Source organism: Phacochoerus africanus, chromosome 13, assembly GCF_016906955.1.
Source record: "Phacochoerus africanus isolate WHEZ1 chromosome 13, ROS_Pafr_v1, whole genome shotgun sequence".
NCBI classification, from domain to species: domain Eukaryota; kingdom Metazoa; phylum Chordata; class Mammalia; order Artiodactyla; family Suidae; genus Phacochoerus; species Phacochoerus africanus.
Window position 1 is genome coordinate 16,573,367 of NC_062556.1, and position 144,179 is coordinate 16,717,545.

Here is a 144,179-nt window from a genome sequence, read left to right on the forward strand (position 1 = left end):
TGTTGAATAAAACTGGTAGAAGTGGGCATCCTTGTCTTGTTCCAAATTTTAGTGAGAAGCCATTCAGCTTTTCTCCATTGAGTATTATATTGGCTGTGGGTTTGTCATAAACTGCTTTTATTATGTTAAAGTATGTTTGCTATAACCACTTTTTTTTTTTATCATGAATGGGTGTTGGATTTTGTCAAAGGCTTTTTCTGCATTTGTTAAGATGATCGTGTGGATTTTGATTTTTCTTTTGTTAATGTGGTATATGACGTTGATTTGCATATGTTGAACCATCCTTGTGAACTTGGGCTGAATCCTGCTTGGTTGTGGTGTATGATCTTTTTTATATGTTGTTGGAGTCTGTTGGCTAAAATTTGTTGAATTTTTGCATCTATATTCAAAGATACTGGCTTGTAATTTTCTTTGGTAGTATTTTTGTCTGGTTTTGGTGTTAGAGTGATGGTGGCTTCATAGAATGTCTTCAGGAGTCTTCCTTCTTCAACATTTTGGAAAAGATTAAGAAGGATGAGTATAGGTTCTTTTTTGTATGTTTGGTAGAATTCACCTGTGAAGCCACTTGGTCCTGGACTTTTGTTTGTAGGGAGTGTTTTTATTACATATTCAATTTCACATCTAATGATTGGTCTGTTCAGATGATCTGTTTCTTCCTAATATAGTTTTGATGGGCTGTATGTCTCTAGAAAGTTGCCCATTTCTTCTAGGTTGTCAGATTTTTTGGTATATAATTGTTCATAGTATTCTGTTGTTTTTTGTATTTCTGAAGTATCTATTGAGATGTCTCCTTTTTCATTTCTTTTGTTTATTTGAGTCCTTTATCTCTTCTTGCTGAGTCTGGCCAGAGGTTTGTCAATTTTGTTTACCTTTTCAAAGAACCAGCTCTTGGTTTTATTGATTTTTTTTTTCTATTGTTTATTTGAATCTCTATTTTATTGATTTCCTCTCTGATCTTCATGATTTCCTTCCTTCTGCTGACTTTAGGTTTTCTTTGTTCTCCTTTTCCTAATTGTTTTAAGTGGTAAGTTAAGTTGTTGATTTGAGGTTTTGTTTTGTTTTGTTTTCAGGAAGGCCTGTATGTCTGTGAACTTCCAAGAACGGCTTTTGCAGCATCCCATAGATTTTTGAATGGTTGTGTTTTCACTGTCATTTGTCTTGAGGTATTTTTTAATTTCTGTTTTGATTTCCTCCTTGACCCATTGGTTTTTTTAGTAGCATGTTGTTTAGTCTCTATGTAGTCAGTTTTTCCTCATTTCTTTTCCTGTGGTTGATTGCTCGTTTCATGTCATTGTGGTCAGAGAAGATGCTTGAAATAATTTCTATGCTCTTAAATTTGTTGATGTTAGTTTTGTGCCCTAGTAGGTGGTCAGTCCTTGAGAATTGTCCATGTGCACTTGAAAAGAATATGTATTCTGATTTTTTGGATGTAATGTCCTGAAATTAAGTCTAACTGTTCTATTTTGTCTTATTGATTTTCTGTCTAGAAGATCTGTCCATTGATTGAGGTGTTAAAATCTCCTGCTATTATTCTATTCCTATCAATTTCTCCTTTTATATCTGTGAGTATTCATTGTCTGTATGGGGGGCTCCTTTATTAGGGGCATTCCTATATTAGGGGTGTATATATAGACAAATGTAATACTTTCTTTTTGAATGGATCCTTTTATCATTAAATAATGTCCTTCTTTGTCTGTCTTTATGGATTTTGTTTTAAAGTCTATTTTGTCTGCTATGAGTATTACAATTCCTGTTTTCCTGTCTTTTCCATTTGCATGAAATATCTTTTTCCATCCCTCACTTGGAATTTTCATGTGTCCTTTGCTCTAAGGTAAGTCTCCTGTAGGTAACATATTTGAGGCTCTTGTTTTTTTATCCAGTCTGGCACTCTGTGTCTTTTGATTGGAGTATTCAGTGCATTGACTTTAAGGTAATTATTGATAAATATATATTTATTGTCATTTTAAACTTGGTTTTCCAATTGATTCTACGTTTCTCCTTTGTTCCTTTTTTTTTGGTTGGATGATTTCCTTTTTATAAGGTAATTATTGATGTGTATGTTTGTATTGCCATTTTGTTAATTGTTTTGGATTCATTTCTTTTTCTTTCTTTTTTTTTTAAAGGCTGCACCTGAGGGATATGGAAGTTCCCAGGTAGTGGTTGAATCAGAGCTACAAATACCAGCCTCCACTACAGCCACAGCAATGTGGGATCTGAGCCATGTCTGCAACCTACACCACAGCTTACAGCAACACCAGATCCCCGACCCACTGAGTGAGGCCAGGGATCAAACCCGCATCCTCATGGATGCTAGTTGGATTTATTTCCACTGAGCCACAAGGGGAATTCCTGCTTGGGGTTTGTTATTGTTGGTTTTTTTCCCTGCCTTCCTCTTTAGTTCTCTTCTTTTAGTTTGATGACTATCATTAGTGCTGTGGATTGCTTTTTCTTATTTGTGTGTGTATCTCTTTATTTTTGGTTTGTGGCTACCATTGTTTTGATAAAGAAATATATATGATTGTTTTTAAGTTGCTGGGCTTGGCTCTTATTGCAAATGCATCTCCAGTATCCTCCATTTGTAGCAGCCTCTTCTCATGATTGCTGCTTTTGATAGCATATTTGCGTGTGGATGATTTCCTGTCTCTGCTATATGTTTGCCTTTACTGGTAAGCTTTCTCATTTGTAGTTTTCTTGTTTCTAGTTGTGGCCTTTTCTTTTCTACTTAGAGAATTTCCTTTAGTATTTGTTGTAAAGCTGGTTTGGTGGTGCTAAATTCTCTTAGCTTTTGCTTGTCTGTAAAGTTTTTGATTTCTCCTTCAATACTGATTGAGAGTCTTGCTGGATGAAATATTCTTGGTTGTAAGTTTTTTCCTTTCATCATCTTAAGTATATCATGCCATTCCCTTCTGACCTACAGAATTTCTGCTGAAAATCCAGCTGATAACCTTATGGGGGTTCCCTTATATATTATTTATTCCTTGACCCTAGGTCCTTTCAATATTTTCTTTGTCTTTAATTTTGGTCAGCTTGATTAATATGTGTCTTGGGATATTTCTCCTTGGATTATTCTATATGGGACTCATTGTGTTTCCTGGACTTGAGCGATTCCTTTCCCATGTTAGGGAAGTTTTTGGCTCTTATCTCTTCAAGTATTTTCTCTGGCGCTTTCTCTCTCTCTCTTCTCCTTCTGGTGCACCCCCTGTAACGTGAATGTTGGTGCATTTAAAATTATCCCAGAGTTGTCTTAGATCATTCTCATTTCTTTCTATTCTTTTTCTTTATTCTGTTCCACGTCAGTAATTTCCACTGGTCTGTCTCCCGTCTTATTTGTTCTTTTGCCTCCTGTATTCTGCTATTGATGCCTTCTAGAGTAATCTTAATTTCAGTTATTATATTGTTTATTCTTTAAATCTTCTAGATCTTTGTTAAACATTTCTTGTAACTTTCAGTCTGTGTCTCCATTCTTTTTGTAAGATCTTGGATCATCCTTACCATTATTACTCTGAATTCTTTTTCTAATGGATTGCTTATCTCCTCTTTATTTAGTTGTTCTTGTGGGTTTTTATCTTGTTCCTTGGAAACATAGTTCTCTGATGTCTCATTATGTCTAACTTGCTGTGTTTGTGGTCTCCTTTCCACAGGCTGCAGGATTATAGTTCCTCTTCCTTCTGGTGTCTACCTCATGGTGGGTGAGGCTGGAATAGGGCTTGTGCAGGCTTCCTGTTGGGAGGTACTCGTGCCTCCCCCTTGGTAGGTAGAGCTGAGTCTTGTCCCTCTGGTGGTCAGGGATGTGTCAAGGAGTGTGGTTAGAGGGGGCTGTGAGCTCAGGATGCCTTTAGGTAGTGTTTAGGTTTAGTGTGTTTTTGTTTTTGTTTTTTTTGTTTGGTGTGAGGGCTGTTTTTATTTTGGATGCCTGTCACCTTTTTCCTCAGTGTATGCTGGCCATTATCCCCTTGATAGGAGGTGTGACTGATGTTGTGGTGACAATAGCCTGCCCTTTCTTTGCTCTTTGGTTGTCACTGCCTTGCCAGGGGCAGGGTCTACTCCTAAGTTGTTGGGACAGGGGCCCCAGATCTGTTACTGAGCTGTGTTTCTGCTCTGTGGTGCAAGGTTGGTGGGATTAAGTCCTTGCTTACTTAATAGTAGTACAAGTCCTACTCCGACTAGGAGAGGAGTCTCTGAATATCCCTCCTCTAGAGCTGTTCACCTGTGAATGAGCTCTGTTGTGTCACCCTTCACTCGTTGTGTGAGTACAGTCTTACTGGCACTGCTATGCCAGCAGTTGGCCCTGGTGTCTCTCAGGCATTGTTTTCGCCAGGCCATCAGTGCGGATCCACCAGGGTCAGGTCCCAGGACTGTAGTAGTTGTGTCCCTGGGCCTGTTGTGGGAGCTGTGGAGATAGCTCAGACTCTGGCCTGGACCAACCTCTGTATGTATGTGCCCATTGATGCTAAAAGCAACACCCATCTCAACTGCAGGAGCACTTGTCGTCCTTTGGAATGTTCCACAGGTGCTGGACTTACAAAGCTAGCATCGTAGCTGTAAATCTGCAGTTTGCACAGCTGGGAGGAGAGATTCAGCTCTTCTTCCTTATTCACCGGGCTCCTGGGGCTCAGCTGCGGTTTCAGCCTCACCTCTGCGTGTGGGCAGCCCCTTGGAGACTGTTCGGGGTTGTAGCAGCACAAGAGCCTGTGTAGGAGGGAGGCAGGTCTGGGGGGGCGGCGGGTGGTGCAGCACTCAGACTCACAGGGCTCATTCCAGTGGGAAGGGGCGGAACAGAGGTTGGGTCCAGCAAGCCTGCCCGAGTGGGAGACCCTCCCAGGGTCGGCAGGGGCAGGGGCCTGCATGGGGAAAAAGGCTGCAGTGATGGTCCCACCCCTTGCGTGGCGCTTAGCCTCTGTGGCCATCTGGGACTCTTCCTTGAATATTCCTGGTTGTTTGTGGGCTCTGTCTGCCAGTCCCTTCAGACTGCTTCTGCATAGCCAACTGCAGTTCTCTCCGTGGGTCTGTTTTCTAAGCACCATGTTCCAGCCCCCACCCATATCATCAGTCTCGTGTCTCAGTCTGGGACACGCAGGGCAGTCGCAAGGACCATCTGTGTAGATCGCATTCTGTCCTGCCTGTTACAGACTGGCTGCCGTGTTCCCCTCTGAGCCTCCAAAGTTCCTTTCTTTTCCCAGCTGGTGTCCCTGCTGGGGAGGGGGCTCCCCGCTGATGGTGGGAACCTTGCCTTCCCTTTGTCTCCCTTCCTGAGGTGCAGGTCCTGATCCATTTCTGCTTGTCTTTTCTTCTTCCCATTTTTTTTTTTTTTACTTCCTTTCCCCCTGGACCTACCCAGTTACGTGGAGATCCCTCTTGGCCTTTCAGGTGTTTGAGTTCTTCTGCCAGAGTTCAGCAGGTGCTCTGTGAAGATGGCTCCATTTGCAGATAAGTTCCTGATGTATCTGTGAGAAGCGGTGAGCTCCACCTCCTCCTCTGCCATCTTGTCCTCTGGGGACCATTTTTGAATTGAGTTCTATTTTGGAAACATCTTTTCCTGGCATTTCTTTTTTATGTCACCATGGTTTGCTAGAGATTGAAAGCATGATCAGATGCCAGATCTGCTCACATTGCTTGTCCCCCCACCCCCGTGCTGCTTATTGGGGGTGCTGACCCTATACCAGTCTCTCTCTTTTTTTTTCTCCCTGACACATTAGGAGTCCAGTTCAATCTGTATGTCATTGAATCTAGGATAATAGTATGTATTCAATGAAATAAGAATTATTTCAAATATATACCTCTGAGTGTTACATCATCTGTTCTACTGTTATGATTGGGTAACTTTAAGGAAATTTTTTTGGCTTTTTAGGGTTGCACCCACAGCATATGGAGGTTCCCAGACTAGGGGTCAAATAAGAGCTACAGCTGTTGGCCTGCACCACAGCCACAGCAATGCCAGATCTGAGCTGCGTCTGCGACCTACACCACACAGCTCACGGCAACACTGGATCCTTAACCCACTGAGAGAGGCCAGGGATTGAATCCACAACCTCATGGTTCCTAGTCAGATTTGATTCTGCTGCACCACGATGGGAACTCCTTTTTTTTTTTTTTTTTGTTTAAGGAAATCTGATGCCCAATCTCAAGAAACACTTTGAATTATACTTGTGGATAGTTTTGAAACAAAACATCCTCTGATAATCATTTTTCCTTCTTCCTTTCAGTAATAGAGCTGTGTGAGTTTTAGCTGGGCACCTGGCCACCAGCTGTAAACTACAATTCCCAGCCTCCTTTGCAGTGTGTACGGCCATGTGACTGAGTTTGGGCCACTAGGAAATAAGTGGGAGTGATGTGTGCAACCTCTGCATTTCTACCTCATGCTTCTTGCTCTAGCTTCTTCCTTTTCTCCTTCTACCACCTGGGAAAAGGCAAAAAAAAAAAAAAAAAAAGGAGCAACTTTGCAGGCTGCATGTTGTGAGCTGCAGAGTTGACCCATACCCCTTCTCCCCATCCCCCAGGTCACTCACCCATGGACTGCAGTGTTTGGCACAGGAGCTTGCTCTGTCCTTTAACTGATGGAATTGTTAAAATTGAGCGGTAATGTTAGAGAATACAATACATTGCAGTGAAAGCTCTGTATGCGAAGGGAGGAGTTACCATGACTAGTGATTGTAACTGCCCCCTGCCTTTATTCTCTGCTTTCTCCAAATGGCTGTCCAAGATGGGCCACTCTGCTGCTGCAAATCTTAATCTTCTGCTGGCTCCCAAGGTACCTAAAATCTCAAACCTTTACCCTAGAATAGAGATTATATTAGAATTGGGGCCGAAAATAATAGAATTTCTGACTAAACATAAGGTAAACATGATGGCTTTGGTTTTCTCTCGTAACACAGAAGCTGGAAGAAGGTGTTTCCAGGGTGGGTGCTAAGCTCAAAAATGTCAGGACTCTGCTTCCTTTTGCGTCACTTCTCTTCAGTCCCCTCATGTTATAAGATGGCTGCAGGGGCTCCAGGCTTCACGTCCTCTTACCCATCCCGATGCAGGAAGGAAGGAACATCTTCTCTAGAACACCCTGGCTAACTTCCTCATATCTCTTTGGCCAGGCTGAATCATATGCCTATGCTTTAGCTGCAAGCTGGCTGGGAAAGCGAAAATCTACAAGTTGGAAGGAAAACTTTTTTTTTTTGCCACTCCTGTGGCACATAGAAGTTCTCAGGCCAGGGACTGAACCTACTTCAGAGCAGTGACCCTGGCCACTGCAGTGATACTACTGGATCCTTAAGCCACTGTGCCACAGGAGATCTCCAGGAACCCTGCTTATGATAGACAGGGAGCAGGCCTGGCTGTATGTAGGGCCAGCAGTTGAGTGTGTGTTTTGAGAGACTTACTTCGCTGAAGCAAAAAAATATGATTTTAAGTCAAAATATAAAGTATTTCCTGGAGTTCCCGTCGTGGCGCAGTGGTTAATGAATCCGACTGGGAACCATGAGGTTGCGGGTTCGGTCCCTGCCCTTGCTCAGTGGGTTGACGATCCGGCATTGCCGTGAGCTGTGGTGTAGGTTGCAGACGCGGCTCGGATCCCGCGTTGCTGTGGCTCTGGCGTAGGCTGGTGGCTGCAGCTCTGATTCGACCCCTAGCCTGGGAACCTCCATATGCCGCAGGAGCGGCCCAAGAAATAGAAAAAAGACCAAAAAAAAAAAAAAAGCATTTCCTGTGACTGTAAGGCCCATTACAAGCATTTCTTTTGAATTGTTATTGTGATGATTTATTGGTCAGAACACAGCTGACCAAAACAACACATAATACACATTTTGGTAAATAATGAAATAGAGCAAATCAGAGTTTATTGGCAATAAACTTCTTAATGCTATTAAAACATTTGCAGCAGAAGAATATTATTGCTGAATGGGTTAGGGTTTAGCTTCAATTGCATTCTGGTTTTTCATGTTTGTGGATTGAGGGCTTGAGTAATCTCACTTAAAAAATTAGTTGATGGAAACAGAAGGCATTTGATTGATTGATTGATTGTCTTTTTAGGGCCACACCTGTGGTATATGGCGGTTCTCAGGCTAGGGGTCGAATTGGAGCTGCAGCTGCTGGCCTGCGCCACAGCCACGCCAGATCCGAGTTCTGTCTGTGACCTACACCATAGCTCACAGCAACACTGGATCCTTAGCCCACTGCGTGAGGCTAGGAATCGAACCCCTGTCCTCATGGATACTAGTCATGTTTGTTACCACTGAGCCATGATGGAAACTCCCCAAAGGCATTTTTATAACTGCAAGATTGATCAGTTCTTTGGTCTCTGAGTTACATGCTAAAAGGCACCCCGTGATCCACAATAAAAGATAGGAGGTTTGGGATGAGGGAGAGGCATTCTTTTCCCTTGCAAAGGAGGTGAAGGCGGGGATGGGAAAGGGAGACCTCTCTGTAGCTCTGCCCAGGGGCTTGTAGGGCAGATCAGCTGTGGGGAGCTGGCAGAGGAGGATTGAGAGTTGAGCACTGATTCCCTGAAAACCATCCACGCGCAGTGCTGCTCTGGGAGAGCCCCCGGCATCCGTGTTCGCGGCTTCGAGACTGCTGGTGGCGAGGATGGAGTGAGGTACCGTCCACACCGCCGCTGTCATGTGCCCTGAGCAATGTTACAGGTGACCTTCGTGATCATCACATGTTTTGTTTTTCCGAAACGGTGATGACAGCCCCCGAGGGCTCTAAGGACGTCGCGGTCTAAGTCCCGAAAGCTGCCCACTAACAGGCGAGGCAGCTTCCCGTGGGGTTTGCTGAGGACACCCCTGGAACAAAAGGGGGAAGGAAGAGAGGGAGAGGTCGCCTCTTGTGGCAACTGTTGGGTGGGACTGGAGAAGGTGGCGGTGGTTGAGGCAGGTACCTGGAGAGGGTGTCCTGTCCCCTGGCTGGAGGTCTGCTCTTCCACAGTGATGGCTCGTCAGGTCTGTCTGTGGGAACAGAGGGAAGAGCCCTGGAGGGAGCCACTGTTACCCCCTTGCGGTCCCCATTTTAGGACATAGAGAAGATGTCATCTCCCCAGGAGGCCAGACCACACCGGGGGCTCTAGGCTTCTTGGGCTGCAGAGTGGGCCAAATGCCTGCTATTAAGTCACCAGTAGGGACAGCCACGCCACAGGGTCACTGCCAGTGGTTGGGGGAGGTGCTTGGGGCTCTGACCTCTGCCAGCAGGGTTGGGGGACCGCAAGTTAGAATAGTGGTCATGACCAGTTGGGGGTGGTGGCCACCTCAGTGCTGCTACCATGTAATTGCTGAGGTTGGAAAGGTCCTTGGCTTTTTTGCTTTCCTCTTGCTCTGATACCCAAAGAGCAGGCCCAGGCAAGGGGATGGGAAGGTGGGCCAGGCACTGCCCTCCGTGCACGCCCTGCAGTGCAGCTGGGGTGCTATCAGCTCCTCATTCACTGACTCGGTGCCAGTAGCTCCCCATCCACCTGGTGGGAGGGTTTACACCGCAAGAGGTGGCAGAAGCTACAAAGCTCTGTTTCCCCACCTCCCTTCCCAGTTGAGAAGGGTGTCAGGGGGTCTCAATGTTCTTGGGTGGCTGTGGGGTTGAGAGCACTGACCCCCAGCCACTAGACCTCAGGGACCCCCAGCAGGCTTGATGTTGGTCCCCAGTCCTTGTCCCTTTGGAGAAGAAATTTGCCAAAGAGACTGAGAGTAGTGAGGTGAATAAAGTGTTAAGTAAGAGAGGGAATGTGTGCAGAGAAAGCGAGAGCAGGCTGGAGTTGGGGGCAGAGAGACAGATAGCAAGAAAGAGAGAAAGTGCCATGTGCTTTGGAGGTGGTTTCGATGGCTTGTATGGGGCCAGTCCTTCCAGGGTTCCCCTGGCCAGTCGTCTTGCTTTGTCTGGCCTTGAGTCCATATCTGGCCCAGCTCAGGGCCCTCCCCCGTGTGCACGCCCGTCTTTGAGCCACGATGGCTTCTAGCAAAAGGCTATCGGCTGTGGTCTGGGACACCTCCCTTCCCTGACACCTGAGGAATCTTTCTGTGCATGTGTAGTTTGGAAAGTCTCCTGGACCTCAGGAGGGAGAAATACGTGGTCTCTTTATCTTTTATCCAAGTAGGATGCATCACCTCCTTGCTATCATCTTTATCTTGAAGTATCTGTACACAGGGGACAGATTTCAGTTGCTCAGTCTGGGACCCATCTCTCTCCCCTCCACCTGCACACCACTGATTCTAGGGCGCTGGACCCAGATGCTGAGCACATGGTGCTGGGGAAGGATGTGAGTCAAATAGGAGTCTGAATTTTTTTTTTTTTTTTTTTTTGGTCTTTTTAGGGCTGCACTTGCAGCACATGGAGGTTCCCAGGCTAGGAGTTGAATTGGAGCTATAGCTGCCAGCCTACACCACAGGCACAGCAACGCCAGGTCTGAGTCATGTCTGTGACCTACACCACAGCTCAGGACAATACCAGATCCTTAAGCCACTAGAGAGGCCAGGGTTGGAACCTGCGTCCTCATGGATGCTAGTCAGATTCATTTCTGCTGAGTCACGACGGGAAATCCAGAGTCTGAGATTTAAAAAAAGACAAGGCTGAGGCTGAGTAACCAAGATGAAACTATGTTCATAATTAAGTGATTGAAAAGCGGTGAAGTGGGATTAAAATGTCCTTTCAGGAGCCGACTCCCCAGCAGAAGAGTGGAGTTTGGCACAGCGCAGGGCGTAAAGTAAAAGTAATCCGTCTCCTGTCCTCATTCTGCACGTGGAGGCACCTCAAGTTTGGCACCTCCCCACAACCACAGACAGCAAAAAGGTCCATTTCAGTCAAGAGTGAACACGATGAAGGGTTGGGGTTTTGGAGGGTTTCCCAACAGGATCCAGTTGGCCTTGGGTTTTGCCACTGGGGCCTCTTGACCCAGTGGCGCTGGTGGAGTCAGAGGCCTCGTGTTGCCTCTAGTCCTGGGTGGACAGACACCTGCCTTGGCCAGGCTGGTTCTGGCCTGAGAAGCAGATTCTGCAGAAGGGTCACCCTTCTTCCGGTACTTAGGCTGTTTCTAAGGATGAGCAGCTGAGCAGAGACTTAGTTCTTTTGTCGAACAGTATCCTTTAACGAGACTAATTGTTTTTATAATAGGACTTTCACAGGCAATGGGAAAAAACAAAAACAAAAACCTGTCTCATAAAAGCAAATGGATTCTCTGCTCAGAACACACATCCGCTGCCCAGCAGGGACCGAACTGCAGATGGGGTCTGCACACTCCCACCTGGGATTGAAGGAGGAAGGAGCAGGGTCCTGCTCCCCTCCCCTCTCTCCACCCTGAACACTGGGGATGCGCTTTCTCTGTTCATTAAGGTTCACCGGGGGCGGGGGATTCTATTTTAAACAAAGGTGGAAGATTGTAAATTTAGATGGAATTTCAATCAAGGGGAAAAAAGACGGCCACACAGTTGTTCCAGGCTGACGCTCTTTTATGAACCGAGCCTGTTGCCTGTAAGCTTCCCACTCCAGATGTGGACGGAGTTTGGCTGAAACAGTCATTTAGCCACAATGGGATTGGTTTTTTTTCTCATGTCACGTAGTCTGCCATGGGTGGTCTGGGACCGGTGTGTGGACCCAGCTCCCCTCTAGCTTCCAGAGCCTTCCTTAGCCTGGAGCACCTCTCCTTGGATTGGCAGGGTGGCTGTCCTTCCTCCTGACATCCCGCCCCCGCTCCAGAGGTGCAGGCGGGAAAGAGGACATCAAAGTGATGGGCCACGATCTAGGGTTTGCGATCCTTGCCTTTTACCCAAGTGATTTTTTTTTTTTTTTTACCCAGACTTTGGTCCACACAAAAATCTGCACACAGATTTTGATGGCAGCTTTATTGATAATGGCCAGTTGGAACGAACCAAGCTGCCCTTCCGTAAGTGAAGGGATAAACTGGTGCATGCGGTCAATGGAATATTATTCAGCTCTAAACAGGTGGAGCACAGAGGATTTGGGGGCAGTGGAACTACTATCTATGCTACTATTAATGGTGGAGACCTGTCCCTGTTTGTCAAAATCCATAGAAAGTACACCACCAAGAACTAAACTGTAGACGCTGGGTGATTACGCAGTGTCAGCATAGGTTCAGCAGCTGTAACAAGGGTACCACCCTAGGGGACCGTGTTGATAGTAGGGAGGGGGTTCATGTCTGGTGGCAGGGGGCTTATGGGAACTCTGCTTCCTTCCCTTTTTTTTTTTTTTTCCTTTTAGGGCCGAACCTACAGCACATGGAAGTTCCCAGGCTAGGGGTCCAATCGGAGCTGCAGCTGCCAGCCTACAGCACAGCCACACTAGATCTGAGCTGCATCTATGAAACCGCAGCTTGCAGCAATATTGGTACTTCACCCTCTGAGTGAGGCCAGGGATTGAACCTGCATCCTCACTGACACTAAGTCAGGTTCTTAACCTGCTGAGCCACCACAGGAACTCCAGAACTCTGTGCTTGGGACTCCATTTTGCTGTGACCCTAAAAGTTCTCTCCAACAAACAAACAAAAAAATAATAAAATTTCTGTCAAACAGTAGAATCTAGTTTTACAAAAGTGATGGGCCAGCTGAGTCTGTCCACTTTCATCAACAAAATAATAGCTTCCCTAGAAATGCCACATGGTGGACTGTTGCTTGTACCTCCTGGCTGAAACTGGGCCACGTGATTACCCCAGGCTGTAAGAGAGTGACTGTTTTTATTTTTTTATCTGTTTCTTAGCAGTACTTCCCCCCAGTTTGAGATTGAATTGATATACACCTCTGTATTTGTTTAGTGTACTGCGTCATGACATCTGTGTATTGTGAAATCATTACTGTAATACATTTAGTTATCCTTCTCATACAGTTACCAAAAAAAAAAAAAATCCATTTTTCCTGTTGTGATAAGAACTTTCAGGATTTACTCAAGCAACTTTCAAATACACACCATGTGGGAGTTCCCGTCGTGGCTCAGTGGTTGACGAATCCCGACTGGGAACCGTGAGGTTGAGGGTTCAATCCCTGGCCTCACTTTGTGGGTTAAGGATCTGGTGTTGCTGTGAGCCGTGGTGTAGGTTGCAGGCATGGTTTGGATCCTGTGTTGAGGTGGCTGTGGTGTAGGCCGGCGGCTACAGCTCTGATAAGACCCCTAGCCTGGGAACCTCCATATGCCACAGGTGCGGCCCTAAAAAGACACACACACACACCCCCCCCATGTGGCAGCGTTAACTCTAGTCATCGTGTATGCATTCCATCCCCAGTACTGATTTATCTTACAACTAGAAGTTTGCACCTTTAGAGCACCTCCTTCCAATCCCCCCCACCCTTCGGGCCCGACAACCACAAATCTGGTCTCTTTTTGTGTGCGTTAAGACTTTTTTTTTTTTTGTCTTTTTGTCTTTTTGCTATTTCTTTGGGCCACTTCTGCGGCATATGGAGGTTCCCAGGCTAGGGGTTGAACCGGAGCTGTAGCCGCTGGCCTACACCAGAGCCACAGCAATGCGGGGTCCGAGCCGAGTCTGCAACCTACACCACAGCTCACGGCAACGCCGGATCCTTAACCCACTGAGCAAGGGCAGGGACCGAACCCGCAACCTCATGGTTCCTAGTCGGATTCTTTAACCACCGCGCCACGATGGGAACTCCAAGTCTTTTTTTTTTTTTTTTTTTTTTTTGTCTTTTGTCTTTTTAGGGCCGCCCCTGCAGCCTTTGGAGTTTCCCAGGCTCGGGGTCTAATAGGAGCTACAGCTGCCGGCCTGCACCACAGCCACAGCAACTCAGTCTAAGCCATGTCTGCAGCCTACACCACAGCCACACCAATGGTGGATCCTTAACCCACTGAGCAAGGCCAGGGATCAAGCCCACGTCCTCCTGGATACTAGTTGGGTTTGTTCATCACTGAGCCACGTCGGGAACTCCTGAAACTTTTTGTTACTTTTTGTTAGATTTCACGTATAAATGAGATGACACTGTGTATCTTTTCTCTGTTAGACTTCACTTAGCACGGTACCCTTGAGTTCCATTCATGTTGTTGCAAATAGCTGAATGGTAGTCCTTGCGTGTGTGTGTGTGTGTGTGTGTGTGTGTGTGTGTGTGTGTGTGTGTACACATTTCCTTTATCCATACATCTGTCTGTAGACAGGTTATTTCCATGCCTTGGCTATTATAAATAATGCTCCCATGAACACGGGGGTGCAGATACTTCTGTGATACATGATTTCATTTCCTTGGATATATACCTAGAAGTGGAGTTGCTGGATCATATGGTAGTGTTGTTTTTAGTTTTTTCAGGAACCTCCACACTGTTTTCCATAGTGGCTGCACCAAGTTACATTCCCACAAACAGTGCACTGGAGTTCCCTTTTTTTCTTCTTTTTTTTTTTACAAAGTGATAGGCAAGAAATAGATTTATTAGGATAGGACACTTGGGAGAGGTGCAAGTGGGCAGGCGAGGAAGCTCTGCTAGAATTCCCTTTTTTTTTTTTACTTCCTTACTAGGATTCGTTGGCTCTTGTCTTTTGGCTAAGAGCCATTCTATCAGGCATGCATTAATATCTCATTGTTTTGATTTGTGCTTCTCTAACAATGGGTGACATTTAGCATCTTTTCATATGCTCGTTGGCCATTTGGATATCCTCTTTGAGAAAAATGTCTGTTCAGGTTCTTTGGCTCTTTTTAATTGAATTTTTTTTTTTTTCCGCTATTGAGTTGTACCGGTTCTTTACATATTTCAGACATTAACCCCTTATCAGACATACGATTTGCAAATATTTTTTTGTAGGTTTTCTTTTTGTTGACCATTTCTTGCATTGTGCATAAACTTTTTAGTTTGATGTGGTCCCACTTGTTTTTTTATTTCGTTGCTTGTGCTTTTGTTGTCATATCCAAAAGAATCATTGTCAACACCCATGTCAAGGAAACTTTTTCTTATGTTTTCTTCTAGAGGTCTTATGTCTTAAGTGAATATCCAGTTTCCCCCAGGAGTATTTCCTTTCCTTTTTTCTTTTTTTGTCTTTTTAGGGCCATACCTGTGGTATATGGAGGTTCCTATGCGAGGGGTTGAGTCAGAGCCACAGCAGTGTAGGATCCAAGCCACGTCCGTGATCTACACCACAGTCCATGGCACCGCTAAATCCTTAATCCACTGAGAGAAGCCAGGGATCAAACTTGTGCACGTCCTGGAGTTCCCGTCGTGGCTCAGTGGTTAACGAATCCGACTAGGAACCATGAGGTTGCGGGTTCGGTCCCTGGCCTTGCTCAGTGGGTTAACGATCCGGTGTTGCCGTGAGCTGTGGTGTAGGTTGCAGATGCGGCTCGGATCCTGCGTTGCTGTGGCTCTGGTGTAGGCCGGTGGCTACAGCTCCGATTCAACCCCTAGCCTGGGAATCTCCATATGCCGCGGGAGCGGCCCAAGAAATAGCAACAACAACAACAGACAAAAAAAAAAAAAGACAAAAAAGACAAAAGACAAAAAAAAAAAAACTGTGCACGTCCTCATGGATACTAGTTGGGTTCATTAACCACTGAGCCATAATGGGAACTCCCCAGGAATATTTCTTGAAGAGACTGCCTCATCCATTGAGTTTTCATAGATCCCTTGTCAAATATTAGTAGACAGTATATGCCTGGGTTTATTTCTGGGCTCTCTCTTCTGTTCCATTGATCTATGTGTCTGTTTTTATGCCAGTGCCATACTGTTTTGATTGCTGTAGATTTATAATATCATTTGAAGTCAAGTAGTATGAAACTTTCACCTAAATTCTTCTTTCTCAGGATTGCTTTTGTTCTTCGGGTTGTTTTTGTGTGTGTATTTTCTTTAAAATTTTAGGATTTTTTTCCTACTTTTCTTAAAAATGTCATTGGAATCTGGATGATATCTGCACTGACTCTATAGATGGCTTAGGGTAATATGGACATTTTAACAATATTAATTCTTCCAATCCATCTTTGCATTTATTTGCGTCTTTTCAATTTCTTCAATCCATGTCTTAGAGTTTTCAGCCTGGAGATCTTTCACCTCCTTAAATTTATTTTGAAGTACTAAAAGTATTGAAGTATTGTTTTTGAAGCTATGGTAAATGGGATTGTTTTCTTCATTTCTTTTTCAGATAATTTATTTTGGGGAGTGACGATTTTAAAATAGCATGCACTGGAGTCCCCACTGTGCTCAGCAGTTATGAATCCACCTAATATTCATGGGGATGTGGGTTCGATCCCTGGCCCCACTCAGTGGGTTATGGATCTGGTGTTGCTATGAGCTGCAGTGTAGGTAGCAGATGTGGCTTGGATCCCACACTGCTGTGGCTGCAGTGTAGGCAGCAGCTGCAGCACCAATTTGACCCCTAGCCTGGGAACTTCTGTATGTTGCAAGTGTGGCCTTAAAAAAAAAAAAAAAAAAAAAAAAAAGCAAATGCTGTCCCTTCCCACTAAAACTCAAATATCATTAATAAGAAAGGGAAAATGGATATTAGGTAGGCAGTCTGAAGTTTGCTACACTTTCCCTCCTGCCAACTAGAAATATTTTCCCAACTAGCTGCCTGATACCCAAAATTGGCCAGTTAGTAAGTTATCACTTCTACTCAAATTATTGACTATTAAGGTGCAATGTCTATGAGCACATAGCATGTAAGCCATGTTACTCATTCATTCAGGATGAGTAAACTTATTATATATTTTCAGTTCTCCTAAAGGTTTAATTGCCTAGAAGCCCCCCACCTGGAGTGTGGAAACCCTTGAGCCTCCCTCTGTGGCTGTAGGACTGTGCCTCCTGGTCAAGGGATGCAAATCCAAGACCAGTTTTACTGCCCCCTAGGCTGGCAAAGAGGCCAGGTCACACTGAGCCTCTGTCATGGACACTTGTTATGCATGTGGCCACCCAGATCATTAAACAGTATTCTTGCAGCCTTTGCTTCCCCAAGGGAGAAGGCAGGGCTCACTTGCCCAGCTTTCGTTGGAAGCCAGGGACAGGCTGTGACAAAGACACCCACAAAGGGCTGCTCCCGATCAGGTCAGTGGAAGGAAACAGGGGGTCCATTCTCTGGAAGAGACGGCGGTCAGGCTTTGGGAGCTGTGCTGGGTCTCAGGGCAGCAGCGGAGAGTCCTTGCCGTAGCTGTTCCCCCGGGAGTCTGGGCTTGCCTTTTGGCTGCATGACCCCCTACCTGACCCTTGGTCCTCTAGGAAATTCCGCAGAACTGATTTCTGTCACGCATCCCGGCTATTGAAACAAGCTAGAGTGGGTCCCGTTGTTGGTCATTTTACCCCCCCCCCCCAGGCACCGCTTTCCAACCTGTCCTCCTCAGCCACTGTCCAGAGTGTTCTGTCCTCGTCTATGCTCAGGTGGTGTCCAGAGTGTTCTGTCCTCGTCCATGCTCAGGTGGTCACCGTGCTCTGCCTTCTCTCCCACCGGTGGCCTCCCCCCCACCCCCGTGATTCCTAAAGAAACAGTGCTCGTGATAAGTAAGTTCCCGCCTCTCTGGCTCCCTACTGACCAGAGTGGAATCCAAGATTCTGCCAGCTCGGCCAGGGCATGCGGTCCTTCTTCCTGCCCCAACACCTCGAGGCCAGCATGTTCGAGCAGGTGTGGCCTTTCCACTCTCTACCTTTGTGGATGACATGCGGGCTTTCAAGTTCAAATCATCGGGTCATGCCTTTTTTTTTTTTTTTTTTTTTAAGGCCGAACCCAGAGCATATGGAAGTTCCTTAGCTAGGGGTTTGATCGGAGCTGCAGCAGCCAGCCTACACCACAGCCACAGCAGACAGGTACTGCACCTGTGACCTACGCCTCAGCTCACAGCAACGCCAGATCCTTAACCCACTGAGCAAGGCCAGGGATCAAACCCGAATCTTCACGGACACTGTGTCCGGTTCTTAACCCACTGAGCCACAACAGGAATGCCCATCTGGTCATATCTTTGTGTCCATCACAGCTTGATGCCCCAGCTCACAGGACTGCATGCACCTTGCTGATGGCTCATCTGGCTGCCTTGGGTGGTTGATCATGGACTTTAGTCAGGCCCCACTCTTCCAGGGACCAGCTCCCAGACCACTGGTCCTCGCACTTGAAAGCCCAGCACTCTGGGAGTTCCCGTCATGGCGCAGTGGTTAACGAATCCGACCAGGAACCATGAGGTTGCGGGTTCGGTCCCTGCCCTTGCTCAGTGGGTTAAGGATCCGGTGTTGCCGTGAGCTGTGGTGTAGGTTGCAGACGCAGCTCGGATCCTGCGTTGCTGTGGCTCTGGCGTAGGCTGGTGGCTGCAGCTCCGATTCGACCCCTAGCCTTGGAACCTCCATATGCCGTGGGAGCGGCCCAAGAAATAGCAAGAACACCAAAAAAAAAAAAAAAAAAAAAAAGCCCAGCACTCTGCACTGCATATAGTGGGCCCTCAGGAAATGCTTGTTTAATGCTGTTTTTAGTGGATCTAAATCTTTTTGCTCCCCCTCTCGTTTTTATCATTTTTGTATGGCGAGTCTCACCCTACCTTTCCAAGAAAAATATCCCTGCATGACATTTCCCAGCCCCTCTTTGCAACGGGGTGCAGCCACGTGATTGAAAGTCTGCTAATGAGAAGCACTTGGCTGGGACGTGAATGGGAAGTGAGCAGTGGCAGGCGATGCAGGGAGAGGTCTCCTGGCAAGTGTGGTGGCAGAGCCTCTGGATCTTCCGGGGCAGTTTTAGTGGAGAATCTGATGGCCAGTCCAAGGCACAATCGGTGGTTTTTCCACTAGAAAAATGCCTGAGAGCTCTTGGGCATCATTCCTGGCCGTGTGGCTGGCAGGCCCGGGCCTCTGCCCCTTGCGGACACTCTGGGATCTTCGCAGCATCTTTTAACAACTGTCTTTCTAGATTCAACCAGGAGACGGAATTCTCTTGTTTGCAGCTGAGAATTATATCTGATCAAGTGATGGGGAGGCAGTGCATTGTCCTGATGAAAAGCATGGCCTTGGGAATCAGACAGACCTGGTTGTCTTGACCCACCTGTTAGCTGGGTGTGTGCCGTAGGTCAGCTTACTTAATCTCAGTCCTCTCGTGGATACATAAGATGAAACCTATCCCATGGGGTTGTTCAGAGAATTAAAAAGCGAATATCCAGAAAACATGCAGCACAGTGCCTGGTATATGGCCGATGCTCAGTAAATGAAGGAGAGCTGTTCCAGGGAGGCAGGCATGCGTTTCCTCTTTTCACCTGTTCCATATTTTTTTTTCCTGTCATTAAGATGCAAAATAAAAGGTGGGAAATGGCTGGAGTTAGAAACTTCTCCTTGTGTCTCCCGCAGAGGCTGTTTCCCCATCTATCCTGTTTCTTGCGACATCTGGAATCCTCTAGAGCCAGCAGTGGAGTCAAGCGCTGTCTCTCCAGAATGTGGTGTGATCTTTCTACACTGGGTGTTGGCTCTGTCACTGGCTCTAGTTAGGCTCATGCTATAGTGACCCTGCAGACAAGGACAGGAGTGGAAGACTTTTTAAGAAAATTCATAGCAGGCATGATTGCCGCAAGATTTTTTGCAAAGATATCACTTTCCCCCCATGTAATAGAAAAACAGAATATTAAGGTTCTGCTTAATTTATTTCTGTTTGTTCTTTCATCATACCTTTTTCCTTGTGTTCGTATCTTTTGGGAGTTCCCACTGTGGCTCCGTTCTAACGAACCTGACTAGTATCCATGAGGATGCAGGTTCAATTCCTGGCCTCGCTCAGTGGGTTAAGGACCTGGTGTTGCTGTGAGCTGTGGTGTAGATCATAGACATAGCTTGGATCTGGCATTGCTGTGGCTGTGGTGTAGGCTGGCAGCTGTAGCTCCGATTTGACCCCTAGCCTGGGAATGTGTATGTGCTGCAGGTTCGACCCTAAAAACCAAAAAAAAAAAAAAAAAAACCCAAAAAAACCCAAACTTTCATCCTGGCCTTCCACTCTCTGTGCTCTAAATATCCTCTTGGGTTATTTCTGGTTCCGCTGTTGGGCACATGCTGATTTTCGGCACTTTGCTGGACGTCCGTGGCAGGGGAGGGAGCTGTCGGCTGCGGTGGGGGACATTTGCAATGCAGCAGCATCGCCTTGACCACGGTACCATCTTTGTGCTCTTGAGAGGTGATAGGATGCAGGAAGGACTCTCGGACAGTGTCATTAAACAGACAACAGTCCAGACAGGCAGTGTGCTTGCTTTGAAGACCCTACATGGGTTGCGTGAAAAACAAGCACTCACAGTCCCCCATTGATTGTACTTGGCGGGGGAAAAGCTGGGACTCGAGGGACCTCTGTGACCAGCTTGAGCCATGCAAATGGCCCTCACTCAAGGGTGAAACCCACATGTGGGGCCAGGGACCCATTTGCCTGCCCGCTCCAGACGTCTCGTCCTTGGTGCTTCATTTGTTCTGACGACCCCGGGGCTCGGCGTCATCCTCCCAGCCTTTCCCATCCCCTCCTTCCACGGGGAACACTGTAAATTAATATTGTCTTGGAAATTGCATGGCATTCTTTGACCTCATTGAAAATGTCACAGATCTGACTTCGGTCAACAGCCTGGGGTTCATACCGTCTTCCTTTCTGTGCCTGGCTGTCCTTGCTTTTGCTAAGAGTTTGGAAACACCTTGGCCTCCGTGGCCTCCGTGGGGAGCTGGGGGGATGTCAACCCTGCCTCTGAAATCGAAGAGGATGCAGAGCGCTTGACAGGGGCAGAAGGCACAGGCCGGCGTCAGGGCCTCCCAGAAGCACCTGGGGCCCCGCAAGGCCCCCCTCCCCACCTTGGGGGCCACAGCAGCCAGGCACCCTGGGGCAGCTTCTGATTTCTTTGTCTTTCTTGCTCCTCTTACCTTCTAGGTGTGTTCTTTGCTTCTTTCCTTTTGCTCTGAACTCAAAGTGGCGGGAAAACGCTCTGCTGGGGGTGGCGGGGCAGAGGGTCATCTGCTTGCCCAGACCCCCTGGTTGAGAAGCTGGTGTCCTTATCAAATCACAGGTGTGACAAAGACACTTCAAGGGGCCTTGGTGGCCCTGGGCGCTCTGACTGCCATGGTGAGGCCTGCAGTTTTGTATGTTGGACTTTCATAGAAGCAGACCTTTCGCATGTGACCCGTGGATAGCGCCGACTGCTTTCCCAGGGCAGAGTCAGCCTCTTCCCCCGGCGGACTCCCGCCTCTATCTGATGCAAGCAGAACTTTCGCATTTCATAGGAGACCCTTCTTTATTGTTAGTCTTGATAATGCCCATAATTAAATCATAGGGATGGAATTTTAATAGAATCTGTTTATAGTTTCTGAAACTTGAATTTAGTCCCTGAGTTCCCATCGTGGCACAGCGGAAACGAATCCGACTAGGTACCATGAGGTTGCGGGTTCGATCCCTGGGCTTGCTCAGTGGGTTGAGGATCCGGCGTTGCCATGAGCTGTGATGTAGATCGCAGATGTGGCTCGGATCTGGAGGGGCCCTGGCTGTGGTATAGGCCAGCGGTTTCAGCTCCAGTTAGACCGCTAGTCTGGGAACCTCCACATGCTGTGGGTGTGGCCCTAAAAAGCAAAAACAAACAAAGAATTTAGTCCCAAACAGCTATGTGCTAATCCTGCCAGATTTTCTGTCTCCTCTCTCTCTCTCTTTCCCCCTCTCCTCCCTCTCCTCCCTCCCCCTCTCCCCCCCCTTTTTTTTTTGCCACAGCACGCAGTGGCTTGGTATGGGATCTTGGTACCCAGGCCGTAGTGGTGAAAGTGCTGAGTCGTGGTCACTAGACCACCAGGGAACTCCCTAATTCTACAAGATTTTTACCCTTAGATTCATTAAGGAGTTGTGTCTGAGAAGAGTCTTGTGAATTGTGCTTACAATTACATATGCAAATAAGGTAATGTGATACATTAATATTTTATTAATAAAATCATAAATGATAAAATAATAATGAAATGTTACCCTGAATGTTGCTGGTTTAAGAATTCCTCTTTGGGGAGAGTGTGACTTAAGAAATGTTTTGGAGAGTTCCTGTCACGGCTCAGCAGCAATGAACCCAACTAGTATCCATGAGGATGCAGGTTCAATCCCTGGCCTCGGCTTGGTGGGTTAAGGATCTGGCGTAGCTGTGGTATAGGTTGCAGATGCAGCTCAGCTCCTGCCTGGCTGTGGCTGTGGCCGGCAGCTGCAACTCCAGTCTGACCCCTGGCCTGGGATCCTCCTTATGCCGCAGGTGTGCCCCCCTGCCCCCAAATACATGTTTCAGCTTGGGAGGACATTGTCACATTTTATTCTTTGTGCCTTTTCAAAACCCACCTTGTGTGTCCGTTGCTTTCCCGGGAGTGATTCTGCCCTTGTCCACGGGAGAATGGTGCCCAGAACTTAGGTCACACACCTCCCTCCTCGTTGGGATGGGAGGTGAGGTTGGATGGGAGATGATGTTTGTATGTTGTTGCTTTTTTAAACCTACTGTGCCGTAAACGCCTTAGGGGAAAGTTCCAGGTCTGTATAGCTTGACGTGTTCTGATAGCCCTTAACCATACCCAGTAGATTTATTTAAAGGAAATTTATTTATGACGACGTGATGAGAGTCTGCTTTTGGCTCGTTGTGTGATCGTGGCCGTTTCTTACTCTCTTCGCTGGTTTCCTCCTGCGTATCATGGGGATAACTCCACCTCATACACTCAAGATGAAATGACATAAAGAGCATGTATATCGGAGTTCCCGTCATGGCGCAGTGGTTAACGAATTTGGCTAGGAACCATGAGGTTGCGGGTTCGGTCCCTGCCCTTGCTCAGTGGGTTAACGATCCGGCGTTGCCGTGAGCTGTGGTGTAGGTCGAAGATGCGGCTCGGATCCCGCGTTGCTGTGGCTCTGGCGTAGGCCGGTGGCTACAGCTCCGATTTGACCCCTAGCCTTGGAATCTCCATATGCCGCGGGAGCAGCCCAAGAAATAGCAACAACAACAACAAGACAAAAAAAAAAAAAAAAAAGGCATGTATATCAAGCACTTAGCGCAAGGCCTGGCGCATTGAGTTCTCAGTCAGTGTCAGCTCTTGGTTTTATCGCGATGAACTGGAGTGGCCTTTTCAGGAGGTCCCTTGAAGCAGGGTGGTTTCTTTGCTGACCAAGGGCCAAGTGGTAAAAGACGGGTACACAGGAGCCACCTTATTTTGGAAGAGCAAAGTGACGCCCATAAAGCTGGAGTGGCTTCAGCTGGGAGAATGACGCTCAGGTCCCATATGCAATAATGAGCAGGTGTCCAGAAGGACCCACTGTGCCTTCAGGCAGGCGTTCAGCATACAAAAATCAGCTCGTCCTCGTTGTGAATTTGATCGACAGCCAAGAAAATATGTCCGCTATCAAGTGAATGCATCTTGTGCTGGTCACCTGCAATACAGGGGGCACATTGGGTTGCCTGCTGTTGTAAAAAGGACTCTCCAAGGAAGGTTAAATTCCTGCCTTATTTCTCTCTGCCTTCGTTTCCTAGAGCTGCCGAGGCCTCCGCCATCGGTCTCTCCCGCCAGCAGCCGAGGGAGGTTCGGCCAATATCTATCGGCAGTGATGCTGAGTCAGTTTCTTTCATGAGAGATTTCTTTACTCACCATGAGAGCTGGATGCAGCGTTTCTCCCCTTCATGTTTTCCAACTTTTCCAGTTTCACCAAACCTACTACTCCGTGTCCCTTTTCTCTAGCATCGTGAAAAGCGTTCACTCATCGTCCCAAGCATTCTCCTCCTCCAGGACGCTTTTCCTGGTCCTTGGGAAGAGGTCACTGTCTTTGTCCACCCGTCTATGCCTCTGGACAACACAGGATGGTTCTTAATTGTGTCACTGTTATGACAATGAGGTGGGGCAAGTGTATGTTTACAGGCTTGTTTCTATTAGTTGACTGCGAGCCAGTCAAGGTGTAGCTTCTGTTGGTTGTAAGTTTCATGTCTTAATGTTGTAACAGGAAGGTTTGGGGACAGGGGGATGGGCAGCTGCGGGGCCTTCCGTGAGCCTGTCTGGGGCACAGAGCCTGTCACACTCAGCACCAGCATTTGATTCCGCTGGCCATCATTGCCACCACCGTGGACCTGGACCTGCCCCAAGAAGTCTGGTGGGATTGAAGCAGAGTCAGGGAGGCAAAGAGCAGATGGGAGATGAGGCTGGGTAGAGATGGAAGAGCCAGATCATACAGAGCTCTGTGACCTGGGGGACAGGCAATTGAGTTTTGTAGTCTAGAGGCAATAGGAAGCCACCGGGAGCTTTAAGAGGGATGGTGACATGGCTCAATGCAGAGTCCATCACCAGCTCTTCTTCTTGTTTTTACTGGGCTGTGAACACACTGCCAGCTCCTGCGGTGTCTGTCTGATTGCAAGGAGCTTCACTGCTTCCGGCTGGCCCCAAAGCCATGGCCATGTTGAGAGGAAAGACGGGCGCTTTCAGCACAGAGAGGGAGCAGCATCCTTGAAACAGGCCGTCGGCCCTCCTCCACCCGCCTCTGGCCTCTCCCAGAGGGTAATCACACCGCATTTCCCTGCAACCTGGTGTTGCAGAGTCTGAGAGTTTTCCACTTGGTGTTAAAAATAAGCAAATCAAAAAAATAAATAAAAATAAGCAAATAATTGCAGTCAGTGCACAGATATGATGAAAATGCAAAGAAAACGATGGAGTTTGGGCACCGCCGCTCCAGGAGCTGCAGCTCAGAGATTCTTGGAGCACACCCGTGTCTGAAGGGATCCACTGCCGCTTTGTGGTACACGTGTGGCTTTGGAGGTCCGGGAGGCCACCCCAAGGGACATTTCGGAAAGCGGTGACGGAATGATTTTTGGTCCAAGGTAAAGAAACAGGTCGGCCTCTGAACTCCCAGGCCAACCTTAAAAGGTAGGCTCTAATTCTATCCTGACAGACATTAAAGAGAGCACATGCCATGTCCACGTTCTTCTTGAAACATGTGGATTTAAGCCAGTTGGGTCTGGCAGCCATTCAGTTTGTGCTTTTGCCAAAGAGGTTGCTGGGTGTAAAGTTTAAAAATAGCTGCGTACACATATGGGCTGTGGGGAAATGTGGGGAAATTCTAGGTTGGAAAAAGGTTCTGTGAGCAAGTGCCCTCAATGTTTAGCTCCAAATGTTTGCAAAGACGACACACATTTTGGTGTGTAACAATCGTGTCTCGCCCTCGATCTAAACAGGGCGTGTCTGGATCCAGATGTGGCAGTGGGAGAGTGACTCAGGATAGGGGGAATTAAGGGCCTGGGGGGAAAATAAGTAACATGTAAGAAGAGGTGGGGGGCGCGCGGGGGGGAATCCATACAGGTAGGCTTGCAGAGTCAGGATTTTTCATTCTGGAAGCGTGAAGGCAGCAGGAATTAAAAGTGACAATTCAGTATGTGGCTGAGGTTCGGGTGAATGTTGGCCCCATGAGCTTTCCTCTCTCCGCAGTTTAGCCCCCCAGGGCGTTTGGCTTGAGTAACTAACTATGGAGCGAGCAGCTTGATCCGTCAGGGGCCTTGGCTCCGGAGCGTGAGGACGGGGCTGTCTCAGGAAAAGAGCACCAGCCAGGCCAGCCACGAACAAGCGCATCCCTCCTGCACCTGTTCCTGCTAATCTTGTTGATCGAGCTACTGCTTGGACTAAGGACTCGTTTCTCATTTGTCTGGGTGGATAATCTTGTCTCTAAACAACTATAGGGCTAAGTTTCCTGTGATCTATCCCGGGTCAGGGACAACCAAGACCAGCCCATGACAGCAGTAAGAAGAGTGTGCTGGCTTCCAGGAGGCAGTGTTTGCACTGGACTTTGGTGGACGGTGGGATTTTGATGGCAGAGAGTGGGAGGAATAGTTGGAGCTTTGGGGAGTTCCCATCATGGCTCAGTGGTTAATGAACCCGACTGGGATCCATGAGTACATGGGTTTGATCTCTGGACTCACTCAACAGATTAAGGATCTGGTGTTGCTGTGGCTCTGGTGTAGGCCGGCGGCTACAGCTCCCATTCGACCCCTAGCCCGGGAACCTCCATATGTCGCGAGAGCGGCCCAAAAAATGGCAAAAAGACCAAAAAAAAAAAAAGGGTCAAATCAGAGTTACAGCTGCCGGCCTATACCACAGCCATAGCAATGCCGGGTCCTTAACCCATTGAGTGAGGCCAGGGATTGAACCCACATCCTCATGGGTTCATTCCTGCTGAGCCACAACAGGGACTCCCATGATATTTTTTATCATTTTAATTACTAGGTACTTTAAAGGTACTTGGCGCTCTATGAAAAGCGGTTGCTGGAGGGCTGGGAGTAGAGTTAGTTCCCTGAGGATGAGATGATGTTTCTCCCCTTCAGTCCCAGGTCCCCTTGGCTGACATGCAGTTGTTCTATGAGGTTTGCTTATCAACTCATTTGACCCAGGGATCAAACGATGCAGTACTTGGTGCATCCTGGATTTTAAACTTTATTATTATTGTTAGTGAGCATTATATCAAATTTACCAGCGTGTGAGTGGAAATGAAGATGTTATGTAGTTTTTATATGTTGCACTGTTTCTTTAAACCATCGTGGGACTCAGTAAATACCTGTTGAATAAATAAGTCCACTCAGATCAGTGAAACAAGTGGAGGGAACTGAATTCCTGTCAGTTTTCAGGAATCTCAGTGGAGGGTAGGCTGAGGGAATTTATGACTTCTCTGGAAGGGCTTTGAAGTGCCAGAAGCCTTTTTAACCAGTGGGGAGTGAGGTTAGAGAATTGGATTGGCTTTGGACCTGCAGACTGTAGCCAGGGATGCAGGGGGGCTCTAGGAGCTGTGGGCTAGGACTGTGGGTGGGAGCCTGAGTCTCCCAGGAGGGTGCCCGCCTCACCACTTGTCCTCTGCTTGCCAAACTCTGCAGATCTGGTCTCAAGGGACTGGAGGAAGCCAGCTTTGCATGCTTTCTGCCCAGGGCCAAATTTCCCTCTTCCCACTACAGCTGGAGATGTTCAGGGAGCTCCTACAAAGCACGTGGCTGTGTCTTCTCCTCCGGGTCTTATAAATGCCATCCTTCAATCAGAAAAGCTACCGACTTGGACCAAATTGGTCACCCACCCTACAGAGAAAATCCTTTATGAAAAACCCCCTTCTGAGAAAGCAATTTTAGACATCTGTGCTAAGAAAAACCTGGTTTCTGTTGAGAAAGGGCATTGAGGCAAGCTAAATTACAATGAAATAAGACTGTCACTGGATTCTCTCATCATCAATGAGAACCACTAAGCTGGTCACATTTCCCTTTTTGCTTTGGCTTCTAGGAAATTCATCTACAGCAATTTTCCTTCATGGTTGGCGTTTTTTCTAGGCTCTTTTTTCTTTAGCCTAGATTTTCTCTTCCTGTTTGCATCGTCTCATGTCATCGTTATTTCAGTTGCCTCAGCACGTTGTGGCAATAAAATAATCAAATACAGAATAATTAGTGGAGGTGCAATGCCTCTGCCCGTTGATCAGGGCGGAGTCTTCTGCAGGGAAGAGAGCTGTCTCTGGCCCGCCCGCATGGCGGCCACTAGGTGGCACCAAAGCTTTCCCACGGCCACCCTCCGCCAGGCAGTTTGGCCTGAAAGTATTTCTGTGTAATTGACCATCTCTTGGACTGAATGATACATGTTTAGATTGCTCCTGTCCAAAATGCTCTGGCTTTTGTTTTAGGGACCGGGCAAAGCCGACCCTAAGGGAGCCTGGCTGGTTTCTTTCAGATGCTCAACTTGTAAGATCCATGTTTCAAATAAGGCGAGGCAGCTCCCAACCAGAAGGGACCAGCTCTGGGCTGTTCATCTTCCTTGGAAGCAGCTCCGTTTTCTCCACCATCCGAGGCAGTGGGAGGAGGAGACTTCCCCACAAATGGAGAGTTTAGGGTGTGAGTCGAGGGTGGGGGGGGTACTTTTCAGCTTCCCCAAGCTTTCAGACTTCTTTCTGAAATGAACATACTGCTCCTGGTTTGGGGCACAGAACTGGACAACAGTGAGCACACCCCTGAAATATAAACTGTTAAGAACTGGTCGTGCTGACATTACCATTAACGTTTGCCTCTGTTATTCACTCGGGGAAATTAGGTCCTTTAAAGCTCTTCTGTATCTCGGCCTCTATGCCCAAGAGGAGAAAAAGAGCCTTCAGGAGTTCCCGTTGTGGCGCAGTGGCTATCGAATCTGACTAGGAACCATGAGGTGGTGGGTTCGGTCCCTGCCCTTGCTCAGTGGGTTAAAGATCTAGCGTTGCCGTGAGCTGTGGTGTAGGTTGCAGACGCGGCTCGGATCCCACGTTGCTGTGGCTCTGGCGTAGGCCGGTGGCTACAGCTCCGATTAGACCCCTAGCCTGGGAACCTCCATATGCCCCAGGAGCTGCCCAAGAAATGGCAAAAAGACAAAAGAAAAAGAAAAAAGAAAAAAAAAAGAGCCTTCAGTAGAAGCTGGAAGAATGTAATTATATAAAAATCTTTAAATTCATGTCCTCCCTGAACCCAATTATTACAGTAGTCATGACAAAAGCTGTTTCCTTTGAGAATCCGTTTTTACTCATGGTGATTTCTTGTGTTTTCTCATGCCTCTAATAGGATCTGATCAGTTGTATTTTCAGAGAATTAAAGAGAAGCTGAATCCTACAATCATGAGGGGGCATTTACGTCCAGACCCGGAATGTGGCGTGCTGTGGCCCTGGGCGCGGAGGAGAAGGTGACCTGTTCAGCTCTTCCCGCTGCTCTCCTGGAATTCAGACTTGGAATCACCGCCCAGAACTGGTCATCGTTGTGTTCTGAGGACCTAGGAGGGAGAAGCTCTCAACAGTTTTCTTAGCTCTGAAAAATCTCTTCTAGGAGTTCCTGCTGTGGCCCAGTGGGTTAAGAACCTAACTGCAGTGGCTTGCAGAGGCACAGGTTCAACCCCAGGCCCAGTGCAGTGGGTTAAGGATCCAGTGCTGTCATAGCTGCAGCTCAGATTCAGTCCCTGGCCTGGGAACTTCCATAAGCCGTGGATGCGGCCACAAAGCAAAGAATCTTTCCTCGGAATTCTGAGTCTACTTGGGTACCTCCTACCTGATGGATTGGAGAATTCCTTCATCTACAGAAGGCCCGGTAGGCGGGTAGGGAGTACTTGCATTTCTCTTCGGCTTACATTGGGCTAAAGAGATCAGCCATGGGCTCCACAGTCTGCTCTGTACAAGTGAACATGTGGCCGCACCCGGAGAGCACTAGACGGTGGCAGACCGATAGGCTTCCAGGTGACAGCTCCCCGTCTAAGGGTCTCAGGGTTCCAGCAGCACCCAGGGCTCCATCAGCCCTTCCACCATCACAAAAGCCTCCTCAGTGGCTCGCCACCCTCCCCCACAGACACCCCAACTGAGAGGGACCCAAAATCATTTCTGTAGGGCTTGGTAGGCTTGGGACCCCCAGAAGCACCTGCTGTTTAAAGCAGGTGCCAGGTGGTGTGTAGGGTGAGCCATGGTGGGGCCATGAGCTGTGATGTGGAAAAGAGGCAAATAAGGGATGGGTGTGAGCTAGACCAGGGCACTTGGTACCAGTGGCCCCCCCAGGGCAGGGCCAAGGAGACACGGCACTTTGTCCATCAAATAATAAACGAGGGCTAAAATCTAGATGTCCTCCACCACAGCTGAGTCCAGGAGAAAAATAATTTGAGACAGCCTCCGTGTTTTTTAATTGAAGAAATTTATTGAGCATCTACAGTATGCCGGCCTTCATCACAGTAATAACCCAAGATTCAGGATCCCCCTGTGGGTCTCCGGGCCCTCCTGGATGAGGACAGTGCTGCTGGGGGGTCAGAAAGGGAAGCTCTGCCCTGTCAGTAGTGTCTCTGTGGCTCCTTCTCCGTCTCTGACCAGAACACAGGGAGGGGAGCGCCTGAATGTGGTCGGGGGTGGGCTTCTCTCCCCTTCTCCCCTCGTGTCACTATGGGAGCATCTTGCATTTTCTGCTTTTAAGGGGTTCGCTACCATCCTTTGGGGCCACTCAGTTTGGTAGACTGTGCTGTGCTGAGGCTGGGGGTGGGGGGGGGACAGTGAGAAAGGATGGGGTCGAGGCGCATCAGAGTTGGGCTCTAAAGCACCCGCAGGGGCACGTGTGAATATTCTGGACTGAGGGTACTGCTGAAGGGTGAGGACCAGAGGCGCCATCACTTGGCTGCTGGTCCACTTGTTGATGCTGCAATGACTGTGCTACTCCTGAGCTGGCCTCCCGCTTTTTGGGGGCTGAGTCAGCACCTCTGCGTGATTAGCATGTGGTTTTGCAGGATCTGCCACTTGCTGTGAGTCATGTTTCTGGGCAGAAGGTGGACAGCCAGTGGCCTTCTAGGAATCCTCTCTGCAGGAAGAAGCTCTGTGGTTCTGTAGTCAACAGCTTGGCTCCAGCGGCACATTTTCTTGGTCTCAGGCTTCACAGGAGCAGAGGGCTGCAACCTCCGTTCTTTATCATTGACCGCAGCTGGGATCTCTTACCAACCGCAGTCTGGCACAGGGGTTGGCAACTGCGATACTTGGGCCAAATCTGACCCTCCACCTGTTCTTATAAAATACATTGTCTTGGAACTCGCCACCCCCATTCCTTTACGCATCCTTGGCTGCTCTGGTGCCATGATGAAGACAGAGACCACATGGCTGGCGAAACCTAAAATATTTATTATCAAGCCCTTTAAAAAAGTCTGTTCCCTCTTGGTCTAGAATTTTAAAAGACCATATTTTTATTTACTTAAATCAGAGAAGAATATTATAATTCAATTCAGAGGCCTGGAATATCCAGGACATCCGGGGTAGGAGGTAAGATTCTCATTACAGAGGCAGCAGACTTGAGGCTTCAGCTCGTCTGAGGACTGGTTACAGCTGCCGGGAGAAACATGTTGACGAGGATTCTGAAGCTGTGTCTGGGCTGGTGTGGGCACTTTCAGAGGGCTGTGAACTGGGCACTGAGTGATGCAGGCAAGGAGCCCCAGAGAGGGAAGTGAGCAAGGCCAGTCCTGCCCTTCCTCCCCAGAGGTACAGAGCAACCAGGGACAGCTCGGCGTTGCCCCCAGTGCCAGCACTTGGCACTGCTGAGGTTGGAGCTGTAAACATACCCTTGCTGGAGGGGGAGAGAGGTGAGATGTAAATACCATTCACTCTGTGACAGAAGCAGGCAACGGCAGGAAAAGCCAAGGTCAGGTTAGAGCTCCAGCTTTAATTAAGGCTCTGCGGCACTCGTGCAGCAGCGTTGGTTCAGGACAGCATTTTGTGTAAAGCTTCCCGTTTGGAGAAGAAGAGAGGGCGTTTATTAATCTGCTCCATCAAAATGCCAGTTAAAATGGTTAGGAATTACTTAAAAATGAAAAAGGGTGTGTGACGATGCATGCTTACTGGAGAAAGCAGTATAAAATGTGGTTCATGTCATTTACATAGATCTCCATGTACAGCCCTTAGATTGTGGTTTCAAAAATTGAAGCATTCTGGAGTTGCCGTTGTGGTGCAGCAGAAATGAATCCGACTACTATCCATGAAGATGTGGGTTCGATCCCTGGCCTCACTCGGTGGGTGGGGGATCCAGCATTGCCGTGAGCTGCAGTGTGGGTGGCAGGCAGGGCTCGGATGCTGCGTTGCTGTGGCTGTGGTGCAGGCCAGCTGCTACAGCTCCGATTACACCCCTAGCCTGGGAACTTCCATATGCCGCAGGTGTGGTCCTAAAAGATAAAAACAAAATTAAAGCATCCTAGGACTACCTACCCAGTATAGCTAAAATCCTCATTGGAGTTACAGAATGGTTCTTCCTCAGTGACCCAAATAAATCCAAGTAGTTCTGTAGACCCCACTTGCTACAATGAATGTGTTTGAAAGGTGTATGCAAATCTAGGTTTTAGAACTCAAATTGGATTTTTTTTTTTTTTTTTGGCCACACCTGAGGCATGTGTAAGTTCCTGGGCCAGGGATCTAACCTGCGCCACAGCAACAACCCAAGCCGCTACAGTGACAACGCCAGATTCTTAACCCCCTGCACCACGAAAGAACTTCCTCAAATTGTATTTTAAATGCACCAAGAGTCTGCTAGTCATGCGAAATCCTCATAAAGCATATTAGCCTCCTTTCCATACATGCAGATTTTCCGATGTTGGATGACATCAGAATGCAGCATGGCTGTGGTCTGATAGACGTTCCCCCTTCTATGGGGCTGCCTCCTTTCCTTCTGGACTCTGATGGTACCTGGAAATTCTCCGGGCCACTGCTCCCTGGTACGGTAAGTCCATAGGGAGAATCCAGTAAGCTGGACCTTATGTGCACGAATTGCTCTAAGTCACTTGGTATCTTTCTCACAGTCAACCTTTTGGCTTTAATTGTTTCTTCTTCACAGCATGAAAAATTACCACATCAGCTCCAGCTGACTAGGTTTTCTTTTCATTTCAAATAATTATGTGAAGCATTTAAATGACACAAGTGCACTGGAATGGAGTATTCAAAAATATTTTATGACTTAAGTTTGTTGAGAATTGATTTGCATACTTTTCCAGAGTCCCTAGACAGAGACCACCCGTCAGGTACTAGCGGGCGGTGTGGCCAGTGTACTAACACCTCGGTGAGACAGGGGACCGGATTCCAGACGGACCTGGGGAAGCGGAGCGCAGGTCGCGGGTGGGAGCCGACTCCGGGGGCGGCGGGGAGCCAAGGCGGAGGGCGTTCAGATGTAGAACTCCTCCGCGTCGCTGTGCGCTGGGCCTGCCGGCGCCGGGGCGTCTCTGCGGGTCTGCTGGGCGTCGGGCACATGGTAAGGGTGCTCTGGGGGGGACTCCGTGTGCGAGGAGGCGTCAGAAGCTGGGGGAGTGGCGACAGCTGTCGCTGAGGAGCTGGAGGACCCTTGGGTGAAGAAAAGGGGCGCTGCCCAGGAGGCCTCCGCGGTCCCAGCGCCCCCCGCGGGCAGGGGTCCTTCTCGGGAGTCCCTGCGCTCTGACCAGTGGCTGCTGCACCTTCCTGAGGGCGGCGGGGCTTCCTCGGGGCTGCAGAAGCGACTGGGGGCGGAGTAGGCCGAGATCACCGACAGGTCGGAGGAGGAGAGCCGCAGCCCCGTGTCCACGTCGGTCTCCTGGGCCCCCTCCAAGTCGTCGATGGAGACGGGGTGGCCGGGCCGGCGCTCCGACGCCCTCGGCCCTGGGCCGCCTGCGTTTGCAAACCACTGTGGTTCAGCGGAGGAGGCCGGGGAGGGGTCGCCTGTGGGCAGGCAAAACAGGGACTTGCTTCTCTGGAAGGACCACGGAAGGCTGGGAGGGCCGCTGGCTCGGCTGGCAAATTGCTGCGGGCACCCGGCAGCCAGGCCCGCCCGGCCCAGCCCCGGGTGCGAGCTGTCCAGCGCAGGCTGCGGGCCGCTGCCCGGTGTCCGGCTCGACGCGGGGGCGCTGGGGGAAGGCGTGGAACCAGCTTTCTGCTCCGAGGCGGGGTGAGCTCTGCGGGGTTTAGGACCCTTCCTGTGTACCCTCTGTGCCTGTAGGGGGAAGAGGGCACGTCACGTTAGTGCAGGACTCGGGGGTCACCTGGGGACGGGATTCATTGTTAAACACGGCAGGAAATATGCTTTCCGATGATTGGAAACTTCTGACAATGTTGGGGCAATAAAACATCGTCAGAAGCTCCATTCTCCAAACTCTGAAGCGAAAACAGGTAGCGGAGCTTAGGAGGATACGGATCAGACTTCTGCCTGAGCGGACATCCCAGGACCCAGGAGGAGATGTCACACGAGGAGACAATTCTTCCTGTGCACACTAAGGACTCCCAACAGATGAGCCACAAGCCCAAGGGCCTGGCTAAGCAGCAAAGAAGACAACAGTTATCATGAAATACAAAAAGGATGTTAAAAGGTTTGTTTCCCTCCAAGCCAAGCACCACTTTTTGGAAATACTGTTGATGGCAGCATGGAAGGATCAGGTGGGACTTGAGGCCCGTGCATGTGTGACTGTCAGGACACATCCTAGCAGTGGCCTATGATTCGGGACAGTACGTCTTCAAGGAGTGAGGGGCTATCAGAAGATGAGCATTTATTTACTTACTTGCTTTTAGGAACCATTGACTCCTCTATTTTGCCTTTCAGAAACTGGGAAAGGGGGCAGCCGACTATTGACTAATGGCATGGATCCCCCCATAGAAAATGGACAAGCAGTCTCATCCTTGAACCCCTCACCCCACCCTCCTCCTCCCCCACCCTCCCTGCAGCTCCTCAGGAACCTATTTCTGCTGCAGAGAACTGGGGACCCTGCTTCTGATGCATCCTGGACCCACCCAGGGCTGCTGTGCTCAGATTCTCCCTCTGGTCCAGCTCACCAAGCCTCAGGCCGACCTTACTATGCAAGGTTTCAATTAAATAATGGTTTGGGGGCAGTGGGTCTGGTTCTCTTCAGTATAGGGTCATCTGATTTATGAATCCCTGAAATAAGAGCTCTGAGTATAGTTTACTAGAAGGGCTATTTCCTGGCACCCAGCAGACGAGACTCTGGCCCTCCCTGGACAACAAACACCGCCACGTCCCTGTTAAGCAAGAACCTGGTTTTCCCATAGCCCGTTGGGAAGTTTAGTTCAATGTAATAAACACTTACTTGTACCTATTCCAGGTAAAGGAGAGAAAACATCAATGAGAAGGGCTGTCCTCAAGCGCATGAGACATATCATCCAAAGCAGAGATCTCAGATAAGAGAATGTGGTGAGAGGTACAATAATAAGGCTGGGATGGGGGAGACCACGCCTGCCTGTGGGAACAGAGGAGTTTTAGGGGAAGTGGCCCCACAGGTGAGCCTTCGAGATGGGCAGCTGCCATCCTAGTGGGTGGCGTGGGTGGAGAGGAGGCTCTGCTAGAAAGAGAGGCCAAGGCTGTTGGCAGGTAAGCAAGGGATTGGCAGGGGGACAGGGGTGGTGGGCATGCGTTTTGGCTCCGTCAGACCCCAGGTGCATGGAAAGCAGTGTTGGAAGGTCCAGCTGGGAAGGGAGTCTAGTATTGGGGTCAAGGGCATCCTGACCACCTGGGTAAGAAATCCACACACTTCACCTTCTGCTGGGGCCATACTCAGTCTTCATTATGTCTTTTCCCTGTATGCTCATTCCTTTCATGGAGTTCTACGATCTTTCTTTGCCTAATTTCAGAAATCTCTTAACCCTATAAAGATCGATTGACTCATTTTTTTCAATCAACATTAACTGTGAGGATCTTTTATGCAGAGCTTCTCAACTGATGTGTTTCAGCCTTGACAGGGTTATTAAAGCTGTGGTGAGATAGTGGTCTCTCTAACTAGCAGCCTCTTGCCCCCCATACATATTATCATTGCCCGTGGCTCTGATGGGAAAAAGGTCTGGAGGACCAGGCACAGATGATTTTGGGTAAGACAAGATCTTAGCCCCTCGCAATGAACAGTGCAGCGTGCAGGTGTGGACAAATGAGCCACAGTGATAAACTGGCAAAACACAGGGCGTGTGGGGGCACAAAGAAGGGAGGGGCTGGTTTTATAGAGGGTGGGCAGTACAGGGAAAGGGTAGAGAACTTGCCTGGGGAAGTCATGCTTAGTCAGAAGCTTGGAGGTGGAAGCGGGGTTTGCCGACGTGGAGGGCAGTCGGGCGTGGCAGGGATGGGCACACAGGCCCAGAAGCAGCTTGAGCAGTGGCTGCCGGCATGAACCCAGAGCAAGAGGTGAGCCCTGAGAAGTGAGAGGAGCCTCGTCACTGGGGGGCGGGGCGGTGCTGAGTTACGTGTAGACACGAGGCACCGCACTTCACAACCCGAAGGCTGGGAAGCAGGACGGTGGCTTGGCTAGATGTGTGGCAGTGGAGGGATGGAGAAGGGACCAGAGGGCGTGTGGGCAAGGCTGGTGGGAGGAAGACCATTTAGAAGGTGGACACCGCCGTGGTCTTGCATATTTTAAGATTCAGGACAAAGGAGCCACGTTTTCAGCTCCTTGAATGACTTTTTTCTTACCAATCGATTTAAATATTCCGGATTTTCTGTAGATTCCCTATCCAAACCTACTGATGATTCTCTTTTAAATTTTAAAAATAGAAGCAGAGTTGATTTATATATAATGTCGTATTAGTTTGAGGTATATAGCAAACACACACACATAAATACATATGTACACACATACATTCTTTTTCAGATTCTTTCCATAATAGGTTATTATAAGATACAGAATATAGTTCACTGTGCCATAGAGTAGGTCCTTACTGTTTACCTATATAATACAGGGTAGTGTAAATATGTTCCTCCTAAATTCCAAATTTATTCCCTCATTCTTGCCTTTCCCCTTTGGTAACCATACATTTGTTTTCTATCTCTGTGAGTCTGTTTCGGTTTTGCAGATAAGTTTACCTGTATTAGTTTTTTTAGATTCCACATGTAAGTGATACAATATTTTTCTCTGTTTGGCCTCACATCATAGGATAATCTCTAGGTCCATTCATGTTGCCATAAAGACATTATTTCATTCCTTTTTATGGCTGAGTAGTATTCCATTGTGTACCACATCTTCTTTATCCATTCATCAGTCAGTGGTCACTTAGGTTGTTTCTGTGTCTTGGCCGTTGTAAACAGTGCTGCTAGAAACATTGGGAGTTCATGTATCTTTTTGAATTAGTTTTCATCTTTTCTGGATTTATGCCCAGGAGTGGGAATGCTGGATCATATGGTAAGTTTTTAGTTTTTAATGGAACCTCCATACTGGTCTCCATAGTGGCCGTACCAACCTACCAAGGATGTAGGAGGTTCTGCTTCCTCCACAGCCTCTCCGGCGTTTATCACTTGTAAGTTTTTAATGATGGTCATTCTGACTAGTGTGAGGTGATACTTCAATGCAGTTTCGATTTGCCTTTCTCTAATAATGAGGGATGTTGAGCATCTTTTCATGTGCCTGTTGGCCATCTCTATGTCAGGAGAAATGTCTGTTTAGGGCTTCTTCCCATTTTTTCATTGGGTGGGTTGTTTGTTAGATATTGAGCTCCATGAGCTGCTTGTACCTTTTGGAAATTAAGCCCTTGTCAGTCGCATCATTCACAGATATTTTCTCCCAGTCTGTAGGCTGTCTTTTGCTTTTTTTAATGGTTTCCTTTGCTGTGCAAAAGCTTTTAAGTTTGATAGGTCCCATCTGTTTATTTTTGATTTTATTTCTTTTGCCTTGAGAGAATGACCTAAGAAAATGTGACTGTGATTTATGTCAGAGAATGTTTTGCCTGTGTTCTCTTCTAGGAGTTTTATGGTGGCATGTCTCCCATCTAAGTCTTGCAGTCATTTTGAATTTACTTTTGTATATGGTGTGAGGGCATATTCTAACTTCACTGATTGATGTGCAGCTGTCCAGCCTTCCCAACACCACTTGCTCTTCTCCACTGTATATTCTTGCCTCCTTTGTTGAAGATTAACTGACTGTAGGGGTGTGGCTTTATTTCTGGGCTCTCTATTCTGGTCCATTGATCTGTATATCTGTTTTTGTGCCAATACCATGCTGTTTTGATTATTTTAGTTTTGTAGTATTATCTGAAGTCTGGAAGGGTTCCTGGTCCTTTTCTTAATCCTCAGTCTCTAATTCTCTGTGTGGGGGGTGTCCCCATGACCTGTTGATTCTTTTCCTGCCCATCACGCTGTGTACAACCTACTGAAGTTCTGAAGCCTTTCTGCCAAGAGTGGCTTATGGAGCTGAAGGCAAAGCAATGATAGAAATTTCTGATGATCTAATTTACAAGTCCTTAAGGAAAATGATGCAAAGTGCTTTTAGTACAGGTTGCAACTGGGTAAGGTGTGGTTCTCCTAAAGATCACAGTCTCCAAAGGCTGTTCCATGTGCATTTTATGTGCCTGGGGGACATGCTGAATATGGCGAGGATGCTAGTTCCTCATCAGGGCTTGCTGCTCTGTGGTCCAGCGTCCCCTGGACGCCCAACCCAGCTGGTCTGATTCTGTGAAGTTCTGCTCTGGTTAGTGACCCCTTTCCTTGCAAGGCTCTGTACTTCACGAGGGCAATTTTGCTCATCACGTGCCCTGCCCAGTACCTGACACATAACAGGAGTGCAGCCTGAATGAAGAGTCACAGCTTGAGGATGGGTAAGGAGCCACCCATGTGTGCCTGGGAGGTGTTACAGCTGGGCAGCTATTGAAAAGACAAACTAGTTTTCTCCATTGTTTGCGTTTGGTTAAATATAAGAGAAAAGAAGTCATGAACGAGGCTCTTTAGAGAAGGAAGTTCTCAGGTAAGGAGGCTGCTTTCCAGTTGCGGGGGGTGGGGGCGGAGAATGTTTATCAAGTAAAATGTCTGACTTATTTTTCCCAAAGGCAGATTCCCCTTAGTGCCCCAATGTCATTTTCCATCTTTCTTTCTTTCTTTTCTTTTTTTTTTTTTTTTGTCTTTTCAGGGCCACACCCTCGGCATATGGAGGTTCCTAGGCTAGAGGTCAAATGGGAGCTGCAGCTGCTGGCCTATGCCACAGCCACAGCAGATCCGAGCTGCATCTTTGACCTACACCACAGCTCACGGCAATGCTGGATCCTTAATCCACTGAGCGAAGCCAGGGATTGAATCCCAATCTTTATGGATACTAGTGGGGTTCTTCACCAACTGAGCCACAATGGGAACTCCTCCAATGTCATTTTCTTACTTGCTAAGTCTGCACCTGAAACTCGAACCTTCAGAGTGTTATTCAAGGAGCACACTCTAGATGAGCATGTCTGCTGTCTGAAGCTGCCTGAAAAAGGAAGCCTCTGTGAATACTGCTCCCTGAGAACCAAAAGGCCAAGGTTCCCACACGAGGCACTGCTTGGAGACATGTGAATCTTTCCACTGTCGGAGACAGAGCAGCATTAATTTTGACTTCAATTCAGGAACTACTGGCAGGGGACGAATACCTGGTGGCTTGGTAGAGATTTTCTTCACTGTGCTTATTTAACAGAAACCTATCTGTGCTCTGTTTTATTTTTACTGCATCATGAAGGCAGGAGTCCAGATAAACCCTAAAATCTGCTTGGAAGAGAGGTGGTACCCAGTGTTTTTCACTGGAGGGATGCCCATGGCACTGTGGAAGTGCCTGCTGCGTGAGTGCAGTTCTAGCTGGCATAGCGTCGGCTGGTAAGGATGCAGGGGTGGGGAGCTGGAGCAGGTAGCTTTGGAGGCTCTCCGCCAGCCCGTGGTGGGCTCAGGCTAATGCGCATGTGGGATGTGCCTGCAGCAGATCCGGTGGGCTTCTCCAGCCCTGCCCTGAGGCAGAGAAGTCAGCATCTCAAAGCAGGGTCTTGTCTGTCTAATGACAACTCACGTATGCCAAGGATGATCCTTCTTTCTGTGCCCTTCCCCTGGCGGTCACTCTATTCTGGCCTCTCTTACCTCCCTATCTGACCGGACAAAGAACACCAGAAGCTGCGAACGAACCATCACATTGATGCTTTCAAGAAGCTCTTTCCCAGAGTAAAGCAAAACCCTGTGCCTCGCTCCCCCATGGAAGCCCCCCCGCCCCCACTTTTGGCTCTCAGGGCTGCCCTCTGGAGCTTCTCCATGTGACAGCAGCAGTGTCCCACAGGGATGGCTTCTCACTGAAGGAGTGCAGGCTGGCTGAGTCACTGGCATCCTGGAGTTCCCTCTTTGCTATTTATGGAGCTTTCTCTAAGGAACAGAGGAGCATTACATCAGCGAATCTGCCAAAGGCAACTGGCCAGGGAGGTCTGATTATGGGCCTGAAATCACCAAAAAGCTGAAATGCAGTAAGTGACCCATGAGCTTTGAGAACAGACAGTTTGCAATGGAAGAAGTAAGCGGTCTGTTTCAAGGATCTGGCTGTCTATAGACGGTGGACAGAATCTTTAAGAAGGGTGATTCTGCCCCTGACCCAGGGACCCTGGGTGTACATATATCTATCATGGGTCGATCACGGTCAGGGAATTCTCTCACCCTTACCCCACCTCTTTCTGAGAAGGGTCATTTCCACTTAGTCTGTCCTTGGCAGAAACAGAACCAGTGTGGCATTGCTGTGCAATGAGCCAGTAAAGACCTTTTAACCCAGGGCCCAATAAGAATTAGGTAGGCTGACTTTGCACTTTGTTGCTGGTTTCCTTTTGCTGTGCTTTTTAGTTCGATGGGGCCACACTTGTTTATTTTTTGCTTTTGTTGCCTTTGCTTTTGGTGTCACATCCAAATTATCATCATCAAGACTGATCTCCAGGAGCTGGCTGCTGTGTTTTCTTCTAAGAGGTTTATGGTGTTTCAGTGCAAGGAGCTCGTCCATTTTGAGTTCACTGCCATATATGGCGTAAGACAGTGGTCTGTTTTCCCATGCCATTCATTGCCAAGACCGTCCTTTCCCCATTATATATATTTGGCTCCTTTGTCATACGTTAATTGACCATATACTGGGCTCCACGTTCTGTTCCACTGATCAGTGTGTCTCTTTTTATGCCAACACCACACTGTTTTAATCACTATAGCTTTGTAATGATAGTTTGAAATTAGGAGGCATGATGCTTCCAGCTTTCTTCTAAAGTTGCTTTGGCTATTTCACAGTCTTTTGTGGTTCCAACAAAATTTAGTGTTGTGTATCTGTGAAAACTACCATTGGGATTTTGATAGAGATTGTAATGAATCTGGGGTTGCTTTGGGTAATACGGACTTTCTGATAGTACTGATTCTTCCAGTCCACGAGTGTGGAATACCTTTCAATTCATTTGCGTTCATCCATTTCTTTCATTGAGGTCTTCGTTTTCACTGCATAGCTCTTTCACCTGCTCAGTTAAATTTATCCCCAGGTACTGTACTCTTGATGCAATTGTAAATGTGACTGTTCTCTTAATTTCTCTTTCAGATAGTTTATTAGAATATAGAAACAAAACAAAATTTTATATGTTTTGTATCCTGCACTTTATTGAATTTATTAGTTTTAAGTTTCATTTGTTTTCTGTATATACTATCATTTCACCTACAAACAATAACAGCGTTCCTTCTTTCTTTTCAATTTCAGACTCCCCCCCCCCCATTTCTTGGGTTGCTCATGCGGCATATGGAGGTTCCCAGGCTAGGGGTCGAATGGGAACTTCATTTTTTCATGTTGAGGTACGTTCCATGATTTCCCAGTCTGTTGAAAAGCCTTGTCATAAATGTTGAACTTGGTCACATGCTTTTTCTGCAAATATTGAGATGATCATATGATTCTTAGCCTTCATTTTGCTAATGTACTATCATATTGCCTGATTTGTAGGTGCTTAACTGGGCATGCATCCCTGGAATAAATTCCACTAGAACATGTATGATCCTTTTTTTTTTTTTTTTTGTCGTTTTGCCATTTCTTGGGCCGCTCCTGTGGCATATGGAGGTTCCCAGGCTAGGGGTCGAATTGGAGCTGTAGCTGCCAGCCTACACCAGAGGCACAGCAACACGGGATCCGAGCCTCATCTGCGACCTACACCATAGCTCACGGCAACGCCAGATCATTAACCCAGTGAGCAAGGGCAGGGACCGAACCCGCAACCTCATGGTTCCTAGTCGGATTCGTTAACCACTGCACCACGATGGGAACTCCCGATCCTTTTACTGTATCACAGAAATCACTTGCTTATATTTCATGGAGGATTTCTGCATCTATGTTCAACAGGGATATTGACCTGTCATTTTCTTGTGGCATCCTTGTTTGGTTTTGATATCAGAGTAATGCTGGCTTTGTAAAATAAACTTGGAAGTGTTCCCTCCTCTTCTGTTTTGTTTTTGTTTTGTTTTGGAAGAGTTTGAGGAGGATTGGGTTTAATTTTTCTTTAATTTCCTTTAAATTCACCATTGAAGCCATTTGGTTCTGGCCTTTGGTTGGTTGGGAGGCTGATTACTTGTTCAGTTTCCTTGGTATTAATCAGTTTGTTCAGATTTGCTTCTTCAATACTGTGTCTTCATGAGTCAGTCTTGGAAGGGTGTGCATTTCTAATGTATCTACTCATTTGAGGTTGTCCAAATTGCCTGCATATAACTGCTCACGGCCGTCTCTTACCATCCTTTCTATTTCTGTTGTGTCTATTTTAATGTTCCCTCTTTATTTCTGATTTTGAGTCTTCTCTTTTTTCTTGGTGGGTCTAGCTAAACAGTTACCAATTTTATCTTTTCAAAGAACCAGCTCCTAGTTTTGTTCATCTTTTTACTCTTTTTCCGTCTCTATTTACTTCTGCCCTGATCTTTATCCCCTTTCTTCCACTAAATTTGGGCTTCATTGTTCTTTTCCTGGCTGCTTGGGGTGTGACATTAGGCCATTTATTTGAGATCTATCTCATTTCTGGATGTGGGCATTTATTGCGAAGAACTTCCCTTTTAGAACTTATTTTACTCTGTTCCATAAGTTTGGTATGTTATATTTCCATTGTCATTTCTCTCAAGGGATATTTTCATTTCTCTCAAGGTATTTTTTAATTTCTCTTTTGGTTTCTTCTTTGACCCATTTTGTTGGTCAGTAACATGTTGTGTAATCCTTACCTACTTGTTTTCTTTCTTCTTTTAAAAATTTTATTGCAGGATATGTGACTTACAAAGTTGTGTATGTTTCAGGTATACAGCAAAGTAAATTAGTTGCACAATACATATATTCATTCCTTTTCAGATTCTTTTCCTGTATAGGTTATTACACAGTATCGAGCAGATTTTCTTGTGCTGTATGGTAGGTCCTGTTTATCTATCTTCTATATAGGAGTGTGTGTATGTCAATCCCAGCCCCCTATTTTATCCCATTTCCCTTTTGGTAACCATAAATTTGTTTTCAAAATCTCTTGAGTCTGATTCTATTTTAGAAGTTCTTTTGTATGATTTTTTTTTTTCCTTTTGTGGCCACACCTGTGGCATACAGAGTTCCCAGGCGAGGGGTCGAATGGGAGCTGCAGCTGAGGCCTGTGCCACAGCCAGGGCGACACCAGATCGGAGCTGCATCTGTGACCTATGCCACACCTTGTGGCAATGCTGGATCCTAACCCACTGAGCGAGGCCAGGGATCAAACCTGCATCTTCATGGAGACAATATTGGGTCCTTAACCCCCTGAACCACAATAGGAACTCTTTTTGTGTTAATTTTATTAGAGTCTACATATTAGTGATCTCATAGGCTATTGGTCTTTCTCTGACTTACTTCACTTAGTATGATCATTTCTAGGTCCACCCATGTTGGTGTACATGGCCATTATTTCATTCTTTTCTATGGCCGAGTAATACTCTGTTTTGTATATATATTTGCCACATCTTCTTTATTCAGTCTTCTTTTGATGGATATTTAGGTTGCTTCCATGTCAAGGCTACTGTAAATAGTGCTGCATTGAACATTCAGAGGCTTGTGTCTCTTTTTTCATTTAGAGATGTTGAAGTATAGTTGATGTACAGTATTGCGATGATTTCTGCTATACAACAAAGTGATTCAGTTATACATGTACATGCATCCATTCTCTTGCAGACTCTTTTCTCCCACAGATTACCCAAGTATTCTGTGATAGACTTCTCTGTGCTGTGCAGCATGGCCCCACTGGCCAGTCATTCCACATACCACAGTGCGCATACTGCCACTTCCAAACCCCTAGTCCATCCCGCCACCCCTACCACCTGTCCTCTTTGGTAACCATTAAGTTTGTTTTCAAAGTCTGTGAGTCTGTTTATGTTTTGCAAGTAGGTTAATTTGTATCCCTTTTTTAGAATCCACATGTAAGTCATATCATATAATGTTTGTCTGTCACTAACTTTTAATATAATAATCTTTCCATCATCCATGTTGCTACAAATGGCATGATTTCATTCTTTTTAATGGCTGAGTTAATATCCCATTGTATATATGTATCACATCTTTTTAATGCATTCCTCTGTTGATGGACATTTAGGTTGCTTCCAAGTCTTGGCTATTGTAAATAGTGATGCAGTGAACATTGGGGTGCATGTATCTTTTCAGATTATGGTTTTCTCTGGAATGATGCCCAGGAGTGGGATTGCTGGATCATATGGTAGTTCTATATTTTTTTGAGGAACCTCCATGCTGTTCTCCATAATGGACATACCAATTTACATTCCCACCAACAGTGCAGCAGGGTTCCCTTTTCTCCACACTCTCTCCAGTATTTATTATTGGTAGACTTTTTAATGATAGCCATTCTGACTGGTGTGAAGTGGTACATCCTTGCTAATTATTAGAGAAATGAAAATCAAAACTACAGTGTTGAGCATGTTTTCATCTGTTTTTTTTTTTTTTTTTTTTTTTTTTGTCCATCTGTATGTCTTCTTTGGTGAAATATCTATTTAGATCATCTTACCAGTTTTTGATTTTTTTTTTAATATTGAGCTGCTATTGTGTTGTTTGTATATTTTGGAGATTAATCTCTTGTCAGTCATATATCATTTGCAAATATTTTCTCCCATTCTGTCAGTTGTCTTTTTTTGTTTTGTTTATGGTTTCCTTTGCTGTAAAAAAGCTTTTAAGCTTAATTAGGTCCCATTTGTTTATTTTTGTTTTTATTTTTATTACACTAGAAGGTTGATTTGAGGAAATACTGCTGTGGTTTATGTCCAAGAGTGTTTTGCCTGTGTTTTCCCCTAAGAGCTTTATAGTATCCAGTGTTGTATTTATGTCTTTAATCCATTTGGGGTTTATTAGCATGTATGGAGTTAGAGAGTGTTCTGATTTCATTCCTTTACATGTAGCTGTCCAGTTTTCCCAGAACCATTTATTCAAGAGACTCTGTTTTTGCCATTGTATATTCTTGCCTCCTTTGTCATGGATTTGTTGACCGTAGATACGTGGCTTTATTTCTGGGCTTTCTGTCTTCATTGATCTGTATGTCTGTTTTTATGCTGGTATCGTATGGTTTTGATGACTATAGCATTTTAGTATAGTCTGAAGTCAGGGAGCCTGATTTCCTCCAGCTCCATTTTTCTAAGGACTGCTTTGGCTATTTGGGATCTTTGCTATTTCCAAACAAATTACAAAAATTTTTTTGTTCTAGTTCTGTGAAAAAGGCCATTGGAAATTTGATAGTGATTGCATTGAATCTGTGGATTGCCTTGGGTAGTACAGTCATTTTGATTCTTCTAATCCAAAAGCATGGTATATCTTTCCTCCATTTGTTTGTGTCATCTTTGATTTCTTTCATCAGTGTCTTGTAACAGTCTTAAGTCGATTTTGTCTGATAGCAGTATTGCTACTCCTGCTTTATTTTGATTTCCATTTGAGTGGAATATCTTCTTCCTTCCCATCACTTTCAGTCTGTATGTATCTCTAGGTTTGAACTCTCTTATAGACTGCATATATATGCATCTCATTTTTGTGTCCATTCAGCCTGTCTGTCTAAATGTTGGAGCATTTAAGTATTGACATGTATGTACTTATTTCCATTTTCTTAATTGTTTTGGATCTGTTATTATTGGGCTTTTTTCTTCCCTTCCTCTTGTTCTCTTGCGATTTGATGATTATATTTAGTGTTGTATTTGAATTGCTTTTTCCTTTTTATGAGTGTGACCATTGTAATGTTTTTGGTTTGTTTCTGTCAGGTTTTTATATAGTATTTTATATATATACAAAATTGTTTTAGGTTACTAGTATTTTTATGTCAAATGTTTTTTCAATATTCTGCATTCATCCCTTTTTCATGATTGCTGGTTTTGGTATATTTGTCTATAGATGATTTTCTACTTTTATTTTATGTTTGTCTTTACTGATGAGCTGTCCCACTAGAATTTTCTTTTACCTAGTTGTCGCCTTTTTTTTTTCTTTTCAACTTAGAGAAGTTCCTTTATCATTTGTTGTAAAGCTGGTTTTGTGGCACTGAATTCTTTTAGCTTTTGCTTGTCTTGTGAAGCTTTTGATTTCTCTGTCAAATCTGAGTGACAGCGTTGCTGGCTAGAGTATTCTTGGTTGAAGGTTTTTGCCTTTGATCACTTTAAATTTATCTTGCTACTCCTTTCTGGCCTGTAGAATTTCTGCTGAAAATCCAGCTGATAACCTTATGGGGTATTTTAGTATGCTATTTATTGCCTTTTCCTTGTGGCTTTTTTTTTTTTTTTTTTTGGCTTTTTGGCTTTTTCTTGAGCCACTCCTGTGGCATATGGAGGTTCCCAGGCTAGGGGCTGAATCGGAGCTGTAGCCACTGGCCTACACCAGAGCCATAGCAGCACAGGATCCAAGCTGCGTCTGCAACCTACACCACAGCTCACAGTAACACCGGATCCTTAACCCACCGAGAGCAAGGCCAGGGATCGAACCTGCAACCTCATGGTTCCTAGTCAGATTCATTAACCACTGCACCACGACGAAACTCCCCTTGTGGCTTTCCATTTTTTTTCTTAGTATTTAACTTTTGTCAGTTTGATTAGTATGTGTTTTGAGGTTTTCCCTGGGTTTATCCTGTATGGAACTCTTTTTGCTTCCTCTGTTTGACTATTTCTTTTCCCCTATTAGGGAAATTTTCGGCTCTTAATCTCTTCAAATATTTTCTTAGGCCCTTCCGCTCTTCTCCTGGGAACCTTATGATTTGAATGTTGGTATGTTTGATACTGTCCCGGAGGTCTCTTAGACTGTCTTCATTTTTTTCTTATTCTCTTTGCTCTTCATTTAGTTCTTTTTGTGGGTTTTTTCTTGTCCCCTTGTCTGAAGCATATTTCTGTCATTTCATGTTGTGTGACTTTCTATGCTTGCGGTCTTCTTTCTGCAAGCTGCAGCTTTTAGTTCCTCTTATTTCTGGTATCTGCCCTCTAGTGGTAAGGTTGGCTTTTAGTTCCTCTTATTTCTGGTATCTGCCCTCTACTGGGTAAGGTTGGCTTTTAGTTCCTCTTATTTCTGGTATCTGCCCTCTACTGGGTAAGGTTGGCCTGGGGGCTTTTGCAGGCTTCCTGGTTGGAGGGACTGGTGCCTTCTCAGTGGTGGGTGGAGCTAGGTCGTCTTCTTCTAGTGGTCAGGGCCTTGTTAAAGGGTGTGTTTAAAGATGGCTGTTGGCTCATTGTGACTTTAGGCAGCCTGTCACTTCTTTTCTCCATGTATACTAGCCTTTATCCCCTTGATAGGAGGTGCGCTTGATGCTGTGCTGACCTGAGCCTAGGTCCTCCTAGCACGAGATAGGGCCTCCTGTTTGCTCTGTGATTGTCAGTGCCCTGTAAGGGGCAAGGTCTGCTCCCTAGATGTTGGAGTAGGAGCCCCCCCCAAGTCTGTTTTGGAGCTGTGTTTCTCATCTGTAGTGCAAGGTAGGTGAGTTTCGCACTCCTGGGAAAGGAGCCACTGTGTATTCCTCCACTGAAGCTGTTCACCTGTGAGTGAATGCTCTTCTGTCGCATTTTCTTCCATGTGTGGCTTCATAAAGTGCACCATCGTTGGCACTGCTCTCAGCCCCACCTTAACTGTGGGTCTCTCTGTAATTGGCCCTGGTATGTCTCAGGTGTTGTTTTCATTAGGTCAGCAGTGCATATCCACTGAGCTAGGACTCAGGATTATAGTATCTGTACTCCTGGCTCTGCTGTGGGATTTATGGAAGCAGCTTAGACTCTGGCCTGAACCAGCCCCCACATGTATGTGTCCACAAAGCCTACAGCTGCTCAAGCCAGACACATCTCAGGTGCAGGAACACTTGTCTGTTCAGATGTTCCACCAGCACTGAATTTATAGCAGCAGAAGCTGGCAGCAGAGTGTAAATCTGCAATTTGCATTGTTGGGAGGAGAGATTTTAGTTTTTGTTGGTTGGTTGGTTTTTAGGGCCTCACCCGAGGCATATGGAAGTTCCAGGCTGGGAGTCTAAGTGGAGCTGTAGCTGCCAGACTACACCACAGCTCACAGCAACACCGAATCCCTGACCCACTGAGTGAGGCCAGAGATCGAACCCAAAACCTCATGGTTACTAGTTGGATTCATTTCCACTGTGCCACAACAGGAATTCCTTAGAACAGATACTTCTGTTTCTTCATTTTCTTTGACTTTCAGTGTTGGCGTCTGTGCATTAGCGAAAGCAGCCATCTATCCCATTCTGAAGTAATGGCCTCATATAGGAGATAAAATTATCATTCAGCTCAGCCCTACTGTTGGTTGTCTCTCAAACCTTTAAGCAGCCTACTTTATTCTTAGTGGCTCCAGGTAAGGGAGGGAGTTCCAGACCCATCAATGTCCCAAAGTGGAGACTCGCAGCAGCTTATAAAGTATGCAGAACAGATCTATTTCAGGGAAGCCAGGCAATGGGCATTTCTATCTGCTCTCTCTGGACTGAGGCTTGGGGTGATGGCCACTTAATAACTGTTTGTTTGTTTGCCACTGTTCCATTAGCTTGTGAAACGCAAGCTTGGTTGACCATCAGAGCCAGACTATCAAAGGATGTGTCCTCAGGATTGCAATCAATATTGATGATATTGATTCTTTCAAGCCAAGAGCATCGTCTATCTTTCCATCCACTTGTGTCATCCTTGATTTCTCTCAGCATCTTACAGTTTTCAGAGTACAGGTATTCTGCCTCCCTAGGTATTTTATTCTTTTCAATGTGATGGTAAATGGAATTGTTTCCTTAATTTCTTTCTGCTCTTTTGTTAATGTACAGAAATGTGAGACTTTTCGATGTATTAATGTCGTATCCTGAAACTTTACTGAATTCATTGATGAGCTCTAGTAGTATTCTAGTAGCATGTCATCTGCAAACAGTTGACGCTTCTACTCCTTTTCCAATCTGGATTTCTTTCTCTTCTGATTGCCACGGCTAGGACTTCCAAAACTATGTTGAGTAACAGTGGAGAGAGTGGACATCCTTATCTTGTTCCTAATCCTAGCAGAAATGCTTTCAGCATTTCACTGTTGAGTATGATGTTAGCTGTGGGTTTGTCATACATGGTATTTATTATGTTGAGGTAGGTTTCCCTCTACATCCACTTCCCAGAGGGTTTTTATCAAAAATGGGTGTCAAATTTCATCACAAGCTTTTTCTGCATCTATTGAGATGATCATACGGTTTTTATTCTTTGTCAAAGGAGTGTATCACACTGATGGATTTTTGTACAGTTTAGAATCCTGGCATCCCTGGGTTAGAGACCACTTGATCATGGTGTATGATCCTTTTACTGTATTGTTGGATTCAGTCTGCTAGTATTTTGTTGAGGATTTTTGCATCTGTGTTCATCAGTGATATTGGCCTGTAATTTCCTTTTTTTTGTGTGTGGTATCATTGTATGGTTTTGGTACAGAGGTGATAGTGGCCTCATAGAATAAGCTTGGGAGTATGCCTTCCCCTGCTATTTTTTTGGAAGAGTTTCAGGGTAGGTGTTAGCTCCTCTCTTAAGTGTTTGACAGAATTTGCCTGTGAAGCCATCTGGTCCTGGACTTTTGTTTTTTGGAAATTTTAAAATCACAGTTTCAATTTCAGTGCTTGTGATTGGTCTGTTTGTTTTCCTATTTCTTCCTGGTTTAGTCTTGGAAGGTTGTACCTTTCTAAGAATTTGCCCATTTCTTCTAGGTCGTCCATTTTATTGGCATATAGTTACGGTAGTCTCTTATGATGTTTTGTATTTTCATGGTGCCATTTTTAACGCTTTCATTTCTAATTTTATTGATTTGAGTCCTCTCCCTTTTTTTCTTGATGAGTCTGGCTAAGGGTTTATCAATTATGTTGCTCTTTATCAAAGAACCAGCTTTTAGCTTTGTTTATATTTTCTATTGTTCTCCATGTCATTTATTTTTGATCTTTATGATTTCTTTCCTTCATCTAACTTTGGGTTTTGTTTGTTCTTCCTTCTCCAGTTGCTTGGGGTGTAAGGACAGGGTGTTTGAGATGTTTCTTATTTCCCAAGGTAGGATCATATTGCCATAAGCTTCCCTCTTAAAACTGCTTTTGTTCCACCCCATGTTTGGATCATGTTTTAATTTTCCCAAATGTTTTGGATTGCATTTTCATTTTCACTTGTTGCTGGGCATTTTTTTTTTATTTCCTATTTCTTGAGTGATCCATTGGTTGTTTAGTATATTGTTTAGTCTCCATATGTTTGTATTTTTTACAGTTTTTTTTTCTTAGAGTGATTTCTGGTCTTAACATGTTGTGGATGGAAAAGATACGTGATATGATGTCAGTATTCTTAACTTACCAAGGCTTGATTTGCAGCCCAGCACATGATCTGCCTTGAAGAATGTCCCATGTGTGATTAAGAAGAATGAGTATTCTGCTGGTTTTGGATGGAATGTTCTTTAAATATCAAGTCAGTCCATCTGGTTTAATGCATCATTTAAAGCCTATGTTTCCTTGCTGATTTTCTGTCTGGACGATCTGTCCATTGCTGGGGTGGGGTGTTAATGTTACCCACTATTACTGTGTTATTGTTGATTTCTCCTATGGCTGTGAGCAGTTGCCTTATATACTGCAGTGCTTCCTGTGTTGGGTTCACATATAGAATTGTTATGTTATCTTCTTGGATTGAGCTTTGGATCATTATGTAGTATCCTTCTTTGTCTCTTAGAACTGTCTTTAAAGTCTATATTGTCTGATACTTATACTGCTACTCCAGCTTTCTTTTGGTTTCCATTGGTCTTTTTTCCTTCTCTCCTCTTTTGGTTTGATGACCATCTTCAGTGTTGAGTTTGGATGGCTTTTTCTTATTGTTGTGTGTATCTCTTGCAGATTTTGTTTTATGTTTCTGGTCTCAATTCCAAATGCCTTTCCAATAGCCTGCATTCATACTCTCTGAAAGATTGCTGGTATTGATATCATATTTGTGTGTGGATGATTTTCTACCTTTTTACATGTTTGTCTTTGCCAGTGAGCTTTCTCATTGGTAATTTTCGTGTTTCTAGTTTTAGCCTTTTCTTTTCTGCCTAGAGAAGTTCCTTTAGCATTTGTTATAAAGCTGGTTTGGTGGTTCTGAATTCTCTTAGCTTTTACTTGACTGTAAAGCTTTTGATTTCTCCATCAAATCTGAACAAGAGCATTGCTTATTAGAATATTCTTGGTTTTGTAGGCTTTTCTTTTTCACCATTTTAAATATATCAGGCCATTCCCTTCTGGCCTGCAGAGTTTCTGCTGAAAAAATAGCTGATAATCTTATAGGGGTTCTCTTGTATATTGTGTTGCTTTTCCCTTGTTGCTTCTAATATTTTCTCTTTGTCTTTAATTTAGGTTAATTTGATTAATACATAGGTTGGTGTGTTCCTGCACAGGGCTAGCTGTGCTTCCTGGATTTGAATGAGTATTTTCCTTTCCCATCCTAGAGAAATTTTTGGCTATTATCTCTTCAAATATTTTCTCAGGCCCTTTCTCTCTTCTCCTTCTGGGACCCCTGTAATGCAAATATTGGTGTGTTTATTTAATATTGTTCCCAAATGTCCCAAAATGTTTTTTTTCTTTATTCAGTTATGCATTGGTAATTTCTACCAATCTGTCTTCCGTCTTACTTATTCACTCTTCTGTCTAATGTAATCTGCTATTGACTCCTCTAGAGTATTTTTCATCTGTTCCTTTGTTCTTTAAATCTTCTATTTCTGTGTTAAACACTTCCTGTAATTTCTCAATCTGTGGCTCCATTTTTTTTTTTTTTGCCTCCAGTGTCTTGCCCCCACAGTGAGCTACAGTTGACCCCTCCTTCCCCAGGAGACTCTTCAAGGCCCACAGGTACATCTGGCCCATATTCTTATGGAGTCTCTGCCCTGGGACCCAGTGCACATAGGAAATCTTGTGTGTCGTCTCTAAGAGGGGAGTCTCTGTTTCCTCCAGTTCTGCGGAGCTCCTGCATTCAAGCCCCACTGACCTTCAATACCAAATGCTCTGGGGGCTCCTCTTCCCAATCCCAAACCCCCAGGCTGGGGAACCTAACATGGGGCTCAGAACTTATTCCTATGGGAGAGCCTCTAAGATACAGTTTGTTTCCAGTTTGTGGGTTGCCCAACCAGCAGGTATGGGATTTGCTTATATTGTGAGAGGGCCCCTCCTACCATCTCATTGTGGTTTCTTCTTTGTCTTTGGACATAAGGATATCTTCTTTGGTAGTTGACAGTCTGTTTGGTCGATGTCTGTTCAGCTGTTAGTTGTGATTTTGGTGTTTTCATGAGAGGATGTGAGCTTGAGTTCTTCTGCTCTGCTTTCTTGTCTCTCTGTTCTTGGATATGTGTTAAAGCTTTGTCCTGAGGAGGAGGTTTCTAATTTAAGGTAAGAAAATTGGTCTTGAGTACTTTTTAGTTGTCTGCCTCTGCTCGGGTCCTGGTATTTGGTGATTCTGCATAAGCCCTTTAAGAACTGTTCCTGAGATCACTATGGGTTTGTGGACATAAACCCCAATTGCTTTCAAAGCTAACAGAGTTAGGGGGTACTTGTCTCTCAGGTGCAGGTCTTAAAAGTTGAGGTTCAAACCCTTTCCTCAGGGGAAGGCTTAGATTTGTAAGGGCCTCCTGATGGTGGCTCATCATGCCAAGGTTCACAGCAATATTGAGTCCAGCCTCTGCTACCTACGCAATGTAGGAGTTGCTCAGCTAGTTCTGGTGTTCTCTTCAGAAGATACTGTTCCATATGTAGCTATAAATTTGGCGTGTCTGTGGGAGGAGATCAAGATCCCCCTATGTCACCATCTTGAATGGGAACCTTGGGCTTTTCTGAATGGGTAGTAGAAAGAGAGGAGGAGGAGGACTTAGGGGAAAAGGCAAGATTCACTCTAAAAGTAAAGAAAGCCTTTACACATTTGGTCAAATCAGTAACATTTCTAGGTTGGAAGTCAGAAAGTTTTCAGAAATTTTAGGCCATATAGGATGGTGGTTTAAGCAAATCTTGGCTGGATAGTTATTTATCCATTCTCTTCCTCTTTGCCACAACGGAATTCTAAGACTGCCTGAAGAATTATCAGAGCAACATGCTAATTCTGTTCCTCATACAGGATGAAAGATAGGATAATGTAGACTCTAAGAAGAGTGCTTATTCTGTAGAATTGGCAAAATGGCAGCAAAGGGATAACGATCCACCTGGACTGGCTTCCTGCCAATAGTTACAATAGCCTCTCCAGATTCAACCCACATCTCTCTGAGTGACTTTTCTAAATACAAACCTGACCCTGTTTCTTGGCAGAAGAGACTCACCAGTAAGCTATTCAAGACCTTATCTACTCCATCAAGCCTTGGCTTTCTGGAATTGCAAGCTGCATCCTCCAGCCATTTGGAGCCACCATCATTCCCAAGTAAACCAGGTTAGCTTATATCTTTATGACTTGATGCTACTCCTGATCCTGTCTGCCTAGAAAATACCTGCCCACCTTGAGAGACCAAGCTAAGGGTGATGCTATGAAGCCCCACCTGACCACTTCCACTCCCTTGTAAACAAAATGCACTCATTTCTCCTGGGCATGTAACTAGGAGTAGAACTGCTGGGGCAAAGAGAGCAATTTTTAGTTTTAGTAGGTACTTCGAAACAAGTGTTCCAACTGATTGTATCCATGTATAATTCTCCCAGGAATTTATAAATACTCCAGTTGCTTCACATCCTTACCAACATTTAGTATTATCATTCTTCTTAGTTTTAGTAATTTTGGCGGGTAAATGGTATTCCGTCATGACACTAATTGGCATTTGCCGAATGACTAACAACATTGATTATCTTTTTATTATTGGGCATTTTAAGATCCTCTTTAGCGATGTACTTTTTCTTTGTATATATTCTGATTTAATTCTTTTTTTGGATGTATGCATTGTAAATAGCATTATGGAGCCTGAGGCTTGCCATCTTATCCTCTTTTGGTGTCTTTTGATGAATATAAGTTCTTATTTTTGATGAAGTCATTTATCTTTACTCTTAAGACTAGTAATATTTGCTGTTCCACTCAGCAGCCATTCTGAACCAGAGGGTGGAGGATAGAATGAAAAGAAGCTTAGATCCCTGAGGGCTGTTATATATCAGAGAGGGAAATCTATCATTATTAAGCCTCTTTTTTAAGCTTATGTTTTTCTCAGTTGAACCCTAGCTTACAAATCACCACAACAAACAAGAAACATTTTGCAGAAAAGTGCATTTAGCTATTTAAAGCAACTGGGTTTAACTGTAAACTTTTTATTTGGTACTATAAGTCCTTTAGGTGCTGGGTTCATTGACCTCTAGCACCTGTATTTCTATCTGTATTTAAACAAGTAACAGGCACTCAATAAAATCCTACTGAATAAATACAGAAATACATAGTATATATTTTTACCTCATAAGATTATTTATGATTAAGGGAATTTTAAGGTGACTATATATAAAAATAAGTTACAAACACCAACAGTTATCATTTGGTTTTGATGGGGAAAATGACTTCAGTATTATGGGAAAGTGGTGGCAATATCTAATGATGAAAAAATTTTAAGTCAAGAAATATCTGAGGGGCTGCCTTAGGAACCAGCTTTGTTTAAAATCAGTAGCAGCTCTTGGAAAAATGTGGCAAGCATCACAGAAGATACTAAATAGAGGGACTGTGAACAGCCCAACTGCTGGGACACAATCAGACTACTGCTCTCATATATATTTTAAAAAGCTATCCGTTTAAGGAGGAACAGCAGAAAAAAGCAAGGTCATAGATCTGAGGATTAGGAGCTGAGGCCGACAGATCAAATGACAGAAATTGTAAAACTGAAAAAGATGACTCATAAAAAGTACAAACATATCACGCCCCAATGCAAGGCTTTCTCTTTGTATAAATTCTAAATTTCCCCCAAATATTTTTTTTTCAGGATGATTTATGAATTACCCTGCCATTGGCTGTAAAACACAGAGACTGAACTGGGTTTTATATCAACAAAGGAGGACCAGAACTTAAGCATCACTGACTTAAGGAGTGTCAAGAGAAATACTCCTTGCCACAGCCTAATGAGTATATCTTACAAGTAGCTGACTGAAATAATTAGCAACAACTTAAGCAAGAATCTCATTTTTGAAATTAGAATGAAAAGGAGTGAAAAAAACCATACATGAACTATGGGACACAATCCAAAGAAATAATAGCCTCACTTGAGGAGTCCCAGAAAGAGAAGGGAGAAAAAGAATTCTTAGTCAATCTGGGGAGAGAGATGGCCACCCAGGTAGAGGAAACTCAAAGATTCCACCCTAAGATATCCTTAACCCCTCAAATAGCAAAGTCAGAATATTGAAAGCAGCAAGAGAGAAAAAATCACAATCACACATACAGGGACTTCTGATGAGGCTCTGTATTTCTCCACAGAAATCTTACAGGCCAGGAGACAGTGGGATGATATATTCAAACAGAAAACCTCATTCAAGTATACTTTACCCAACAAAGCTGTCATCCAGAAATGGAAGAGAGAGAAGACTTTCGAAAACAAAGGTGTGAGGGAATTTATCACCATTAGACCTGCCCTACAAGAAATGCTAAAGGAAGATCCTCAAACTGAAACAAAAGGATGCTAATTCGTGATATGAAAACATACTGAAATATAAAATTTACTGATGAAGTTGATATGTAGTCAAATTCAAAATACTTCAATGGTGGTGTGTAAATCACTTTGAAATCCAGCATCTAGGTTAAAAAGACAGTGTTGAAAGTAACTATAGCTGTGTCATATATTTATATAGTATAAGTACATTATTTAAATATTTAATTGGGACATCAACATAAATCTGAGGGGAGCAGGTAAATGGGTAGAACTTTCTAATGTAGTTGAAGTTGTTACCACCTTAACATAGATGGTTGTAACTATAAGAAGTATTATGAAAGCCTCATGGTAGTCACAGATCAGAATGAGGTAACATGTAAAATAGAGATGACTAAGCATAGTTTCAAATGTATCTATTCTACTTGCAGATCTACATGCAGTGGAATATCTGTGTCTTTGGGTCACATTAACAAATAAAGTTAGCTGTCCCACGGCAAGAATGTGACTGTAGAAGGTTGGTTTATGTATAGTCACGAACTTGGCGAGTCTGCTAAAATGCTTGTAGGTGGCAGATAGCCTCCCTCCCCCGCCCCCATGGCATAGGGAAGTTCCCAGGCTAGGGGTCCAATCGGAGCTGAAGTGGCTGACCTACAACACAGCCACAGCAACAGGGAATCTGAGCCATGTCTGCAACCTACACTACAGCTCACAGCAATGCCAGATCCAGCAACACTGGATCCTTAACCCACTGAGGGGTGGGTGGGGGGCTGGGATTGATCCTGCATCCTCCTGGATACTAGTCAGATTCGTTTCCCCTGAGCCATGACAGGAACATCCCTGCAGATAGTTCTCAGTGATCATTTTGCTCTGTGAGATAGACGTTAGTTACTTTGGTAAAGTTATCATTGCTATGAGCTTTGAGGTTATACTGAAAACAGTGGTGTCAGACAAAGATAACTGTGTAGGCAAAGTAATGGGGGTGTATTTTTGTTAGAGTTTTATCTTAAAAAAAAAATGAGGTAACAGACAATATCACATAATGATAAAAGAGAAAAGAAGCACAGCAAATGACTACAAAAAATCATCAACTAACAAAGACAGAGGAGCTAAGGAATGACAAAACCACCAGAAAGTAATGAAGATACGAGTGACAGTAAGTCCTTAGTTATCAGTGATGAATGTAAATGGGCTAAATTCTCCAGTTAAAAGACAGACTGGCTGAAGAGATGAAAAATAAGACCTATCTATATGCTGCTTGCAAAGACTCTCTTAAGCACTGTGGACACTCATGAACAGACCATGAAGGAATGGAAAAAGATCCTTCAAGCAAATGGAAACCCAAAGAGAGCAGAAGTGATTAGACAAAATAGATGTGAAGTCGATAACTGTAAAAAAGACAAGGTCATTATGTAATAAAGGGGCAATTCATCAGATGTATTCATTGTAAACGTATGCTTTAAACAGTGAGCCAATCTGAAGGGAAAAAATAGACAGCAATGCGATCGTAGTAGGGGGGCCTCAATGCACCACTTTAAACAATGGATAGATCATTTAGGCAGAAAATCAATAAGGAAATAATGGATGTGAATGATATGTCTGCAGGTCCACTTGTTCTAAAATGACAGGATATTCCATCCAACAGCAGCCAAATATGTTTTGTTTTCAAGTGCACACAAAACATTCTCCAGAGTACAACATAAGACAGGTCACAAACCATGTCTTTGAAATCAAACCAATTATCTATTCTGACCACAGTGGTATGAAACTAGAAATCAATAATAGGCATAAAGCTGGAAAATTCACAAATATATGGGGATTAAATGACATACTCATGAAAAACCAGTGGGTCAAAGAAATCAAAAGCAAAATAAAAAATACTCAAACAAATGAAAGCATAACACAACAGAACCCATGGGGTGCTGCAAAGGCTGGTTCTCAGAGTTTATAGGGATAAACATCTCAAACAACCTCACTTTATACCTCAAGGAACTAGAAAAAGAAACTAAGCCCAAACTTACAATAAAGGAAGGGAATAACAAAGATCAGAGCAAGTAGCAAATGAAGTAAGAGACGGAAAAGATCAATGAAACCAAGAGCTGGTTTGTTGAAAGATAAACTGACCTTCATCTAGACTCAAAAGACTCAAAATTAGAAATGAAGAGATACTAAAATACACATCACAGAAAAAGAGACTACTCTGAAAAAGTATACACCAACAAACTAGACAAACCAGAAGAAATGGATAAATTCCTTTGAAACATAAAATCTGATTACCAGTAAGGAGATTGAATTAGTAATTAAAGAAAAAATACTCTCCCAACAAACGAAAGTCCAGGACCAGATGGCTTCACTGATGAATTCTATCAAATGTTTAAGGAATAATTAAGGACAATCCTTAAACTCTTTCCAAAAAACGGGAGAGGAGGAAATACTTACAAACTCATTTTATGAGGCCAGCAATAACCCGGATACCAAAACCAGGAAAGAGGAGCAGAAGAAAAGACAATTGCAAACCAATATCCCTGATGAACATAGATGGATAATTCCTCTATAAAATACTAGCAAGCCAAATTCAACAGTGACATTAAAAGTAGGAAACACTATTATCAAGTAGGGTTTATCCCAGGGATGCAAGAATGGTTCAACATCTACCAATCAAGGTGACACACTTATTAACAAAATGAAGATAAAAAAATATGGTCATGTCCACAGATGCAGAAAAATGCACTTGACAAAATACAACATCTGTTTGTGATAGAAATCTCAGCAGGTGGATATAGAGGGAATGCACCTCAACACAATAAAGGCTCTATATGACAAGACCATAGCTAACATAGTCAATGGGGAGAATCAGAAAGCTTTTCCTTAACAATCACCATCAAGACAAGAATATGTACTCTTTCCACTCTTAACATAGTAGTAGGAGTCCAAGCCAGAGAAATCAGACAAGAAAAAGAAAGAAAAGGTATCCAAATCAGAAGGAAGTAAAACTGTCACTGTTTATAGATGATAATAATATTATACGATAATGATATTATGTAATGAAAATATTAAAGATGCCACCAAAAAACTATTAGAACTAATAAATTTAGTAAAGTTGCAGGCTATAAAATCAACATACAAAAACCTGTTGCATTTCTGTTTACTAATAATGAACTATCAGAAATTAAGACAACAATCCAATTTATAATTGTATCAAAAAGAATAAAATGTCAGAGCTTCCATGTGGCTCAGCAGGTTAAAGATCCAGCATGGTCACTGCTATGGCATGGGTTTGCTCCCTGGCTCACAAACTTCCAGATGCCACAGGCACCCCACCACACCCCCCCAAAAAAGCTGCTTTGCTCTTAAAAAATTTAAAAATAGCTAGGGAATAAATTTAACCAAGGAGGTTAAAGACCTGTACACTGAAAACTATAAAACATTGATGAAAAAATTGAGACACAAATAAATGGAAAGATTTTATGTCCTGGATTGGAAGAATATTGTGAAAATATCTATAACACCCAAAGAAACCTGTAGTTTCAATGTAATCTTTGTCAAAATTCCAATGACATTTATCACAGAAATAGAACAATCTCGAAATTTGTCTGGAACCACAAAAGGCCTCAAATAGCCAAAGCAATCTTGAGAAATAAGAACAAAGAAGCACCATGCCTCCCAATTTCAAGCTATATTACAAAGCTTTGGTAACCAAAATTGTGCCAGTGGCATAAATACACTCTGATGAGTGAAACAGGATAGCCCAGAAATGAACCCATGTGTACACGGTCAATTAATTTATGTCAAAGGAGCCAAGTATATACAATGGGGAAAGGGGACAGTCTTGTCAATTAAAAAAAAAAAAGTGTGTGGAAGCCTGAGACGACAACTTCCAAAAGAATGAAACTGAACCACTAATTTACTCCATACACAAAAAAATGGATTAAAGACCTGAATGTACAACTTGCAACCATAAAACTCCTAGGAAAAAAAATAGTAAGCCCCTTGAGATGAGTCTTGGTGATAATGACTTGGATTTGACACCAAAAGCAAAGGCCACAAAAGCAAAAATAAAAAAATACATCAAACTAAAACCTTTACACAGCAAATCAGTCAACAAAAGGAACATAAAACCTACCACATGGAGAAAATATTTGCAAATCATCTGATAGTGGATTATCCAAAAAATATAAAGAATCTCAATAGCAACAACAACAAAAATCTGATTAAACAGTTATCAGAGAATCTGAATAGACATTTTTCTAAAGACATTCTGAAAGCCAACAGGTGCACAAAAAGGTGCTCCTCACTGATATTTGGGAAATGCCAATTAAAACCCCAGTGAGGTAATCATCTCACACCTATTAAAATTGCTATTGTCAGACAATGATGCTGGGGAAGATACGGGAAAAGGTTGGGAATGTAAATTGGTATAGACACTATGGAAAATAATGTGGAGCTTCCTTAAAAAATTAAAGACCCTACCTCGAAAAGAGATCTTCACCCCATGTTCACTGTGGATTTATAACAGCCAAGACATGAAAGCAATCTAAAGACGTGTGTGTATACACACACACACAAACGTACATACACATGATGGAATATTACTTAGCCATAAAAAGAAAGAAATCTTGCCATTTTTGACAACATGAATAGACCTCTAAGGTATTATGCTAAGAGAAACATGTCAGAAAAAGACAAATACCACATCATCTCGGTTATATGGAGACTCTAACAAACGAACCACTAATTACAAAAAAGAAAACAGTGCATTTGATAGAACAGGGAATTTATTGCCAAAGTTAAATTTCGGGGGTGGGTGTGGGTGAAATGATTAAAATGGGCCCAAACTTATAAGTCCTGAGAATGATATGCACACAACATGGTACCTATAGGTAATAATACTGCATTGCATATACAAAAGTTGCTAAGAGAGTAGATCTTAAAAGTGCTTATCAGGAAGTTCCCGTCGTGGCGCAGTAGTTAACGAATCCGACTAGGAACCATGAGGTTGCGGGTTCGATCCCTGCCCTTGCTCAGTGGGTTAACGATCCGGTGTTGCCATGAGCTGTGGTGTAGGTTGCAGACGTGGCTTGGATCCCACGTTGGCTGTGGCTCTGGCGTAGGCCGGTGGCTAGAGCTCCGATTTGACCCCTATCCTGGGAACCTCCATATACTGAGGGAGCAGCCCAAGAAAATGGCAAAAAGACAAAAAAAAAAGAAAAAAAGAAAAGCCAGAGTTCGCATCCTGGCTCAGTGGAAATGTATCTGACTAGCATCTATGAGGATGCAGGTTCAGTCCCTGGCCTTGCTCAGTGGATTAAGGATCCAGCATTGCCATGAGCTGCGGTGTAGGTCATAGATGCAGCTCAGATCTGACATTTCTGTGGTTGTGGTGTAGGTCAGTGGCTGCAGCTCCAATTCAACCCCTAGCCTGGGAACCTCCATATGCTGCAGGTGCAGCCCTAAAAAGACAGATAAATAAAAAGGAAAGCCTAAAGACATCACTAAAAAACTATTAGAATAAGCAAATACATTAAAGGTGCAGGATACCAAATCAACATCAGGTGCATTTCTATGCACCAAGAATAAATTGGCAAATAAGAAAGCAATTCTATGTACAATCACACTATATACATCAAAATACTTAGGAATAAATTTAACCAAGGAGGTGAAAGACCTGTATACTCAAAACTGTAAGACATCAATGAAAGATCTGAAGAAAACACAAATAAATGGAAAATATCCTGCGTTCCTAGACTGGAAGAATATTGTGAACATGTCCACAACTGCCCAGAGTGATTGACAGATTTAATGCAATCACAATCAAAATTCCAAAGACTTTTTTTTTTTTTACAGAAACAGAAAAAATTACCCTACAGTATGTCTGTAACCTTAAAAGACCCAAAATAACAGAAGTGATCTTAAGAAAGAAGAACACAGCTGGAGGTACCACATTATCTGATTTAAGCTATATTTCAAAGGTATGGTAATCAAAACTATATGTTTTTATGGTATAGCATAAAAACAGACACAGACCAATGGAACGAAATGGCGATCCCCGAAATAAATCCATGCATACATGGTCACCTAGTATTTGACAGAGAAGCCAAGAATACTTAATGGAGAAAAGACAGTCTCTTCAATAAATGGTGCAGGGAAAACTGGACATTCACTTGGAAAAGAGTGAAAGTAGACCCCTATCTAATAGCACTCACAAAAATTAACTCGAAATGGATTAAAGATTTGAACATGAATCCGAAACTATAAAACTCCCAGCAGAAACATAGGAAAAATCTCCTTGATTCTTGGCAGTAATTTTTTAGATATAACATCTAAAGCACAAACAATAAAATAAAAAGTAAGTGGGACTATGTCAAATAAAAAGCTTCTGCAGAGCAAAAGAAGTGACTAACAAAATGAAAGGACAGCTTATGGAATGGGAGAAGATATTTGCAAAACATACATGATAAGGGGTTAATATGCCCCCAAATATAAAGAACTCATACAACTTAACCAAAATAACCAACAACCCACACAATCCAATTTTAAAATGGGCAAAGGCACCACCCCCACCTCCCTGGGAGTGTGCATGGGCCATGCACCTGTACGCCTCCTATCAAGGGCATAGCATCCTCCACACACTGAGGAAGGAGACAGCAAGCATGCAAATCAAAAGCAGCCCTCACACTAAAAAACACAATAAACACAAGGAAAAGCAAAAGGATAAACATGAAGATGCAACAACAACAACAACAAAAAGTCATCAAGATCATAAAATGTGGGGAAGGAGAGTAAGAAAATATTGACTTTTTTAGAATGTGTTTGAACCTATATGACTATCAGTCTAAAACAAGCAGATATAGGAAGGGGTTAACATAAACAGGACCATCACAAATTGAAAACATACAATAGATTCACAAAAACCAAAAAGATGAGGACACAGGCATAAGATGACAAATCATCAAACCACAGAAGAAAAAGGAAGAAGAAACATAAAAGCACCGGAAAACAAGGTTTACAATTGCAGTAAATACATGCTTATCAATAATTAAATGTCAATGGACTGAATGCTCCAATCAAAACATATGAAGTGGCAGACTGGATTAAAAAAAAAATGAGCCCACAGTATTCTGCCTTTGTCTCTCATAGGGCAAAGGACACACATAGATTCAAAGTGAGGGGATGGAAAAACTTTTTGTGCAAACAGAAAGAAAAGAGTGAGTGGCAATACTCACATCAGACAAAATAGACTTTTTTGTCTGTTCTGCACAGCAAAAATTGGCAACACTGTAAATCAACTATAATTAAATAAAATATGAACACGTTTTTAAATAAAAATGGGCAAAGAACCTGCATAGACATAGAAACTAGGCAAATGGCCAGTTGGTGCATGAAAAGGGACTCAACATCACTAATCCCTGGGAAATGCACATCAAAATCTCAGTGAGATAATCCCGTCCTGCTTGTTACAAAGGCTGTCATCAAAAAGACAAGATAACAAATGCTGATGAGGATATGGAGAAATGGGAACCCTTGCGCCCTGTTGGTGGGAAGGTAATCGGATGCAGCCACTATGAAAAACAACATCAGAGTTCCTTCCTTTAGTCTGGCCATCTCCCTCCTGCCCTTTCCTCAGGGCTCTGGCAACGGTAGCTGTGGGGCATCAAGTGCTGGCCCCTCAGTGGCTCAGAATGGTAGAAGGGACAGTCCCTAGTCCCCTAGTTCATGCAATCAGAAAGGGAATATGGTTGGGGACCCTCAATATTCTGGGAAGCAGAGGGGGTGTGTTCTCCCAAATACAGCTATTGTCCCAACAGCACCCCCCAGCCCTCTTAGATGGAGGTGGGGGTGCAAGAAGTTCTGGTTCTGCTGAACTGGGTCACCCGGCATGCCTTCTGGAGGGAAATGACTGGTTTTATACTCGGAGCTCCTGACCTTCAAGTGTAGGGTGCTCAGCACCTTTGTTTTTCTGCCCAGACTCCAATGACTACTTCAGAGATAACTGGGCACCCGGCACCACTGTCTGGCATAAATACAAATGAATTATTAAAACTCAAAGGCAGTGCTAGTGCGAGGCTGAGCTAGCTGCCCATCAGAAAAGCAACCACCCTTGAGATGAGGCAACACCATTGAGCCCTGTTTAGTGAAACCTTCAAACCTTCAAAACCTTCCAGTGGACTTGGCCAAGGTTACAATACTACCAGATTACTGCCTGTCATCACGGTCCCCTCCTGACGGCCTCAGCCTCGGCTGCCCCTCCCCACCCCGCCCCCCTTGTCATCAGGGTGGTGAACACACAGATGTGCCAGAACAGATACTGGCAGAGTCCTCGAGACAGAGGCTGTCATGAAATCACAGAAGTGAGAGCAGAAGTTACTGTATCGGGCAGGTCAGTAATTTGCAATTCTGGCTGCACCGAAGAATCATCTGGGAAGCTGTAAAAAATAGCCCACTTTAGAGTAACGGTGACCTCCAGGGTAGGTCCCAGGCATCAGTTGAAAAACTGCCCAGGTGATTTTAAAGTCCAGCCAGAACAAGGACCTCTGTTTTAGGCCAGCTTCCCGACTTCCCCTTGGGCCTAGCTTTATGTTTCTCACGTCTGGGGCATGTGAAAGGGATATTCTGAGTGACTTGATTGCATGTATTTTCATGCCTATATAGTCTTCAAACTTTAAAAGCCCTCTTTTTTGCTTTCTGTGATGTAAGCTCTAGCCACCTTCTAGCTACAAGTCTCTCTTGGTGAAAACCGAGACCTGGAACACCGTGCCTCGTGTAAGCGACGGTGAGAAAGCTGGTAGGAGAGGCAGAGCCGGAACACAGGAATGTGCTTTTTTCTCTTTGTCTTACCCCGTACCATGATAATTAGATTAGCATTCACTTTTTCCCCTCATTTTATACAATTATTTTGGCTAAAGTACACTGAACTTGTCCTCTCAATTAACCTTGGTCTGGAAAACGATACAGATAATGGAAATTCCACAGACTTTCCACTGCCACGTTCCCCTCTCAATAATTTTTTTACTTTGTTCTTATCTGCGAATATGTTTTAGTAACAAAACTTGCCTTTTAAGCCTTGAATCCTCATCAGTTCCAATCGCTGCTATGGCTTACATAAGCTTCCTCTTGCAGAATTATCTGTTAACTCACTTAAAACAGACAGAAAGCTATTGAATATATCTGTAATGCTTCGGCCAGGAACACAAGGCTGCCTACATCAGAAGAGATCAACTAACTGCCCCACAGAACAAAGACCCAGGCTGAACAAAAGCTCAATCTAGGCTTCCCCAGAATACACGGACGTCACTGTCGTTGCAGATTCGAAAAGTGCAAAGACGATCTAATCTTTTTCATAAATCTGCCTCCCTGGGGAAAAATGCTGATTGTTGAGATTAGTCTTGTAATAACAATGCCTCTACTCAGCAAACAGAATTTAGGACAGTGCCTCCAAGTTTCATGAGTTAATAAGAAGCATGCCAGGAATATGTCAGGAACACACTGTGGCTATTATTCGCAAAGCAGCAGTACTTGTTATGTCCTCAGGAGCTTTCCCAGCCAGAATTAAGTGTGGCTTTCTTGGGTGGTGAAAAGTAAAAATATTTTTTTTAAAATTCAGTCTTTGAAGTGCCTACTATTCAAAACACAGATGCAGAAACAGAAGGATCTAAAGATGGGACAACTTGATAGATGTGCAATGAATATGTCAATTAAATAAGCATTTTCACTAAAGATAAGATAGGATGCAAGTATCTTCATATGCTGCGAAGGATGACTCGTTTCTGGTTTGCATATTCAGATGTGGCAACAACCTGATGTGCAGTCACAGGCCATTTGCCTAAAGAAGCAACTGCCCTATCCTACTGGGATATCAGGGCTGGAAGACGAATATGGGTCACTGCTCTGGGCTGGCTGGGCCCACCATGGAGGGGCAGAGAACCACTGAGAGGATAACTGGATCCCCGTTTCCATGGGATCTGAGAGAGCCCTGAGTCAACAGAACCTTCCCCAGTACACTGGGGAAGACACTCCAGAACTGTCTCACTGGTCCCAGGCTTATCTAGTTCAGTAGCTGGGTCCGTGGCCCTTCTACTCTCTTGGGGACCAGCCCTGGCTGTACTCGGACCAGCTCTGGCTGGGATTAAACTAACATTCCGTTGGTCACTCAGTTAAAATCTGGACGATCCATGTAGGTTTTCTGATCTGCTTTTGTGCACAGAAAAACATCTAAAAACTGCTTTTGAAAAATTAATATCCAGTTATAGTTACCCATTTCAAGCCCAAATTTTCCTTAAATTTACCAATTGGAGTTCAATTCCCAAATCTTATTACTCTACTAAGAAATCTAGTAAATGTTAATAATTAACATGTATTTCTAAAACGGCTTTTGCACCTTCATTACTTTGCTTTAACATCTTAAATCGCATTTATACATTTAATGTATTGATTTTCTTTTTAAGTAGTTCAGTGGTCTAATTAATAAACAAAACCTTTAAGTCCTTAAATAACTCTTGTAAATCTAATCAGTTAAGCACAGAAATGTGGAATATTAAATCCTCTTAAATGTTTCATGTTACAGATTTACTAACTTTACTCTTATATCCTTCAACTTAAAACTGCAAATATAAATCAATTCTAAGCAACATTTTAAGTTGGAATCAGAGCACTGATCTCTTGTTCTATAAACCAAATTCTCTAGAACACAACAAATTCTTTTTTTTTTCAGTCTTTTTAGGGCCACACCCATGTCATATGGAGGTTCCCAGGCTAGGGGCCGAATCAGAGCTATAGCTGCTGGCTTATACCACAGCCACAGCCATGCAGGATCCAAGCTGCATCTGTGACCTACACCACAGCTCATGGCAATACAGGATCCTTAACCCACTGAGCCAGGCCAGGGGTTGAATCTGCAACCCTGCAACCTCATGGATACTAGTCAGGTTCATTAACCGCTAAGCCATGAAGGGAACCCCATAACAAATTCTTAAACTACCAAACAAAAAAAATCAGTAAATCTGACATCACCAAAGAAAACTAATAAAGCTCTAATAACCTAAATAAATGGATATCTATGAAATGTCAGACAAAAATTCAGAATAAACCTCTTAAAGTTTAAGTGAACTACAGGAACACACAGACGACTACATTAAATTAGGAAAATAATACATGAACAAAATAAGTTCACCAAAGAAATAGAAAGCATCAATCAAACAAACAGAAATCCTAGGGCTGAAAATTACAATGACTGAAGAATTCAATAGCTTCAAAAATGGTCTCAACCACGCAGAAGAAAAAAAATCAGTGAACTAGCAGACACGATACTTAAAATTATCCAAAGGAGCAAAAATAAAAAATAACAAAAGCAACAATAGAGAAGAGTCAAGTTACATACAAGGTAACCTCCATAGATTACTGGTGGGTTTTGCAACAGAAATTTTTCAGGCTGAATTGGATTATATATGCAAAATAATGAAAGAAAAAAACCTGTCAACCAAGAATTCTATACCCATCACAGATTTCCTTCAGAAAATGGAGTAGAGATAAAAATGTTACCAAGCAAATGAAAGCTTGTATAAGGAAGATCATACCACTAACCCTGCCTAACAAGAAATGCCAAAGGTAGATATTTGATTGGAAGTAAAAGGATGCTATGGAACATTACAAAAGCATAAGGAGGTAGTGTGAAATTCATTGGTAATGGTGACTACATCCTCAAAGTTAGATTCTGTAATATGGCAATAGTGGTGTGTAATTCACTTACACCTCTAGTTTAAAAGTTAAAAAAAACAAATGTAATTAAAAAAACTATATCTACAATGATCGGTTACGGAATACACCATATAAAAATAAGTAATGTGTAACACTGAAAACCTAAAATGTGGTGTTCCCTTATGGTGCAGTGGGTTAAGGAACCAGTGCTGTCACTGCAGCAGCTCAGATCACTGTTGTGGCATAGTTTCAGTCCCTGGCCCAGGACCTTCCACATGCCACAGGTGGAACCAAAACACACAAACCAACCAACCCTAAAATGTGAGGGGGGGGGAGAAAGAAGTAAAATTATAGAGTTTAGGAATGCTATTACAGTTGAATCATTATCAGTTTAAAAATGAGGTGCTTTAATTCTAAGATATTTTATGCATACTTCATGATAACCCCAAGGAAAACCTATAGTAATTACACAAAGGAACATGATAAAGAAGTCAAGACATACTAATTCAAAAAATATCAAAACCCAAAAAGATAGCAGAATAAGAAAATGAGGAACAATGGATCTACAAAACAGCCAGAAAACAATTACAAAATGGCACTAAGTCCTTACTTGTCAATAATTACCTTAAATATAATTATATTAAATTATTTAAACAAAGGACAAAGAATAGTCAAATGGATAAAAATATAAGATCTAAAATATATTGCCCACAAAAGACTGACTTCAGTCTTAAAAGAAGCATATAGACTGAGAGAAAAATGATGGAGAAAGATATTGCAAGCAAATAGTAACCAAAAAAGCAGGTATAGCTATATTAGACTTTAAATTAAAAATGGCAAGAAGATACAAAGAAGGTCATTATATAATGATAAAGAGCTCAATATTTCAAGATACAACAACTTTAAAATTTAGGCTCCCAACACTGGAACACATAAATACATTAATCAAAAATAAAATAATAGCAGTTCCCATCATGGCACAGAGGAAACGAATCTGACTAGGAACCATGAGATTGTGGGTTCAATCCCTGGCCTCTCTCTCAGTGGGTTACGGATCTGGTGTTCCCCTGAGCTGTGGTGTAGGTTGCAGATGTAACTCAGATCTGGCGTTGCTGTGGCTATGGCATTGGTCAGCAGCTACAGCTCTGATTAGACCCCTAGCCTGGGAACCTCCATATGCTGCAGGAGCAGTCCTCAAAAAGACAAAAGACAAAAATAATAATAATAATAATAAAAGAAATAAACTATAATAAATAATAATTTAGATTTTTATTTTTATTTTTAGTCTTTTTAGGGCCACACCCATGGCATATGGAGGTTCCCAGGTTAGGGGTCCAATTGGAGCTGTAGTGCTAGCCTATGCCACAGCTACAGCAATGCCAGATGCATACCACATCTCCAACCTACACCACAGCTCACAGCAATGCTGTATCCTCAACCCACTGAGCAAGGCCAGGGATTGAACCTGCGTCCTCATGAATACTAGCCAGATTTGTTTCTGCTGAGCCACGATGGGAACTCCAATAGTTTAGATTTTTAGTAAAACACTCTCAACAATGGAATGATCATCCAGACAGGGCATCGACAGAAAAAATCAATTTGAACAACACTGTAGACCAAATAGACCCAACAGACATATACAGAACATTCTGATAACAGCAGAACACACATTCTTTTCAAGTGCACATGGAAAGTTATGTAAGACAGACCATATATTAGGCCATAAAACAAATCTTAGCAAATTCAAGAAGACCGAAATTATACCAAGTAGCTTCTTTGACCACAATAGCATGGAAATAGAAATCAATAACAGAAGGAAAACTGGAAAATGCTCAAATGTATGGAAATTAAACAACACTCTTCTGAACACTGGTTGGATCAAGTAGGAAATAAAAACAGAAATTAAAAAGTATCTTTAGAAAACTGAAACACAACATACCAAAACTTATGCAGCAAAAGCAGTTATAAGAGGAAAGTTCAGAACAATAAACCTACATAAGCAAGGAGAAAGCTATCAAATAAACATCCTTACTCTATGCCTCAAAAAACTAGGAAAAAGAAGACTAAGCCCAAATTTAAGTGAAGTAAGGTAATAATAAATATTATGGATCAGGGGTCAAGAAGGTAGAGGAGTTTCTCCCAGAAACACATCAAGAAAAAAAAATCTACATGTGGAGTGACTCTCACAGAAATCTACTGAACGTTGGCAAAAGACCTCAGACTTCCAAAAAGGAAGTATCCACATAATGGGTAGAACAAAAAGAAAAGAGAAAAGAGGGGAAAAAAGGATCAGGACTGCACCAGCACTCCTGAGACGGAGCTGTGAAAGTGGGAAGGAATCCACAAACTGGGAGGCCACCTAACTGGTGAGATCAGATGGGATAGAAGGGGATCCCCAAAGTCTCAGAGAAAAGTGCAGCAGCTAGTCTGAGGAGGGCAAAGCAGAGAAAGAGCTTCGAGAACCACTGGCTGGAGCACCCAGGCCTCAGACACCAAGGCAGGGGGTTGGTGCTAAGATCTGGGCTTCAGAGAGTAAGAACAATATAAGCAAAATGAAGAAGCACAGGAACCATTCCCAGTTAAAAGAACTGGGAATGGTTGCCCTGAAGGAGCAAACAATGAAACAGACATAAAAAAGATCGTACAACACAACCATGTGGGATTCATCCCAAGTTCACAAGGATGGTTCCATATATGCAAGTCAATGCCAAACACCACATTAACAAAAGTCAAAATCCACATGATCATCTCAATAGATGCAGAAAAAAATTTGGCAAGATTCAACATCCATTCATGATAAAAACGCTTACCAAAGTGAGTATAGAGAGAATATATATCAATATAATAAAAGCTGCTACTGCCAAACTTGCAGCCAATATAATATTTAATGGAGAAAAGCTGAAATCCTTCCTGCTAAAATATGGAACAAGGGTGCCCACTCTCACCACTTTTATTCAACATAGTATTAGAAGTCCTAGCCACAGCAATCAGACAAAAGAAGAAATACAAGGTATGCAAAAATGTAAAGGGAGGAAATGTAAACTGTTACTCTATGCAGATGACACGATACTGTATATAGAAAACCCTAGGGACTCCACACAAGAACTACTTGATCTGATAAAAGAATTCAGCTAAGTAACAGGACACAAAATTAACATTCAGAAATTGGTTGCATTTCTGTATACTAACAATGAAATATTAGGAATACCAAAAAATACCTTTTAAAATCACGCCAAAAAAGGAGTTCCCGTCGTGGCGCAGTGGTTAACAAATCCGACTAGGAACCATGAGGTTGCGGGTTCAGTCCCTGCCCTTGCTCAGTGGGTTAACGATCCGGCGTTGCCATGAGCTGTGGTGTAGGTTGCAGACGCGGCTCGGATCCCGTGTTGCTGTGGCTGTGGTGTAGACCACTGGCTACAGCTCCAATTCGACCCCTAGCCTGGGAACCTCCATATGCCGCGGGAGCGGCCCAAAGAAATAGCAAAAAGACAAAAAATAAATAAAATAAAATCATGCCAAAAAAAAAAAAAACCTAGGAATAAACCTGACCAAGGAAGTGAAAAGATGTCTGTGCTAAGAATTAATAAACAATCAAGGAAATTAAAGAGGATTCAAAGAAATGGAAAACTATGCCATGCTCTTGGATTGAAAGAATTAATACTGTTAAAGTGGCCATACCACCCAAAGCATCACATCTGCAGATTTAATGTGATTCATATCAAATTACCCATGACATTTTTCACAAAACTAGAAAAAATAATCCAAAAATGTATGTGGAAATACAAAAGACCCAGAGTTGCCAAAGCAATCCTGAGGGAAATAAAAGCAGGGGCCATAACTCTCCCAGACTTGAGACAATATTATAAAGCTGTAGTAATCAAAATAGTGTGGTCTTGGTACCAAAACAGACATATGGATCGATGGATAGAATAGAGTCCAGAAATAAACCCACACACCTCTGGTCAATTAATCTTTGACGGAGGAGGCAAGAATATAAAATGGAAAAAAGACAGCCTCTTCAGCATGTGGTGCTGGGAAAGTTAAACAGCTGCATGTAAATCAATGAAACTAGAACACACCCTCACAGCATCCCCCAAAATAATCTCAAATGGCTCAAAGACTTAAACATAAGACATGACACTGTAAAACTCCCTGAAGAGAACATAGGAAAAACATTCTCTGTTTTATTAAGTTAGTCTCCCAAGGCAATAGAAATAAAAACAAAAATAAACAAATGGGACCTAATAAACTTACAAGCTTTTGCCCAGCAAAGGAAGCCTTATAAGAAACAAAAAGACAACCTACAGAATGAGAGAAAATAGTTTCAAGTGATGCAGCCAACAAAGGCCTAATCTCCAAAATATACAAATAACTCAAAAACAAACAACCCAATAGAAAAATGGGCAGAAGACCTAAATAGACATTTCTCTAATATGATGGCTATATTAGATATTTCTCTAGTATGATGGCCATATGGATGGCCAGTAGGCACATGAAAGATACTCAACATCACTCATTATTAGAGAAATGCACGTCAAAGCTACCATGAGGTACCCCCTCAAACTGGTCAGACCAGCCATCATTAAAAAGTCTACAAATAACAAATGCTGGAGAGGGTGTGGAGAAAAGGGAACCCTCCTACACTGTTGGTGGGAATGTCAATTGGTAAAACACTATGGAAAATGGTATGGCGTTTCCTTAGAAAACTAAAAACAGAATTACCACATGATCCAGCAATTCCACCCCTGGGTTTATAGCTGGACAAAATATAATTCAAAAAGATACATGCACTCCTATGTTCATTGCAGCACTATTCACAATAGCCAAGACATGGAAACAACCTAAATGTCCATTGACAGATAAATGGATTGAGAAGATGTGGTACATATGTAACAATAAATATTATTTAGCCATAAAAAAGAAAACAATACCATTCTCAGCAACATGGAAGCAACTAGAGACTATCATACTAAGTGAAGTCAGAGAAAGACTATTTCACTTACATGTGAAATCTAAAATATGGCACAAATGAACTTATCTACAGAACAGAAATAGACATAGAGAAGAGACTTGTTGACAAGGGGGAGAGGGGAGGGAGAGGGATGGGCTTGGAGCTTGGGATTAGCAGATGTAAACTATTATATTTAGAATGGATGAATGTGCACTAAATATAGTTACCTGTGCTACTATATAGCACTATATACATCTTGTATAGCACAGGGAACTATATCCAATCTCTTGGGATAGACTATGATGGAAAATACTTTAAAAAAGAATGTGTGTTTGTGTGTGTGAGTGAGTGTGACTGAGGCACTTTGCTATTTGGCAGAAATTGGTACAACATTGTAAATCAACTATATTTTAATAAAAGAAAGATGAGAACAGAAAGAAATGAAATAGAGAGCAGGAAACAATAGAAAAGATTAACAAAATTCAGTGTTGTTTCTTTGAAAATATAAACAAAATTGACAAAACTTTAGCAAGACAAACCAAGGAAAAAAGAGAGAACCCAAATTTAAAAATTATAAATGATAAATGAAAGAGGAGACATTACAAGTGACAGTACTGAAGTACAATGGATTATATGCCAATTAACTGGAAGCTGCTATGAAAAACTATATGCCAATAAACTGGACAAGCTAGAAGAAATAGAAAAATTCTTAGAAAATACACTCTAGAAGACTGAATCAGGAAGAAATAGAAATCCTGAATAGACCAGTTTGGAGTTCCCGTCGTGGCGCAGTGGTTAACGAATCTGACTAGGAACCATGAGGTGGCGGGTTCGGTCCCTGGCCCTGCTCAGAGGGTTAACGATCCGGGGTTGCCGTGAGCTGTGGTGTAGGTTGCAGACGCGGCTCGGATCCAGCTTTGCTGTGGCTCTGGCGTAGGCCTGTGACTATAGCTCCAATTCGACCCCTAGCCTGGGAACCTCCATATGCTGCAGGAGTGGCCCAAAGAAATAGCAAAAAGACAAAAAAAAAAAAAAAAGAAAGAAATCCTGAATAGACCAGTTATTAGTAGGGAGACTGACTCAGTAGTTAAAAATCTCCCAACAAAGCCAACTCCAGAACCAGAAACCTTCATTGATGAATTTTACCAAACAGTTAAAGAAAAATTAATGCCAATCCCCCTCAACCACTTTTTAAAAAGTGCTTGAAAGGGAATACCAACTCATTTTGCAAAGCCAGCATTACCCTGATATAGAAGCCAGAAAAGGACACCACAAGTAAAGAAAACTACAGATCATATTCCTGATGAATACAGATGCAGAAATTCTCAATAAAATACTAGCAAACCAAATCCAGCAGCACATTCAAGGATCATTCACCACAATCAAGTAATATTTATCCCTGGGATGCAAGGATGGTTCAATATATGTAAATAAATCAATGTGAGACATCAAATTAATAGAATGAAAGGAAAAATCATATCAATAATAGATCCAGAAAAAGCATTTGACAAAATTCACCATCTGTTAATGATAAAACCCTGGTGCCCACTCTCACCACTCCTATTCAACACAGACTGGCGTCTTAGCCAGGGCAATCCAGCCAGAAAAAGATGAAAGTTATCAACTTTGAAAAGTAAGAAGTAAAATGGTCTCTCTTGGCAGATGATAGGTATTTATACAAAAAAAAACATATACATTAAAAAAATCACGAAACTCCAGCTAAAAACTGTTAGCTCTAATCAATGAATTCAGTAAAGTTTCAGGATACAAAATTAACATACAAAATTAGTAGCTTTTCTATGTATTAACACTAAATTAACTGAAAAATAAGGAAAATGATGTCATTTACAATTGCATAAAAATACCATATTAGTAATAAATTTAACCAAAGAGGTGAAAGTTCTCTACATTGAAAACTATAAGGCACTGATGAAAGAAACTGAAGAAGGCACAAATGAATGGAAAGGCATCTCATGTCCAAGCACTGGAAGAACTAATAGTAAAATCCCCATACCACTCAAAGAGATTGCAATGGCATTTTTTACAGAAGTAGAAAACATAATGGTAAAATCCATATGGAATCAAAAAAGAGCCAGAATATCCAAAGCAACCCCGAGAAAGAAGAACAAAAACTGGAAGCACCACACGTCTTGAGTTCAAGCTATATAAAAAGCTATAGTAATCAAAATGATATGGTACTGGCATAAAAACACATGCACAGACCGATGGAATAAATTTGAGAGCCCAGAAAGAAATCCTTGCATGTACATAGTCAACGAATACTTGACAAACAAGTAATACTGTATATATACTTACGTAAGATATTTTTAGAAGGCAGTATTTAAAAGTGTCAAATAGAAACACTAAGAAATATTGAAGAAAAGAATAAACAGCATTATGTTATATTCTCATTAAGCAGATGTGCAACGAAGGCTGCTGCTGACTTGCTTCATTCCGGAGGTGGACTGCCGGCGTCTGTGCGCCCAGGTGGAATGTCATGCTTGTTTTCACCAGGTTCCCCCTGCTTCCAAGTCACTGCGTCTGAAGCCCTTTTAGAAAAGGCTCACTTGGCCAAGCAAGAGCCCTACCATAAGACACTATGGAGATGTGGCTCCATCACTTGTTAATCATGGTTACTCTTCAACCAGGAGATGCAAGCTTCTTGCATTTGTCCACATAGGGACTTGGCAAAGGGGCATCGTCAGGGGTGCAGTGAGAACCAGGGGGCAGGGGGTAGGCAAAGAACCCAGCAACCATTCAGGACCTTTTAGGGCTAGCTCAGCCATTTCTCCTTCTCATGCTTACAGAGTTTGGAAAGCACTGTCTGACTGATCTAGAGTCACACGTGGTCTCCTGGGAGCAGAGACATCTTTGTGGCACAGAGGCCAACAGCTTTCGGCAGCAGATGGACAGAGTAGCAAATAGATCTGCATGGACATTGTCCAGGCTCTGCCTCTCATGACTGAGGCCCTTCATTCCTTCCTGCCTCCCTTTGGGGCCACTGTTTATCCCTCCCCACCCTTGGTGCACACAGCACAGGGAGAGGTCACAGCCAGAGGCTGCTCAGCTGGAAAGGTTAGGTTACCCCTGGCTACAGCAGGGGCAATAGTGGGTCCAGGAGCCCACTCCCCACGGCCAGGGTGGGCAGTCCTAAAATTCTGAGGCCATTTGGTGCTTGTGACACAGGGCTATTGTTTTAAAAGCAGGTGTTTACTGGGTGCCCGCTGTGAGCAGGCACAGTGACAGCTGCATTTGGGTGCATGTTAACTGGATCCTCACACACATCCCATTCCAGACCACCTCGGGAAGAAAGTGATTCCTTTGAGGTGACAAAATCCAAACCAGTGGAACCCAAACTTTTTGGGTGGCAAAACTGTATGTGAGTACAAAGAGGGCGACAGAGATTCCCTGGTGTAAAGGTCCAGAAGGTCCAGGGGCTCATTCTCCCAGCATGAAGCCAAGAATCCAGTAGAAAGTTCTTTCAAGTCAAGGCAATGTGTGACCTTCCATTTGAGTGGGTGGAAGGCTGCTGATGGGAGAGGGAAGACTACGTCTGAGGCCCTCTAGCAAAAGGTTCTTTTCCTACATTTTGGGGGGAACAAGGGAGAAAAATAAGGGGGAAATTTTTTTGAAAGAAAGCTGACATATATACAGCTTATATGACAAAAGAAAAACCAAAAAACGAAAACCCTGGAAGAAAATGCACCAGAATGCTCTGTTATGGTGTAGTAAAAGTAATTTTTTAGAAAAAATCACTAACTTCCAGAAATATTTTTGGTAATGTGGTTTGAATCCTTTCTAATAAAAGAATTTTAAAAACAAAACTACCAAACTAAAAAACTAAAACTAGAACTACCATATGATTCGGCAATTCCATTCTTAGGTATGTACCTGAAAAAAAAAACAAAAAACGAAACCACTAATTGAAAAAGGTATGCACCCCATTATTTACAATTGCTAACATATGAAAGCAACCTATGTGCCCATCAACAGATAAATGGATAAAAGAAGATGTAGTATATATACACACAATGGAATACTACTCAGCCATAAAAAAGAATGAAATTTTGCAACTTGCAGCAACTGGGACGGACTTGGAGGACATTCGACTAAGTGAAGTAGGACATATACTGTATCATATCACTTATATGTGGAATCTAAAAAAATGAAACAAACTACTGAATATAACAGAAAAAGGAGACTCACAGATGTAGAGAACAAACTAGTGGTTACCAGTGGGCAAGTAAAGAGGGGGCAAGATAGGGGTAGGGAATTAAAAGGTACAAAGTATTGGGCATAAAATAAGCGACAAGGATATACTGTGCAACATGGGGAGTACAGCCAATATTTTATAAAGAGTATAAAGGAAGTGTACCCTTTAAAACCTGTGAATCACTATATTGTATACCTATATATCACCTATACTGCCATAAAAAAGATGCCAAATTGGAAACTAACAAAAAATAAATTAACACAGAGGGCAAGTTCACTGGACATTAAAGTAGGTGTGTTAGCCTAGAATTTGAAGGCTTGGCCAACCTCTCAGAGCCGTCAGGTCAGCAGGCAAATAGATTTGCTCTGGATCTGTGGGATCTTGCTTCTCAGCTCCTATCTGCGGGCTCCCAGAAGGGCCTCCTGTCTTTCTGACCCTGGAGGGAGGCAGCCTCTGGAGCACACCCACCGCAGCCCACTTGGCTGTGCCATGGGTGCCCACATCATAGTCCACAGGATGGTCTGGACCAGCTGTGAACTTGCAGCCCAGGGTTCTCTTTTCACCGCTGGCCCTCGCCAGAGCCACGTCTGGCTGAGAGGAGCTCACACAAAGCGTTGCTGGCTTGAGCCGCTAGGCAGTGCTGGACTCTCCCCTTTGGTTGCAGTTTACTTACAGGCGCAATGCGGTTGGCCTGCAGGGGACCCGCCCTACCTGCTGGGAGCCGCTGGCCACGCACAGAAACAGCAGCCCTTTCTTCCAGATCCACCACCAAACCAAAGCCCTCTGGAAGCAGAGCCCTGCACAGACCAAACTAAAAGAAGCTACATGAGACAGGCAGGCCAAGGGGGGAAGCTGCTCTCAGGTTGAGAACAGAAAACTCTGCTTAAAATTCCTCCGTTTCCTTCCTCTGCCTCAAAGATCTGATTCCAAGTTCTGCCAAGGCCCATAATCATAGTTCACTTCTTTTTTTAATCTAGGAAATTACTCTACCAGGCTTGAAAGAGCTATGATGTCATTTACACATTCTGCTGGAATATCCAACTCAGACGATGCTCTGGGAAGTGATTTTCGGGGGGCGGGGGGCACTTTCAGCCACTCTGGGCCATCTGCACAGATAAAATCACCCCGGACAGGCAACGTGGTTGGCTGAAAACAACAATTTTCTTCTGAGTCTGGACCAGGAGCCACAGACCCTGGGCGGGTGTAGCGAGCTGAGTGGCAGGACCCGGGACTCCCTCTTTACCAGCTGTGTGGAACGGGTGTCCTCCAGGGACTTGGCTGGGAATAAACAAGCCCCAGTGACTGTCACCCATGATCCACCAAAAGCCCGGCTGAGGTTATCTGAAGGTGTATCCTGGCCTCCTGGACTAAGCTAAGGCCCGGGAGCTGCAGGCGGGGGAGCACCCTGTTCCACCCAGCCTCCCTGTGTGCAGGCGCCCTGCCCACCCTGCAGGCTCCGGGAAGAGGTCTGGCTCTGGTGGTTCATGGTTGAGGCGGGCGATGGATGCGGGGAGGTGGGGCAACACTGTCCCCAGGACTCAGAACCAGGAATAGCCGGGCATCTACAGCGCGGTTTATTTTTACCTCTCGGACATCAAATCATAGCGCTGCTGATTTTCCGTTTTGTTTTGGCTGCTGGAGAACTCGAAATCAAATTGGCGGCCTCTTTCTGGGAGAATGCTCTCCAAGAGAACTTTGTGCCACGAAGGAGACGTTCTGCAGGTGAGCCCTCCCGCAGGGGGCCACCTGCCGGGTGCGGGGACTGCGTTCCTGAAGTGTATCCAGTGAGACGGAGGTTCTGAATTTTTATTTGAATTCACTTAAATTTTCCATTTAAATGGCCACCTGTGGCTCGTGGCTACCAATTAAACAGCACAGCTCTCATGGAGGAAATGACAGGCATTCTGGAGGTCACACTTGGTTTACCTGTCTCTCCTATCATGACTTCTCCTCTCCTTCAAGTTCCGTCGGTATGTACCTTTACTAACCTGTTTGTATGATCTATATCTGTCAGCCAACCCAAGCCCTTTTTGTTTGTTTGTTTGTTTGTCTTTTTACCTTTTCTTGGGCCGCACCTGCGGCATATGGAGGTTCCCAGGCTAGGGGTCCAATCGGAGCTGTAGCCACCGGCCTACGCCACAGCCACAGCCATGGCCACACCAGATCCAAGCCGCATCTGCAACCTACACCACAGCTCATGGCAACGCCAGATCTGTAACCCACTGAACAAGGCCAGGGATCGAACCCGCAACCTCATCGTTCCTAGTCGGATTCCTTAACCACTGAGCCATGACAGGAACTCCCCTTTTTTTCTTTTTAAATGTGGGATCTACTTATAAATACAAAAAATAGACAACTTAGCCATATCCCCAATTTTTTTGACTGGGCACTTCCTCCCCCGCTTTGTGCTATACAGAGTAATTAATACGTTCATTTAAGGAAAGGGAGACCCAGGAGTTGGGAAAGAGAAGCCTTCTTCTGTTTCCGTCCCTGTTCTGTTTCTTCATCTGGGTGTCACTTATACAAATAGTCAATTTGTGAAAATGCACTGAGCACATATGAATAGATCGTGTATACATCGTGGAGAGCTGCCAATCAACTAAATACTTTCACTCCAGTAGGAAGAGCAAGGATTACTGCAGTGGATGGAAAATATGCTGCATGTCAACGTCTATGCCTGTGATAAATACGTGATGAGCTCATACAATAAAACCTAAGACGCCGATAGGTAGGATGGCTCAAACGATACCTGTAACCCAAAAGGTTCTTTTCCTCAATGAAAAGTAAAGAAACATATAAAAAGAATCTATTATGTTCAAAGTACAGCGTTAGTTTAGTTCTAGTTCACACAGGTCTTGGCTCCAGAAAGCTGAGGTTTCATTTCATCAACTTTTAATGCAAATCTCTAAGATGTGTTTTCCAGCGGGATCTTGGGTAGCTTCTGATGCTGGCAACTCCCCCCCCCCCCCAAATCAGGGAATACCAAGAAAGGAGAGGTGAGTTTTTGGAGGTGGAAGGATTTCTTTCCATCTAATCAGATCTTAAAAACATTTCCAAATTCTTATAAGAGGCTGAGTAGTTTCCAGAAACAAACCTCTCAGCTTTTCACCTCCAGAGGAATTAAATGGATAGAGGAGGTCTCTGAAATACAGAAAGTTAAGTCTATGGGGCAAGATGAAATGAAATGCAATCTAAATTTTAAGAAAGCAACTAAAAACTACCCAACCAAGACTTCCTTCAATGTATAACTACCCAATGTATAACTTCTTTCAACTATGCAATTGAATAAAAGCATATGTTTAAAATGAAACTTGAGAAACATACTGCTAAGGAGAAGGTGGGAAAAAGGGGAGCCTTCTTTCAACTCTGTCCCCCCCCCCCTCCATGACCAAAATGTCTTAATTTTGCTAAAGACAAACATAATTTTTTACTATAAAAATTAAAGAGGCGAGCAGGTATATATCTCATGCTAGAGCAGAAGGCTGCTTTCTGCAGTAAGGCAGTAACAGTAACTGGCTCAAACAGTCATAATCAAGAATTATGAGGGAGAGTATTAGTCATTTCTGCCCACGTTAAATTAACTCTTTGACATATTACTGTTTTGAACAAAGGCTTGAATTCCTGAGACCCACGATAAAAATCTTTTTTCTTATTCTTTTCATACTTTGATGTTCTAACTTCAAAAGCCTGCATCTATACAGATTTTGTAGCCATTTAAATATGCCGCCCTTCTTTGAAATATTCTTTCAATGGTTCTTTTGAGTGGCGTTCAGGCCCGCTTTCCTACTTTATTCTTTCATTTATGTTATTACAGGGATCAAGAGAAAAAGAGTATTTTAGTCATTATATATTTTTTTAATTTTAATTTAATTTTTTTATTTTTTATCTTTTGGTCTCTTTGCCATTTCTTGGGCTGCTCCCACGGCATATGGAGGTTCCCAGGCTAGGGGTCTAATCGGAGCTGTAGCTGCCAGCCTATACCAGAGCCGCAGCAATGCAGGATCCGAGCCGCATCTGCAACCTACACCACAGCTCATGGCAATGCCGGATCGTTAACCCACTGAGCAAAGGGCAGGGATCGAACCCGCAACCTCATGGTTCCTAGTCGGATTCGTTAACCACTGTGCCATGACGGGAACTCCGAAAAAGAGTATTTTAAACACTGCAAAAAGGAAGAAGTCTCTCAGAAACAATCACGTTCATTTTGGTCTTTTAGTATAAAAGATCCTTTCATTAATTTTTTACTTATGCCACTGCATTATGTTGTGCGTGAAGACCTGGCAGTCTTCAAGCACAGAAGAAAAAATTCCTCACATTTCAAAAGGGATTATAGAAAAATGCTAGCTAGCATGTAGTTCACAGAATAATAAGGCAATATTATGTAGTTTCTCATATGCATAGTTCAGAGGGGACTCTGAAAATTATCTAGTTCCAATAAATGTTAAATATCTCATACAGAGTGCTAAAAAGCACTTGGAAAGATGCTCATCACTAATTATTAGAGAAATGCAAATCAAAACTACCATGAGGTATCACCTCACAGCAATCAGAATGGCCATCATTTAAAAGACAACAAACAATAAATGCTGGAGAGGGTGTGGAGAAAAAGGAACCCTCTTACATTGCTGATGGGAATGTAAAGTGGTGCAACCACTATGGAGAACAGTATGGAGCTTCCTGCAGAAACTAAATATAGAACTACCATGTGATCCAGCAATTCCACTCTTGGACATATATCTGGAGAAAACCATAATTCTAAAAGATACATGTACCCCCATGTTCACAGCAGCCCTATCCACAGTAGCAGAGACATAGAAGCAACCCAAATATCCACTGACAGGACCTGATAAAGAAAATGGGGCACATCTACACAATGGAATATTACTCAGCCATACAAAGAATGAAATAAGGCCATTTGCAGCAACATGGATGGGCCTAGAGATGATCATACTAAGTAAGATAGAGAAAGGAAAATAGCATATGATACCATTTATATGTGGAATCTCATTTAAAAAAGGATGCAAATGAACTTATTTATGAAACAAAAACAGACTTCAAAAACAAGCTTATGGTTACCAGAGGGGAAACACGGCAGGGAGGGATACACTGGGAGTTGGGGATGGACGGGTACACGCTGTATACAGAGAAAAGATAACTAACAGGGTCCCTAGTGTACAGCACAGAGAACTCTGCTCAGTATTCGGTAACAACCCATATGAGGAAAGAGTCTAAAAAAGGACCAGATATAGGTACATGTAGAATTGAATCACTTTGTACATCTGAAACTAATACAACATTGTAAATCAACTATACACCAATCTAAAATAAAAGTTAAATTTAAAAAACACCTCAAGATGACCTTTCTGACTTGAGCGATGTGGTCTGGCTGTAGTTTGAACCGGGTGTCTGTTGTGTGCCAAATTCTCACTTCACTTTGCAATATGCGGATTTGTTCTCGTGTTTAAGGCCAAACCTAACAAAAACCATGAAACTTGACCTGCGACTGAAGTAACGCCAATCAGCACCTTTCAAGACAATGTCCCCTAATTTGCTATCAACTTTCTCCTCTCAGGTAGCCCTATGTGAAAACTGAGACGCTAGAGGCAGAGGTATTTCAGAAAGACAAAATCCTATACGCCTGGAACTGATTTACCTGTTAATTCTAGAAAGCCTGGGTTTGGAAAGCATGGATCAGGTAGGGCAGGTGTAGGACATTCTTAATTCTTTATGCTGAATTTTATGAAGAGCATATAAGTCATGACCTCTAAAGAGTTTAGATGGTCACTGGAAGGAGGAGAAAAGGGTCCAGTAATTGAGCCAAGGTATTAACCACCGAAGCAACAGCACAACCTACTGCATCAATTTCCTTCTACAAATTCACTTAGCCCTTCCCAAGCTTCATGAAACCAGCAACTTCAAAGGCACTATTTACTCCTTAAAAGGCTTATGAGAAAGTCATTTTCAAGAGATCACTGAATTTTAACAACCTACTGTCCAGTGGCAGAAGGGCAGAAGGGCAGAGGCACCACAGAGAAGAAAACAGCTATCTTTTCTACTGAATGTCGATACATTTTACAACTGTCGTAGATGGGTTTTCCTGAGGTTCCTTTGTGGAAGTGAAGAATGCATTGGTAAAAACTCCCTACTGGTGAAGGAGTAGATGAAGGAATCTTTAATAAATTCTCTGGATGTCAGCTCATTCGAAATCCGAGGGAGCGGCAAGCACTTAGTGGCTGCTCCAACAGGTGGGTGTGGAGGCACTGGCTGTGGCTTGCCTGGGGCATGTGGCCCCCGCAGCAAAGTGACAATCATTTCGTTCAGAGTATGGACACCTTGACTTGGCCTAATAGCCAAGAGAGTCACTGATCTCACCTTTTTCTTAACCCATTATTCTGTAACAGGTACTAACTAGGGTCTCTAGCTGAGCCAACCTCCTTGTTTCTCTGTTCTCCGCAAAGCGAGACAGACAAAGACAGACACAGCCTTCCCCCAAGGTACCTGCAGAAGGATCTTGTTCCCGTCGTGGTCCTCCGTCTGCCAGCGCCCCTCACTGATGGGGCTGCAGGGATTGGGCAAGAGCGGCACCAGCTCGCCAATGTCCTTGACTCGGAACTCCAGTACCGAGGAGTCGGTGGGGACCGGGGTCTGGTCACAGGGCAGTCTTTTCAGGGAGAACTGGATGTCCACATCCAGATTGGAGAAAATAGGGAAGATGCAGAAGTCCGTCTTCCTCTGGCTGGGGCTCCGCCTGAGGATCAGCTCGTAGAACTTGAGGATGTCAGCGTAGTTGTCATGGCGACAGTAGATGGTGAAGCGCACGATTTCCCTGCCATAGTGCACGGGCCGGATGGCCCACAGCGGCGTCCCAGGGGCCAGCGTGAAGAAGTCCTGGCTGCAGGGCAGGTAGGGCAGGAACCTGCCGGGCACGCGCTCCGTGTGGTGGTGGCGCCAGGGCGGCCGCTGCAGCGTGCGGTGCAGCTGCAGGATCTGCTCCTCGCCGTACTCCTCCTGCAGGAAGAGCACCACCGCCAGCGCCGGCTGCGCCGCCTTGGGGGCCTTCCTCCGTCGCCGGGACGCCCGCCTTTCAGAGACCCTGAACAGCTGGAGGTCCGGGTGGATCCAAGCCAAGACCTTGTCGATGGCCTCCTGCAGGGGCCGGGATTCCCCTGGGTCTGCGATTATGTGGATGCTCACCAGGAACGGGTCCTGCGCGTCCTCCACGGACAGCTCACCTAGCAGCACAAAACAAAAGCCCCAAACCGAATGGTTACTAGGCTATTAAGGTTTCCCATGATGACAGGCAAGACCTGGGCAGAAAGAGAAGCTAAATCCTAACGGAGCTGACTCCCTGATTGTTACAATCACTGATCCCAAGTTGAACACCCTCGCAGCCCAAAACTTAAGAACTCCTACTAACACTGGTTCCCAAGCTGGGCAGTGTTAAGACAAGCTTGGTGTGGCGCACCACCAGGTTGAGAGAGCACATCACCATGGGAGAGCACAAAGTCAAATCTCCGAATCTCCATTAGCAAAGATGCTGGAGCATTAAGTGTTCACCACTTAGAATTTCCTAAAGTAACTGCAGTGCCCTCCCCCACAAATGATCCCTATATCACTACACTCTTTGGTTGGCTTATTTCACTGGTTTATTCATCAGTTTGTCCATTCAGGTAACATTTATGGAGGTACCACTTCACACCGGTCAGAATGGCCATCATTAAAAAGTCTACAAATAACAAATGCTGGAGAGAGTGTGGACAAAAGGGAGCCCTCCTACACTGTTGGTGGGAGTGTCAATTCGTAAAACGCTATGGAGAACAGTATGGAAGTACCTCAGAAGACTAAATATAGAACTACCACATGATGCAGCCATCCCACCCCTGGGCATGTATCTGGACAAAACTCTCATTCAAAAGACACACGCACCCCTATGTTCACTGCAGCACTATTCACAACAGCCAAGACATGGAAACAACCTAAATGTCCATCAACAGATGACTGGATTAAGAAGACGTGGTATATATACACAATGGAATACTACTCAGCCATAAAAAAAGAACAAAATAATGCCATTTGCAGCAACATGGATGCAACTAGACACTCTTACACTAAATGAAGTAAGTCAGAAAGAGAAAGACAAATACCATATGATATCGCTTATATGTGGAATCTAAAATATGGCACAAACGAACCTACCTACAAAACAGAAACAGACTCACAGACAGAGAGAACTGACTTGTGGTTGCCAAGGGGGAGAGGGGAGGGAGAGGGATGGACTCGGATTTTGGGGTTAGCAGATGCAAACTCTTATATTTAGAATGGATAAGCAATGAGGTCGTAAAGTATAGCCCAGGGAACTATATCCAGTCTCTTGATGGAAGAAAATATAAGAAGAGTGTGTGTGTATGTATATATATAAATATATATACATACACACACACACACACCTGGGTCACTTTACTGTACAGCAGAAATTGGCACAACACTGTAAATCCACCGTAATTTAGTTTTTAAAAAATGTTGAAAAAAATAAAAATCATTTTAATTGAGAAAAAAACATTTACGGCATCTTTTCTTCACAAGGCAGTTACTCTGACTCATCAAGCCCTGGCTGGTGGGGCATCCTGCCAGCTATGTCCTGATGGTGCGGTGGCCGGGTGGTGAGCATCTTGGAGCTGGAGACACAGGAAGGACACCCCGGGGGGAGGGCGAGCACAGTGTTCTTGCTGCCAGAGCTTCCTGGGGCTGCAGGGCTGTGGTTGGGGGCAGGGGGAGCACATGGTGAGACCATCACTGCCCGGTCGTGCTGCCTTTTGGGCCTCTCCTTGGGCCGTGTCCACCCTGAAGCCCACACATCCTGAACGGGGCAGTTCCCCTCCCTGTGTCCTCTGGCAGAACATCAAATTCCAAGTGTGAAGCTGACTGTTTAGCTTGGCAGCATTTCCCCATGGGGTGAACAGTGCCAGCCACACTGGCCTATTGCTACTTCAGAATATTCAGCGTATTTTATCAGATAACCTGTAAAGGCTTGTTCTTGTTCATGACGGCTCTCTTTGCATTCATTTGCATTCACAGTGTATGACCACCCAAGGGAAATCAAGGCATCTTTAAGTCTTTTGTGACTAGAGGGTGAGATTCATCTAGAATCTAGACCTGGCTCCATACACATGCCTCAGGATGCCTGCTAGGGCAATCGTGTGGTCAGTAACATTTGAGAAGCATGATGTGCTTTTAGGAACCATCATCTCGATCAGTTCACGGGATGAGAGGTGATTTTTTTGGTGGGTAAACAAGACATTCTAAGTGGACTTACGGGTACATTTCGTCCCAGGCACCCACCATAACATGGTCTTGATTTTGCTGAAACAAAGCCTGCCTGAATTTTCATCCCAACCCTGGTGATTAAATATCTCAAGTGGGAACAGTTAATTCGGCTTGTTGCCTCCTTCTTTCTCCCTCACTCATTCATCCACACATTTCTTGAGCAATGGATATGGACCAGGCCCGGGAAGACAAGGAAGCAGGCATCATGACTCCTCTGACCGGAACAGTGCCCCATAGAGTTGCAAACGGTATGGTCAGCATGGTCAGAGGCAGCAGTCCTCCAAAGAACCATAAGCCAGCCATGAGAACCTCATGACATAGCCGGGAAACACCGACATAAAAGACTAAAATTCCATCTGATATATGTCTATAGGAAACACGATAGAAGAGCATCTTAGGTTGGGGTAGATTCTAAAGTCACCATGACATAAACGTGAACTATAGACAATGTTACCACTGAAATTTGCAGTAGAGAAATGGAAGGTCTTAACTGGGAATAAGACTACATGGCCAGGAGTTCCCGTCGTGGCGCAGTGATTAACAAATCTGACTAGGAACCATGAGGTTGCGGGTTCGATCCCTGCCCTTGCTCAGTGGGTTAACGATCTGGCATTGCCGTGAGCTGTGGCTACGGCTCCGATTAGACCTCTAGCCTGGGAGTCTCCATATGCCAAGGGAGCAGCCCTAGAATAAGGCAAAAAGACAAAAAAAAAAAAAAAACTACATGGCCAGACAGATGTTCCTTTGGTTGAACACCAGATGAAATAAAGCTTTGCGGCATGGCTGTGTTACAAAAGAAGAGTCTTGTACCTTTAAAGCCCTGGCTCAGGAGGTTGTGCCTTGAGTGCTACGAGAGGCTCTTGGGAGCTGCAGAGGCTTTTGGAGCTGAAGGGTGACTAAGCTAACAGCTAAGTCAAATCTCAGTACTCCCACGATCACGGAGCAGAAGGGTGGGTGGAATTGTTTAAAATCTTTCTCTCCCCGTGGCTGAGCACGTATCCCTGAATTTGTATGTGTTAAATACGAGCATAATGCAATTTCCACTGACTAGCACATCACAAAGGAAGGAGCAACTTTTTCTCCAGAGGGCTCCTGAGAAGGCTTTCTGGAAGAGGCGCCAGGTGAACTGGGTCTCCAAGGGTCAGTGACATCTCACTTACAATGACGGCAAGTGTGGGGGAGATCCCTGCGGGAAGAAGGAAGACTGTTTACAAAGGCACAGAACTGTGCAAAAAACAAGCACATCTGCAAGGGTTGATTCTGAAACATGGCAATAGATGCAGCAGGAAAAATGGATTGCGGCTGAGTTGTACAGGGCTTTGGCTCAACTTGGTAGCAATGGGGGGCAATGGGAAGTTTGAATAGAGGTGCGCTGGGATCAAGTCAGGGGAGGCTGCCTATGGGCAAAGTAAGAAGTTACAGGATGAGTGAAGAGGCAAGGTCAGAGCTAACAAGGACCCGGCAGCGTGGGAAACTGCATTACTGGCCCTGGTTCTTTATGCTCCTGCTTCGTTCAGCCATGTGGCTTTGTAGTTCCCCCCACGAAATGGCTGAAGGCATTTCCCCAAACTTTGACTTTGAATGAGACCATATGCCTAGCTTTGGCCAACAGAAAAACCCAACGGTAGCAAGTGCTTTGGCCTGACTTCTTATGCTTTTGACATTTCCATGAGAAGAACGTGCTCGACCCAGCCCACCAGGGCCAGAAAGGAAGACAAGCACTATGCAGAGAAGAGCTAGTCTAACTGGACCTGGCCGCCATCGGCCAGGCTCAGACAACCAAAGACACATGCTAAGAGCTACCCAGCTGAGCCTGGCCTGGATAAGCTGACCCAAGACCCACGGGATGTGATACATGACACATGTTCTGAGACACTGTTTGGGGGTATTTGTTACACAGGGATACTTATAGATGCAGGCAGAGTCGGTGGGCATACAGAAGGGGCATAGTCTCACGGGCTACTGAGGTGGCAATTCAACAAGCCATGAAGCCCACAGGCCTGGAGGGTGGGAGCAGGAAGAGCAGAGAAGTTAATCTTCATGCTTTTGGCTTGAGCAACTGGGCTGATGCCGATGCTTAACTGAGATAAAAAACAGAGGAAGCAGGGCAGGCCTGCGGGAGCGAGAAGGAGATTCCCCTTAGCCAGGCCGGCTGGGGATGCTGGAATGACCTCCAGGATGGAGGTCCTGTTGGCAACTGGACCTGTGTGTTGCTGAGGTCATGGGCTGAATTTAAGGATGGACCAGTTACCTTTAGGCCTGCTTTCCTGCAGTTATCTCGTAAGTGTGTGCCTCTGTGTTGATTTGAATCCGTGAAAATTCCTCTTGACGGTTTAAAAAACAATCGGAATTCATGGATTATGCTGGTCCTTTTCTTTGCTCTTTCTGCTCACCTTTCTGTTTCACTGGGTATAAGCTACACTACAGGCAGAAGTGCAGCTGAAGCAGAAGTAGTGAAAACACAAACCGATGACACTTCCGGCCAGTCGGGAGCTCCAGTGGAGGCAGAGAGAGATGCCACAATCGCCTACAATGCCTATCTCACTTTTCCACGGCGCCCTCATTGCCCTCCCAGTGCAGACACGTGATTTCGCTAGACAGTAACGACGGCTCCCTCTCCCTGGACAGGGCAGAAAGGCTTTGAATGACTTGGGGGATGACGACATTCACTTGCGAAAATTACCAATGACTATCTATGAGGGGGGAAAGGGACACGTGGAACAGAAAGGGTGTTTGGGAAGAAAAGCTGTCAGAATGTCAGGCAGTCCCACCGAGATCCTGACCTCAGTCTCAGGGTGCGCACGTGGCCACATATGTGGGGGTGGGAGGTTACACACAGATGGTTTTCACTGGGGCCAGCGCCTTCTCATTGTCCGTCATGTATGAGCTCTTGGGATCCTCACAACACCCCAAGAAGGGGGTTTCGGTGCTGGTCTTGCCCTCGTATTAGAGGGCAGGAAATTGAGCCACACAGAGGTGAAGGGACCTGCCAGGGGGCACAGAGGGAGGGGGTGAGCAGGCCTTCGGCTGGGGCATCCAAGGTCTGCACACAGCCCCCCGCTCTTCTGCACAGAAGCCCCTGATCCCCAGCACAGGAGCAGCTGTCCCTCTCCAGCCATTTCTGGCCACCCAGCTGTTCTCTCGCCTCCCTCTCCTGCCCTCCTGCCTGCTTCTGACTGGCTGCCTTCTCGGCCAGCAGTCTGTAGCGTCCTGCTGTGGACACCACTCGCATCTCTCTCTTCTGGCCTTGGGGCTCCGAGGAGAACATCCCAGAAGCCCCCTTCCTGGGGGCCCATGCCCAGGTCTCTACCGGGAGGCCTGCCTCAAGCGGAACTGAATCAGGTCAGCACAGACAGCGACAGAAAGGCACAAGAGCGACACAGGGAGAGCAGGCCGGTGTGAGAGGCCCGAGGTAAGGGGGCTTCTGAGTCTTCCGTTGTCAGGGTGCTCAGCGTCGGGCCACCTCTATCAGCCGCACAGAGGTTTCCCAGGGAGCAGGAACAAAGCCCAGGCTGGAGCTGCACGGATGAATGAATGTGTCCAGCTCTGCAGAAGGGCACGATGCCAGGCCTCCGAGTGGGCAGGGGGCTGAGAGGCGCTCGACCAAGCCTGGCTTGCCCAGCAGCTCGGGATGCACCCTGATCAAGCAAGAAGGGGGTGACACCAACCCCAGAGCTCCGTCTTCACTGTGGGAGCCACAGAATGGGTGGGGGTGTTAGCACGCTCCCGCTGTCACCAGCGTGTGCCCACTGCACGTGACCTTGAAATACACAGGCTCAAAGGGGCACAGAACACAGCGCCAAGCTGTCACTTGGTGCTGGGGTGACCCACGTGCGAGAGAAAACCTGCCTCCATGGAGCTAGTTGGAAATCAAGCATTTGAGGGGAAGGAGAGAAAATGTGAATAATTAATTGTCATGAAAAGCCTCTCTGCCTCCCTGAAGAAGCAGAGACGCCAGGACTGTAGGATATGCTGTTATCAGATCCATTACACATCTTCCCAAAGGCCCTCAGAGAGCACCTGTTCCGTCAGGGCAAGACGCAGACCAGGCAGACCCCCCAGGCGGGGAGAAGACGGAGCAGCCCGTGCTTCCCAGCTAGCCTGTGCCTCCCAAGAGGACAAGGACCATTCTTTCTGTGTTGTATATATTAGATTTCCCCTGCGTAATGTACAGCACTGTAGGAGTTCTCGTCGTGGTGCAGCAGAAACCAATCTGACTAGTATCCCTGAGGATGCAGGTTTGATCCCTGGCCTTGCTCAGTGCGTTAAGGCGTGGCCGTGAGCTGTGGTGTAGGTCACAGATGCGGCTCAGATCTGGCGTTGCTGTGGCTGTGGCGAAGGCCGTCAGCTACAGCTCCGATTAGACGCCTAGCCTAGGAACCTCCATATGCTGCAGGTGTGGCCCTAAAAACCAAAAAAAAAAAAAAAAAAAAAAAGAAGAAGGAAGAAAAAGGAAAGCACTGCATCAGTCCAGTCCAGGCCTTCTTATGAAGCAGAAACCTGCAGATCTGCTCCTTTTTCCCCAATATTTCGCTCTCCTGTATATCCAGTTTGTTTGTTTTTTTGCAGGGGGGGGTCTGGTAACAGAAAATAACATAGACAATAATAATCATGTAGTAAATCCTTAGAATTTGTTGCGGTCATAAAAGCTTAATATATATTATTTAATATTTAAAACTCCACCATGACAAAGGCGTATTCTTTCTCCCCATCTTGCAGGGGAAATGTCCCCGGACTTGCCGAAGGCCATTCGGCCGGAGAGGAGCGGGGCTCTGTGCTCCTCACCGCGTGCTTTTTCTCGCCTCTTGAGTCCACCAACCTCATAACCAGCCTGCCCTGAACCTCAGCCTGCTGGTGGAATGTGGTTCCTTCAGGAAATGTGGGTGGGGCATTTGCCTCGGATGGACTGACAGTTACCCCCAGGGTAGTTTGTGGCAATCTCTGACCTGCGTGGATGTCCTAAGAGTCAGGCTGGTGGACGACGGGGAGGGGACTGAGGTCCTACTGCCCCTTGACAGATACCCTGATGCTGGTCCTCCCACTCAGGTAACTCAATGCTGCCTGCGCTGGGACCCCCCCCTCCCCCCGCCCACTGCTACTCTCTGCACCCTGGGGCTTCACACCAGCCTTGTCCGCACTGTCCCCTGCTGTCCAGTGCCGGCCAGGCTGGCCCTCCTCCCAGACACTGACTTCCCCAAAGCAGGCACGTCCCACTGCAGGTCCAGATGTCTCATTCCAAAGGGAATGCCTGGCCAAGTCTCAGGACATGGCAAAGCTCAGGGACCCCTTTCTAGAATTTCTGGGCAATGGTTGATGTCTCTTGTCATTTTATCCCGCGTTTATCACTGACAATTTGCAAATTCGGTGGCAATTGCTTATTTAATCAAGGAATGTTTATTGAGCGCCTACTATCTGCCAGGCACCGAAGGATATAGCTGTGAACAAAACCATCTCTGCCTTCACAGAACTTATAATCCAGTGGAGGAGGCAGACAATAAACAAATATATAAGAGGAAGTCAGGAACCCAAATGCAGTACACTCTTCACAGATCAAACCCATGCTCGATGAGGGGATAACAAAGGGTTTTCAAGGCAGCAGCCACAAACCGCTGCCATTGGCTGAATAAGGGGCCATGGACCACTCCGGTGCCGTAAGGACCGCAGGGCCCCAAACAACCCAGGAGGCCAGCAGAGTCTGCACGAAGGCCCCTCCAGCTGCTGCAGGCTGACCGTTTAGGGAATCTGGTCTGCAGCTTAGCTTGAGCCCCTCGAACCTCAAATGCAGGAGGCTGAATAAACTCCTCATTTGCATTTCTAAAGCCCCACTCTGGGGCACCCAACAGTTCAGGGGCTTCTGTCCACCCGACGCAGGCACGTGATCAAGTGGCAGAAAACCCACGTGAGACAGTGGATCAGGTGTGCAAGACACGCCCAGGGCACAGGCTGCCACTGTGAAGAAAGATGAGGTCAGAAAGCAGGAGGGAAAGAGGCTTCAGAGCGACAAAGACAAAACCTGCTGTGCTGCCAAGTGCCACACAGGGCCAACCTCTCGCTATTAAGCTGCAAGGTCTTCCCAGAATGCGTGAAGTAAACGCTCTCAGAAAGGGGCTTCCAAATTCCTTCCCAGGAGAACCTATTCATCCGGAATGTAATGCATAACCTGCCTTCAGCTCTCTTTTTACAGTTTTTTTTTTTAAAGCCAGTTCTTCAAATCCCTGAACCATTAAAAAACTGAAGCCATCTCCCTTGTCCCTGAACACACTTAAGATAAAGTCTCAGAACATTCTCAATTTTTAATGATTTTATCATTCTGACAAGGCCTCTGACTGGCTTGTAACTTTGAGCTGTGACACGGGCAAGGCTGGTCCCCGTGCCAGCCCCCAAACAGCAGGCGAAGTCGGACGCAGGGATGGGAATCCGGGGAGCCTGGTGGCGATGAGGTGACGTGCAGAGTATTTAACACGGGGGGTCCACACTGTGCTCGCAATATGGATAAAATGCTTCTCCTCTCGGCCTGAGTGCACAGGACATTCCTGTGATCGAAGACTGGAACACAGCTGAAGCGGCTGCGTCAAAACCTCTCTTTTCATTTGACAGAGGAGAGCACCATGGAAGCGTTGGGACTCTTAAGCCCTCTGGAGCTTTTGTAAGAAGCAGGGCTCTGGGAGTTCCCCTTGTGGCTCAGGGGTAATGAACCTGACTAGTGTCCATGAGGATGCGGGTTCCATCCCTGGCCTCACTCAGTGGGTTAAGATCCAGCGTTGCCGTGAGCTGTGGGGTAGGTTGCAGACGAGGCTTGGATCTGGCCTTGCTGTGGCTGTGGTGCAGGCGAGCAGCTGTAGCTCTGATTCGACCCCTAGCCTGGGAATTTCCATATGTGTTGGATTCAGCCCTAAAAAAAAAAAAAAAAAAAAAAAGACAGCCCCCTCCTCAAATAAATAGAAGTGTGGCTTTTCTATCATTGCACTGATTTGCTCTCTCAATTTTCATCACTGATAGCAGAAACAATGTCAGGAATCGGGATTCATATCCTTGAACTCATTCCAAAACTATTACGAAAGAAATAAGACAGGAAGTAAGGCAGATGTTTTTCCACTTGGAAGTGTGACAGCCACTTGACTTGCAGCATATTCCTGGGCTTCACTGTGCTTCGCCCCTGGAAGGGAAGCAAAGGCCAGACACTAACCAGAGAGGGAGGACACAGCTTGACATCCGTCCTGGATGAGGACACGGAAATCGATATGTAATTAGTCTGAGATGCTTTAATCCAGCTAGAAACACCTAAATGGATCTAGCACAGACACAGGCCCCAAGTCCTGGGGCCCGTATGATGTTGCAGGTTTATGAGTAGGTGAGACAGGTCTGACGCACACCGGCATCCAGTCCAATGCTCGACGGTGTACTAGGCCCCTTGTGCATAAAAGTTACAAGGTTCAAGACGGCTGAAGAGACTCTAGCATGTTACACAGAATCCATTCTTTTGCGCAGTAACCACCACTCTTTCTAAACTACATCGTGCCCTGTCATTTCCATTGATGGCTCAGCCATTCTGAGAGCGGCAGGACCTCAGGAACACTCTGTAAGTTCGGAGACGAGGCGGCAGGGCTTGCAAAAAACAAGATTAGAATATTCGTCTTGTTTTAAGACAGGAAATACATCAATCAAAACAAAGCAGACAACGGAGAAGGATGTTAACCAAACCTATCCCAAGGATTTGTTCGTCAAGGCTGCTCAGACTTAACAGTGGAGCTAGCAGAAGGAATCCTCACTCTTACAGTAATTAAGGTTTATTTTAGAAAGGGATTTGTTCTGGCAGGATGGAAATGAGACAAACCACGACTGGCTATTACAAGGGTTCTAGGAAAAAACACTACGAATGGGCTTATAAAATATATCGTGGATGCATCGCAGAGAAACCAGTGATTAAATGTGGCACTGATTTTGCTCATAAGCAAACTAGCAATGTGGGAAATGGAGCCTTTGGACTCATTTTTTGGTCTTTCCCTAAAATTTCATGAAATATGCAAAGGTGTGGCCAACTTGAGTAGGATACTGATATATCCCTGGCCCATGTTTCCATGTTTCCTTAGAAAATATGTATCATACAGCCCATGGGAAGAACAAGCTTCCTGGGCATGATTAGAAAATTAAAGTGGGGAGGCAGGGAGTTCCCACTGTGACTCAGTGGAAACAAGTCTGACTTGTATCCATGAGGATGCAGGTTGGATCCCTGGCCTCGCTCCGTGGCTTAAGGATCCTGCATTGCTGTGAGCTGTGGTGTAGGTCACAGATGTGGCTTGGATTTGGCATTGCTGTGGCTGTGGCACTGGTCAGCAGCTGTAGCTCTGCTTTGACCCCTAGCCTGGGAACTTTCATACGCTGCAGGTGTGGCTCTAAAAAGCTAAAAAAAAAAAAAAAAAAAAAATTGGTGAGGCATTTAGTCCAGCCCCTCGGGTTACAGATGACCTCAGGCTACTTGCCCAAGTTGCCCAGTTAGTCATCAGCAGGTCTAGAAAGAGAACGGCCTCCTCAGCTCCCCCTGTGGGGGCCCTGGCTAGCTCTGAAGTGCTCACTCGGCTAAGGGCCCCAAGGAAGACACAGCAGCGGAAGGGTCCCTTCGAGAAACCACAACCTAACTGAGGAAGCAAGGCGTTCACACGGGAGAAATATAAGAAAAGCACAAAATGGGAGACTTTAAGTTCTGAGTGACAGAGTGGATGAAATTCAGCGCTAATAAGCGAAGTTTCCCTCCTCCACACTGTCTCACTGCCTGGGGCTCTCCACCTGCCAACTCTGCTCTGTTCGGTGCTTCAGGGAGGGTGGGGTAGGGGGAAGATGGACCCATTTACCAAGTTTCTGAAGTTAGATTTTTTTTCAGATCACAGCAGAGGAAACAACCTGGAAGGGCCAGGCTCTCTATTGCAAGGGCTGGGATTCGGGAGATGGAAGAGGCTAAAAACCTATAACAGAGGGTTCACCCACGAACCAGCGTGCCGAAGAATGTGTGATGCTATGGGGGTGGCTCTTCCAGCTCAGACAATGTCCATTCTGGGCTTCTGGTGGGAGGAAGAAGCCTGGAAGGGCCCCGGCCAAAGGGTGGATGCCAGAAGGCTTCTGAGGACAGATGATGTACTGAACTCCTGGGATGAGTCCTACATGGGAGGGGACCTCAGAGCAGATCAGACCTCTGCCTTCATTTGCCAACGGGGGAGGGAAGGGGCTCAAGAGTGAAGCTCAGCTGGACCGCAAAGAAATAGAGCAGTTCCACTTTTATACCTGAACAGGTTACTATGAAAATTCATATTCACTATAGTAGGAGGTTCTAATACAGAAAGTGTTATAATCCAACGGATGGTGACCCCCCCTAAAGTGCCATCTCATAGAAAGACCCCCCAACTCCTGAGTCTAGGTTATCTGTGACCCACACATTTTAGGCTCCCTATGCTCAAGCTTGAGGCAATGGAATATTAAAGATGGAAGCACAGAGGAAGCCCAGTTCTGCCTGCCACAGACAAAGCAAAGACTTCTCAGGGCTCTTCTTGCTACGAAGAAGGAAAGATAAGCCTTTCAAGCACAGGTTGTACAGCCCAGCCTCCCTACATTTTGGTGCCAGTATTAATGTCAGAAGGTGTCAGGGTGAGATAAGGATAAAAGAGTAAGAGCAGGTGGAATGCTCCTTCCCTCCCATAAGCAGTGTGCTGTACAAAGTTTAAAAGTTTAGTAAACGTGGAGGAAGGAGAGAAGGTTTACAAGGAGGAAAGGAAGGAGGGCCCATGGGACCTCTTCGTTTTCCTCGCTGGTTCTAATGCTGCGGCCATCAGTGGATGTGACCTGGCTTTCCGCGCAGCCTTCCCTGAATACTTCCAACTTGTTTTCCCCTCAAAGGTCAAGAGCAATAATACTGATACTGAATAAAGACAGCAATGGGCTACGGGGTTGGGGGGGATACTTTCCATGAAGCCTGTGCAGGGCACTGATGGTTTGGGAGCCCTGTTACTGCTGCCTGAGGTTGGAGTGGGCGTATCGTCGAGGCCGTACTTTTAACAGGAGCTATGGAACAAACTTCAACTTGAGGATATCCAAAAGCTGAGTCTTGGAGTTCCCGTGGTGGCGCAGCAGAAAGGAATCTGACTAGGAGCTATGAGGTTGCGGGTTCGATCCCTGGCCTCGCACAGTGGGTTAAGGATCTGGCGTTGCTGTGGCTGTGGTGTAGGCCAGCAGCAACAGCTCCAATTCAACTCCTAGCCTGGAACCTCCATATGCCATGGGTGCCACCCTAAAACAAAGACAAAAAGCCAAAAAAAAAAAAAAAAAAAAGCCGAGTCTCCCTATTTATAATCTGCTCTTCAGAGCACTTTTGCCCATTGTTATTGTGTCTGTTTGTGTGTATGTATGTGTGTATCCATCTTGGTTTTTTGTTCCTAAAATCCCAGTTTTTATAAGACCCCTGGCATTCTCATCCATGCCAACGGGAGAGTCAAATGGTGCCTTTGGAGAATGACCTCGCAGTAGGGATCTGGAGTTTTAAAAAGTAAATATGCTTTATACCTTGGCAACTCCACTTGTAGGGATTTATCCTAAGGAAATCATGAAGGCCATGCACAAAGGTGTATCATAAAAATATCCCTGGCAGTGCCAATTATCATAGTTAAAAGTGAATATAACCTATAGGATCAGTAAGAGGGCGCTGGTGAATAAAGTATGGTGCAGACGTACAACAGAATACCATATGGAGAGTCAAGCGATTATAGGACTAATACTTTCTTATAGAAGTTTACTGGTACATAAACAACTTCCTAATATACTTAGAAAATTAGACTATAAAACTATCCAATACCATTTTTGGTAATAATATTCATATATAGGAATATAGATGCTCAGAAAAAAATCTATGAGGGTGGACATCAAATTATGACTTGTTTCTGCTTGGTAGCATTCTGCATTTTCTTCTTTTTGCTGATCTGTGTTTTCTGGCTTTTCTACAACGACTATGTATTATTTGGATAACAATTATTTTAAAACTGAGAAAAGCACCAGACATGTCAGGGGAATGTATAATGGCAGATATTCACTTCTGTTCCCTCCCCTGGGATTGGGGGGGGGGGGGGTGGTCCCTGACAACTCTGGTAGACCAGATGTCCCTGAGGTGTCACTTGAGCCTCTTGGGGAAAATGGGATTATGGGAAGCCTGCCTCTGTTTTTCTTTCCTCTCCTGGCTAGAAATGGCCACCTCCTATGTAGTTGAAGTCACACAATTAAAGTTTATCTTTGAAGCCAGAAGGACTACACAGAATTTTTTCTTTTTTCTTTCTTTTTTTGGGGGGCGGGGGAGAACAGATGTCCATGTCACAGAGCATCAGAGGAGTCGTCCATGTGGGATATTGGCCTTGGCCTTGGATTTCCTGATGAGTATCTTTGGTTATTGCTTTTTTCTTATCAACTGTCAAATAGTAATACTGTCTAGTTTTTCAGGTTCCCACTCAGAGGACTCTGAAAATACAGACCCTACATAATCAAATAACAGTCTAAGTGCACTGCCACGTTCAGCTCCAGTAGCTTCATTCATCTCAGGTTTCATTTGCTAATTTCATGATCCTACAGATAAGGCTGCCACCTGCTTCTCAAAAAAACCCCAAATACCTCTAGCTTGCCTGATAAAGAACAACGCTCATGTTTTAAAATAAACTGCTCTTAGAGGAGGAACACAATTTGCTTTTAAATTACCCATAAAATAACTTAAATATTAAAAGAAAATTTTTATCTATATAGTATACATATCCTAGAGCCTAGAGATTACACCATTAAAAATTAGCCTCTGAGGCAAGAATATACAATGGAAACAAAGATAGTCTCTTCAGCAAGTGGTGCTGGGAAAACTGGACAGCTGCATGTAAATCACTGAAGTTAGGACACACCCTCACACCATGCACAAAAATAAATTCAAAATGGCTTAAAGATGTAAATATAAGATAAGACACCATAAAATGCTTAGAAGAGAACACAGGCAAAACATTCTCTGACATATATCACACCAATGGTTTCTTAGGTCAGTCTCCCAAGGCAATGGAAATAAAAGCAAAAATAAACCAATGAAACCTAATAAAACTTGCAAGCTTTTGCACAGCAAAGTAAACCATACATAAAACAAAAAGACAACCTATGGACTGGGCGAAAATAGTTGCAAATGATGTGACTGACGAGGGCTTAATTTCCAAAATATGCAAACAGCTTATACAACTCAATACCAACAACAACAAAAACCCCATCAAAAAACGGGCAGAATGTAGTTCCCGTCGTGGCTCAGCAGTTATCGAACCCAACTAGCATCAGTGAGAACGTGTGTTCGATCCCTGGCCTCGATCAGTGGGTTAAGGATCCAGTGTTGCCGTGAGCTGTGGTGTAGGTCACAGACACGGCCTGGATCTCTTGTTGCTGCAGCTCTGGTATAGGCCAGTGGCTACAGTTCCAATTGTAACCCTAGCCTGGAAGCCTCCACATGCTATGGGTACGGCCCTAAAAGACAAAAAAAAAAAAAAAAAAAAAGGGCAGAAGATCTAAACAGATATTTCTCCAAAAAAGTCATACAGATGACCAGTAGGCACATGAAAAGATGCTGAACATCCCTGATTATTAGAGAAATAAATGCAAATCAAAACTACAGTGAGGTACCACTTCATACCAGTCAGAATGGCCATCACTAAAAAGTCTATAAATAACAAGTGCTGGAGAGGGCGTGGAGAAAGGCAAACCCTCCTACACTGTTGGTGGGAATATAAATTGGTACAGCCAGTATGGAAAACACAATGGAGTTCCTTAAAAAACTAAAAATCGGAGTTCCTGTTGTAGCTCAGCAGTTAGCCAACCCGACTAGTATCCATGAGGATGTGGGTTCGATCCCTGGCCTTGCTTATTAGTGGGTTGGGGATCGGCGTTGCCGTGAGCTGTGGTATAGGTCACAGACTTGGCTCGGATCTAGTGTTGCTGTGTCTGTGGTGTAGGCCAGCAGCCACAGCTCCAATTCGACCCCTAGCCTGGGAACCTCCATGTGCCATGGGTGCAGCCCGAAGAAGACAAAAAAACAAAACTAAACTAAACTAAAATAGAGTTGCCATATGATCTAGCAATCCTGCTCCTAGGCATATATCCAGACAAAACTGATTTGAAAAGATACATGCACCCCTATGTTCATAGCAGCACTATTCACAATAGCCAAGACACAGAAGCAACTTAAATGTCCACTGACAGACGAATGGATAGAGACTCTGTGGTATATATACGCAATGGAATACTACTCAGCCATAAAAAAGAAAAATGCCACTTGCTGAAACATGAATGGACCTAGAGATTCTCATACTAAGTGAAGTAAAAGACAAATATATGATATCACTTACATGTGGAATCTAAAATAGGATATAAATGAACTTGTTTACAAAACAGAAACAGACTCAGACATGGCAAACAAACTCATGGTTACCAAAGGGGAAAGCGTGTGAGGGATGAACTAGGAGTTTGAGTTTATCAGATACAAACTGTCACATATGAAATAGATAAATAACAATGTCCTATTCTATAGCACAGGGAACTGCATCCAATATCCAATAATAAACCACAATGGAAAAGTATATGAAAAAGAATGTATATATATGTATAACTGAATCATTTTGCTGTACAGTAGAAATTTACACATTGTAAATCAACCATACTTTAAAAAAAAATAATTTTTTTTAATCAGCCTCTGAAAGCAAGAAACTTGGATAGACCACATCAATCAGGGATGAGTTAAGAGCAGTCTTATTCCTGAGGAGATGGGCTAGATCAGTGTTCCGCAAAATTTCAGTACAGACAACTCGCCTGACTCAGAATCTCTGGGGGTGGGGCCTGGGAGTCTGCATTTCTAACACGTTGCAGGGTGGTGCTGATGCAGCGGTCTGTGGACCACACTGTGGGTAGCAAGTTTTCTAACTGGCAACTTTATGTGCTCTGCCAGGCCAAGAATACCTCGTCGGGGCAGCTGACGAAAATGCAGACTGAGTAAATACCCCTGCCTGCACCAGTTAGCATTCTGTGGCTCTCAGCTTCTGCTAAGACCCAGACCTGCCAAAGATGACACTCCCCAGACTGCCGGCTTTTTATTGTGTTGCCTCCTAGCTGCGTGCTAAAGGGCTCCAGCCCCGAGAGGAAGGTCCAGGAATATAGAGTATCTCAAACACGAAGCCTTACTTGCCCCAGAAAGTCTCAATGCCTGGGGGCATGGGGAGAGCCCCAACACCAGGGCCCTTGTCCATAGGCAGGAGAGCCAGCTCCTATCTGGAGTGAGGCCAGGGCCTTCCCAGGAGAAGAGAAGCAGCCTTCCAGGTTCTTTCCCACTCGGCTACGCGAGCAGGAGCTGTCGGTATCCCAGATGCCCCACGCCAGGGAGTGCACTAGGTACTTTTGGGTAAGAGCTCTAACCCCACAGCCACTTTGGAAGGCAGGGCCACAGAGGGGGAGATTGGACAAGGAAATCTGACGGATATGGCCATGTGCACGACATCTTAAAAGGTTTCTGAGGGGTCTCTGCAGCCATGGCCACTCAGCAGGAAGGACTGTGTTCTCAGAGATACCTTCGTCCAGCACAAGGCCACTCACAGAGAGCTCGTCTTGGGCTGCAGAGTCATTCCAGCCACGCAGCCGCTTGCCCTAAACGTCCTCGAGAACAGCCCTGCACGTGAACGTGACTGTTGTGCCAGCAGAGGGCATGAAGAATAAAAACGGAAGGAGTTTTTATTTGGGGTTCGTTTGCTGGATGTTGCACTCTCCATCTCTTGTGGCACATCTGGAGAGTGGAAGAGAAATTCAAAACCCCAGTTACCCTCCACGGAAAACGGGTATGCATGTCCCTGATGCCTTAATCTGCTTTATGTCAACGGCTGCATTTGCAGAAGAATATCAAAAAAACATCATTAGTGTTAATAAGGCCTAGGGAGAGGAAGTAAAAAATGAATGAAAGGAGAGATGGCCATGAACTGAGATACTTAAGATACCTGTCAGGTTGGTCTCTAAAGACTATATTATTATCTATAAATAACTTTGTCTGAAAGGCAATATAGTCATTGAGAGAAAATTGGACTTTTTTGAGCTTTTATTGCAATAGGAGTGTGAAACTGGGGATGGAATGGGTGGATTTTTTTCAGTCTTTCTGCAAACCTGTGTATATTGCCAACTGCATACTGACCACAAAATTAAGGAACTTTAATGGCTGAAATTGTTTATCATCAGGATTAGTGAAGAGATTTGAGTTCCGCCTAGATCTTACGGAGTAAGATTCTGAAAGACATTTGTTCTATAATCATAATGGGGAAAGCATCGTACACAGAAGCGAAAAATGCAAATCATGACATTTACAAATGGATCAAAGCAAAATTGGCTCCTACCACCTCTTCCAAAATACTGATATTCTTAGTGTCTACACACAATGGACTATTACTCAGCCATAAAAAATAACGAAATAATGCCACTTGCAGCAACATAGATGGACCTAGAGATTATCATACTGACCCAGACAGAGAAAGACAAATATCTCATGATACTACTTATATGTGGAATCTAAAAAAATTATACAAATGAACTTTTTTACCAAACAGAAATAAACTCACAGACATAGAAAACAAATTTATGGCTACCAAAGGGGAAAGGGTGGGGAGGAATAAATTAGGAGTTTACGATTAAAATATACACAGCACTATGTATAAAACAGATAACCAACAAGGACCTACTGTACAGCACAAGGAACTCAATATCTTCTAATAACCTACAATGGAAAAGAATCTAAAAAAAGAATATATATATATATACACACATACACACACACACATATATATATAAGTGAATCACTTTGCTGTATACTTGAAACTTAACATTGTAAATCAATTCTATTTCCACGAAAATTTTTTCTTTCTTTTTTTTTTGTCTTTTTAGGGCCACATCCAAGGCATATGGAAGTTCCTAGGCTAGGGGTTGAATTGGAGCTGTAGCCTCCGGCCTATGCCACAGCCACAGCCACAGCCACTCCAGATCCAAGCTGCATCTGTGGCCTACACCACAGTGCGGGACTCTTAACTCACTGAGTGAGGCCAGGGATTGGACCTGCATCCTCCTGTTTACTAGTCAGATTCCTTGCCACTGAGCCATGATGGGAACTCCTCAATGAAAATTTTTCATCTTCCTTTTTTGGATGTATGTGATAAAATCTGTCTCTAAAATGAGCAAACTCTGTCAATAAGTTATCATCTCCTCTGATAAAAACAGAAAGAAAATAATGAATATTTCATATTCCAAGTCTCAATTTAGTTCTTGGATATGGAGACACAAATCACAAATATTCAAATATTCCCTGTCAGTGATATGTTGTATAGTATACAAACCTATCTTCCGAATGTGCTGCTGCTTTTAAAGCTCCCCATTTGTTTATTAATTAAATCACAATGAAAAAAAAAAAAAAAAAAGAGTTCCCATTGTGGCTCAGTGGAAATGAATCCAACTAGCATCCACGAGGACACAGGTTCGATTAAGGATCCAGCATGGCCGTGAGCTGTGGTGTAGGTCGAAGACGAGGCTCAGATCCAGTGTTGCTGTGGCTGTGGTGTAGGCCAGTGGCTACAGCTCCTGATTCGAGCCCCAGACTGGGAACCTCCATATGCTGTGGGTGCGGGCTTTAAAAACAAACAAACAAAACCACACAATGGGCTTATCTTTCCCTCCACCGTGAGGGAAGGCACAGATGTGGCCACAGACAAAACCAAAATATAACATGCTTTGGTATCCTGCAACAGCAAGGACGTGATGACACTACTGAGGCATGAAAGAGAAAAGACAGCATTTACGTGGAAAGATGCGCCTGAGAAGAGAGGCAGCGTGAGGAAGGGAGAGTCCTCCTGTCACAGCGGCGAGGCAGACCTGACCAGCCCCGTCGCAGCTCGAGACCAGCCCCAGGGCCTTGCAATTAACCAGGACACCCCGATTTTCCTATTTAAAAAACACCTGCCATCCACCTGACCCTTCTTCCTGGAGATGGGAGTGTGTCCGGGGGCGCACGGCACCAGCCAGGCTCCTCGGGGCTGCCCTCAAGGGGCAGCTCATGTCCATGGCAGCCCCAGGAAAGCTGAGGGCACAGAAAGCCACTAGACCTACAGCCTGGGGAAGCTCAGGGCCGGGCAGGAAACAAGAAGGATGAGTCCCTGGAAGGGAAAGAAAGGGAGGGAAGCAACAGGAGAGCAGGAATCGAGGCCAGTGGGAGAGGGGACAGCAACAATCCTCGCCCACCAGGATATGTGCCTTTTTTCGCACAGCCTGCTCCATGCTCCTGGGCGCAAGTGAGCAGGACACCCTGCCTGCTGCCACTTCTCCAACATTTCAGACACAGAGAATTCCGCAGGGCATTGCCAAGCGCCCTATGGCTGCAACTCAGCTCCTACCACATGTGCTTTGAAAACCCGCAAGGCGTTCCTGCTGTCACTGGGGGTTTAAAGGGCCGGGTGAAGCGCTAATGGCTCTCCTGGAGTTACGAGGAGAAACGGGCTTCGGGCACAGTGAGGAAGGTAAATAGAGACAGAGACAGACAGCGCCGCAGACAAAACGAGTTAGTTCCCTGGCCACCTCCTGCTGGCATTTTCCTGGGGCTCGAGGTCCTCAGGGAATGTTACACTGTCCTGAAAACATCATTTTTCAGCTCCCTGCGTCTTCTAAGAGGAATTCTCCAAGTATGATTACAATCTTTCTTTGCATGAAAATATTCAATCACACGTCATGGGAATTTCATTAGCCTTATGGGAGCACAGTTGATTCCAGCACCCTCCCCTGGCATAATTATTGTTTTTCTTTTATCCCATTTATAAAACTTCCTCCTTTTTATTTCAATCACTTAAGAATGCAAATTGCACACTGTGGCTTGATGATCTTCCAACCAGGTTTCTGGGAAAAAAACACCTAAAATTCTGAGTATAAATTAAATTCGCCTTCCTGATGAAGTATTTTTGCATTACCGAGATCTCCCGAGTGCTAACAGTGTGTTTGGTTTTGCAGAAAACACAAAGATAAAGCTGGTGTGCCCATGAATCTAAAAAAGACAAACGGACCAGTAGCAACTAGAAACAAATTCACCCCCACAAACCAAACCATCCATCGAAGACAACCCCTCAGCCGCTCCTCTGAGTTGAAAGGGACATTGGACACAGTTGTGGAAATGCAATTCTTTCATCCTTGAGGTCCAGGAGAAACAGGATGCTGGAGGAACCTCGTGCCCTTCCCCCCAGTTTTTCCTGGGGACAAAATGCAGCAGCTGCCCCTCACCACAATGCCTCTACCACCAACAGCCTGTAGGCAGCCCACAGTGAGAAGATCAGGCTGATTCTCAACAGCCCTCTGCTTGGGGTTAATGCCACCAGAGAGGCGGCCCAAACCCTGGACGGTTATTCTGGGACCAAAGAAAAAGGGTATGGATTCCTCCAGCCTTCATTCCTTCTTTCCTCCCTCTTTTTTTTTTTTTTTTTTTTTGGTCTTTTTAGTGCCACACCAGGGCATATGGAAGTTCCCAGGCTGTGGGTCAAATCGGAGCTGTAGCAACTGGCCTACACCACGGCCATGGCAACACCGGATCCTTAACTCACCGAGCAAGGCCAGGGATCAAACCCGCATCCTCATGGATACTAGTTGGGTTCATTACTGCTTAGCCATCATGGGAACTCCCCCTCCCTCCCTTCTTCTCCCTTTTTAGAGGAGTTTATAAGACAGTCACATCTTAGCATCCTGAGCTTCTGGAGAGGTCCTTAGAGGTCATCCAGCCCAATCATCTCATTCTCCAGAGGGGGAACCTGGGGCTCAGAGAGGGTAAATGACGTGCCTGAGAGCACACAGCAAATTCAGAGTGGAACCAGGACTAGGACCTGGACCCCTGGACCCCACACCACTGCCCGGGTACCTCCCCTTGGTGATGACCTCTCTTCTTCTGCCCCGGGGGCAGGTGGCATGGGAAGCAAACCGAGAAGAAAACCGGCAACTGAACAGTGTGGTGCTCTTGCAGGACGCTCTCCTGACACACCCGGTGACGACGAAAACCAGCTCTGGACAGACTCACCCTGACCCCAGCGCACCCCAAGCAAGTGGTTAGGGCCCGGGGAACGCAGGAACACACGAGCATCATGAGAAGGTTCAGGGAGAACCACGTAGACAGAGGAAAGGCCGCTTCCTAGACGCGCTCAAACCCCCATCAGGACTCACTCCAAAACAAGCCATTTGGTGGCGAGAGGCTGACCAACAGCAGCGGAATGACAATGAGGGAAGGGGCTGCTTTCGGGACTGACCCTGGGCACCTGGGACCGACCGGTCAGCCCTCGGGGCCCTGCTGGTCACACGGAGGGCAGCGGCATCAGGTTGGCTGTGACCGTGCCAGAGAGCGGGCGCCCAGCACTGCACCTTTCAAGAGAAACAGGACCTGCGTTCACCTTCTCTCTGCTCGAGCCTCTGTGCGATTATCTAGGTCGTGGGGCGATGCCACTGTCAAAAGCTTCTTAGAAGATAATTGCTATTATTGCAACACGGTTGAACCTATGTTTTAAAGGACAGATTTAAGACCTTAGACTTCAATTTTTTTTTTTTCAGAAAGGACCCCCAAGGTAACAGACTGCCTAAGGGGCCTTCTCCTGAGTGTGGCTGTGGCCAGGATCGAAGCTCCTGGTGGGGAGGAAAGGCCGGTCCGGCAGCACACAGAGCCAAGAGAGCCAGGGGCCCACCAGTCTCCACTCACCTTTTCCTCCCCCCCCAGAATGAGGACGTGATGGCTGTGGCAGAGACGGTCCCTCTGTAACTCTGAGGCACCCCCAGGATGAAAGCCAAGAGCCGCCCACTGTCTAACAGACCTGCACTGCCTCCTCTGGACTTCTTGTTTTTAAATTAGAGAAAAACCAACCCAAACTCTTCTTCTCTGTTACTGACCGTCAAATACGTTTCCTTACACATGAAACACCTCTACACCCTCGCTCACCAACAGGCCCCAAGAATGAGGCAGAAATAGCCCAATATTGAAAGAGAAAAGGGACCAGCCATAAAAGCCTATTGATCCCAGTTGCACTAAGAGAAATTCCAACTCCGAGATCCCAATTAAAATAATGGCGAGGAAAACATCCCAAACCAAATTACCGGTTTCGCTGACAAGAGAGGTGCTTTGTTGTGACCCAGAGGACTGCTTTGCGAGCTACAAATTGAGCAAAGGCTTCGGGCAAGTATTTTATAAAAATCATTCTTAGAGAAATGTAGCCTCTGGGCAAAACGGAGTGGAGTGAGAATGGCAGCGCAGGGAGCGAGTTCAAGGGCGCGGTCTCGAATTTTAGGGCGGCAGAGGCTTCAGGGAGTGAATGCAAATCACTGGAGCATTATTCTCATTATTACTAATGGTTCTTAATAACCAAGGGGCAATGCCGGGCCTCCAGTTGGCTGAAATGATCAGAAATTGCTCACTGCCGTTATACTAATAACTCAATATAATTTGACAGTAAATTACCATCCCACATATACTGCTTTCCACGCAGTCTCTTATTGCAGAGGAAAACTAAGCCAGCACATCAATAAACAGAATAATGCAATTAAGTGTCTTTGCATTTGGGAACTCTTTAGAATCGAGAGCTTAACAGGATAGTGAGATAGGACAAAACCCTTCAGTATTTACCGATTCCAAAAGTCAGGGCTTTTAATATAAAAGACAATTTTTTTTGTTGTTCTTTCATCCATCTAAACGGCTTTGTAGTGACTGCCATCACTGTCGGTCAACTGCTCCTGGAGAGAAGGCCTAACTTCCTTTAAACAGATTTACTTGTGATTCAATAAGCCACCTTCTTCTGTATGTGCAGCGTATGTTTATAAATACACTCCTATTTTTTAAAACCATATATAATCACCTATGACATCTGCCTGCAGCTACAGCAACACAGGAGGGAATCTGCCCAACGGAGGGGTTGAGGCCACTTCAAGGATCCACTGAACACGCTTGGAGCTGCTCGTCTGTGACCAGCGGGTAACTGATACATGTCTGCTGAACGCATGAGTCACCAGCTTTTTCAGAGAAGGTGTTTTCCAAGCATCTGTGTTCATAAAGCCTGGGCTAATTCCTCCAGGCTGAATTTCCATAAAAGTAGTGGCACATCCAGCCCTGAAATCAAGGGACAGTCAAAGTCCCCAGGAAAAGCCTCCCCTCGCAGAGTCAGAGGATCCTGCATCACATGCTTTGGCAAGGACACCCTCCGGGAGTCTTACTATCAAGGCAAGGGTTCCGAGGATGGTCCTCTCTACATGCAGAGCCGGGGCTGAGCCCAGGGCTGAAGGACAATTAAGCCGTACTTACTGCTGGTGGAGGACATGTGGCTGTAGTCGGACCTGAAACACAAAACCTTTGTATTAGTAGGATTAGACACTGTTTTTCTCTATTCAAATGATTTCTTCAAGAGAGAATTTTAGTCCGTGGTAAGTAGCATTTTACTGGTCAAGAAATATCACCCATCAAAACCTGTCATGCTGAGGGCTGTTTTGTGCAAAATCAGGTTATGTCTGAATTCAAAAAAGCACAATTTTTTTATTGATTGATTGATCTGTTTGCTTTTTAGGGCCACACCTGTAGCATATGGAAGTTTCCAGGCTAGGGGTCGAATTGGAGCTGGCTGCTGCTGGCCTACACCACAGCCACAGCAACACAGGATCGGAGCTGGGTGTGGGACCTACACCACAGCTCATGGCAACGCGGGATCTCTAACCCACTGAGCGAGGCCAGGGATCGAACCCACATCCTTATGGATACTGGTGGGATTTGTTTCCACTGTGCCGCAACGGGAACTCCCTGAGAGCCTAACTTTAAAGGCATTTGAGAATCCGGGGTCCTTCACGGGGCCCTTCACGGGGCTCTGTGAATCTCCCAGATGGGAGGCCAGATGAGTCCTGAACCTTCTAACGTTTCTGGCAAATTTTTGAATGGAAGCTTATTTTTTTTAGGGAGAAGGCTCCAAGTTTCCAATAGATTCTCAAAGGGGTTCACAACTCCCTGAACAGTTAAACCACAGCCAACAAGCGCCTTTCAAATGCTAGCGCCACCCCACGGGGAAATGTGTCTTTGCTGATGTCAGCAGAGGCGAGGTGGACCCTGGCGAGGGATTCCAAAGCCTGGATGGGGGGCTTCCACTGTCAAGGGCTGGCTGACTGTCAGGAAACACAAGGCACAAGGAGGGCTGGTTTCGGTTCCATCTGGGAAGAAATCCTGCTAGATAGTAGAGTAACAGGGTGAGGGCTATGATCTGGAAAAGGAAAAGTCAGGGTTAGGGCCAGGGTGAAAATACCCATCGGTGTCTATGCTGAAAAAACCCGCTGCTGGCATTCGGCCTCTGTGAGAATGGGAATTTGGCCAAGAGCCTGCCTGCTTAATCTCCACTAAGTTCCTGCTCTGCTTGTGCGGCTCTTAAACTGGCCCTCTCTGGCAACACATGTGGTATGGAAACCATCGGTTTTGTCCCCTCTAGTGTCCCCAAGTCCTCTCAGTAGAAAATTAATGTCTCTGGCGAGGATGGATTTATCCTGCCAAAGTGGTAGTGAGGGGATGTGGTTCATTACGTTTAATTTTAAAGATATACACTCCTTTTATTTATTTAGTCTCATGTTGCCTTTCTTGAATCATCCAATTTTCACTGTATTGAGTTTCTTAAGCCACATTAAAAAGGTATATACAAAACTTTAAAAAAAAAAAAACCATAAAAAGCGTGGCATTTGCTAGTTAACCTACATCTCTCATACAAAACGACGCATGGACCTATTGGGAGAGGAACAAAATGGAAGAAAAACAGCGTGTGGTTTCCCTCTTTTCGAATGAAATATTTTAGTCGTCAGAGAATCACTGAAGTTTAAAACTGGAAAGAATAACAACTACTACCATTTGCATATCCTTCTATGTATCACCAACTGCGTTCACAGAGATCTCAGCCAATGTTTTACGTTACTGATCAGGAAACTAAAGAGATAGTATTTGTAAGGAGACCAGGAGGTAGGAATGATAAAGGCAAGAACGGGGGTGGTGGCAAGGGAGGCGTTAGAAGGGAGACTGGGTTGGCTGGGCGTGGAGACGCACTGGCTAAGGGAAAAGGAAGGAGACTGAGCAAAAGATAGCGTCGGGGACCAGTAACATTCTGAAACACAGCATTTGTAACCCCAGCATCAGTGCATTAAATTCTTTCTGGGACCAGGCAGGACATAAATAAACTTGAGGACAAAACTTAGTAATGCAACTCTATATACATGCCGCGGGTACTCAACCAATATCCACTGCGGTAGATGCAACAGCAAAACAATTCCATTACAATGTGGTCATCCTAAGATGGCCAGGCTTCAAAGAAATTTCATGACAACTCAAATAAGACATTCAATAAGAATGTGTGATCGTATTTATTTAATTATTAAAAACTTGTTGTCATTTTCAGCTAGGATTTTCCAAATACTCTTGAAGCATATGGGTTTCACATATGCATACATTTGAAAGAGGTGCATCCAGATGGATATGTATGTAGGATGAAATTTACATTTGAAACATACTGCAAGAATCTTAAAGTGCAAAGGGAGTATAATAGGACAGGTGCAGCATAACAAGTGTCCCTGCCGTGAATCTCTCCATATTTCTTCCACGTTTCTTGTGACAAAAGGCACAGCCCGGGTCAGGCCTGCCAAATGGTCAGTCTTCTGACTGTCACTCTTGCTCTGCTCCAATTCCTGCCTCGTATAGCAGCCCATCTTTGCAAAGCACAAAGCTCTGTGGATGAAATTCAAGCTCCACAGTGTACAACATAAACCCCTCTTTCTATGACTGATGGCCTCTGCCCAGCTCTGCAGTTTCACTTATCACCCCAACTTCCACCCCTGTCCACCATCAAAACAGAAATCAAACAGAAAGACATGTCACCTAAAACCTCCCACCTCTCTCCAGCCTCTAGTCCTGATGATGTAATTTGTACCCAGTTGCCATAATGATAGAGATACAATTTTAACCACTCTTTTCACTAAACTCCATCATAAAACACTACTACAAGGTTCTTCTAATTATAATTTTAAAGTGATGTACTATAATTTAATGAAATATTTCCCTTTTGTTGACTATGTGGTTGTTCCTGATTGTTCACTTTTGCAAAGCACATGGTGATGAGGTATTTATAAATGCAGTTTGATACTTAATTTCCTTAGAAAAATTATCATAACAGGGAATAGGGAGGGACTGAGTCAAGGTATGAAAACTTTTATAGATCTTAAGATACATTCCATGAACCACCCCCCCAAAAGGTTATTTACTAGAAATACGGCCCGGGGAAGACACACTGGAAAGCATGAAACAATTTTCTGCATAAAGAGGGTCAAACAATTTCAGATACTGACTACAGTTCTCTGGAGGGGTGTGTACTCCCAGCTTTTTGAGGGAAGAGGAAGCAAGCAGCAGGGTATCTGTCTTGGGAACCTTGTGTAATTGGCCTCACATCCTAAGAATTTATCCAGCTGGCTCTGCGTAAGACATTCAACTCTGCCTGAATGAAGCTGGAAAGGTGAACCCACACATTTTAGGATGAAAAGTGTATGGACACGTGCTACAGATGAGCAGAAGAAATACAAGGATTATATATATATTCACACACCTGACACGCATGTAGCCATGAATCCAAACATTACCTTGATTTAGCATCTGCGTCAATAAGGAACAGAAAGTAAGATCTGGTCCCTTGGTTGTGCTTTCATTCTAGCTACACATGTAGGGATTAAATATAAAGGGGTCTGCACTTGAGAGAGCTTAACAACTGTCAGCAGCCTACTTGGCAATTTAAATATGTAATGGGCACCTTCCTAAATTCTCCTTTTCAGGAAAATCCTCAGCTAAGACTTGATCTTGGCATTTCAGGAAAACTGATCTTGACATTTCTGTAAGACATCAGCTCAATGCACCATGGACCTACCTCATCTGTTAACTCAGAGTCCCCTGAACCCGCTGCCATGGTAATTTAAAGCTATCTAACTCCACCCTGAACACAAAGATAATGCAGCAGCTAATGGATCATTTGTCATCTATGCAAGAGTTCCCCATGCACTGTTCTTTAAACTTAGCCCTTTTTAAAATGCACTCCACCCATCCTTCCCATCCACCTGTTCATAAACTCTAGCCCTGTGAACTGGTTGTTATCTCTGAAACTGCAGGACGCATCAGTTGGAGGTCCCCCAAAGATAAAGGGCAGGGTATGACCCTATGTTTGCAGACGCTCAGGGACAGCTGACACAGACGCGGAGATCCATTAGTGCAGGTCAGACTTGTGAATGAAAATAATCCATCCGCTCCGGTCATGTTTGAAAGAGTGACTTAGAGGCCAAATCTGGGAGACACCACTAAGGAAACACCCATTATAAAGCACGCATCCTAGCCTTCTGTTTGGATTCACAACACCGCTTGTCCCCTTAAGAGATTCTGTTTTGTAAGACAGTTGACCATGGTCAGTAGCTGACCTGCCAGTTTTTTTCTCACAGAAAGTACACAGAGGCACAAGGCTTGCTTTCAAGGGGATTTGGACAGTGGGAATTTCAAAATGACATCCATCACTACGGAAGGATGCTAATTTGCCTTTCGTCTTAGCCTGTGTTGGGGGATCAGGCAGCCAAGGCAGCATTTCAAGCAAAGAAAATGAGCAGAAAACAAGAATTAACGACAGACCGAACAGGTCCTTGAAAGGCAACTTCACTAGGTGGGAAGCGTGCTGGAGCCCTGGCTTCAATCTAGGCCACCGATTAGGCACGCATGCTCTGAACCTCCGTTTCCTCATCTTTCAAATAATAATTATCATATTGAGGCATGTCCTAGAGTCCTTCAGATGTTCTCAGCAATGATCGTATTGATCAAAGCATCTAAAAGCATGAGCGCCTCCCCTGTGATGAGTGTGAGAACACGCCGTCTTGGTGCACCTAGAGATGTACGTTTCTATTACATAAAACTCTAAGTCCACCATACAGAGTGTTTTTCATGAGAAACAATAACGTACTGACAATTTACTTACGCCAGGCACCGTTCGAGAGGCTCTAAATGTCTAGGATCATTTCATCGTCACAAGCGCCCAATGAGGTATTATTACTGTCGTCCCCATTCTACAGACGGGAAAACTGAGGGCAGAGAGAGGTTGGGTACTTGGCTCAAGGTTCCCCAATGCCTAAGTGGAAGAGCCAGATTTTGAACCCCAGTAAGTTGGCTCTTTTGACTGTAACTTTCGAACTGACCAGCAGAGTCTGCTCACTGGCAGCAGGACCCACAAAGGTTCTTGGGACCATCTCTGATAAGCTCTGGAAGGATCAGTCTTCAGCTCAACCCACAGCCCCTTCCTCCTTTGCTCCCATATTCTGTTCACACCAGCCTGGCAACAGTCTCCCCCCACCCCAAACCTTGATGATCCAACTCCCCCCGGCTCTCCTCGCCTGCCCCGAGGCGGTTGAACACTGCAGCGGGAAAATAAAGAGCGAAGTAGACTGTACCTTCCTGTCAGGGAAGCACTAATCACTCACCATTACCCCCACATCATGTCAAGCCTCCATTCTCCTGGAAATGGGGGCTGCATCTGCACCCAATAGAGACCCATCTTCCCTTCTTTCCTACTGGCTGCAACAGGGAAGATGACCCAAAGCCAACCTAGCCACGTGGTCTGGAGTCCAGCCACCTCCACCTTCTCAGAAAGGTGACATTAACGATGGCGGTGCTCCTCCCATGCGTGTACCCTTTCCTGCTCACAGGACACCTCTGTGAGCGTGTCCTGCCCAACCACTGCCTCCGTTTCAGGCAACCCCTGCCTCAGCCCACAGGCCCTCCCAGCTACCGCCTCTCCTCACCCCTCCCTTCCCCAGACAATCGGCTCCACCTTCGCTTCCTCCCACTGCTGTGGCTTCTGCCTCCACCTCTCCTGGGGCAACTGCAACCCTGCCAGCTCTTCATCATCTCCATTTAAAAAGAAGACACCTCCCTTCCTCATCCTGACTCATTCCACACGTATTTTTTGTTCATTCCGCGCCTATTTTTGCTCAGGCTCCTTTATCAACTGATCCTCCTTTACCTGGTCTTTGTATGTTGTAGTTTTTCAAGGCTGGTCTTAAATAGAACCTGCTTCCCAGAATTGCTAAAGGATTAAACGAGTTCATGAAATATGGAGCATCTTAGAGTGGTGCCTGGCGCAGACCAAATGCCAGGCACGTGTTTGCTGTGACCTTTAGCTGATGCAGTTCATGCCTTGGGCGCCCATGGCGTTTTTTCAGCTGACAGCTCCCAGATGCAAAGACATGGTGCAGACTTCCTGGCTGACCTCCCCTCCAGGCAGGTGACTTGACAGCTGACTCATCATCTTTACTTGGATGTCTCCTAGTACCTCAGATCAGCATACTAAAAATGAAACTTCATTTTTGAGAGAACAGGTTTGGTTTCGAGGGAACAGGCTACTATGAGAATCGGACGGGAAAAAAAAAAAAAATAGCATCTTCTCCTAAACCTTCACAAAGCCCATAAATCTGCGTACAACTTGAAGCAATTTGTGGACCCTAAATTAAGGGCCCCTGCTTTAGTGGATGTGTCACTTGAGCTGAATCTTCAAAGAAGAGTAGAGTTTCACCTGGCGGACAGACATGCCAGGTGGAGAAGGGCCTACCTAGCTGGCAAAGAGGGCAGCTTGACACAAGCAAAGAATGAGAAAAAAACCCAGCTGATATGGTCAGACGCAGGGTGCACGGATGGGCCTGCCAAGGCCAGAGACAGAGGCCGGGGTTGCGGGGGGAATGATCCATAACATTGAGGCTTGCAGGCCATGCTAAACTCTTTGTACTTTATAGATGACAGAACCACTAAAAGTTTGCAAGGCAGAGGGATGTGATCAGATTTGCATTTTTAAAATGATGATGATAGCAAACATACTGAGTGCTTTCTGCGTGCTTTACACACAATATGAAAGCTGCATAGGATAAGAGGGGGTAAGCTCTGAAAAAGCAGAGGAACTATGGACAGGTTTTTATTTTTTGTCTTTTTAGGGCTGCACCCTCTGCATGTGGAAGTTCCCAGCCCATCCGAGCGGAGTCTGCGACGTACACCACAGCTCATGGTAACACCAGATCCTTAACCCACTGACCAAGGCCAGGGATCGAACCCACATCCTCATGGATAGCAGTCGGATTCTTAGCCCACTGAGCCACAACGGGAACTCCCTGGACAGCTTTTTAATAAGTAAACTCAACTTTAAGGGATATATGAATCTGTGGCAAATACAAGACTAATAAGCATACGTTCAAACCATTCCATTTAAATGCATGCCACTTTACCTTTAGCTTAAGAATGTAACTGAGGGAGTTCCCATTGTGGCGCAGTGGTTAACGAATCCGACTAGGAACCATGAGGTTGCGGGTTCGGTCCCTGCCCTTGCTCAGTGGGTTAACGATCCGGCGTTGCCGTGAACTGTGGTGTAGGTTGCAGACGCGGCTCGGATCCCGCATTGCTGTGGCTCTGGCGTAGGCCGGTGGCTACAGCTCCGATTCAACCCCTGGCCTGGGAACCTCCATAAGCCGCGGGGCGCGGGTGCCGCCCAAGAAATAGCAACAACGACGACAAAAAAAAAAAAAAGAATGTAACTGAGGCAATAAGAATTCTTCAAGCAATCCTGGCTTGTTAAACTACACACTTAGTAATAGAGGCAGAGAACAGAAGTGACAGTGTGAGTATGCTCGCTCAGCAAGCCCCTCCCAGGAGCCCTGGCAGCTGCCATGCTGTTTGTAGGGATCCCGGGGTGATGTCACTCCTGGGTCAGAGGGCTTCCCCTCCATTTCTCCAAGAGAGGGCCCTTGCAAAAAAAGATCTGTTTTACGTGAGCTCTGCAAATTGAAAACCAATGGACCAGCCGGTGCCTTATTTAACCCAGCTGAAAATGAGCTGGTTAATTTTGCTTTGTTCCTTCTATGCATGGTCCAGCTAACTGGGGATGGAAGAGCCACAGATCTTCAATTAAAAATGATACATGTAGAGTTTCCGTCATGGCGCAGCAGAAATGAATCCGACTAGGAACCATGAGGTTGTGGGTTCCATCCCTGACCTCGCTCAGTGGGTTGAGGATACAGCGTTGCCATGAGCTGTGGTGTAGGTTGCAGAGGTGGCTCAGATTTGGTGTGGCTGTGGCTATGGCTGTGGTGTAGGCCGGCGGCTAGAGCTCCAATTAGACCCCTAGACTGGGAACCTCCATATGCCCCGAGTGCGGCCCTAAAAGGACAAAAGACCAAAAAAAAAAAAAAAAAAAGACATATATATGCCGCACATACAAAATGTGGAAGAAAGCCAGGGAGTTCAGTATTTGGCCTCAGGCTGCAACACTGGAATGAAGTTTGGTTCTGTAGTGAACCATAAATGATGACAAGTGAGGATAACTGGGAAAGCCCATCGCAGAGTAAATGCCCTGGGGCTGTAACATCCCAGATCCTGGCTGAGAGTGGGTGGAGGCTTCAAGGAAGGGAGGGATTGGGCGCCCAGGATGGGCCGCCCTTGGGAGCCTGTCTCCCGGTCAGGTCAGACGCTGGGTCCATTCTGGGCCTGGACTCTTCCTGTCCTCACAGGGTTGCCAAATCCTCAGATTAGTCTAAATCTCCCCACACTTCCAGGAATGAGGCTTTCTATGGCCTGGGCAGTTCCAGGACCCCGCCCGGGGTTACAGCGGATAGGAAAAGACACCCTTTCCTTCTGGGTCGGTATCGGCATCCTGGATGCAGTGCTGACTCTGCACAGGGAAATCCTCTCGAGATAGGGGCTGGGCGGAAGCCTTTACAATGACATTTGTCTCCTGAAAGACATTCAGTCTTTTGTCCCACTCAGGAAAAGTGTTGTTGGGAGAGGGTTAACGAGGCTCCAAAGCTCTAACTGTGTGAGTCCGTTGAAGCGAAGAGGGTATTTTTTAAAAACAGTCAGGGCTAGGACACAGCACCATCTTCTTCCCACCTGTGCCTAAGGCAAGTGGTTCCAGCTGGGACAGGTGCGCAGAGCCCTAAGAAAGTTGGGCGGGGCAGTGGAGGAGTTGGGGACGGGGTCTCAGCCAGCACATTAAAGTCATAAAGTGAAAAATGCCACCCTCTTAGACGACTTCTTTAAGACTTTTAGGTCTCGCGCGTCGTACCCGCCTCCCCGCTTCTCCTCATCCCCCAACCCCCATCCCCAGGCTCCAGGGGGCTCCGGAGCTGCACGAAGAAAGTCCTCGCCTCAGGCGGAAACAAGTGCAGGCGCATCCCTGGTCCAACACGCTGATGCGGGGGACCCCGCAGCTGCCTGCACTTGCAGCAGCTCAGAGACAACGGAGGCCAAGAGGGCTGGGGCGTGGGGGGTTACTCTGAACTGGAGTCCTTCCACTGTCCTGCCCTCCGGGGTGGGGCCCGCCCAGACCCGGGCAGCCGGCACCACGCGGCTCTGCCCTCAGGGCGGGCCCGGGAGGGCGCGGGCTCGCCACAGCCCCTCCGGCTACCCCGCGGGACCCGGGCAGGAGGGGCAGCCCCGGCGGCCGCGTCCCGCCAAAGCCGCTCCGGCTTCGGCTCCGCCTCAGGGTCCAGGAAGGTCCCGGGTCGGGCAAGGGTCGCCGCGTCACTCGGAGACCGCCCCCCGCCCACGGCCGGGCCCGTGCGGCTCACCCTCCGGTCTCGGCGCCAGAGTCCACGCAGTCCTCCTCCTCGCCGCCACCCGCCTTGGGGTCCATGGCGCGCTCCCTCCGGGCTGCCCAGCGCAGCCGGGCCCGAGCTGGCTGGGCTCCCTCGGAGCGACGCGCGGCCCGGCGCGCGGGGAAACAACTCGGGCGCCACCCCTCGCCGCGCCCTCTCCTGGCCGCGCCCAGCCGGGCACCCAGGCCGCTGCCGCCCCGCCCCTCGCCGCTGGGCCGTGAGAGCGGGTGCGCGCGAGGGTTTGTGCGTGCGCAGGAGGGGGTGTGCACGGAGCGTGGGCGCGCGGGTCTGTGCACGTGAGGCAGTGTGTGCACGCGCAGAAGGGTGCGTGCGCCGGGTGTAAACCTGTGCGCGAGCTCTCGCGGGCCCGCGTGTTGGGCCCCTGTGTGTGACGGTCGGTGCATGAGGGAGCGAGGTCTGTGTGCTCGCGTGCACCTGTGTGTGTGGTTTGCTGTGGGTGGGTGGGTGGGGTATGTAAGGGCACGCTTCTGAGTGTGTGCTGAGTGCGTGTTCCCGTCTGTGCTTGGTGATCGCGTGTGATGTGTGAGTGAGCCGCCCCTTCTCTCCCCTGGGGGCACAGTCCCGGAATTCAGAATCCTAGGGATTGCCCAGAGGTTTCTCTCCCAGGCGTTCCGAGCCCCGCCGAGAAACACCCACGTCACGGCGAAAGCAAGGAAGAATCTTTTACTTTTGGATCAGTTAGAACACTTAGGTGCTTTCTTTATAGTTTCCTCAGAATTGCCAACACTGAAGTCATTATCACCTTTCTTAGCACGGGTCTGAGTGGCTTCCCATTACCCACCTGTTTACAATCGGTGTCAAGCATTCTTCTGCTATTTAAAAAAGGATGCCTTTAAAAATAACTTAAAAGACCATTGCAAGTACCTGCTCTGGGTGGGTGGTGCAGTAGGGGGTAATGGAGGTTTGTGAGTACCCCACCTCAGCACCTGGGGTGAGTTAATGATCTCTATTGGAGGGCCTCACCTCTCCTTAATAGAGGCTGGACTGAACTTGGGGGGCAGAGAGTATCAGAACAATTTGGATTTAATTGACAGCCCTGTCCAAACTGTTGAAAGGCACTTCTTTCTACTTCCTTCTGTTTTAAGGCAAGTTATTTAACCTCTTTGAGCCTTAATTTACTTATCTGTAAGATGGGACTATTGACATCTACCCCAGAGCCTTATTGGGAGTTTAATGAGATCATACATAAAAATACTTAGCACTGGTCCTGCCCTAGTCCCAGGCAGCTACCATGAGCTAGCTACATCCCAGCCTCAATTTGCAAAGCTGTGACAAGTGGTGTGTGAGGGGGACTCTTTCTTTCCTCCCTCCCTCTCCTCTCCCTCTGTTCTTCCTTCCTACTTACCTAAATGTCACTCCTTTTGATTCTTATCTTAATCAAATTACACAAAAGAGGAATCCAACTAAACAAAGGACTAGACATGCAATCTTTCATCATTAAGAAAAAACACAAGTAAATATGCCAAGCTCAAATCTCAACTGAATTGTCCTTACTGAGCATGAAATTCTTAGGCAAAACAACTGGATATATTCCACTCAATTTATGCTCATTAGCGGAAAGCAAGGCGCATGCCACTTTTTCAAAGGAGACCCCCCCCCCACCTCCCACCCCATGTGCTGATTTCTGAAAGAAGACTCTCAGATGAGGCAAAAGGAAAGTTGTAAAATATTTCCATCACAATGCCAATAATGACCATCTTAAATCTGTCATTACATCCAATAACCAAATATCAGACAGGAGGTTGAATTCTGAACATATAAATAAGGGAAAACCACAGCAGATATGATGCCTGCCCTTATGAAGCTTATAGTCAGGACAAGGAGACTAATTAAGCAAGTACATCTTATCATATAAAACACAAATGGAGATGAATGCTAGGAAGGAAGAGAACAGTGTGCCCCAAGAGAGAACAGAATTCAAGTTGGGATGTCAGGGAAAGTGCTCTCAGAAAGAGATGTTTAGCCCTCTGCAGTCTCAGGGCCTTTGCACTTGCTGTTTCTTCTCCCTGGAATAATCTCCTCCAGATTTTCTGCAAGGCTCCTGCCACATGTCTTTCAGGATTCTGTTCAAATGGCCCCTCAGCGGAGAGCCCCTGCCAGCTCAACCTACACCCCAGTATCCCCTTGCCTCGCTCTGCTCTTTCTTCTAACTCTACCAGCCCCTGACACATGACAGGTATATCGACTAATTGCCTGCTCTTCCTTCCCCAATCCTACCCCCGGAACGGCAGCTCCGGGAGAGCAGGAACTCTGTGTTGGTCACTGCTGTGGCCTCAGCACCTGGAATAATCCCCGAGCAATAAATCTGTGCTGAGTGAATGAAAGGGAAGCAGCCCCAGAGTGGAGGGGGTAGTGAGGAGAGCTTCCAGGTGGCAAGAGCAGCAAGTGTGAGGCAGGACAGGGCACTGGGCACAGGATTAGAGGGGGAGGGAAGGAGAGCTGGGGGAGCGGAAGAACACGAAATGGCAAAGAGGTCAGTGAGGCGTGTCTATGAATGTGACACCTCCGTGAATTCAATAGACTATTATAGCCTATTTGAAAAGTAGAAGAACAAATGCAGTGTCAATGAAACCAGACGAAAGGGAATGATAAAAGTAGCCAGAGAGGTACGTATAATGAACATCCTGCCATCTTGCTATCCTTACAGCCATGAGGGAACCTGCCTTTGTCTATTCTGGGCAGGAGCAATTCATATGTCTCACCTCATTTAATCTTCAGCAAAGGTCTTTGAAGTAGGTTACCTTTTACATTTTGCAGTCAAAGAAACCAAATCCTAGTGAGGTCAGGTGCCCTACCCCAGGCCACCCAGTGAGTGAATGGAGGAGACAGGTGGCCCCTTTAATGTGGGTGGGGTCCTTGTCATCTACCTAGAAGGCTGATGCTCGGTCCAGTCACAGCCTCAGGAAGATGACACTAAGCAAAAGGGCAGAGAAGCAAGAGTGAAATTAGCATGGCCTTTAGAAAATGAGATGCTGAAATTCCCATCATGGCTCAGTGGTTAATGAATCCGAATAGGAACCATGAGGTTGTAGGTTCGATCTCTGGCCTCGCTCAGGGGGTTAACGATCTGGCATTGCCGTGAGCTGTGGTGTAGGTCTCAGACACAGCTTGGATCTGGCGTTGCTGTGGCTGTGGTGTAGGCTGGAGGCTACAGCTCTGATTCGATCCCTAGCCTGGGAATCTCCACGTGCCGTGGGTGTGGCCCTAAAAAGACAGAAAGACCAAAAAAAAAAGAGAGAGATGCTGCTTAAACTACTTTAGTCTTGCTCAAGTATCCAGAGAAAGATCAGTCCAGCAAAAACCTGGCCACCTTACAAAATGATACATTGATTCAGGTCCCCTCACCTGCAGGGGACACAGTTTTTTATCACTGGCACCGTCTAGTGGTGACTCAATTTTAGGAGCCTCTCTTTGTCATTGTTTTGGTAAAAGAGCTATTAGCAGCTATATAAAAAAGAGCCCCTTGTTAGTGATCACCTTGGGTATTTTTGCCCAGGAGCTTTCCACAGTTCCTGGGCTCCCCTTCCAGATATTGAATGGTGATCACTCTAATTATGGGGGTGTAACACCCTCCCACCCACTCCCCTATAAGATGAGGGCAGAGGATTGTCACCAGTCAGCTTAGAGTGCCCTGCCTGCTGCCTTAAAGATGTTGCCATCCGGGTCTGAGGCCCATGCCAGGGGCACTGAGGTAGAGTAATAGGCCAGGAAATGTGAAAGCTGAGTTCTGAACCAGAATCCATCCTGTCACTAGAGGAACAGGGTAGGGCCTCAGCTGTCTCAGAAACTCAAGGTGGGGGCCTTATGCACACGCTCTTTTTAATCCTCACACAAACCTGGTAAGGCTTCCAACTGTCCTTAAAATGGGGCACGGCTAGCATCAATCTCACAGGAGACTCGAAGCCCTCTAGAAACTGTGAAGCATACAGATACAAGATGTCACTGATTTTTAAATGGCTTTTTCTCAGACAGAAACGAGGACACTCTCATGTTGTATTTCATCTAGAATATTCGCTCCAGCCTCTGTGGATGCTGTCGCCCACTGGGATGCCTTAAAAAACAAGAGCACTTGTTTATGCGTTGAGCATTCGCAGTGTGCCAGGCAGTGGCTGGGGCCAGGGACACACTGGGGGAACAAGTCAGAGACAGTGGCTGGCCTCATGGAGCTTTTGAGGTCGGGAGAGGGCACTTTATCTTGTTCCAGACCCCGTGGGCAGGGCTGGCCTTCCCACCAAGCCCGGCATCCTTAGAGGAAGCCCCACATGCCCCTGACAGGCACCCTTGGCCATTAGAGTAAAACTGGAATATCAAGGCCCTTTAGAGGAGGACAAAATTCAAAATAATCTGATAGTAAATAGTGTCAGCTTTGCAAGTGAAAGAGGTACACTCGTAATCACGAAGGCCCAAAGTTCTAAACAATAGACATTACCTTCTACTTACGTAGCTTTAAGATAAGGCATCTAAGGGCTAGCGATTGGAAACACAGAAAAATCTTCTGGGCACGGGATTTGCTTGGGCTTGAGTTTCAAGATAGAGGTAGGCTGGGCCCCTTCATTGTGTGAGTCTAAACCTTCTGGACCATTTGCTGTCAGGCCAGCCTCATCTAATATTGCTCTTTAAACGAAATACTAGTTTAAGGTATCCAGGAGCAAATCAAACTGGAAGATATGTTGGTTTGGGAAGTGTTGTTCTTTTGTTTTTATTTCATTCCGTATTTAAAAAAAAAAAAAAAATACATTTCCCAGACTTAAACATTTCAGGTTAAAGAGAGACATGAAAAAAAAAAATCTCTTTCTTCCAAGTCTCCAGAAGAGTTTGTCTGATGTGAAAAATAAATATTATGATCATGACGAGAAAAATTATAAACTATTGACAAATCTACTTAGACAAAGAAAGCCACTAGCCTTACAGGCAAGCATAAGGGGACCAGATGGCAAAGGGATAAATGAAACTAAAGATAAACTGTTGAGTTGGAAAATAATCTTATTAAAATATAAATGACTCCGCTTGGATAGGGGAGAGCAGAGAGAGTGGTCCTGCCTTGCAGCCTCAGCCTGCAGTTTATGGGTCAGATCTGAAGTCCAAGGCCAGAAGCCCCACTGCGTGCCCATGGCTACCCCTCCCACTGCCAGGTGGTGGGCAGAAAAAAAAATAGATGGGAACCCAGCAGACCCCTGGAAAAGTGCTGTGGCAATTTACAAATACAGGGAAATGCTAGACTCAGGACACTGCCCTCCCAGCCCCTGAGAGGATGGACTTGCCCTCTGGGAACTGTGGTCAGTCACCTATTTGTCATGTGAATGTTGTAGACTCACAAAGGCTGGCTCTCCGCCCTCTTCTTACGCTTGCACTTTCCCTCAGGGCCCCAGTCTTCCACTGCTCCAGGTGCCTGGGTTCATCTCTTAGGGCTGCTGGAGCAAAATGCCACACGCCCGGATGGTTTCAACAGCAGGAGTTTACCTTCTCACAGTTCTGGAGGCTCCAAGTCCAAGGTCAAGGTGTTGGCAAATTCAGTTCCTCCTGAGATCTCTGTTCTTGGCTTGCAGGTGGCAGCCTTCTCATTGTGTCCTCACGCGGTCATTCCTGCGTGAACATCCCTGATGTCTTTGTCCAAATGTCCTCTTTTCGTAAAGACACCAGTCAGACTGACTCCCCTAATGGCCTCAGTTTAATTTATTTTCCTGAAGACTTCATCTCTAAATACGATCACATTCTGTGGTAGCGGGGATTAGCATTCCCATGTGTGAATTTGGAGGCATGATATTTAGCTCATAACACTCCTTTGAAGATGCCTCATGTTGGAGGCAGGATAGTCTGTGTAGTGAGTGGGTCTGAGTTTTGATGCTGGCCAGACTGCCTGAGTTCAAACTCTCCTGCTCTCTTACCAGGTTTGTGATCTGGGGCAAGTTTTGCAACCTCTCTGAGAGTCAGTTTCCTTGCTTGCATCACAGGCACTCTTGCGAAGATGAAGTTATTACATAGAGTGCCGAGCTAAGTGCTGGGCACGTGGGAAGTGTTGCATATTAATTAGCATTTGCTCTGCCTTCAGTCTGCGGATCTCTCTCTCACTTTGTGAGCTCTCTCGGGTTCTGTATCTGACTGTCCAAATGCACCTGCCCCTCTCCACACCAAAGCCACCCATGCACTCTCTCCTCAAAAGATACTTGGGGATACTTGGGGATCCTGCTGGATTTGACACAAAGAAGATAAAGACCCTGCCCTGGAGCCCTGACATCATGACTGGGGAGTCCAGGCAATTAAACTAAAAACCTCGATACAATGTAATTCATGTTATTATGACAGACACCTGACAGTTTGGTTTGGGAAAATGTGTAGGATGCGGTCAGAGCCAGTGGAAGGGAGGAAAGAGTACATCCTGAGCCTGGTGGGAGGGGAGCAGGGGAACGAGAAGGAAGGGATGGGAAAAAGTTTCACAGAATAGAACAAGACTTAAGGACTGAATAGAATTCACCAAACAGAGAGAAAGAGGAAGGGCAGCGACCTCTCTTCTTTGAGGTTCAAGCTATTCTGCCTTCCCTTCCACCTCCTTCCCACCCCAGCCCTGTGCCCTTGCTTCTGGTGGGTTGATATTACAGACCTCCTCGTTCTTCTGCAGGGCCAAGGAGGACGTTGGCCTTTGGCTCACAATCAGCCTTTCCACCCCAGTACGGCCTTTATTTTACAGCTGCTCCAGCCGCAGCCTAAAACTCCAAGACACAAGTTTATGTTCCAGTCCTTCCTGCTCCTGTTTCCATCTCCCTACCTGTTCCGTCACCTCATTCGGACTTCTATTTACGCATTTCAGAGTTGAGCCGCCCGGAAAAGTCTCTGGATAGATTCGCAGCTTTAAGAACATCCATGGCTACCATCTACTCACAGAATCTGGGCAAACACCTCAATCCCGGGCTGATCCTCCACCCAGGCTCCCTTTCCGGTCTCATTTCTCTCTCCGCGCCCCTTCTTCCCACTGCCGTGAGGGATCCTATCCTCCTGGTCCGTCAGTTAATTGCTCTGTATCCGGAACAGCGATAGGCACTGGGGACCCAAATAAAAAGGCATGATTCTTGCCCTTAGCAGCGAAAACGTAACCCGACAGTTTGAAAACAATGTGATAACCTCTTTCCAACCCAAAGTCAGGAGAGGGTCCTCTTCACCCCCGTAAATTCCTGGACCTTTTATGTAACACAATTGGTCACCTCGTTTGCTAGCTTCTTTGCCAGAGCTGTCTGGGCGTCCAGAGCCCCTTTTCATGCTATAGGTTTCCAAGTACTGGGGGTCCCTGAACGAGAAGGCTGCCCCACTGGGCAGGCTGCAAGGTGGCTGAGCAGAGCCTCAGGCTCAGATCCCCACTCCGCTGGGTCGACCAGTAGGCAGCACCCTGACTAGAGCAGACGCCTTAGGGTGGCAATGAGAAGAGGTACTGACTGCGTCTTTGGGACTTTGATGCTGGCAAGAGCGCTGCTTGCTGTGGCACTTGTGTGGGTTGTCAACACCCACAATGACTGTCCTCAAAATAAAATCCCTCCACCTACAGCTCTTATCCCTTCCAGAAACTACTGCTTGGCCCTTCTCTCTGCTGTGTCTTCAGCCTCTCCCAAGGTCTCCCCCACTAACATTTAAATAGTCATCTCTCTCATGTTATACAAGGGGGGGGAAGCTTTTGAACCCCGTATCCTCTGTCATCACCTCCCACTCCTTCACTCTGCACATTTCCCCAAAGCACCGACAATATTTGCCCTCTCTGCTTCCCTCCCTTCCAGATGGGTTACAGGTTCCTGAGACGCTGGCGCCACCCTTCTTCTGGAGACAGTCACTTCCCTTGGATCCCAGAGTATAACACTCCTTGGTTTTTGTCCCATCCTCCGGTCCCATCTACTTTGTCTCCCACGCAGCCTCCTCCGCCGTCTTCATGGACTGTGTCCTCGAAATCTGTTCCTAGGCTCTCTTCTCCTCTTTGTACTCTCTCCCTCAGCGCACGATTTCAACCGATGCACATAGGATTCCCATTGTAACCCCCGGCTGCGCTGCCTCTTCTGTACAATGGACTCGTTCATCTTACCATCTCCTTGACATACGTTCTTAGATGTTTAAAAGACTTCCGATTAAAGTCAGACAAAACTGAACTCACGATGGCCACTTCCATCCCCTGCAGCCCCTCACCCTGCCGTGATTCTCGTCTCTGTCTCGCATCTCAGTAAGTGGGATCATCACTAAATCCTAGGATGCAAGCCAGAGGTTTCATCCTTGAAAACTCCCTTTCCCCTGAACCATTTATCAATCCATCACCAAGTTCTGCCATTTCTGCTTGCTGCGTGTGCCCTGAGATTTTTCTCCTGTCTTCATCTGCACTGCCGTCATCTTGGTCCATTCCTCCCTTCTCTTAGGCTCGCTTATTATGCTAATCTTTCAAACGGCTCCCCGCAACCGTTCTTGTCCCTCATCCAGCCAGTGTACTGTAACCAGTGCGCTCATCCTGAAAAACAGATCTAGCTGTGGCAGGCTCTGTACAGCCTGAAGGATTGCAAGAGCTTCCTGTTGCTCTGAGGATGGTCACAGGTCCATGTGCGGTCACAGGTCCCCACCCCAATTCTCTCTGCATTCTCTGTGCTCAACCACACTGGCCCATTTTAGTTCCTTAAATGACCAAGGCACTTCCTCTCCAGGCACAAAGTCCTTGTCATGCCAGTTTCTCTAGCTGGGATTCTTTTCACCTGCTTCACTTGGTCATCAGATGGCCTCTCAATCATTGCTTCCTTCCTCACTAGATGGAGCTCCCTATTTATGCTTTCTTAACAAAGTGGCTAGTTTGTATTTGTTTGTATGCTGCTTTGATCTTTCCCTCTTTCCACCTCTGAATAATATGTGTCACCAAGATCAGACGATTCCACTCTCCACCATACTTTCAATCAATCATAGTGATTGACATACGATGTTATTACAGAGGCATCTATGTCACACAGATGCCTCTATGCCTAGCACTTAACAGTGAGCCTAGTATACCGTAGGTGTTCTGCCAGTGCTGCTGAAAGGGTGATTGAGCACATGGTTGGGCTGTGGATGTTCTGATGCCTTTTCTTATTCTTTGGCTGTGCCCGCTCACAAAAAAGTTCCTGGGCCAGGGATTGAACTCATGCCACAGCAGTGACCATGCCAGGTCCTTTAACTGCTAGGCCACCAGCCTGATGGTGGCCTCTGATGTCTTTTCTAATCCCTTGGAGGAAACTAGAAAAATGTTCAAAGTTATCCACTCTCATTTAAAAAAAAAAGACTTAGTTTTATTAAAGCATTCATCATGGGCACAGCTGAATATGTACCAGAGCAGACACAGTTCAAATAATTAAGTTTTATCCCACTGGGAGATTTATTTACTGGAAGAAGCATGAAAAAAAGAATATACTGAGTGACAGAAGTTAAATCCCACAACTCCTCAAGAACTGACTTAAGTGATCTCTGGACACTTCCTGGCTTGAGTAATCTAAAGTGGAAAATATTAGATTGTGAACTGGCTGGGTTTTGATGCTTTCACTTTTCTGTAATATTTTCCAGAATTCAAACTATTCTATCTGAATCATGTGTAAGTGAATCTGGTCATTTTCTTCCCAGTGTGTTTTTGGCTAGGCATCTCCTCCTGTGATGGGAGTTGATGCCACGTCACCCAGGATTCTCACAGGGAAGAGGTTGCCAAGCCCTGCCAATTGTTTACTGGAGGTGGTAGAATCTCCTCTTCTGGAGGGGAAAGGAGCTGTCTTTTCAACACAAGGATTCCTTAGTTCTTCAGGATTACATTAAATGCTCTCCTGCTGATGGGGAGTGAAATGAGTCCATGACTTCCGTCTCCCTCTGCATCATGATTCCGTGATCCTATTAACGTTTGACAGAAGGGCAAGTCTAAACGCGCAATTCCGTATAACCCCTGAGTTTCCTCCCGGGGATGAAATTGAATAGAAAATGGAATATATCATAGTGATGGGAATCTGGCCGTGTGCTTTGGAATAGTAACTAGCTGCACAGCTTGGTCACCTAGGAAACAAGCAAAGCCCCATGTGAGGATCTCGGAGGGCTTATGCTACTGACTCAAAATGTATCTGGATTTGGCTTCATGGTGGGAGGGAATGCATGTGATATTTTATCTGTGAGTCTGGGAACACTGACAAATGGTGTTCTAAGTGATTTAAGAAACCATTGGTGCAGAAACCCAAAAGATCATGGTGCAACCACCCGCTTTATGTTAGAAAGGTGGCAATGTGGGTCAGTGAGCTGTGTGCCAAGTTTTAGGTTGCATTGCACATAATGCTAAATATCCAGATGATTCTTGGGGAAGAAAAAAAAAACAGCCAAACATCTGCCCATTTGGTTTACATGATGCCAAACAGTGAAATATTTGGAAACATGCAGATGTCTGACTTTGCAATGATGAACTTTTTGGATGAACAATTATGTGGGGTTTTTTTTTTTTTCCAATTCTCTACTTTGATGCTGCATAAATCATTTTTGAAAAGTTTCCTTATTATATGTAATTTGGATATACATTGCATTTCAAGCCATAACCTATGGCTATCCAGAGAGTTGTTTTTTTGTTTGTTTGGTTGGTTGGTTGGTTGGTTTGGTTTTTTGGTTTTTGTAATAAACATTTTCCAATTCTCTTACGGAATTTTTCCCGAGAGAAAGATTAGAGGCACTTCAACTTGACCTCTCAGCCACAGGACACACAGTGGCCACGCCCCCTCCCTAGAGCCTCCCCTTCCTTCGACATCAGCCCCTCTGGTCCTTCTCCCACGGCTCTGGACCCTGCTTCTCAGATTCCTTTGCCAGATCCTACAGGACAGTCTGGCTTCTTGCTTCGGACTCCCTCTGTTCTAGTCCTTCTCACTCCATCGCTTTTTTTTTTTTTGTCTTTTGTCTTTTTTTGGTTGTTGTTGTTGTTGTTGCTATTTCTTGGGCCGCTCCCGCGGCATATGGAGGTTCCCAGGCTAGGGGTTGAATCAGAGCTGTAGCCACCGGCCTACGCCAGAGCCACAGCAACTCGGGATCCGAGCCGCGTCTGCAACCTACACCACAGCTTACGGCAACGCCGGATCGTCAACCCACTGAGCAAGGGCAGGGACCGAACCCGCAACCTCATGGTTCCTAGTCGGATTCGTTAACCACTGCGCCACGACGGGAACTCCTTTTTTTTTTTTTTTTTGTCTTTTGTCTTTTTGTTGTTGTTGTTGTTGCTATTTCTTCCATCGCTTTCTTTCTCTTCTCATTCTCTAATCATTTCCTGGATGACTCTATGCATGCCCACGAACACAAATACCATCGACAGGCTGACAAGGTCTAAATTTGTGTCTCAGACCCATTTCTCCTGGCTAAGCTCCAACGCTGAGGCCAATTCCCTACACAGAATTTTCTCTTGGATGTCTCAGAGGTGTGTCAAATCCATCACGTCCAAGAGAAAAATTATGACCTTCCTCCCCAAACCTGCTGCCTTTTCATCGTGAATGATCCCATCATCCACCAGACACCAGGGTCACCTTTGATATCTTCATCTGTCCCGCCTTTCACAACCAGTCATCACAAATAGACCTCATATATATCGCGTAATTGTTCCTTCTCTCCCTCTCCAGTGGCATCCTTTGGTCTGGGTCAGCATCACGGCTGATCTAGGTGACTGTCGTAACCTCTTGGCTGGCCCTCCGCAGCCACTTCTGCTCTCTAACAATCTATTCTCTACATTGGATAGAGAACTCTTAGAGAAATGCAAACTGGATCATGTTTCTACTCTGCTTAAAGCTCTTCCAGCATCCCCTGTGCCTGTGGGAGCCGCAGGAAGAATGGGCTGGCAGGGCGAGAGACTCTGAACTACGTCTTAGAAACACTGAACCTGAAGTGCCTATGGGGCATTCAGTTAGGGTCTGCTGGGCAGATGCAGATAAACGTCACAGTAGCAGATGTAACTATGGTAATTGCTGCTATAACTAAGAACGAAGGGGATATGTTATAAAGCTAAACTAGCAGGTGCAGTCAGGGGTCACAGAATGGCAACCACATTGGGTGTGACCATAGCATCCTAGAGGCTATAGAGGGTGGGGAACCCTCATTTGCTTGGGCTCCCGGAACTAAACTAGTGTTTTAATGGCTGTTTTATATACATGTAACTCACAAGAGATTGATGTGCAAACCACCATGTCAATTCATGAATTTAGAGTGAGAAATACAAATACTCAATTCTCCCCCAAGACTTAAGTTCCCCTCTCAATACATTCTCTACCTGTAAGACGGATTATAACTAGCAGGCTGCTTGGTGAGCATAAAATCCAAGGTAGGGAAGTGAATGAATGATTCCTATTGATTGTTAGTCCAGGATACTCATGAACATGTTTCCAGGTACTGTCGAGACTGTGCCTTGTTTGTGCATCGCTAAACTTGTGGTTGGGATTAAAAACAACAGAGCTGTTTTGATTTATATGTGAGAGTTATTTTGTACTAATGGTTTTTGCTCCTTTATTTTTTTTTAAAAAGGCAAACAAATAACTTAAGGAAAACACAAGGCTATGGAAGTGTTCAGGATTTAGATAGAAATATTTAGCTCAAAATATGTCATAATTCAAAAAGTAACTTTGCACTCTCCATAGGAACCAGCCGGAAGAATGTTCTCATTAAACTTTTTGCCCTGAGGAAGACAAACCATTTAGTAAATAGTCATTTGATTCCTCCTTCTGCTTGGGTCTTAGAAAAAATAACCAGAGAGAGATAAGCCCCATGCTTCTGATGCAATTGCCTTGGGGGAAAAGAATTCATGCGAAGCAAGCTTGGTTCTCGTAAGTGGAAATTGGGGGAGGCGCAATGAAGTTCCTCGGAACTGGGACCATGGTATGGGTGAGGCGCAATGAAGTCCCTGTATTCCTCCTGCTTCTTCCTGCCCATTATGATGATATTGAGAATTTAACTCTCAGCCAGGCACTGTCCTGGCTCATTGAGTGTGTTTACCCACGGAGTGCTTAAAACCCTGTGAGTTAGGTGCTCTGTTTACCCCCATTGTGCAGGTGAGAAAATTGAGGTACAGGGAGGCAGGAAACTCTACGAAGGCACAAACCAGTAAGCGGCTGAGCTGAGATTTGAACCCAGTTGGTTTGATTCCCAAGTTCACGGTCTCAAGGTCCCAACCTCTTCCTTTTGCTCTCCCTGGAAGCGAGACTCCCAAGTTGATGGCCCCAGAAGAATTGATAACATCGCATCTGTGCTAAGTCACAGTCAGCTTGTGGAGCCTGTGCCTGCTCCCGGGGAGGGTCCACCTGCAGACCAGGGTAGGAGAGGCGCTGGGATGGGGGCTGGGACATCCGTGGCTTTTCTATTTTTCTTTTTTACCCACCTACCCCAAATGGGATTCTTTTCTTAAGCCTCCTGGCTAAGAAAAATAAGCCACTTTTTTCAGGCGAACCGTGGAGCGGGGCTGGAGTGGGGGCGGGGAGAAGAGAGCATGAAGCCTGGAGGCGAGCTCTTCGGTCAGAACACGGGTTCCCTCCCCTCCTGTCTGCGCGGTGGACACAGGGCTGCCCGGATTTGTTAGTTTTTCTCGAGGCCACCTTCTGACCACATCTTTCTCTTCAAGTCTTTCTTTGGGAAGAGCAAAATATGATTGTTCAGATTTCAGCTTCCTTAGCTAAAAACCCCACTCCAAGCGTGCCTCTTGGAGGAGAAGTTACTCCTAAGCCACGTGGTCTGGGCTTGGACAGACACAAATAGCATCAGTTTTGTATTTCTTCACAGTCTCCTCGTTTTCTTCTGTATGTGATTAACATTATCCACAGCAGGTGACATTATTACTTATAAATTACAAGGATGATGGGAGAGGGGATGGATGTGGAATGAGCCTCCCTTCTCCCTCTGGATTAATGTAGCGAGAGTGTGATGAGCATTTAAGTGAGAACCAGCACCAGGAGAGAGAGAAGAGTCAACGCAGACGCTGCGAACATCACTGTTAAGGGAGAGACACGGGAAGGAGGAAACGACGAAAGATCTGAGTTGAGTGGGAAACTATGTTATGGAAGCCGGAGGTGAGAGTTTGGGGAAAGGGCTTAGTCATCAAGAATGTCAGATGTTATGTGGAAGTCGAGTCAGATGAGATCCATGAAGAAGGAACTAAGAATCAGAAAGCCCTGCAGAAAAGTGAAATGAGGTGTCAGTACAGTGACAGAGATGCTATGGCTTAAGGTCAGACATGCTGAGAAGCAGGTGACAGGGAAGTTTATGGATTCCAGACCCGGGATTGCAGACCCTAATCAGACTTTAGAATTAGGCAATGTGAACTTGAGGCCAAGTGTATGAGCTGAGAGATGAATCCATGAGACAGGTGTGGGCTGGGTGTCCTCACTGGGATAAGGCTTATAAAAGGGCGCTTGGGTCTCAAGGCTCAGGGTTGCCCTGTGTATCTGTACCTTGTGAAAAGCAAGTTTGTCAGAGGAATCACTCAGGCTTTCTTGGAAGGGTCGTCTCAATTCTCTTGGGTATTAACCTCCGCTCCATGTCCCTTAGGGCCGTCATCTCCACTGGCTTGAAGTAACAATATAATCGTTTACTTGGTTAGTGTCTTTAACCCTGGGAATTTAAGAAATGGTGATATTGATCAAATCTATTGTGTTCATATTCCTGTGTTAAGCTCAGGAACGATCTATGTGTATTTGAAGTGTGTAGTGTAGATGAACTGAGCATATTATTTGATCAACACACCCTGTCTCAGGGCCTTTGCACTTGCTACTCTTCTGCCTGGAAATCTCGTATTCCCAATAGCCTCATCCCTCGCTTTACTAAATCTTTTAAGTCTTTACTCAAATATCAACTTATCAATCAAACTTACCCTAACCACTTTTTTAAAAAATTACCCCTCACCCCTCTGCAACTCTGCTGAATTTTTTTCACAGCACCAGCCACCCTCTTACATACTATATACATTTTAATTTTATATTTGCCCCCACTGTGCACCAGTTACTGCTCTAGTGCTCAATATACAGTGACAAAAAAAAAAAAAAACACTTCTTGGAGCTGCTTGGCATCAGGGTGAATTTACATGGGCATAGTTGACTAGCAAAAGATGACTGAAAGAGCTCAAGAACAATGAAACTGAAGAGAAATAAAATTGCCTAAAAGGATTTCAATCGTCTTAACACAAATTATTTTATTAAGTTGTATTAAGTTATTGAGTTAGGGCTATGATTTCACACACATGACACTTATAATGTTATAAACAGATGTTACCTCAATTTTTAAAAATGATGTAATTGAACAAATGGTGTCATCAGAAAAAAAATATATGCATATGGTAACAAATTTCAAGCAGAGCAAAACCATTTACAATGAAAAGTGAGGCTCTTTTTCACTCCAAATTTCTTATCTTTTCACCCTAACTCCCTCCCAACAGTTTTTCCTGCTTCCTTTCAGAGATTTTTCCGTGCATATACTCACATACACGAATATATTCTTTTTGACCAATTTGCAACATTACAGGTTGCATTGCTATGATTTTTCTCACTTAAGGTATTTTGGAGATATCCCTCTAAGAAAACACACGGGCCTGACTCCTTTTTTAAAAAGGCTTTCTTTTGATATTTCATTTCATGAGTGGCCACATTTTAAGCTAGTAACTTATTGCTTTACCCTAACAATACCTGGGTGAACATCCTTATAAAGCCATCTGTTCTTTTGTCCCTGTATAGGTCTAGCTATAGGATAAGTAGTTAGAAGCTGAATTGCTGATTGTCTGAGGGGGTATGACATGAGTTTAAAGTCTTTCTTCCTCAAATTCTAGTTTGGCGAAACTAACTTTGGTTTCACTTCCAGCATATCCCACTCTGTCAGACACAGGGCTGGATACTCATCCCTTGCTGCCCAATTTCCTATCCTAATAACGGAGATATTTAATAGCTATGCAAATACACTAGAGACATAATGTATTAAAATAGCACCAGAAAGTACCACTTCTGCGTTGGGAGAATTGACTTAATAATGGAATTCCACAAGCCTTTATTAAAGGCTCAATCCGTAGGCCCACTTCATCCTTTTGGGCACGTCGAGGTCACATTCGAGGTTTTCAGCCACTGCAGACAAGAGAACGGAGGGTGCCTGCCTTGACTTTCTATCTGAAAAGGCAGCAGTGCTGGGCCTGCTGCACATGGTTTTAATGGCCCAGCGGTGGCCAGCAGGAGAGCTTTCTATGGACGCACATCGAGTAGAAAAAGGAAAACCTCTCTTTCTTGGGGGATCGTGGGGACCCTCAGCCCCTCCTGGAACATCTGGGCTTGCTCCACCTCTGCCTGTAACTTGGTGGCAGGGTCACTGCAGGGATGGGACAGCCCAAGTAGAAATGCTAGAGGAGCATATTAGATCAGGGAGAACCCGCCTATGGCTCCTGGAACATCACAGACAGGCCCTGAAGGAACCTTGGAGGACAAACTGCCAAAAATTCAAACTTTTTTCTTTCTTTCTTTCTTTTTTTTTTTTTGTAATAGGGCAGAGAGATTACTATCAAGAGGGAAAGCCACACATTTCACTGGTATGTTAGTAAGCCATTTCTCTGGAGTGTGTGTGTGTGTGTGGCGGGGGAGAAGCCCTGATTTTTACAGTGCTTGCCAATTTCCATGGTGTAAATACTTCCACCACGGCTGGTTGGGAAGAGATGTACACCTTGGGAACACGTGCATTGTAAGCCAGTGTGAGCTGGCCCTGGCTCCCCACAGCTTGTTACTTTTGTACAGAAGTAAGAGAACTGTCCATTTCTCTATTTTCAAATATTCCCAATTGTGTCAATACCACCAGCTGTCCAAATGTTTGAGAAAATAGGAATCTTTTTATAACTAACATTAAAGAGTCTTAGTGTTCTGGTTACTGCTGCTGCTAACAAAACCCCAAAATGTAATGGTTTCAAAAACCCGTCGTGTTATGCTTGTGGGTTTTGTGGGGCAGGAATTTGGGGAGGGCAGATCTGGGGATGGCTTATCTCTGTTATATGATAGAGAAGACTCAGAGGCTGGGTTTACTTGATAACCGGAGCATGGGAATCAACTAGAAGTTTCCTTGGTCACTGTCTGATGGCTGATACTGGCTCTCATCTGTTATAGCAGCTGAGGCTGTTAGCCAGAACACCTACCCATGGCATCTCCATGGGTCTACCTGGGCATCCTCATAGCTACATGCTAGCTGCCAAGGGCACCAGGTGAAAGCTGTATTGCCTTTTATGATGGAGCCTCGTTTCTTACTTCTCTTTGTTCAAGGGAACTTGTAAGACACAGCATCATTTCTGCTAAATTTATAATATCACCTGGATTGAAGGGGAAGAATAGAGACCCTATCTCTCCAGAGGAGGGGTGTCAATATCACTTTTAAGAAGAGCATGGGGAATGGGAGGTGTTTTGTGGCCATCTTTGGAAATGATAACTGATCAGAGTTGTCTCTTGGGGCACTCTTCAGAGAAGCAGACTGAAAATAATTCCCATGCAGCTTTTGAGAGAGACATCCAAGAACTTTAAGATTCACTTTCTCAAGGTGTTCTAGACTCCATGTGTTCTAGACCCTGTCACCAAAGAACAGTGTAAGGGGGTCTATTAGCTTAAGAAACCAGTAGAACCATATTCACCCACCCATTCACTCAACAAATATTTCTCAGGCACTTCTCTGTGTTCAGCACTGGGTTAGGTACTTAGGAGAACAGATAACTATGATGGTCCTGCAAGCTCAGTGCTGGGGTTTTGTGGAGGAGACAAACAGCAAATAAGGTAACAAATAAAGAAGCAAACTATTGCTAGCTTGTAACAAGTGCTACAAAGACAATAACTGTATGTGACTGAAAATGATTGGCTGGGTGCTTCTGTTAGGCAGGGTGGACAGGGACAGGCTTTCTGTAGAAGTGACTTTTAACATGACAAAGGAAAGAGTAGGAAAAGATGTTAAGTGTCTTAGAAACCCAAGACAGCGTCTCTCAAGTCCCCAAGGTAGGGAGGCGTGAAGTGTGTTTTAGGGGGTGTAGGGAGAAAGGGGAAGCGAGACAGCAAGAGGGCTGCGTGGAGATACCCTCAGCACAGAGATGCATTTCACGCTGTGGGGAAGGAAAAGAGCCCCTGGACAGGGTGTATGCTGGTCAGACATGAGAAGAGCCAGTGCACAGCGGAGGGCATGCAAGCCCAAGTCATTTATTTTTATTGACTATTTCTTCTCCCACTCTGTCACTTGCCTTCTTGTTCTTTCCGTGGTGTCTTTTGATAAAGTTCTTAATTTCAGTGTAGTTCCATTTATAATTTTCTTTCTTTCATATGCCCAAGCTCATGAAGAAATTCTCCAATATAATCCACCAGAGTTTTATAGTTTGCCTTTCGCATGTAGATCTACAGATGATTTTTTTAATATGGGTAGTCAGGTCATGAATTTTGTTTGTTTTTTCCCCAGATGGCTATCCAGCTCTCCCTGGCAATTTATTAAAGAGACTCTTCTTTCCCTCTTCTCTTTTTTTTTTCCTCTGATTTAATGCAGGTGAGACTTTCTTACTGTAGATTTTTCCTATTACTTTCTTTCTTTTTTAAATTTCCCCAGTACATTATTTTTTTTCTACTGTACAGCATGGTGACCCAGTTACACATATATGTATACATTCTTTTTTCTCACATTATCATGTGCCATCATAAGTGACAGTATGGAGGTACCTTAAAAACTATATATAAAACTACCATATGACCCAGCAATACCACTCTTAGGCATATATCCGGATAAAACTTTCCTTGAAAAAGACACATGCACCCGCATGTTCATTGCAGCACTATTCACAATAGCTGAGACATGGAAACAACCCAAAATGTCCATCGACAGACGACTGGATTAGGAAGATGTGGTATATATACACAATGGAATACTACTCAGCCATAAAAAAGAACAAAATAATGCCATTTGCAGCAACATGGGTGGAACTAAAGACTCTCATACGGAGTGAAGTACATCAGAAAGAGAAAACAAATACCATATTATATCACTTATATCTGGAATCTGATATATGGCACAAATGAACATTTCCACAGAAAAGAAAATCATGGACGTGGGGAATAGACCTGTTACTTTCTCTACTAAACTTTTTTTTTTCAGGTAATGACTATATTTTCAGTGAATATAACCAACTTACAGTACAGCAGACTAAATCATAAAGACTTTTGTTACATACAAATTGAGGGAAAGTAATAACTTCCTGAGGTTACAAAACTTTGGCAAATTAATACAGTCCTTGTGGATACAATAAAACCATATTTAGTGATCATTTTCACTCCAAAAATATCATCTAAGTACCAAATCAAAACACTGTGGTTTTTAATGGTAGTTTATAGCAGGGCAGGTTATATTATACAAACTAATGTGCCTTTAAAACTATACAATCTCTCCTCTGAAAGGAAGTTCCTTCAAGCAAGCTGTTGAAGTTAACCACAGTGGAGTGATGGTGTGTATATAAGAGGTGGCTCTGCTTTGTTCTGAGGTTGGTCCCAAGCCAGATGAAGTGCCAGTGTGGGAAAAGCTTTAAAATCCTACCTTAAGAAGATTAACTACACCAATTTCAAGATATTTTTTCAAAAACTGTTAAATTTTTCACATGGATCCTGGAACCCTCAAAATTAGATAAATATTTTGGATTACACTAATTTTGGATGATTCCCTTTTATATAAAAGGTTTGTACCTGTTTGTTCTGGTCAGAAGTCATATAGCCCTTCTTTAGGTTATTTTAAAAAGTTCTTCCTAAATCGTAGTTGTATTTTTAAAATAACAAATACATAAATTGCCAGCTTAAAGACACCTGGGGGACCAGATGTTGTAAATCAATTTTCATGATGATTTCTCTGCAAATGTTGCAGCTGCCACGGGACTCCTTATCTTCCTCTTGCTGAAGCGGTCAGCTCTTCCAGCTTAGCATTCGATTTATGCGTTACCCATTCCACGGCCTCTCAGCCTTTATTAGCATTTGAAGATATCATTCTTCCCCTAAGTCCTTCTGTGTAACTCCTAAGACTGACTCCTCTCAGATATTATGACTTCTTGAGTGAAAGTAGTTTTTCCTGGGTCTGGAGGTTGTGGTTTGTGTAGGTCCCAACAAAAAAACCGTATTTGCCAATGAAATATTTGTAGACCTAAGTTCCATTATTTTCTTTATAGGATCAACTACATACTGCACGCATGTTTTGGTTCCTGCTGCACCAGTAAATGAATTCACAATGGAAGGCAGCTCCCACTCTGAAGGGGTCTATATGCCTGTCCATACATCAACCCCAGGTGTACTTGGTTTCCTAGGGTTTCAATGTATCTGCATTGCAGCCGATGTAACAATTTCCCACCGATGGCAAAAAGACATGCTGCGAAGTTCAAATATGCGTGGTACACACTGTTTTTGTGTGTTTTCCGTTTACTGCCTCTATGTAACATCAAAATATGCAGCGCTAAGGGACCATGAGCAAAGAGGTGACACCTGCTCTCATCTCCTCACCTCCACCTCCGCCCCCCTGGTCTTTGTAGCTGGTACCGCTATGCTATGCTTTTTAATCATGTCTCCTCCAGTTCACTAATTCTCTTCAGTGGTGTCTACTCTGCTGTTGAGCCCATCCATTTAGTTTTAAATTGTATTGTTTTAATTTTTAGAAAATTCTGTTTTGGTCTGCTTTATCACTATGTGTATGTGTGTATGCATAATATATATATTTATTATTCCTTCAGCGATCCTCGAGTTTGTTTTTTATGTATTCAAACACAGTAAGCATACTTACTTTAAAGACTCTGCGGTAATTCCTACATCTAAGTGTTATGAATCTGTGTTATCTGCTGCTTCTGCCAGTTCTTTCTAGCTTCCTTGTGTGCCTACTTATTTCTGACTGGATATTGGATGTTTTATTTTTTTTTAAATGCCAGAATTACATTTAATTCCTTAATTAAGAGCATCATCCAGATAGGGTTTGTCATTGCTTCTGCCAGGTAGCAGCGCACCACCAGCTTCGGATCCACTTAAATCAAGTTCAAGGCTTGAGATTCACCAGATGAAATTCACCACGTGGTGAGAGATGAGCTTCACCAGATTCACCCAGAAAAAAAGCTCAGGGTCTCCCCTCCTCAGTCCCAGGGCCTCACCCACAGACTCCTCTCTCTGACCCTCTCCCTCCTCTCCTACTCAAGACTCCTCTCAAGTTCCTCCCATCTTTGATGCAGGCAAAGTCCTCAGGTGTAATTCTGTATGAGGACTGACCCGTTCCTGGACTAGCCTTACCCTGGAGAGCCTTTAAGGTCTCAGCTTATTGTGGGGAGAATTTCTTGTTATATCCCCGTAATGTTTACATTCACAAGGAGAACCTTCTTTCGGAAGGTCTGGGCTTTGGAGAGCTGTGATATTTTACCATATGCACCTTTTTTTGTGCTCTTCCATAAAATCTTCAGTAGGAAGCTCAGATGTGATGGCATGCTTAGGTAATTTGATTTCCTGTGGCAACTGCAGAAAGGCCGAGTTGATATTTGGGTGGATTTCAGCCTGAATTGGGGTCAAGAGGCATGGATGAGAGACTACAATGCTGACAGACAAAAGATTTTTGCTTACACAGTGGGAAATTGGCCTTCAGGGTGTCAAACATGAACAATTGCTGCTGGTGGCCTAGTCCAGGGTCTCATGGGAGAGACGACTGAAAGGGAGTGGCAGTGCAGGTGTTTGGAAGTGAAGACGCGGAAGCAGAATTCATTCAGAGCAGGCCTCACACTCTGATTATCATTGCTGACTCCCTCCCGCTATCACTACAAGCCAATCACTGTTTTTGTGTGTTTTCTATGTACTGCCTCTATGTAACGTCAAAATACGCAGCTGGAAAGTGGAAAATTGAGGATCCTTAAGAAGACGGTTTGAGTAACACCAAGCATCCAGCATTGGGTAGATAAAATGTCAAGGTGATTGACGAATTGCCTTTATCTAGACATTTTGAAGTCAAGCAGGAACAGCCAGAAAATGGATATTGGCAGGTAATTTCCTAGAAATGAAATTTGAAGTTGGAATAGGTCATTGTGTCTAGCCTGAGAACCTACAGAAAATGGGTCTCCATATTAGCCAAAAAATAAGGCTGGCCCAAAAGACGAAAGGCAGACAAGAGCCTGAGAAGTCTGTCAAAGGAAAGATTTTGAAAATTTAGGTAGCAAGAGATGAATGACAAGGTCACAACTAAAATGAAATAGCCTCAGAAGTAAAACCTACATGGGAAGCAAAGGTCAAGAAATACAGGAGGCAAAAGCTCAGGGTGCTCACACAGTACAAGCCTGAGGGGAATATGCTTCTGAAAATAAAATAAAGGAGACATCAGAGAGGCCTTTGCAAACTTAAAGCCTTATTCTTACCTGTGGTCAAAGATAGGATTTCAATTTTATTGGAGCCAAGTACAGATGAAGAATAAATCAAATTTAAGGGGACTAGATAACATTCTTAATGATGTAGAAGAAGTCAGAATTTTGGATAATGGGAAGGGAGAAAAGAGGAATCAGTTCTGTTGACCATGCTCTGCAGATGCTTCTTCGACCCTCATGTGCATAGAATCACATGGGGATCTTGGTTGCAGGGTTTGATTTGCTATGTCTGCCATGGAGCAGGACAATCTGCATTTATGGGAAGCTCCCAGGCAATGCCTGTGTGGCTTGTCCTCAGTCTGCATTGCGACGGACAAGGCTGTAGAGCAGAGGTGTCCACATCTGGAGTCCCAGGAAAGCTCCATGGGGAATACTGATAGGCAGCAGGATTTGGGAACCAAAGCTAATTGTAAAACTTGTTGGAAATTAATTAATGCAAGAAACAGAGGAATCAGGACCGTCATAAAATTTCTTCAAATAAAACTTTTTTCCCCCTCAGCAACGTGTGCAAAAATAATATCGTCGATGTTTGTAGAAAATATCTAAAGCAACCATCAAAAATTTGGGGTGGGCATGATATGTTTTTAATAAATTGTAGAGTATTTGTTTTAAAGGTGTTGAGGCCTGGATTACTGAGGATAGACGAAATATACAGACACATGAATACTTTTGTAGCTTCTTTAATCATACTTTCGTTTGGATAATAAATATGGACAGTAACTTCTAGGTATTTAAGGAGCTAGAGAGAGAAAATGAGAATCTGAGTCCATGCATGTATGAGTGTGTATGTGTGTGAATTCTGTGTTTAAAAGCATGCAAATGCAAGTGTGTGTGTGTGCACGCGCGTACACACACACACACATCCACTGGGAACCCAGAGCCAAGAAATGCTGGCATCCTGCCTGACTGTCACATTTTGTATTACATTTGGGGGGTGAAAATAGGACACTCTTCAAGCACCTACACTCTTCCAGCTTCGCCAGACTCTTCCTCTAATTTTTGTAGACTCCTCTCTCTCTTCAGGATTCAACAGGGTTTAGTCTCTGCTACATCCATTTTTGTCCCTTTTAGTAAAACGTAATTAGATGCAAATACAAATCACAACTATTGTCAGAATTCAAATGGTTTCTGATGAGAATTAATATTTTCCATTCATAGAAGCACTGATTCAGAGCACACAATAAGGCAAAAATTCAAAATTAGGCAGAAACCATTCATTTCTCAAGCAGAAATAGCCGTATTATATTCATCTTATAGAGATCAGAGTTTTGCAATCCAGATATCAGAGCTTTATGTGATAAATGATTTCTTATCCTCCCTCTCAGGTCTTACCCTCCGTAATGACAATTGACTAAATGAATATGTGAATGAATTAATTGAATGCTATTGTCTTCACTTTACAGTTTTAATTTCAGATCTTGTCTCATTAACACAATTATCCAGGATAACATTATGTTAAAGAAACATACAACTGTGATGTACTCTATGTATTAATCAGAATTTTTGTGTTTGCAAGTGACAAGCTCAACTCATACTGATTTAGAAACAAAGGATAATGAACGTATTGATTCATGTAACTATAAAATTGAGGTACACTTCGGGTATAATTGGACCCAAAGAGTCAATTTTTCACTTTCTCCCTTCTTTTGTTTCTTTTGAGTGTTGGTCTTATTAATGTCTATAGAGGACAGATTTTTCCAATCAAGAAATGTGTCTCAAAGCAGCTTGAACTTAAAGACTTTGGGACTGGAGATCCCAGAAGAAGAAAAAGACTCTTTCCCCTTATCCATGGCAGGAACATCCTTGGGCAGCCCATGATTTCAGCCTGGCTTACATGCCCGTCTCTGAAACCATCATTATGACCACAGGGTTGGAAGCTTCTATTGGCCTTACTTGGGCCACATGCCCACCTCTGAGACTAAAGTGGTCAGTATTGTTCCCACCTCGACAACCTTGAATGCAAGAAGGATGTTTCCCCTGAAGGAAGGGGTGATGGGCAGATTGATCATAGACTCCCACTCAGTTACAGGTCTAGCTTGAATGGTGGGTAAGATGAGACTCACGGGGCTGCTGTTGAGGACAGGAAGCAGGAAGAGAAGTATCTGGAAGGGACTCAAGGAAGTTTGATGGACAAGACATGTAAATAACTGAGGAGATCTCAAATTAGCACATATGTGTATGTGTGTATAGTGAGATTTGTCTCTCTTGCTAGTGGACGTCAGACAAGCTATCAAGGCTATAGTGACCTGTATTAGAGTATAAAGTTATCTGGCTGCAGTGGGTGGCCCCAGGAGATTTAACAAACATGAAAGCATTTATTATTAAGTGCAGAAATAGTTCACTTCTTTACCGTAATAGGATAAGCAGGTGGCCAAACCCAGAGTAAGCTCCCACACCCCTCTCCCCCACCCCATTCCACTTTTGCCCATGGAATGTGAGCCTGGCAGGTTCAAGTGGATCAGTGCAGACCGGGAGCTCCCAAACACCTGGTTTCTGCAGTTTTGTGGCTCCTACAGTTTGATGGATCATAAATAAACATGATCAGAGTCACAATTAACCTGGGGGTGGAGGGAGAGGGAAAGGGAGTACCCAGAGTGGAAAAGTACTTACATACTCAAGTCAACCTCTTGCTCTGTCTCTTGTAGGTCCTGCATATGGGGAGGTGGACCGAAAGCCTTGATCAGACACATCTTTAATCCTTTTGGCTAGACTACTGGGTGATCCTGTGTTCTTCCCCGTCCCTCCCCCCAGCTTATTGAAATATGATTGACCTCTAACATTGTGTAAGTTTAAGGTGTACGTTGATACACGTACACATGGCAAAATGACTATCACCACAAACGTAGTTAAACACCTACATCACATCACATAATTACTGTTTATTTTTTGTGGTGAAAACAATTAAGATCTCCTCTGTACTGTCCCCACTATGCTGTACATTGGATCCCTAGAATTTATTTGTTTTATAAGTAGAAGTTTACACTTTTGAGATGGTGCTGTGTTCTGTACTTAGATCCATGAGTTCACTAAGGTTTGGGAATTGTTGGTATTTTAGTTCTATCACTTCTAGCAATTTACTTATTGTAGAACTCTTCATAAAGAGATATTTCTCACTTACGATTTGGTTACAGAGTGACATAGTTTATACAGAAGGGCAGGATGAGCTTTTTTCTTTCCCTTTACTTAGTTTTTTAGGATGATAAATTGGTTTCCTATCATTCTTGAAGGTGAGCAATTAGATTTTTAAAATACCATTATGAACCCATTGATTTAATGGACTTAGCGAATTGCAATTGTTCCTTTAAAGCTCAAATGGAGCCTCTTCGAGTAAGTTTCTGCGTATTAAAAAAAAAGTTTTATTGAAGTATAGTTGATTTACAATGTTGTGATGATTTCTGCTGTAAGTTTCTGTGTATTTTTTAACATGACCTTGGTCTTTGGTAGCCTCCTTGTTACCTGGTATTCTGGGCTCATCTTATTCATTTCCCACTCTAGACCTAGAATCATTAATTTTCCCCCAATAAATTCTATTATGACCATACTCTGGGTGTTAATTCTTCCTAGGTTTTTAGTAGTCAGAATTAATACATGTCTCTGTATACTACATGTTATATAATCTCATGAGTTCATACTGACGTTTATTTATTTTTAATTTTTAATTTTTTAATTTTTTATTTTTAATTTTTTTTGTCTTTTTAGCTATTTCTTGGGCCGCTCCCGTGGCATAAGGAGATTCCCAGGCTAGGGGTCGAATCGGAGCTGTAGCCACCGGCCTACACCAGAGCCACAGCAATGCGGGATCCGAGCTGCGTCTGCAACCTACACCACAGCTCAGGGCAACGCCGGATCATTAACCCACTGAGCAAGGGCAGGGATCGAACCCGCAACCTCATGGTTCCTAGTTGGATTCGTTAACCACTGCGCCACGACGGGAACTCCTATTTTTAATTTTTTAAAATGTTTTGTCTTCTTAGGGCCACACCTGTGGCATATGGAGGTTCCCAGGCTAGGGGTCAAATCGGAGCTGTTGCTGCCGGCCTACGCCACAGCCACGCCAGATTCAAGCTGCATCTTCGACCTACACCACAGCTCAGGGCAACACCGGATACTTGACTCACTGAGCAAGGCCAGGGATTGAATATGCAACCTCATGGTTCCTAGTTGGATTCATTTCCGCTGGACCGCGATGGGAACTCCACACTGACTTTTAAAATTACCTGCTCTAGGAGTTCCCTGGTGGCCTTGTCTTCAGGATTCAGCTTGGTCATTGCTGTGGTCAAGAACAATCCCTGGCCCAAGAAATTCCACATGTGTGGGTGCAGCCATAAATAAATAAATAAATATTCACTGACCACTTTCTATCTGTAAATGACTATGCTAGGTATCATGGGATAAACAATGAGGGGCGAGATGGCTAATTCACAGTCAAAATGATGCCAGATCACTTAAGATAATCTCTTTGTATTGTTTTTTTTTTGTTTTGTTGTGTGTGTGTGTGTGGTATTTTGTCTTTTTAGGGCCGCACCTGCAGCACACGGAGGTTCCCAGGCTAGTGGTCCAATTTCCACTGCACTATGATGGGAACTCCTGTATTAGAGTTTACACCAAATTTCCAAGCTCTGTGTGGGATTTACTGGGTCTATAAAGAACTAACTGAAAACAATACTGTAATTTATCCCTGAAAGCTGCTGTGAGAGTTGAGCTTTAATGTTCTCACCATAACAACAGCAATGAAATGGTAATTATGTGAGGTAAAGAATGTGTGAACTCATCTTATTGTGGTAAACATTTTGAAATATACACCCATATCAAACCATCATGTTGTACTTCAACTCACACGAAGTTACATGTCAATTACGTCTCAGTAAAGCTGGGGAAAAGGAGTGAATGTGAGACATTGGTTACGAGATACAGATTATTTTCATGTCTCCACGAAGTGATCCATCAGAAGGACGAAGCAATTATACATTTTGGCAATGTTTATCATTTTTTCATTAAATGGGCACTTATATGGCAACTATGGTGTGCCAGGAGCTCAAAAGAGAGGACTAACCCTGAAGATGTGTCTGGGGAGCTCTTGGGCGCGTGCTAGTGGCTGAAGATACGGCAGTGTTCACGGAGAGGTTGTGGAGCAAGAGGAGGAGCGAGCTTCAAGGACCGTCCACACTGAAGATGAAGAGTGTAGGGGGAGCTGGCAAAGGAGAGCGAGAAACTTGGCCAGAGAGGAAGGAAGAAACAGGAGAGCGTGATGCCACAGATGCCCTGTGGAGAGAGTTTTCCTAGCGACTGTCAAGATGAGTATTAAAAAGTGTCCTCTAGATTTAGTGAGGTCACTGGTAAATTTGGTGGGAGATCTGAAAGCACATCTCTCCCGGGGAGTCTCGGGCATCTGTATTTAATGCATTTCACAGATGGTGTGAGAGCCACTGGTCAAGCCCTTTCACTTGTTTCCTCCTTTGGACAGGCTGCCCAGCCATTTGATTCTCTCTCACTTGGCTCACCCCTTTGCTAAACCCTCCACAAGGGAGGCCGTCTATTCGAGGCCAGTTCAGGTGTCCTCCTTATCAGATTTAAGGCAGCATTCCCAAGTCCCACTTGTTAGGGAGTGGAAACCTGATACAGGAAGAAGTTAAAGATATGTTAGGATCCAGCTAGCTCAACTGAGTGGATGGTGATACCATTAACCAAGATTTGGAAATAGATTTAGGCAAAATTTTCATTCAAAAGGAAACATGCACTCCTATGTTCAACTGCAGCACTATTCACAG

The 144,179-nt window shown here is 45.0% G+C and overlaps 1 protein-coding gene and 1 pseudogene across 1 annotated transcript; both read right to left on the bottom strand.

The window, feature by feature from the left end:
• Positions 1-32,271: 32,271 nt before the first annotated feature.
• FAM124A (family with sequence similarity 124 member A) lies at positions 32,272-116,149 on the bottom strand. Its single transcript, XM_047756251.1, has 4 exons — positions 115,995-116,149; positions 106,657-106,688; positions 82,461-83,194; positions 32,272-33,299 (listed from the first exon to the last, which is right to left on the bottom strand). Exons 1-4 carry the CDS (start codon positions 116,057-116,059, stop codon positions 32,502-32,504), a joined length of 1,629 nt encoding a protein of 542 aa, XP_047612207.1. The 5' UTR covers positions 116,060-116,149; the 3' UTR covers positions 32,272-32,501.
• Positions 116,150-132,073: 15,924 nt separating this feature from the next.
• On the bottom strand, positions 132,074-136,396 carry LOC125113234 (PRELI domain containing protein 3B-like; annotated as a pseudogene).
• Between the last annotated feature and the right edge of the window lie 7,783 nt (positions 136,397-144,179).

Bases quoted from the DNA above. Each gene is read 5' to 3' on its own strand.
- FAM124A (XM_047756251.1), bottom strand. From the start codon at position 116,059: ATGGACCCCAAGGCGGGTGGCGGCGAGGAGGAGGACTGCGTGGACTCT. The intron at 106,689-115,994 runs GTGAGCCGCACG...TTTGTGTTTCAG, and splicing joins TCTGGCGCCGAGACCGGAGG to GTCCGACTACAGCCACATGT. The intron at 33,300-82,460 runs GTACCTTGGGGG...TTCCCCCTACAG, and splicing joins GGAACAAGATCCTTCTGCAG to GCACAGAGGGTACACAGGAA.